At 44.3% G+C, this 127,811-nt stretch overlaps 3 long non-coding RNA genes across 3 annotated transcripts; all 3 read left to right on the forward strand.

Annotated features, from left to right (window-relative positions):
- The first annotated feature begins 4,617 nt into the window (after positions 1-4,617).
- On the forward strand, positions 4,618-36,297 carry LOC131829531 (uncharacterized). The gene is made up of 5 exons (XR_009352900.1): positions 4,618-5,365; positions 23,930-24,227; positions 30,060-30,158; positions 31,479-31,593; positions 35,259-36,297. It is a non-coding gene; the product is annotated as an uncharacterized LOC131829531 (long non-coding RNA).
- A 10,464-nt stretch (positions 36,298-46,761) lies between these two features.
- Positions 46,762-56,792, forward strand: LOC131830412 (uncharacterized). The gene is made up of 4 exons (XR_009353145.1): positions 46,762-47,154; positions 49,208-49,351; positions 55,959-56,133; positions 56,661-56,792. It is a non-coding gene; the product is annotated as an uncharacterized LOC131830412 (long non-coding RNA).
- A 2,571-nt stretch (positions 56,793-59,363) lies between these two features.
- On the forward strand, positions 59,364-65,118 carry LOC131829532 (uncharacterized). The gene is made up of 3 exons (XR_009352901.1): positions 59,364-59,447; positions 64,505-64,572; positions 64,691-65,118. It is a non-coding gene; the product is annotated as an uncharacterized LOC131829532 (long non-coding RNA).
- Positions 65,119-127,811: the final 62,693 nt, after the last annotated feature.

Here is a 127,811-nt window from a genome sequence, read left to right on the forward strand (position 1 = left end):
AAAGTGGTTGTATATTCCATAAGCAGTATCCAAGAGTTCTAGTTCCTTCCCATCCTTGTCAACACTTGATATTATCAGTCTTTTTAATTTTAGCCATTTTTGTGTATATATTGAATACATGAAAGTCCTTGTTAGATTTTATTTTAGCTCTTCTGATGATGAGGTCTTGGAAAATTTTTTATTAAACTTTTTATTTTGAGGTAATTGTCGATTCACAGCAGTAGGAGAGGTCCTATGGATCTTTTACCCATTTTCTCCTAATAGCAACAACTTGAAAAACTGTGGCAATGATTCATGACCTATTAGATCCTTTTAAAAACACACACCTCTCAAGGTTTAATAAGTAAACGGACACCAGGAAACATCTGATCACGCCCTACCTCAACTGTCAATGAGACAGGCAGACTAGGAAGCATTGGAAGCTGCCCAAACCATAACGCTAATGAATACTCTGAGCATCGCGTTTCAGGGACTGGAAGAAGCACCAGTCTGTTAATACTGGCAGTACTCACTCTCCGTGCTTCCAGTAGGAAAATACAATATGTGGAATTCCAAATTAAACAGCCACAATGAGAAAGCAAGAGTGAACCGCAAGGAGATAGACCAAACTATGGTACGAGAGATATTACTTAGCGCTCCTCCAGGAGGGCCTTCACTAAGCATGTCCTTTTCCCCCTCACATTGACATTTTTCAGCTCTCTGACCTTGGGACTAATTGTGGGTGGTTCCACTCATGGATAATGAAATAACTACGAACTTGAGTTAGCCCCCAACCTCATTTGAGCTAATAGCTTAAAATATTTGGCTGGTTCCCAAAATAAGTAATAAAGTGAACTGATTTGGGTTTTAGCTTTTCACGTTTCCCCTTTCCACCCCCGGCGGAAGGACTGATGAGCAGTGAAATGGCTGTGATGCAGAGAGTCTGGAGGAAGACGAAGAGAAAGACCCAGGTAAACTTCAGCCGGGGTAATTAGCCCCTATGAACTCTAGATTTGATGGTATTAAGAAGAGGCAAATCCTTGAGATAAATGTCAGAAGATACTCATAAGGTGAAGTAAAGACAGAGCAGGTTGAATAACTAAACTTACTATAATTTTGTATGTAAGCGAACAAAATAATGAGAAAGAAAAAGATGAACATTTGCTTGATGAAAAACAAACATAGTGAATCTTTCCCCATTTCCTCTAGCATTTTCCTTCAGAAGGTGGCCATCTTAGCACAGTCCCCACACTCCTCTGATAGGACAAACACTTCTGGAGATCATTTGCAATGTCATGGCAAAGTCAAGGTCTCCAAGGTCAGCATCCCCCTTTCCATGTCGAATGGCTGTACCATCCCTCTTCCTCTTTCCCTGCCTCAGTCTCAAAGGGCCTCTTTGTCTTTCTCATGTGAATTTGTCCCCTTGCGCCCTTGGCCACTCAAACACATTCCTCAGGCCTGCTACCCTCTTCCTTCACTGCCTCCATCTCTTTGACTTTCACTAATAAACATTCCTAAGTAGCAGTCCACACTCTTCAATTACTTTCCCCACTACACAGGTGTATCCTTGACCCTGGGGAAACTGCTGGCCTCCCTTACATACACTATTTTCTCGGGGGTGGGGTGGTGGTGGTCAGCATTGACCTTGTCACTGGGGCCCATGGCCTTTTCTCCAGTCTCATCATGTTTGTCTCATTGGACATAATGGATGTGTCCCTCCCATGAGTCAGCTTTGCTCCATGGGGGGCTGAGCTCTTACTCTCTTTCCTTGCTCCGTGTCTAGGATGTCTTTGCTGTTGCCTCTGTTGAAGCCTGCACAGAAGTCCCCTTCTGGGTATTATTCGCCACTATCCCTATCTGTCTTCTCCCAATGATCTCATCTGCTTCCTTAGAGCAACTATGGCCTCTTAGCAGATGTCTTTGAACTTCAGTGATTATATCTTTCTAGGGGTACCTTTTCTTACTCTATTTGGCACTCTATATACTTGTCGAATTGTAGGGCTGAGACTGGGCTTTCTTTCTTTAAGTTTATTTACTTAAGTAATCTCTACACCCAATGTGGGACTTGAGCTCACGGCTCTGAGATCAAGAGTCACAGGCTCTTCCATCTGAGCCAGACCGGTGCCCTAAGATTGGGCTTTCGATTCACCTTTGCACTCCCTCGCATAATGTCCTGAATGCGGTAGAGGCTCAGATGACATTTGCTGAGTGGCACTGTCTTGCCTGTTGGATGTCGGGAGCCCTCCACTGCATGGCCCGTTGATACTGTGGCGAGACGAAGCCAATTAAGCCCATCACCCCTTCGTTCCAGGGTCCCATCCTAAGTAACACCACTGGCCCGGGATATTTGGTAGTCTTGCCTGTACCAGTTCTTATAGATGACAGGCCAGCCTTCAGGAGAAGTCCTGTGAGTAATTGAGCCGTGATTGGCACCCTCTCCACTGTTCTGAGCTGACAACAAGCGGGCATGGCAGCACGTGCCTCTTCCGAGTGGCATCTCTTTTCTCGGAGGTGACTTTATATTGCTTTGCAGAGGCTGGCAAGCTGATTCGAGAGAGCCTACTGGGAGTCGCACCTGAGCCTGGTGCCTGACTGCGGCAGACAGCTGGTTAGTGAAGGCGACTTTTACAGTTAAATTGTGTTCTGCCTGGGAATTGGAAGCTACTGCAGAAGGACAAATGCAAATGAGCTTCTCGTGGAGGGTAGGAGCTTGTTAAGAAGCCTCCCCACCGCAAAGCCTGATGTCTCTTGGGTTGGTCTTCAACTATTGTTTTGGGAAAACTTATGGGCCATTTTCCAAAAGGCTTTTAGACAGGACAGAGACGAAGAGTGTGGGCTTTGGGGCATGACGCTGGTGGGGTCACTATTGTAAGTAAGCCCAGGTCACCCAGGTCAAATGCTGGCTCCATTCCTTTTGGGCTGGCTCACCTTGGGCAAGTTGCTTTCTGTCTCTGAGCCTCCATTTCCTCATCTGTATGCTGAAAATAACATTTGCTTTGTTGGGATTTTAAAACATACAGATATAAAAACCTTAGCCCAGCACTTGGCCTAGAATAAGCCTTTAACAATGTTAGCAATTTCATCATCATATTACCTACAAAGGATGAGACCTTGGGCAAGTGCCTTAACCTCACAGGGCCCTTTTCTCCATTTCTTGAGGTCATTGTGAGAATTAAGTGAAAAAAGATCTATGAAGTGTTTGGCACAGGATGGTCACATCAGGGTTGAGAGCTATGTTATTGGTATTGTTATTCTAATTAGCCAAGTGTCAGCAAGTTTGCTTTGCTTACCTGAGGATAGTGGGTACCTGCTGGCTACGACTCCCTGGGGAGCAAAGTACCTTAAAAAAAAAAAAAAAGTGGGCACAGGATTTCAGAGAAAAGTTTCTCAAGTCAGATGAGTCTGGCTCACAGCTAATGACCTGACCTCCTTTAAACTCGGTTTCCTTCTCTGAAAAAACGGGGACAGTCCCAACGTGATAGCATCTGCGTAGAGTCGTGGTGAGGATCCTTCAGACCGGTGACTGCAGAGTGCCAAGGAGAGACTCCCTGTCCTGGCAGTCTTCACAGAACAGAGCTGCAGTTATTGAGAGTGTGGGATTTCCTGCAGGATGCTTGGGGAAGGGCAGGAGAGAGGAAGAAGAGAAGGACAGGGAGCAGGGCATGGTGGGGAGGAGAATCAGAGAGGGAGGAGGGAGAAGTTTGGCTAACAACACCTCAAGGAGATGCTAACTAGCAAGACACAAACCCTGAGTGTGCACTGAGGTGGCTTCCTACTCTCTTTATGCCCCCGTGCCCCTGCGTGTGTCTCCCACAGCACAAGCCCTGTACTTAGAAAGCCATCAACAGATGCTTATGGAATTAGTAGTTACCCCCAGTGAGAGGTTATATGTCTGCTCATTGCTGCAAGATTCTGGAACTCAAGACTGCGGAGGGGCAGTGCCCTTCTAAAAGTCTGTGTCTGGGGAGCCCAGGCAGGCTCGCTGTCCTTCGCCGTCTGTTCCTGTGGACCGAGAGGATCTTGTAAAGCCCCAAGGGTCGTGGTTTGATTCTTCCCCAAAGAGGGTGGCATGAGGCCCGGAGTGGATCTTTTGTGAGAGCAACAGTCAGCCTCATCCAAAGTTCATAAAGCAATGTGTCCCCGTGGGCAGCGGTTGTAACCCGAAAGGAGAAAGAGGGGGTGCCCTCCGTGCCACAGCCGGCTGCAGGGAGAGCGCCAGCCCAGACGGTGTCCTGCACCCTCGTTTGCTCGCGGGCCAAACTGCAGAGAGAGGGAAAGGCTGTTTGTTTTCCTCCCAGAACAGGAATTCTCAGGAAATCGATTCTCCCTCATTGACAATGCATACTAAGTGATTGAAAGGCCATTAAACCCATTAATGGGGTGCTCTTTAAATAAAATAAGTCCCTAAAAGGCATCTTAGACTTGGCAAAGTCAGTAGAGCTGACAGTGTGCTGGCCTGCCCAGGGACCGTAAACAGAACAGAACAAATATGGGGTGGGGGGTGGCAGGCGGGCAGGCAGAGGCTGCGGGAATCAGGAACAATGAATAACTTGGTGCATAAAGGACAAATGTTGCCAGACAAGCTTAATGGCTTTTATTTTATTTTTGACAGGATTTACAGAACGGGTAGATGAAGGGAAGTTTGCATCTTGATTTCAGTTAAACATTTGGCACTGCATCCCACCAAATTTCATGCACAAAATTAATTCAAATTGTCTTGGATGGAAGCGTGGTCACATGGGTTGAAAATTGGCTGGCGCTCGGTGAACAGCAGGGAGAGAAAGGTGGCTCCCTGTGGCTGGCCTGGTGGTAAGGCCTCATTTTAATTTCTGTCAGAAACTGGGACTCCTCATTCTCCAGCTTCTCCCTCCATAATATTATAACAATAACAACAACATTAACTGATCACATACACTGTTCCAGATTCCAGACACTCTATCTTACTGAGACCCTTTGTTCTTTTTGCCCTTACGTTTCTTTCTTCACTCTCCATCTTCCTTCCCAAGCAGCTAGTCAGCTGTGTTGATCGCCTCAGGAGTCAAATGTGACTAGAATGTAGAGGATGCGTGGCAAAGAGAAAATGTTCACGAGAAGCGAGAAGAGAGGGGAGCTTCCACCCTCTGACTAGAAACAAGTTCCCCTGAGAGACACTCGTGAGCAAAGGACAAGGTGGGGCTGAGGGTGTGGGGCTCTGCCTCCCATTTCCTAACCAGAATTGCTGCCTGTGTCTCCCACCGCCCACTGCGCCTGAGAGGGGAGTCTCCCGGGGACGGTCACAGAGGCTGCCACCACCAGTGGGCTCAGAAGCAGAGAACGGCAAGGTCCGGCTGGACCATCTGGCCAAGAACATTGACCTCTCAGCAGTGACCTTCGGGGACTGAGGACGGTGAGTCAGCTGCTCCCTGTCTCTCCTGTCCTGGAGAGGTGAGGACTCAGTAAACAAGTGACTTGCATTATAGGAAAATATTTTCTGGCATGCCTGAGATTGTGGAGGCATTGGAAGACCTACTCCTCACAGAAATGTGGTAAAGGACGGCTCAGGAAACAAATAGGGAGAGGATAAGGAGAGGAGCGGGTTAGGAGCTCGGGCAGGAGCCCCCTCTACTGACATGTTGCCCTCACTGAAGGGTGGTGAGAACCTCCTGGTTCTAGTCCAGGCTGCTGTTTCATGGAAGGCAAAGACCACTCAAAGTCTTTGGTGAGTGGCAACAAATTTGGGGGACTAAATAGCCCAGCTGGGGAAAGCAGTATTCCACAAAGTTCTGTTTTGTTTTATGGTATCACCATAAAAAGTGATCTTCCTCCCTTCCTTCCTTCCTTCGTTCCTTCATTTAGTCAGTGAACATGTATATTGGGAGCCTGTTGTGTGCCAGCCACAAGCTGGAGTCAGGCCTGTATCTGTTCTCTGAGGGCTGCTGCCTGGTGAGAGCACACACATACAAATGGGCAGTTTAATTCAGGGCTGTTTTTATTTTTAAATGCCCTGAGCATATTCTCCTTGATCCTTCTTCAATAGCACTGAACTTAATTTTTTCAATTTATGGGATTCAAAGTTTAATATTTGAATTTTTAAAGCCAATGAGCTAGATCAACATATATTTGCTCAATTGAGTTTTGACAAAGGCATTGAAGCAGTTCAATTGGAAAAGGGTAGTTTTTTCAACAATTGATGCAGAAACAGCTGGATATTTATATGGGAAAAAAAAAGTGAATCTTGACCTTTATCCCACATTATACACAAAAGATAATTGAAAGGACTAATATGTCTAAATAAAAAGCTGGAGTTATAGAACATAGAAGAAAAGAAAGGATACTGTCTTCATGATTTTGTCTTATTTAAGTTTTCTTAGGACACAAAAAGCAATAATCATTAAAAGAGAGATAAATTTGGGAGTGCTGACAGATGGTAGCTACACTTACTGTGTCAGAACTGCATAATGTAGAGAACCATCATATCACTCTGTTGTACATATGAAACTAAAGTAATATTGTAAAAAAAGATAAATTTGACTTGATTAAAATTAAAAATTTTTATTCTTTGAAAGGTACCATGAAAGATCGAATAAGCAAGCCAGATAAATGTTAACAAAACGTATATCTCATCACAAAAACAAAAACTTGTATCCAGAATATAGAAAGACCTCTTACAATTCAGTAACACACACACCCACGCACTCACAAAACCCCAACTTGGTTTTTAAAAATGGGCAAAAAAAATATGAAGAGAAATTTCACAAAAGAAATTGTGTAAAAGGCCAAAAAGCACATGAAGAGCTATTCAACATTTCATCTCATCAGGTAACTAAAAATGAAAACCACAACAAAATATTACAACATGCCCATAAGAGCAGGGAATCTTTAAAAAGACCGACAATACCAAGTGTTAGCGAGTGTGTGGAGCAACTGGAACTCTCGCATGCTGTTATGGGCATGTGAAGTGGTCCAACTGCTTTGGAAAACAGCTTGGCAATTTCTTATAAAGTTCATTATACCATTACCATTTATTCAATGATTTCAATCTTAGATAACTAATCAAGAGACATTGAAACATATATCTCAGCAAAAATTTGTGCATCGATGTTCCTAGTAGCTTTATTTCCTTTTTTTCCTTTAGATTTTATTTATTTGAGAAAGAGAGAGACAGAGAGAGAAAGAACATGCACAAGCGGGGAAGAGGCAAGAGAGGGAGAAGCAGGCTCCCCACTGAGCAGAGAGCCTGATGTGGGGCTCTTTCCCAGGACCCCTGGATCATGACCTGAGCCAAGGCCAGGAGCTTAACCAACTGAGTCACCCAGGTGCCCCGTAGTAGCTTTACTTCTAGCAGTTTAAAACCAGAAAGAACCCAAATGGCTGTCAACTGTTCAGTGGATAAGCAAATTGCAGTATAGCCTTGCAATGGAATATTATGCAGAAATAAGGAGAAAAGAACTACCGAGGCGTGAAACAACGTAGATGACTCTTACATACTATGTGCTAGAGATAGGAGCCAGATACCAAAGCCTACATACATGATGTATGATTTCATTTCTACTTAATCATTGAGAAAGTAAAACCAATCTGTAGTGACAAGAGAGCAGAGCAATACTTTCTTAGGGGTAGGGTGGAGAGACTGACCACAGCAGTGTACAAGAAGACTTTTTGGAGTGTTGGAGATAGTCCATTTCTTACTTGGGTGATTGTTACATTAGGGGTGCATACATTTGTTAAAACTCACTGAACTGTATAAAGAGGGGGCATTCTATTGTATGTCATTATACCTCAATGAAATGGATTTAAAATGAAAAATTAATCACAAGCATTTGAATAAATAATAGCATTTATTTTCATTAAGTGTTCAAAATATACAAGCCAATTTTTTAACCAAATTTTTTCATAGATTGAAATGCAGAAATATTACATATGAGAAAACTCCACATCTTGACTGAATTCTCACTGAAATCTCAGGCTCTGGAAAACAATGATGCATTCATCACATAAGTAAGAAAGAATAGGAGAGGAAGACCTCCCTTATAATCATTCCAAGGATCATTCGATTCCTACTTAATTGAGTTTTTCCCCACCCAGATGCCCAGGAGAGGTAGGAAACAGGGTATTTATCTACGCAGCACAACAAATTCATAAATACTAAATTTGCTTCCTCCCATCTCCTTCTATAATTTCTACAGTTTTGTAGAATATAGAACAGATTGGCTTCCATTAGAGCCAGGAGAAGGGAAAGGGAATTGCCACACTGGCTTGAGAGAACTATCTGATAAAAATACAACTTTCTTTTATTGTGTGGCAAAGTAGCCAAGAGTTTCAAAGTAAACATACTATATATTTTGCTTTGAGCATTATATTTCATTGACAAATAGTATAAGTTTTATAACACAGCCTGCCGACATCTGTTATAAACAAGGTTTTGGAATAGGTTTTGGGCACATTCCCCCTCACCAAAAGCTAGATTAAAATGCCTTCATGCTGTGGGCTGGATGCCCGTAGTGTGCTATGGAACACACATAGATCAGAAAACTGTGGGCAGCGAGGACTTCGTGGAGGAAGAGTCCTGAAGGTTCAAGAAAAGAATTCACTGTGAAAGTAAGCTATGTCACCCTTATGGGATTTGGTATGTTGGTAGGAGTGAATTTTTTGTCTCTGTTTTCCAAGTGAATGGCCTTGTGAATGACTCATGTTTTAGAGGACAGGGGTAAACCCTTCACTGTGTGTTGTCTTGGTATCTAAGATTGTGAACAATTCTTCCTTTGTAAGTTCCTTAAACAAAGGCTATCCCCTTTGCCTAGGCTCCTGTCTGGACCCGGGGGAGCAGCCTTAGTAGCTGATTTGCATGTGGTTCCTGATGAGGGTCCCCACGATCCATATTTGCCTTCAGTCTTGCCTGTTTAAGGGGTAGCAGATAGGCCCAGCTGGTGCATGGCCAATAGGGTAAAAACCCTGCCCTATGTAACTGTTTATGAATATGTTGTGTGAGGGAGTGCAGTGGGGGCGAGCGCCTTTGCAGACCTGCTCCTCACCCGATATCCCTGTAAAGACAGCGGAACTATTTTTCTCTGATGAAACAGTAAGAGAAATCTAAAAGATGTCCAAGGTCACCTTCTATGCACTGTCTGGGCAGGCAGGCTTGTCCCTGGGATTACATCTGTGTTTTTCTTTGTACTAGCTTCAAAATACAGACAGTTTCCAAAGATCTATCCGAGGTCCTTGTTTCTGCTCTTGACCCTTGGCAATCCCACTCACCTCACAGCTTCCTCTTTCATCTGCGTCTACCCAGTGCCTGACATTGAGTCTTTCAAAGTGAGTCTAACTTGAGTGGGGGCCTCTGGATGCTCTCAATCATGCAGGAGGCCAAAGGTGGCCCCCTTATTAGGTAACTAGTTTATGACAGACGTGTGCTCACAGTATAGGCTGCAGAAAGGCAGGACAGAAGGCAGGGTCAGGGGAGTGTTTGTAGAGTGTGATGATCTTGAAAGACAAAGAGGGAGTTGGCCAGGGGAGAAAGGGGTCAGAAAGGGGAAGGGCATTCCAGGTAGAAGAATAGTTATGAACAAAGGCATCAAATTGCCTTGGGGAATTACAAGCATAGTGGTTTGAATTAAAATACTCATAGCAAATTCCCATAGAGCTCTTACTAGCTAGCTTTTTTTCCTTATTCCTACCTATCCTTCAAAACCCAACCCAAATGATGCAACCCCTACCAACCCTTTCCTGTCCTCTCTTCATGGAAACAAACCTCACTTTCTTTTGGACTTACATAGCATTTGACTTGTGACATTTATTTCTTTATCTTGTAGTTTAGTTAATAAAGTATCTCTGATATACTGTATTTGTCTACGTGGCCTGAGAGCCTGGAAACAGGCAGATAGATGCATGTTTTGTATCTCTCTCTAGATACCCAGCACAATACCCTGCACATGGTTGCTACTAAAAAAAATTTGTTCATCCCGAGTGAATGAGTGGATGAGTGAATGGTCTCTTCAGGCAGTATCCTGGTAACTCACTATCACTTTTTCCTTCTTGAAACCACCAGCTGTGACTTAAGATTCTTTCTGTAGTATAGGATTTTTTTATTCCTCATAGGAAAAGTTGTTCTTATCCATGTCCAGAGTCATTGCACACATTTTAACTTGGCCCAGGTTTACCCTGTGAATCAAACTGTTTTGGTGGTCCTTCATTTTCCTAAATTCACCTTCTCTATAACTCCATTCTGTAGAAAATCTCTTTACTTTCCTCTCTTTCTATTGGGTGGGTTTCAGGTTCCCCTGTGATTCCAGGTGACAGTGTCTTTCTTGAAATTACCTCATCACAGCCGATGAACACCCTGAGTTTTGCCCAGAGAACGTCTAGATAGTCACTCCCAAGGTACACAGTGTTTCTGTCCTCACACTTCATGTCTCAGACCCTGATTCCTTTAAGTGCTCCAAGGCTGTCCCACATCTGCCTACGCCTTCCATGTCTCCTCGAACTCACCTACTCCCTCGGCCCTGAGGACTCTCCACCATCTTGGTGACATGGACGTTATGTCCATTTCTAGTTGTCATTTTTTTCCCCCAGGAAAGCTTTCAAGGATCTAAAATCAACTGTTTTCCTCTCATATTCTGCATGATCTTAGGGTTTTCTCCATTCCATATATCATGAAAAGCACTTGGCTTAATGGTTTTTGCTTTTATTCTCTCCTATCCCCTCATAGGAACTATTGCCTTCAGCTCCCTCAGATACATCAAAGCCCAGACTTTCATTTCAAGGACATCAACATTAATTGAGCACACATGTGCCAAGCAATGCGAATAGTTTGGTGGGGAAGAGAGACGTGTGGAAAGGACTCTGTGTGTTTGATGCCCAGGGACCGGGGAGAAGGGGAGAGAGGTATGCGCTGGAGGAACTGGTGCTGGAGTTCAGTTGTGAAGAAGATGGAGCCAGGTGCATGGCAAGGGATGGCAGAAGGCAGAGGGTTGTGGAGGAAAGGGAGGGAACATTCCAGACAGAGGGGAGAGAATATAGGACTGGTCTTGTTTATGAAGCCCCATCTCTCTCTCTCAACGCTCCTGATAAATTGCCTTGGGTATTTCTCTTAACAGACATCTGGTCTCCCCAGCTCTATTGTTAAGTGTCTTAAGAACAAAGATGCTGCCACTTCCTTGGGATTGAGAGAAATTGCTAGAAGTAGCAGGAACTATTAAGAAGAGCAGTCGCTGGGTAGGTGTTGGAGGGGTGAGTGAAAGGTCTGCAGAGGCGGGCTCCTTTAAATGAAATGGTAGGTTCTGCCCCCGTGTGTAAAGGCACTCCTGCCTTGAAATGAAGAGTGAACAGACGATCAATAGCTTCTAGCTTCTGGCCTGGGTGTGGTAACATCCAGCCCATTAATATACTGTTGGGCCCTTTCCACGGACATTTGTTTCCCGAAGCTGTGCTACAGCATTCCTGAGGTCCTTGGCTTCCTCTCCTACTGTTTGCATACCCTCAGGGAGGAAGGGCTCTCTCTCTCTCTCTCTCTCTCTCTCTCTGTTTATGAACAAGGTAATGTGTGTCAAATTGCCTTGGCTTCACCAGGCAATTGTGCACCTTTAAAAGGTACGGGGAAATGTTTCTCTGCGGTCAGATTGGCCCATAATGCACATCTGTTCTCTTGACCAAACTCCAGCCATCTGCCCTCGCTTAGCTGCTAACTCTACAACCCATCCCTGGCCAGGGGCCAGGCCCAGCAGGACAGTCTCTGTGTGGCCAGCCGGCTGGGCTGTCCCGAGGCACTGGAAGGTGGCAGTCAGAGGACTCCAAATTCATGGGTCCTCATAGCTTCAGGGCATCCCCAGGAAATCTACAAAGGGCTCAGGAGGGACCCCAGGAGAAAAGGAGAGAAGTGAAGAGGATTTACTTGAGGAAAAGGAATGAAAACTGCCGTAGGGAAGATCAGGGTGGAAATTGAAACCAGGATCTGTTTGTTTTTTCCTTTTAGAAGTTTACCTGCGAGGGGCACCTAGGTGGCTCACTGGGTTAAAGCCTCTGCCTTTGGCTTAGGTCATGATCCCAGGGTCCTGGGATCGAGCCCCGCATCGGGCTGTCTGCTCCACGGAGAGCCTGCTTCCTTCTCTCTCTCTGCCTGCCTCTCTGCCTACTTGTGACCTCTGTCTGTCAAGTGAATGAATGAAATCTTTAAAAAAAAAAAAAAAAAGTTTACCTGCGAGGGGGTTGAATTTGGTTACAGACCTATTTTTGTTCTTCCCTGAACTCTGGCTTTCCCCAGATTCCATGCATGGGTTCTACACTTCAGTAAATCCCTGTGAACAAGGCGCAGCCACCACTGGGAACAATTAAGCCCAGTTGCCTTCATAGAGGATTTCATTTCTGAACACCTCCGTACCACACCTCACCACTTCTCACCATCCCACTACCTCTTCCCCTTTCCTAGGGGCTCCGCCACTCCTCTAGGTGACCGTAGCCTGGCGCCATGCTTCTGCTCTTGCCCCACTGTGGCCTAGTCTCAACAAGGGTGCCAGAGTTTGCCTCTTAAAACAGGGCAGACCCTGTCACGTCTCAGTGTGAAATCTTCCAGCGGCTTTCCCCCAACACAGAATAGAAGTCCAGGTCCCCCTCTTGGTCACTGGGGCCCTCCTGACCTCAGTTCCCCCCCCCCCCCGCCACCTTGCTCACTGATCCAACCACGCTGACCTTCTTCTGTCCCTTTCGTTGGACACTCCTCCCCCAGATATCTTTGCTTCCTTGTTCAGCTGGCCCCTTAGGTCACTCTCTCACCGTCTTCTGGTCTGTGCTCAAATGTTGCCGCTTCCACGGGGCCCTGCTGTCATCCCTGTTTGTGGTTGCTCTCGTGGCCCGGATGGGGATGGGTTCCTGCAGCCTGGTCTTAACATTTCCTCCTGAGTATCAGACTTCCTTGTTGGGGACCCCATGGCTCCTGAGTTATGGCTCCTGATGGGGGAACGTAATGGGGAATATACCCCGGTACCTGTTCTCTAAATCCCTTAAAGGGCTGGTTAAAGCACACACCCCCATGTCTGAATCAGGGTGTCTGGGGCAGGGCCTGAGAATTTGCATTTCTAACCTCTTCAGTGACATCTTAAGTACGCTGATGCTGCTGGTCCAGAGGTCACACTCCGAAGCTGTGGGATGAAAGCACGAGAGGAAGGTGCTGGATTTATTCTCCGTTGCCTCCTCCTCTGTGGTAGCTTTGAAAATGTCTTCTCTCTGAAAAATGGCAGCAGGTTGCTATGTGAATGGGGTAACATGTGACTGAACCCCTCTCCTTGGACGTGGCCCTTTTATTATTCCGTTCCCTCAGCTCAGAATGCCCCCTCCCATGCTCTGGCCACCCAGAGCCCCCTGGGACCAGGTTGAGAGCCACCTTCTCCAGGAGCTCTTCAAGACCCTGACCACTAACTTCTGCACCTGTCACACCCCACCTTGGGTTGTTGACAATGTGTGATCGCCTTATCCCCCTGAAAGTGGGAGTGCGTGTGTGTGGCCAGAGAGAGGTCCTGATGTGTTTGGGGATCTCCCGTAGCTGTGCTTTGTGCCTTGTGCTCCGATCCCAGTATCTCCCTTGCCCCAATGTGTCGGCGGTTTCTCTTTCTGTGGCACAAATTAGAGTTCTACTCCGTGCCTTGAGTTAAGCATCACCTTCCTCAGGGACCTTGTTCACGGTGTCAGGTCTCTGGGAGGACAGCAGTCATTCGTGTCTGGAGGTCTTGCCCTCATTCTCCTCACCATTACTGAGAGCATCCCCTCATCGACGCCCAGAACACCAGCGGAGGATCTGTGCCGCGTTGGGAGAGGCCGTCACTGACCCTTCCTCCGGAGAAGACAGCGGACCGAAGTGGGAGGAGGAGATCGTGTGTGTTCCGAGGGACCAGAGAAGAAGAGAGGCAGGATCTCATGATGATGAAGAAATGTGGGCTTTGAGGCAGGCAGGATTTGTTTGAATCCTAACCCGGCCTGTTATTAGCTTTTTGATCTTGGGCAAAGGATCCATTTCTTGGCCCTCAGTTTCCTCATTTATCAAGCAGGTATAATGCCAACTCCCACAGGTGTTTGTCACAAGGAAAGGGCGCTACAGATTGCCAAGTCTCTGGCGCAGTGGCTAGCAGAGATGACATGTGCAAGGACCCGCAGCGACTGCAATGAGCAGTGGGGAAGGGGACCGACATTTCCTAGCTGAGTTTGCTGAGTTTCTCCCCTTCCAAGTTTCTGCACTTGGACCTGCTTGCGGACAGTAGGGCCAAGATGAGGCTCCCTTGTGATGCTGTTCTGTCGGGACAGTGATTTCCATGAGCATCCGTGAGCACTTGCTGACCACAGCATGGTGTGAAAGGAACCAGGAGAGAATTGTTAAAAAATGGGTCAGACCCAGTCTCGGGGTGTTCACAGCCTAGAAGACCAAGTTCTTGTTGGATGGTGGGATTTTCCCAGACGTCCTTTCATTCCGTCCTTCACAAATCCTTACTGCCCTTCCAATCTAATAACAAGAGAAGACACACCCGGGATGTACAATGTATATCTTCCTGATTGTCAAAAATTAAGCAGTCCATCTGAAAACATGAGTGTTGGGGAGGCTGCGGACTAAGGGGGCCTCTCATACACGGCCAGTGGGAGTCTAAATTGACACTATCACTTTGAAAGCAATTTGGAACAATTTGAACATCCATATAGACCTGACAACCCAGCAATTCCACTCCCGTCATACACCTGGAGAGTCTCTTCACATATGACCTTGAAGACACATGAGGAGTGAAAACAAAACAAAACAGCCCAAACATCCATCAGCAGAAGACTGGATAGATAACTGGTGGTCTTTACATAGAGTAGAACAGTCTATGGGAATGAGAGTAACCAAACTTGCTCTCCTTGTCAGTCTGGCTCCGTCTTGGGTAACATAATATTGCATGAACAAAGCAAGGATTGGGAGGCTACTTAGAGTGGGATGATAATGTGGAAAAGCTTCAAAAGCAAAACCGAACAATATCTTATTTAGGATTATATATATAACATATATATGATAAATTATTTTTTTTAATCAAACGGTAAGCACAGTTTGGTACAGGAGGGGAGCGCAGAGCATAGGTGTGTGCACCGACGTTGGTAATATTCTACACCTTGAGCTGCGTGGTGGATTCATTAGCACTTGTTTATTTTGTTGTTTTGCTTCCTATCTAATACTCTTATGAATGTATCAAACATCATACTACTTTTTCAGTCTGGCTTTGGAGGCAGGCAGGCAGGGGCGGGCATCTCATTTCCCACATAATCTTGGGTTGTTACTTCCTTTCTCAAACCTGTAATACTCAAATCTATCATCTTTGGGAGCTTACTAGATGCTAGCCACTGTGCTATGTGCTTTCCCTCTAACATCTGAAGTTAGTTCTTGCAAAGTCTCTTTGATGTGCATAGTGTTCCCATTTTACAGACGAAGAACTGAGGCTGAGGCCAGGAAACTCACCAAAGGATCAGCCAGTGAGTGGCAAGGCAAGAATTCCAAGACAAGCCTCCAGCCAGATACTGTAACCCTTCCACATTCGTGGAACCAGGACCATTTTCATACTGTGTCACAGGGTGGTTCCGAGTCCTGAGTGCCCATGCACTTGCAAAGCCCGTAACAAAGGCCCGTGGAGTGCTAGAAGCTGGTAGGAGCTCCCATCCTGTTCCTCTAAGGAGGCACTGCTTTTCAGGCTCAGCGGGGTTCGCATGGAAGCGGGGGCTGAGGGTCTGGTGCATGGGGCTTTACCCTGAACCAGCTTTCCTATGGACATTTTGGGGTTTGCAGCCTTAAGTGTGCGGAGGTTTAGTAAAACAAAGAATCCTCACTCCAGGTTGGATTTTAAATGCACCTGAACTGGGAACACAGGGTAGTGGTTCCGCAGAACATGCAGGTCTTTACTGTTCTACACTTGGAAGGAAGCTGCGTGTTCCCCCGTGCTTGCCATGGGGATGTGAGTCAATGCCGTGTGGGACAGGCACCCGCATAGGCCACCAGGGAGATAGGCAAGCACAGGCACTTTGATCACCTTCAATTAGAGCAGCTTAACTGGCTTCTTTCTCATTAGAAATATGGGGACAGCATTTAATGCCCCCACGGGCCTCTTGTCTGGTTGATAAAATCTTCCCATCTGTTTCCAGCATTGGATCCCTCCAGCTTCTTAAAAGCCCAATCAGAGGCTTTGCCTTAACTAGGAGAGAGCCAGGGTATGGGTAGGTTAAATGCAGGAATTTCTGCTGGCTTCAGCACAGTGGTTTCTGGAACTCATTGGTTTGGGTTTCTTGTTTTTTTTTTTTTTTTTTTTTTTTTAAGCAAATTGACTCCGAGGTTAGTTCCCTTTCTAGTTGATTAATCTCTTATGCTTGGCAATTACATATATTTAGAAAGTGGGTAGGATTTGGTTCTCCTGCAATAGAACTAATTTGCCATTTGTGGTAAAGAGCAAAATTCCAGAGTCTATGGTGTGCAAAGCAATGGGTTTTGCCTTTCTTAGATGTACACCCTGGGCTTATGATTCTTGCACTAATCATAGTTAAATTAGAGTGACTGGCTTGTTTATTTTAGATAATTTATAGCCATTCTGTGTTTTTTCCCGTTGCCTTAGAGAGGAAAGACAAAGCCACCATTTGTAGAATGCTCATTATGTTCTGGGCTTTTTATGTGTATTATTTAATTTCTTTCTCATGACATCTCTGGAGGAAAGCATTATAAGCTTTATTTCACAGACGGGACGCCTGGCTAAGAACATGTCATGTTCAAGTTTACAGTTAGTAGAGGAGCTAGGGTTTGACCTCAGGCCAGCTGGCCCCACAGCCTTCCACTAAGTATACCGCTTCCCAGGCCTCCCAGTATGGGCCGAAAAAACGGAGCTGGAGCAATGAGGGGGTGACAGCCTGGCCCTGTTGTTTGGGAGGTTGACTGTAAGCATTTCTGTTACTACTCTATGTAATGAAAAGTTTCTTTTGCCCCATAGTATCTTGGTCTCACTAGTATTTTGTGTTGTAATATGATGTTCTTTTGGGTTCCCAACACAGCTCAATCACTCACCTTCTCCACATAACAAATTCCTCATTGATAAAACTGTGCTAATCATAGTATTTAGTTCTTAGTTGCTATGAGTTAAGTAAGGCACCGGTATAATGTGTGTGGGTGCCAAGTAAGGCTCAGTAAGGGGTCATTTGTTATTGTTGTCGTCCCTGAATGGCACACCTTCTGTGGCTAGTCAGGAGGAGCTCATCGTGCTCTGCAAGCCTTGCAATTCCTGAGTCTGTGTCACAATATATTATTAAGAAAACATGACTCTAAGATACTCTTTCTATTTGGAAGGTGATTGCTGGCGTTGGATTTTATGGCTTTCGCGTGTTTGTTTCCTTTATGGAGTGTATAACTTGGGAGATGTATACTTTAAGCTCCCTATTCTTTGCAACAACTGTGTCTTTCATTCTCTTGCCTGCTGCCAAATATTTATGTAGTATTGGATAAATTCATTCACTTATTCAGTGAATATTGAGCTCCTACTTCGTCTTCCTAGGGCCTCGGAATGTATTCCCTAGGTTCCTGTGCACAAGGAGGCCAAGTTCTAGGGCAGGGAGACATATACTTCCATAAAGATATAAAGAGTCATATCATTCATCTCACTTCATATCACATATAGGAAATATGTTGGAGCCAGGAGAGGAAGCAGCTATCTGTGTCTGGAGGAAAAGGGGAGAGCAAGGAAGACTTTGAGATGGAGGAAACCCGGGGAGAGGAATGGGAGGCGTGTGACATTCTTTGTCTCAAGACGAAGGGGTGTGATAGGGTCAAACGCAGGTTACATGTGAGGGAGGCCAAAGGCAAGCCAAGTAAGGCCAACAGTCCCGATTAAGAAGGAATTTCCAGGCCACACCAAGGATCTGGGGCTTTATATGTACACACCCAGGGAACCTGACAAGGATTTAATGGAATGGGAGCATCAGATTTCCACTGTAGCAAGAAAGGCTGAGACTAGAGGCAGAGAGACCAGTTAATAATAAGAGCCGCTTGTGTTTTAACTCAGTCTTCAAAAGTACACTATGAAGTAGGTACTGCTATTATCACTTTACTGATAAAGAAGCTGAAATACAGAGAAGAAACTAGCCCAAGGTTCACATTGTGACTAAGAAGGGGCCACTTGGATTTGAACCCTATCAGCATGACTCCAGAGTCTGCAGATAGAAACGCTAGACAATGGTGTCTCACTAGAACTCTGCTGTCTAAGAAACGTCGGTAATAGTCCTCATGAGAGATGGTGAATACTGAACCACCTGTGTAGCCCTGAGGCTGCAGGGTCAGGGACGATTGTCCTCTGTAGCAAACGTTGCTACATGTCCCCTCAACATGCATTCTCTCTTAGAACTCCCCATTCTTATCTGAGCACCTGACTGCCTGGTATAGAGATTATAATCCCCAGCTCTCCTTGCAGTTGGGTGTGGCCATGAGGCAAAGTTTTGGCAAGTGAAATATTTAGGAGTGTCGTATGACAGCTTCTGGAGAATTTCCTCATGATTGGCGCATGCCGTTTGCCTCCTTTTTCCTGATCCCTTTCTCCATCCTGCTTTGTGGAATGTGGATGCGATGGCTACCATCTTGGATCATGGCAGCAGGAGTCACTCCCTGGAAGGAGCTCAGACACTTGCAGTCTGGGTGAAGGAGAACTCCTACACCAGTCTGAACTGCCTTCCCTGGGATTTTCCCTGAGAGAGACGTCATCTTTATTTTGCTTCAGACAGTGTTATTTTGGGTCTTTGTTGTTTTCGGCCAAACCTAACTCTTACCAATACATCCCCCAACTTCCCAGAGGAAAATGATAAATGTTGGAAATATGATAAAGTAGAAGGATCAATGTAAATGAAATCAACTCTGCATGTTGTGAAACAAAAATCACCATTCAATTTGTTTGACAACTGTTTAGAAATCTCAACATTTTTGTCAAGGTAGACGATGAAAACGAGGAAAGCTACGATCAGTGGAAGAGGAAGACCTGATTTCTCAGTGTATCAGGGTCAGGAGGCCCAAGTCTGCCAGCATTCCACTGTGTGGGGTGTCATACTCCTCACTACCACCCCACGGAAAGTGATCACCTGTAGTAGATTATTTTATTAGTCCCCACCCCCTTCCTGTGATAATAGGATTATACATCCACGCCCTTTGCAACCTGACATTGGCAATGCCTCCTTGTAAAGTAGGTGGATAATACATTCCCTTGCCATTAATTTTAGGGCTTGCCCATGCAACTTGCTTGATCAATAGAATGTTAATGGTGGCAATACAAGTAGAGGCTTTAAATATGCTTGAGTAGTTCTATTTGCTTCTTACACTTCTGCCATGTACTGTGAGAAGGACATGTCCTTGAATGAGATGCTCATATATCAAAATTCATGAATACTCCTTTCAAGTCCGTAGAAAGATGTGAACATACCAACCTGGAAGCATCATGATCCCAAATGATGGCAGTGATCCTTTTATTTTAGTAACAGCTTCATTCGCATATAATTCAATTCACCCATTTAAAGTATATAATTCGATGGTTCTTTGTATTTTTACAGATTTGAGTAGCGATCATCACAATCAATTTTAGAATACTTCCATCAGCTCCCAGAGAAACCCCATACCCTTTAGCAATTACCTCTTACTCCCCAAATTCCAATCTCTTTCCATCCTGAGGCAACCATGAATATACCTTCCGTTTCTATGGATTTGTCTGTTCTGGACATTTCATATAAATGGGATCATACATTATGTATTCTTTTGTGACTGGCTTCTTTCGCTGAGCGTAATGTTTTAAAGGTTCATCCATGTGATAGCATGAATTGTTACTTCATTCTTATTATTGACAAATAATACTCCACTGTGTGGCTATGCTACATTTTATTCATCCATTCACCAGCTGATAAATTCAGTGGTACTTTTGCGTAACCACAGAAATATGCAGAAGGAAGAAGAGTGGTGCAGTGCGCTGATGATGGGACTGGTCATGTCCACATGGAGTTTCACCCACACAAGAGCCCATTTCTTACTGTAAATAAATATGTTGCCATACGATTTAATAAACCAGTCTCTCCCAGACTTACCAACATGAAACAGTGTCTCCAGGTACGATCAACTTACAATTTCACATAGCACATGAAGATTGAAAGTTTCTACTAGGTAATTAAGTCCTTTCTTCTATCTGGTGTGCTGTGTGATACTATCAGAATTCTAGGGACACCTGGGTGGCTCAGTTGGTTAAGCGGCTGCCTTCGGCTCAGGTCATGATCCCAGCATCCTGGGATCGAGTCCCACATCGGGCTCCTTGCTCAGCAGGGAGCCTTCTTCTCTCTCTGTCTCTGCCTGCCACTCTGTCTGCCTGTGCTCTCTCTCTCTCTCTCTGACAAATAAATAAATAAAATCTTTAAAAAAAAAGAATTTTAGTGTTACTTCCTCCTTCATGGCCTGTACTCTTCAATATCTTTATTTTACTGAATCAGCAGGTTTACTGATACCCAGTTTCAAATATATTTGTCCAAATTGCTCGTGGTCCACCAAGGACTCTGTCATCTCAATTATCATGAGAACTCTGTCATCTCAATTATCACTAGAGTAACTAAGGAGTCCTGGTGTCCCACCAGGTCAGAAATATCAGACTAGAACAATTTTCTTTGGAGCAGTGACTGTCAACCCTAGAGATGGAGTAGCAGTACCTCAGAAGTGTACCCTTCTAAGACAGAGCAATATTTTGTCCCATTGCTTTGGTTTAATTTTGATTGAATGGAAGTTTTTATTAAAGAAGGGCAGGAGAATTTCATCTTACCAAAAGTGCTCAGAGACTTGCAACTAGTAGATAGGTAAGTAGGGGCTGGAGATAGAACCCACAGCCAAGTGATTACAGTTAGCAACACTGTATTATAGACTTTAAAGTTGCTAAGTGACTAGATCTCAACTGTTCTCACCACAAAAAAAAATAATAATTATATGACCTGATAGGGGTGTTAGCTAATTCCTCAGCAGTAATCACATTACAATAGATAAATGTATTAAATCAACCTGCTATATACCTTAATCTTACACAACGTTATATAACAATTATATCTCAATAAGAAAATAAAACAATCTTTCATGACAAAAAGTGTTCCGGGGAACATGGGTTTAGAAAGTTTAAAAAAATACTGTGTGAAAAAAAAATACTCCACGGACAATAAACCCCAATGCCTACAGGACCAGACGGGAAGAACAGGTCACATGGAAGGATTGGAAAAAACCTCTATCAAGATGGAGAATAGAGATCAGCTACATTTTTTAGTTAAATGCTGATACCATTAGACACAGATAATCAAAAGATGGGTAAAAACACACTTAGACATTATGAAATGCACTCTTGAAGAACGCTGTGAAAGAGATTCTAAAGCCCAGTTGAGATCCAGGGAGGACAAATTGGGGATTGATTTGCCATTCCTGATTTAGCTTGGAATATAAAGTCATACGGATCTTCTGGGAAATTTTCCACACATATAGTGAAGAATTCCTGTATGATATCTTGCAGATTTCTCACCTATTTGAGAGAATTTATTCATACAAGCTCATGAGATTATTTTTCAGTTCGAGAACCATCGCGGGAAGAGCATCTCTCCCGTGTTTGGTGCCTTTGCTGATTGGTGGCGGAACAGAAATCTCCCCATTCCACCGATCAAACAGGGACCTCGGGGCTTTCTTCTCACTCACGCAATGCAAAAGCAACCAGACTACATCGCCTCCATTCCCAAAGGGCAGCTCCTTAAAGCGGCTGCGCTCGCCGACCCTTCCCGACCCCTCCCGCCCCTTCCCGAGCTTCCGCAAGGCTGCGGCAGCTCCCCCTGCAGGTAGAAGGAGGAAAAGGGGCCAGAAGTCCGCAGGAGAGGAAGGAAGAGGAAGTGCCGCTGCGAGGAGTAAATCTTCATTACTGTGAAAAAGGGAACCGTGATTTTACTCTCCCCGTTTTTATGAAGTAAAATAAAATGGAAAAGAAGAGCGAGCGAGGTGATGGCTTAGTAAACGGCCTCAAACCTAGCACGTGTTTATTTAAGCGTCTCTGTGCAAACATAACCCTGGGTGTCCGTTAAATCAGCAGGCATGTCAGTTGGTACTTCTGGTTACAGACCATTTTACGGTCATACATCATTCATAGCCGTAAAAGCCGTTTGCCCTCTGTCACCCAACCAATCAGGATCCAGCCGAGAGGAAGCCGAGCAGGAGCCTGGCAGTTTTCTCCGGGCTCCTCTGAATTTCCTCAACCTGGTTCAGCAGAATGTTACAGAAAATTAACTCTCCTGGGTTATTAAGAACCCCTTCCCTCTCCCTCTCCCTACTAGACAGCAGTATATGATTTCAGGCTAATATGTACCCCATCCCAAGCAACACCTTGTGACGTCATCCGGGGCCAAAGCCGCAGGCGCTGCACACGAGGTCGGTGTCACACCTGCTGCTCCGAACCCCCGGAATGAAGGTGCCGGGATAGGGGCACAGCTCGCCCTTCCTGTGCAAGTCACCAAGGCCCACTTCCAGCAGATCTGAAATTGCCGTCAGTGTCGAAGCCACCCAGTGGGTAACCTTGATCTGCCCTTGCATCTCCCTTGCGAGTTCACGTTGCTTCACTCCTCTCCTCCTTGCTGTTATTCTGTGATAGAAACGGAGATGCCTGCCAAGGCCTGATGACCGCCTCAGGCCTTGCAGACCATGCAACTCGCGGTTCTTCCCAAATGCATTTGCCTCCGGATGGTATTTCGCTTGAAATGCCTCCCCAAGTCGCGGGTCCTCCCTTTGTATTTCTTATTCCTTAACTCTTTCTGGGTGCACACCTTCATTCTGAGTAAGCCTCTGGAGCGGTGGACACCACCCCAGGGGGCGCTGGGACAGCCCGGTCCCGTGGCCCCCGCTCCATCTCTGCTCGGGTCTGTCCCTGGCCTCTCCAGTCGTAACGGGCTAGGATCAATTTTCCAGTGGCAGCTTGGCAATAATAGTGCAAAATGTATATTAATACAGAAATAGATTGTGAAACTGTCCTTAAACAAACAAATGAGCCACTTTAAAATATTACTGCTATAAATGACCATGACAGTAGCACAGCACATATAATAAAAAATAGCTGCTCAAGAGAAGCTGCTGAATTACTATAGTAATAAACCAGATGTGATTATTATCATTTAACACGGTCATTGAATACCATGAATCCCCGAAGCCATTAAAATATTTATGATTAAACATTTGCTATTCCTTAGAACGTACATATAGTTGGGTACTAAAAAACTGTTAAAGTATTATTTCAGCTAATATATGCCAGTTCTATAATAGAGGTCAACCAACATTGCCGGAATTCTCTAGAAGAGCGATGAACAGCTGCCTCTCCATATCTTGACATATTTCAGGATGTTTATGCTAGTATTATATACTCTCGTGGTCCTGGGGAGAGTGTATCAACTACACACTGCGAAGGTAAAAATATGTTCCTGTTCTTTATATTCATGAACAGATGTGGGCTTGGGGGCTGTTCTGGTCATTCTTTTAGAAAAAAAAGCAGATGTAGCAGATGCTTTCAAAGCCCTGTTCATATCACGCGGCATTTGTCTTACGCCTTCTTCAGCAAGCATCTCCACCAGGCGGCCTCTATTTGGCCAGCAGGGGCCCGAAGAAGGGCCAGGGAGTGAATGCCCCTGGGAGGGGCCCTTGGCTCTGGCGGATGGAGCCGGGGAGTAAATATCTTGGCCAAACGTATGGACATAGCTCTCTTTCAGGCTCTGCCCTTTGCCTGTACTCTTGACCTGGTTGCTTTCCTGATGATTGTTTTCAGTTAAAATTTTAGTTCCGTTAAATACCAATTGGGTTTGTTACGCTAGGCAAAAATATGGCAGTGTCTTCTCAAATTTAACTGGAGACACTTCTGAGCCACAAGGTCAGTATTCCAGGTATTCTCTTCTCATCTCTCTTCCTGTTTCTCGGCAGTCCCAGCTTCATCAGTGGATGGGGGCCGTTGCCAGGAAAGGAACTCATCCATCCTTGGAGTGTCCCAGTGACGGCCCAGGAGCAGAGAGCTCCGTGCTGGAAAAGAAGAGCTGAGTGAAAATTCTTCGTCGCTGTTGCTTGAGGTTTACTTGAAGACTTTAATTTTTCATGCTATCAGAACTGGCTATTTCTTATTAAATGGGTACCGACAGTAATCACCATTCCTTGTATCTTTAGAGACATATTTTCCAAGAAATAAGATGCTTGAGTTGCTTCAACCTTGCCAAGGGACAACGCGGTAAGAAACAAAAATGTGGCAATTCTAGAAGGAGATCTATTCCTTACCTGTCGTAAATAGATAAAATACATTGTGTGACTCTTTCGTGTGTCCTAGTTTGCTAGTTGCTTAATTTTCTCATTTGTGAAAGGGCCAGAGCAACTGTAAAAATTGATAAAATGTGTATAGATTATTTATATAGACTATGTATGGGTAATAAGCATTTAATAAACAACTTATTAAATGATGAATGAATGGTGAATGTACCCACTATGAAGCTGTTCCACACTATCCTGGTGACAACTAAATTCTTGGCATCAGATATTACCTAGTGGGAACACATTTCATTCCCAGCATGTCTCTCTCTAGCTTCCCATCATATGGTTTGGGCAGTGTCATATATCTCTGTCAAGTGGGTTTCATATTTGCCTTAGACTCCCAGGTTATATTTGTCGAGGTCCATCCTGCTCTTGCTGTGGTTTCTCATTTGTAGGTTTAATAACCTGGGCGGCTGCCTGATATATGTACAGGAAAGCTCACAAAACCTCAGAGTGGAATAAAAAACATTTTCGAAGACCCCTGCTGGCTCAGTCAACCCTAATGAGCTATTAGATCATTAGAGACTCTTTGCCATCAATTAGTCATTAGATCGGCAACCATTCGTTGATGACAGGGCTCTCCTACTTAAAGGGATAGTGCTGCTGGAATGCGAAAGGGCCATTGCTGGCATCTCTGAAAACTCTGAAAAAGTAACTCCACATGGTCTTTTCAACTGTCAGGTACTCCAAAACCTAAAAGGAGGTTCATCTTCTATGGCTGCTAAATTTTCAGGTCACCTTGACTTAATAAGAATTTCCAATTAAAGAAGAACTGAAGGCTTCTTATAGTTTACGTGTAGATATATAGCCCAGGTGGAGTAAGAACAGGTCACATCCTCTTGTCCATGTGCCTTGTCCATGATTTCTGTGACTTCTAGGCCTCATGTTCTCATGCGTCTTTTCCTCCAATACCTTGTCCTGCTGACCTCAGGACCTGTCTTGGACCTCAAGGCTGCTCTCTTTTTGGCCCTGTGACCACCTGGACATACCCAGTTTCCTGGAGGCCTCCAATTCCTACTCATTGAAGGCACTGTATATGGATCTATGCTGCCAATTGCACTTGTGTGCGTGTGTGTGTCTGTGTGTGCACGCTTGCACATAACCAATGTTACCTAGCCATCCAGCTTGGCAGATAACTAACTGCTAACTAAGAATTGATATTGGGTATCATTTTTGGTACTAGTTCCTTTTTACATCTACATCAAGGGCAAGGCCAGCTTTCCTCCTAAACATCTCCCAGCAGCTGCTCTGCCCTTCTCTCTCAAAATACTCCTTCTCTCTCTCTGATTCTCAGGCTGTACCCAGAGCCTCAAAATCCCTCATCTGCTACTAGGCAGAGCAATTGACCACTGTCTTGGACCCAATCCAAAAGCAAGCAAATGGTCCATATAAGTACTTGCTAAAATGATGATAGTTCTCTCCCCTAAGATGAATTCTGGTGCAGTTCAACTAAGAGATGATTTCCCCCAAATATGTGTAGTATTTGTATAAGTAATAAAAGATCATGTGCATCAGTGCTTGATATATCTTCAGGAATTGTATTGGAGAACTCCATAACCCACAGTGCATCCACCAAGACATAGCACCTTCTGGAATGAACCATGATCTCTTATGGTTAAGCAAGGCCAAAGTTTGTCTCTGTTCAGGTGCATTCCTGAAACTATAATGAACAAATACGATTCCCAGTGTGTAAACTTCTGTCTAAAAGTGCTTCCTGGCTATCTTCAAATGAAAGTAAATGTTATCACCTTTTAAACTGGTAAGAACCTTTTGAAGGAGCATTATTCTGCTAGGAATGTCCGAGACTCAGTGGGGAGGATGAGTGCCCTTTTGAGGTGGGTGGAACTGAGTTGCCAGATCCTCTCTGCCCTAGAGAAGTTGGTGTTTGATAAAGACTCAATTGCTGATGATGTTTACTAGAGAGAGTCTATTAAGTTTAGTTCATTTATCTTCAAATTTACTTTCATGTTCTACAGACAACATAAGTGTTTAGTTCTTTCTGTTAAGAACAGGAACTACAGGGTAAAGTCTGTGTCTTTTTAAAGGTGAAATGTGGGGGCACCTGAGTGGTTTAGTGGGTTAAGCGTCCCATTCTTGGTCTCAGCTCAGGTCTTGATCACAGGGTCATGAGTTCAAGCCTCACAATGGGCTCCACACTGTAAATGAAGCCTCCTTTAAAAAAAAATAGTGAAATGTGGTTCTTTAATATTAATTTTGGGGGGAATCCTGGAATGATTCTTAGCAATAATGACAAAAATCACTTATCACTTTCTGATTTTTTTTTTCTTTTTTTGAACCAGCCTTTGGTTTTATGTGAGGAGCAACACAAAGCCCTGTTGGACATTACCACCCTTTTTCTCATAGCGCCTCCATGAGGCAGGTAGATGACCTTCTATTTTACATGGGAGGATACTGATTTCATTTCACCCACATATTACTTTTTCCAGAAGGCTTCCCTAGCTTCCTCGATTATCACGCTCACCACATTTTATTGTAAATGTTGGTCTATCTGTCAGCCCCACTAGATTCATATGGGCAAGAACCACATCTATGTTGTTACCTGTTACCCACTGTGCCTAACTCAGTGCCTGGCCTATGGTAGGTACCCACTAAGTATTTGCCAACTGACTGGTTGGATCAATGAATCGGTGTAGAGAGGAGTAACTCACTCAAGGCCTCTGGGTAGGAATTGGAACCAAGACTCAAACCCACATGGCTGGACTGTTGAGGCCGAGCTCTTAAATGCCATCTAGCAATTTCCTCCACCCGATCCCCAGCTCCCATACAAAAACAACATATTGATTTGAACAGTGATATCTTTCTTGCTTCCAAGGCACACACTTTTAGTCTTTGTGGAAATGTAAGCTCCATAGCAAAGCATTTTTCATCCCTGGGGAAAGGCAGAATTCCTCCCTGAATTTCCCCCCCCTGAGTTGTATAAAAAAGCCCCTGACCCTTGGTGCACCCAGAAGCATCCCAAGCCACGCCTTCTCCAGATCATGGTCAAAGCTCCAAAGAAATCTGTTTAAGACTCCAACGTCCAGCCTTGAGAAATTCTTAATGGTCCAAATACAAAGGGGCAGAGTGGGCAGATGATGCAGAATTGAGGATGGTAGGGGCAGTGCAGAGTTTCTTTTCTTAAATGAAAAGCCCAAATAAAATAAATAAATGAAAACATAAATCACAGTGTCTTCTGCGGGCTCCTGGCTGGAGGAAAACAAATTAGAAAGGGCTTGAATGAAAGGAGTATTGAAGAAGCTTGACTTGAATTAAGTGGTTATATATTTTAAAAGCACTTTTGTTGGGTCCTGTAAAAATAGCAAATAAAAAGGTAGTAATATCCCCTGGCTCTGCGAGGCAAATACCAGTAATAAAGTAAGCTTGGGTATGTTGTGTATGTGTATTGGGAGGGGGGAATTTAAGAGTATAAACTTCAGTAGAAGGGAAAAGCAAAGCATTTGGTTTAGAAAGACTTTCGTTTTCCCTTAATAATTAATGATGAGGTGCTATGTTTTCAAATAGATATCATGTGTCTTTCTAACACCATTCACTTTGCTCTTAAAATGGCCCCCAATGAAATTTAAAGACAGAACTTGAATTTTTTTTTCTTTGACAGGAAGCCTAAAGGAGTTATTTCAGGGCTATCGAATACTTATAATTTCGGATCCATTTTACAATCCCTTTGTACATAGTCCGAGGGGAATTTCGCAGCGAAAACTGCAACAAGCACCTACCACAGGCACCACCAGCGAATCTGCAACTCCTTTTTTGACCTGCCGTGTTATGATTAATTTAAAAATAAACAGCGACTGGCGAGCTTAGATATTGTTTTACAAATACATAGAGGCTGGGGCAACACATTTTGCAAAAATGGTTACGGGAGGAAATAACGCGGGGAGGGTTACCAGGAAAGAGCCAAATGAACTTTCTCCTCGTTAAGAAATGTTTAGGTCCCTTTGTTTGAAAATGGCAGGTGGGTGGTGCAATTCCAGTGTAATTTCAGAAAGCCATCTTCTGAATGTAATAAACATGTCTGCAATAATAGGATTCAGAAAAGAGCAAAATGCATTCCAGACACCCTTTGATTGTGCATACAGAACAGAGAATTTAGCTATAATTGGCTATAACGCAGTTATGGACGGCAAATGACACACCGTGGGGTTGGGAGATGTAGCAGCTCTGATTAGCGACGGTTCAGTTCAGCTGAACACCACACATAAAATAGCAGGCATTTGGTGACACAGCACCTTCCCTCCCTTCTTGTCCCCTCTCCCATCCCCTGTCCCTCTCTCTCTCCTCTCCTCCCTCCCTTCCTCGCTTTCTTCCTTTCCACCTCATCGAAGCATCATAACTTAGATGAGAAAACTTGTTTTGTTATTGTTCAACTAATCAAATGTCAGCCAAGCCTTCATTCTCTTCAGAAAGTAAGAGTCACATGGAAAGGGGAAGTAGGAGCCCGTGGGGAATTGACTTTTGGAGAACTAGATGTAATTTGAATCAAGAATTATAATAGGAAATAAACCATTACAATAAACAAGGAAACATGTACACAATTACTTTCACGGTGTAATTTTATTCACTCTAGTTGAGAAAATAAAGAGATAATACTGACCGTAGCACCTGGGTATTTAATGCGAACTGTAAAATCTATTATATTAAACAAAGTCAAAAGCAATGTGAAAGATCTTGAATCTATTCAAGGCATGCACCTCATTACAGACTTAGCAAATTAAAACACAAATAGGATTAGAAAAGAATAATGTAACAATCTCCCACTACGGTCCCTAGAGCATTAAGTCATAAATTGGGTTTGCATTAAATTGTGCCTGCAGTATTGAATTCAGGGAAAGAGCTGTGGGCTGGAGATAAACCATGCTGGGCTACTCACCAACTTTGGCAAAGCTATGTGTTTTCTGAGACGTGTAGTAAATTTGTTAGACTATAGCAGGTCCACAAAAAAATGAGCACTTCATATCTTAATTAAAAAAACGGCGGTGTCACACTGTATGTGGTTTCCAGAGATATAAATGCAGACAAAAACCCGTATGTGAAAAGGAGCTCGGTTACCTGCGTGAGTTTCAAGCCATTTCACTAAATGCACTGCTTACTACCAGACACAATAATTGGTTTGTTTTAGGATTGTTTTAGCTCTCAACACCACGTTTTTGATCAATTTGTTTTGCTTTTATCTTTTTTTTTTATTTGTTTGTTTTTGCAAAGGAAGGAAGGAATGGAAGCAAACCATCGTCTTTAGAGAACACGTGTGGGCTTTTAGAATACTCAGAGGAACATTCTCTTTCATTCTACGTGAAGATTAGGCCTTAAGTATTCTGGCTGATCTATAGAAAAATACATGGGACTTATTTTTTAAAAGAAAGTGAATGTACTAACATATATATATATATTTTTTAAGTGAGGCAGGCTTTGGAAAAACATTGTCTACTGCAATGCATGTTCCTTCTAATAGGGGTTTACTCTCTTTGGTTTGTCTCCTAATTCCTTCTGTGAGGGAGACTGACCAGGAAGAGGAATTCGTTCCGATCAGCGTAGGACGACACCCTCATGTTACTTCCTATCTACTGGCTCTTTGCAAATAGGCAGGCCACATGCAAAAAGGCGACCGCCAGACCTGTGTCCTCAGGGCTGCTTTCAGGCACAGGCCTCTATTTTATTTTCTCTGACTTCCTAAGGCTGCTATGAGAATTACAGAAAACGAATTTAAAACGCCGAGTGCTCAAAAACGTTTGTCTCCCAGATCCCGCTTCATCACGGAGTGGAAGTCACAGAAGAAGCCTTTGAAGGCAACCCAGCTGCCCCGTTCCGCTGGCGTGTGTGTGACCCTCCGTGCTTCATGGTATGCAGGAACTTTTCCCTTCTGGAGAGAAATATTTCTACAGCTCCCTGTTGGGGGAGGTCCAGCTCTTCCTGGACAGTTGCGTTTCCCTTCCTCTGCCTCTGGGCTCCCGCCCTCTCCCTTCCAGCCTGTGCAGCTGTTCTGACCGCCAGGCGAAGTCTTTCTACATCACACTTAGTAGCAGACAGTCTGTTTCAACCAGCATCGTATAGTTTTAAAAGCTTATTTGAAAGTCGAAACGGCTCCCATTTTGGCTTTAGTAAGACAAATATGGACAAAACCACGCAGTGCCCCTTAAGTATGATGGATACTGGGGACCCGCTGAAGTTTCCCGTAGCCAAAGTCTGGCTCATCATAGGGGCAATTTTTCTGCCACGTTATTTATGTGGTGGTTTTACTTCTAATTATGGCTCATGATGGCTGTTAGTGCCGAGCCGTAAGAGAGCAAACTGCATTGTACTGCCATTTAACTCCAGCCCATAAAACGGGTGATAAAGCTGAAGGCTTAAAACCAAAACAAAACCCCCCCAAAACGTAACTTTCTGTAACAAGCTCACATCCGCTTCTGCCATTCGGAGACTGGAAACCTTCACTGAGGAAGCGCAGGCAGGTGGGTGACTTCTGAGGCCCAGGACCTCAAATTTCACTCGGGCTTCACCCTTAAGTAATCCTTTATTATGGACAAAACAAACCCAGACCTCGGATATAATTAACACATGCCAGGTTTAATCAGAACCAGTGTCCTTGTTGTTTGGAAACTAATGAAAGCAAATGGACGTTAGTTAACACCGTAAATAATGAAAGGTCTTTTGTTGTTCTCAATTCTGATTACTATTTTTTGATGCTAAGACAAATGCCACTTGGTGCGTGCATAAACAAAGAAGATAAATGGCCGGGATGAGAATGAGTTGTCCATAATCTGATTACAGCGATAGAGCTGGCTCCTAGGAGAACCGCACAGGGCTTAATGATTGGGTTGTTGTTCTTAATATGTCTAATGTTCACTCTTAAAGAAATCAAGAAAAATGTTAAGAGGTTACTGATATTTCACCATGCCGTTGGGCTGTCTGTCGGAGATTCTGACAGGAAAAGAACATTCTCTCTGCCTGGAACACAAGGTCCAGCCATGTAAGCTAATTTGCCCAAATGACATTAGCAGGCATCTAAAACCGAAATGTGTCCCAATTCACTCCCTCGGCTGGCACAGCCGTCGGGGACAGGGCAAGGACAGGCTTGGTTTTGTGGAGGTTGCGATGGGATGAAACAGCGGAGAGATGCCACTGATCTTCGGCGTACTTAGTTCCTTTTTCTTCTTGACAGAACGCTTCTGGATTTCAGTAAAACGCCTGCCAGTGTTTGGAAAAGAAATACATTATTTAAAAGCCTGTGGCCAATCTTGCCTACTGGGATATTAGGGAACGAACTTAGAGTTACAGTAAGTTCGGTAGGAGCTCATGTTGGTGGAATGCAATGATTTTCACCCCTCCTTTTAGCATGAGTTCCTTGGTCTTGCGTGTGTGTGTGTGTTTGCACGCGTGTGTGCATGCACATTCACACATACCAGAACTTATAACTGAGTGGTCCTAGAAATTAAGCCGGTCTAACAGAGAGGTCTCCCTATATGCATGGCTCGTGGCCTCCCAGATACCATCATCGTGGAGCCTGCAGTTCTCCTAATACATTTTAGATTACCCCAATGTCATTCAGCCATTAAGACCTTTGCTGCCTTTGGAACTCCAAACTGGACAATTGGATTTCAGATAAATGGGAATTGGGATATTTTGTTTATTTTAAACCAGCAACCCAAATGAGTTAGAATACTCTAATTTCAATTCACCAAATACATATTGAAAGCCCACTATGTGCTAGTGTCCCATTTTACAGATGAGGAAGCTGAGGTTCAGAGTGGTTAACTCCCCCAAGACCCCTGGCTGAGTGGTTAGTTAGTAGTTTCGTCTCAGCTTTGAACCAAAGCTTGTTCTCAGATCCGTACTCTTTCTACCACCCTGTGTGTCTTGATCAACAGTTAAACCTCCATGTTTCAACACATTTTCCTAATAGGATCTATGAATTTGCTAGAAGTAGGTGATTGGCCCTGTCCCATGCAAGGAGAAGCAGCAGACGACAATGGCCTGGGGGACTTGCTCTCTGCGCCGTGGAATGTGTCTTGGGACACTTCTCAGTTCCGTGGTGGGTCTGCCCCGCTCTCTCCCTTGCAGACCACACTTTGGATTCGGTGACTTCCGAAACCCCACAGACTGAGGCTGGACTCCCGGGGACATGGGAAGGATACTGGGGCGGAAAGGAAGAAAGAGAGCGAGAGTGGGCTGACCCTCTTCCTGTCCGCTCCGGGCCCGGCCTCCTCCTGTTGGTCCATTTTGGATCCACATTGCCGCACACTGGCACCCCCACCCGAGGGCAGGGGGAGGAAATGAAAGGGGATGATATAAAAGCACAGCGGGGCTGCTTATTAGGTCTCTGGTTTAAAAAAAAAAAAAAAAAGTGATGGAGAAAGAGGTTGGAACGAAGCTGCTCTCTCTCAGACCTCAGAGAGTTGCTAAGAGTTTAGACGGGCTCGTGCACGGACAGCTTCTGGAGAAGACGTTTTCCCAGACTTGAAGGAAGGTCTGGTGAGTGGGATGCTTTGAAGCAGAGTGAGGAGAGGAACGGGTCCATGAAGCCGTGCACGGAGAGGCCTGCCCTGGAGGTGGGCTATGGGGCTCGGAGCCACCCTTCCCAAGGGAGGAGCAAATGAAGTCACTCTTGGTAGCAGGGCAGAAAATGGGACACCTGGTTGCCAAGTTTGGTCGGGAACGTTGCCTTCAAGGGGGTCGGTAGGGGGAGAAATCTTGGAGCACTCCCTCCTCCTTGCCTACTGCTTTTCATTTCTTAACTCTTTATTTTTAATGAAGTTGGGAAGGTTTACGACTCTGACAGTTCCATTTATTTCTACCATTTTCATCTAAAACAATACAATGAACAGCAATTATTTCCACCCGGGGTTTCAACTGCAGCTGGAGAAATGTCAGTATTAATTAAACATGTTCTGTGGACTCTGTATCGTCTCTTCTGTTTCTGCTTGTCTGTATTTCTCTCTCTGCCCCCAGCTACCAAACCATCCCTCTCTCCTTCTTTCTTCTTGTCCCCATTTTTTGTTCTCCCAGCGGACACAGGAAAACACTGAATATGGGCGCCTGAGTGACTCAGTGGGTTAAGGGTCTGCCTTCAGCTCAGATTGTGATCCCTGGGTCCCAGGATTGAGACCTGCATCGGACTCCAGCTCAAGTGGGGAGCCTGCTTCTCCCTCTCTCTCTCCTCCTCCCCTCTGCTCCTGCTCTCGTTTTTTCTCTCTCTCTCAAATGAATAAAAAAAATCTTAAAAAAAAAATAAATAAAAAAGACAAAGAAAACACCGAATAAGGACCCAGTTGAACTGAAGGGGTTGACCCCATGACCAGGAGCCCTGTGCACGAGGAAGCCCAGAAGAGTAAACCCTGCCCACAAGAGCACATGGAGGATCCTAGTGGGGGACAGAGGACACCTTCCATTTTGGGGCTCACTGTCCAAGGCCTCCTGGCTGCAGAGGGGGTGACCCAACTATTCCCCCAGCCCCAGAAGCTGGCCCGTCCCTCCCAGCACCAAGCAGTGGACAGAGGATCTCGCACCTGAGCAAGTAGATTTCATACCTTCCACATTTAACTTCTCCCCAGGACTCCTCCTCAGGCGTTACTCACCTGGTGTCACTGGGGCTCTGTGTCCCCAAGAAGGAGGTAGGAACTCTCTGTGCATCATCATGCTCAAATAGTTATATTTGTTAGGGATTTGTTTTTATAAATATTTTTTATAAATATTTATAAATATTTATTTCCAAAATAAATATGGATCCCTTCTGTAAGTAAACACAACAACAACAACAAAACACAGAATGCTAGAGGAAGAAAAGAGAATTGAAATCACTGGAAAAGTTTCAGATGTTACCAGAAGTCTAAGATGAGAACATTAGAACAGCTCAGCTCTGGGCTAAGGCAAAAGGGAAAATCTGGGGTGATATTTATTGTTTATATCATCTGACAATATTCCTTTTTTTTCCTGAACCACTGCTTCCTAGAACAAACTCAGGGAAGAATTTATTACTTGGGTCCTTGTATAAGTGCATGTTGGACGGCTAGCTGAACAAAGCTTTCAAATAGAGTCTTACAAAAAGACCTTCGTCTTTGTGACACGGATATTCCCTTGTCTGAAAGGATGGGGGGATTTCAGGCTACAGAGGCAGACCCCATACATGGACACTACCTTTAGGTTGGATTTAACACCATCTTTTGTTTATCTATGTATTTTTATTATGTCGTGTTAGTCACCATACAGTACCTCATTAGTTTTTGATGTAGTGCTCTGTGATTCATTGTTTGCATGTAACATATCTTTTAAAAAATAATCACTTTGTAAATAAATCTCTCTTGTATCAGAAGTAATACATGTGCAATGCAGAAAATTTAGAAAATACAGATTTTTGAAAAAAGAGAAATCTCCAACCCCACATTCACTTAACCAATATTCATATTTCAGTGTTGTCTTCAGCTTCTTGTCTGTGTATATCTTTGGCACACGTGTCTATTTTGTTTTGTTAGATGTTTTTAAAATTTAATAATGCAAATATGTCCCATTCAGTAAATCTCTCTATAATATCACTTTGAATGCTTGCATTACTGTGGTGATGTCAATACTAGAGAATGTGTCAGGAAAATGTTATTCCAATGTATTTAGCCAATTGTCTGCATGCTAGATATTCGGGATTCTAATACTTTTATAAGCAATTCTGTACCGAACATCTTGTGCTAACTGTTCTCAAGGTGTCTTCGGTGACCAGTCGTTTCAGGGAGGTGTTTCAGGGAGGGCAGGTTTAGTCCATTAAGACCTGAGTGCCCCAGAGGCTAATAATTTATTTGTCCAATGACTTGTAGACATAACCTGCACTTTGTACACTTTTCCAGGCCAGAAGGAGGAAATAGTACTGAAACACACAAGCTTGATATAAACAGTATTTTCCAGGCTGCTTATAGAAGGCGGTAAAATTCTTCATTTCTGTCCTTACATCCTGCAGCATCGAGGTAGGAGAGAATGAAGAAGGTGGATGTGGGGATCACTGAAGAGGCAGACAAGACGGGGCTCACGTTGGCAACTGAGTGGAGCCCCAATATTCCCTGAAGGGAGTGGACTCTAGATTCTCTAGACCCTCTACGTGAGGTTCTGCCTCTACTCGATGGTCCTGCATAGAGATGGAACACATTTGGAGCTCTCGCTTGTATGCGGTGACTTTGTTCCTGTTCCCCAGAAGGTGTGTGGCATTTGGAAGTCACTCTCCCTCTCTGTGGTTCTTTGGAAGACTAACACAGCTTGCGATCTAGACACCAAAGACTGAAATCTCCAGAGAGCTATCTTAATATACGCCCTCCCCTTCCATCAAGTTCTTCCCATGCACAGTAATTCCTAGTTAAGGTCAGACAGGTGGACATTTATAATATGTCTGAACACCAATAAGGAAGGATTTTTCTGGGTGATGTGGTTTGGAAGCAAACATGACTACAAAATGTCCCCAGGCACATCTTTCTTTATTCATTTGCACGCGAAACAACTTCACTCTAAGTGCACGTAGGTAGACATAAAGATTTACTCATTACCAATCTGAATTTATTGTAATCATATTCCCAATACTATTCTTTTTCCCTAAGTGTTTTTTGTTTTCAAGATTGTACTTCAACCCCAAAGGACATACTTTTGAGAAAATACTCCATTAAAGACATTGTTGGAGCAACTTTGATTATTCATTAGTGTGTTTTAAAGTGGACCTAAATAGAAATGCTTTTCGCTAAAGTAAAAATACATCCGTTCCTATGATTTAATTGTACAATTGGTTAGAATTTCTATCTATCAGTTCAAAGGGAAACTTGGTTTCAATGAATTTGTTTTTAATAAAAATGTGTTATCTATGATAAATATATTTCACTTTGTTCAAATGGATTTGATTGGGAAAACATTGAGCAGAAGTACTGGTAGAGCTTAATTTCATTGCTTTGAGAAAACGTATTGAATGCTGGTTTGAATTAAATTCTATTTGTTTTAATAAAAGTGTATTGGCCTGAGTGTACATATATTTGTTTTAGTGGCAGTGCATTGGATCCAATAAAACTATATTGGCTTCACTGCTTATGTCTCCTTTTCAGTGAAAATGGATTGAATGGGAAAACGAAATCGGCATGAAGCCGCCAGCCCCAAGGTCTCAGCTTGGCGCGAGTATCCACGTAACTGAGAGGGGCGGGTTTCTATAGACTTTACATCAAAATATGCTTTTAAATTTAAATACCTTTTACCAGCAAGGACTCAGATGTGGGACTGAATTGCCACCACGAAGAGTGCAATTTTCTGAAGCAGCCCTTTCCATGGGCAAGTTATGGAGCTGCCCAGGACACCAGAGGGAGACATTCTATGAAAGCCAAGAGCAAGTTTGTCAATGTCCCTTAAGCTTTATGTAGCCTCATTGGTTCCAATAAGATGCTGTCTACCAGGCATTCCTAAATTCCTTAAATAAGCAGAAAAGAGATCATGAGTACTCCCTAAGGATGGTGCTGGTCCATCAGCACTGAAATGGGGCTGACTTTGAGCTGATTAAAAAGGGGAAGAGTTGAAACTAGTGTTACCCCGAGACTCACATCAGAATGACCAGACTTCCTGTGGATTATGGACACTTGGAGAGGAGTCAGCTCTCCAGAGGCACTTGATGCTGGTACTGCCATCCAGAAAATGGCAGCCCACGCAAAGCACCATGATCCCATGGGATCTCTGGGTGTGACTCCCAGGAGCCTTGACTTACAGATTCTCCTTTGTGTGGCTGCCCTGTCCCAAAAACTGGAGTTAAGATAATGAGGGTTCATAATAATATTGGTTGTTATTCTTATGTGACTGTCTCTCTATTAAGAGCGTAGGTGCTCTGAATTGTTTTTCCCCCAGAAGATGAACTTGACCTGACTTTCCTATGTAGTTTCATTTACCCTTGATGAGAAATAAATGCAAATACCACTTTCATTAACACCTCTGTTCCAACTAAATCTGCTAACAAGCTCTAGACTTCTTCCTACTAATAAGTGGTAATTTTCAGCTAGTACCATTACCAAGGAACCCTAACCCCTTGGTGTATAGTTGCTCATTTTTTGAATGCCTAGATTCTTATAAGACTCTCCAAGGTTAAGAGATGAAACCTGAATCATGGGTTTTTTTTTTTTCTTCCTCTGTGGCAATATCCCCAATTATGTACTGAAAATCAAGAATTAAATGGAATTTCTAATAAGGAAGTTCGCCGTGCTGTCCTTGGAGATGTGGGATTGTTATCCTAGGGGACAGTAAGTGGTTTACTCTGTCAGAACCTAGTATCCTAGTATTGATTCATCACATTGTAGAAATATGATATGGAGCTGAATCTACCAGCTTCAGAAGGGAAATAACAACATACAAACTTAATTCACTGTCCTAAATATGGAGTTTTCAAATGATAGTCCTAGGATATTGCTAGGGTTGAATAACAGAGATGCAGACTACCTTGGGAAGGATCCCTGCAGGAGTTTGGGGTTGGCTGTGAAGAGAGAACAAATATATCTGGGAGCTGGAAAAACTTATGTGTAGATTTGTAGGCTCTCTCTGACCACAGGGTTGAAAAACAAACAAAAAAACTATATTTATTGGGGGAGATGACCAGTAGAGACCAGTAAGAAAAAGGCTGCCCTCCGCTTCCCAAGACAAATGAGAAAAAGTCAGTCTCTGAAATGATCTGGGAGATGATTTCAGGGAACTCCAGAAGGTGAGCGGGCAATAAGATAAAGAAGGAAGACAGCCAGGAAAGCGTGCGTGCGCTATGATGCAAGCTACCACTGTGATCGGCTGGAGCCCGATCTGCTGTAGAAATCTGGGGGTCAATATACCGCCTGCGTCTTACAGTTATGTCACTCAAGAGGTAAGGGAACGGAGGTATTTATATACCAATACCAATTTATTTTTATTTTTTTCAAGATTTTTTAAAAAAATTTATTTGACAGAGATTCAGCGAAAGAGGGAACACAAGCAGGGAGAGTGAGAGCGGGAGCTCGATCCCAGGACCCTGGGATCATGACCTGAGCCGAAGACAGAGGCTTAACCCACTGAGCCACCAGGCGCCCCACCAATACCAACTTAAACACCAGCTCCCAGCCTCACAGGCTGAGAGTGTCTCTGGGGAGCATGAATCTTCAGCGGCTGCCAGCCTGCCAGATGAGAAAGCATACGGTGTCTCTGGCCACCAGAAAAGGCTTTTAAGGCAAAGAACGCAGTTGGAAGGGGTATGGTAGTAGGGAAGGGCAGGGCAATGACAAGATCTGCTAGCCCCATGAAACCCATTTTACAGGTGAGTAAACTGAGATATAAGTAAAGGTTCAGTCGTTTTCCCAGTGATGTTCAGCTAATAAGCAGCACAGGCAGAAGGCAAAGCCAGCTTCTGGTCCATTAGAAAGTCAGCGGCCTAACCACTTAGCCACACTGCCTGGGCCATGCGGTCCAGCTGAAGAAGCTGGAGAGCCTCCCAAGATCTAAATACCATGTCTCGGTTTTATACTACCTCCGGGCTGGGGGCTGAGTATTACAGGTAGGAGAGCCTTCTACGGTCTGAGCTTCTGTCTCTAGGACTGGCCAGATAGTGATCTCTCTGGCTGAACTGAATCTTAGTGTCTAGGTATTTGTCTACTCACCAGACACTAAACTAAATCTGTTCTCTGGTATATCTTTGCTTCATCATGAATTGCAAAATAAATAAATAATAATAATAATAATAAAATAAAATCTAATCACATGCTTCTGCATGATTTGCGTTGAGCCAAGGGGCTCCCTGCTACCTCCCAATTCCACTAAGCTCTGAGTTGTCCCCTTTCCTGTTCATTCTTTCTGCAATCGGCTTTTCGGTTTCAGCGGCACTTGCTAGCTGCTAGCTGCTTTGTAAAGTAAGTTATGATGGCTTTGTGCTATAAAATAAAACAGCAATCCTCACAGCTGTTTTGATTCCATTTAATGAAATGGTGGTGACATGTGAATGTCACAATTGCAGAGAGGCGGACGGGTTGTTGTGGTTGCTGGGAGGAGAAAGATCAGTATTATTCCCCAGGCTAATATCTCATACAACAATTCCACAGTTATTATTGTTCTCTGTCGGTCCGTGGTTGCTGCTATGCCCCTCTTACGAGGGAGGGACTTCAGGGATAGCAACGGACCTCTAGCTATTTTTTTGTTACCTATGAATCCAATCGGACAGCCAGTGGAAAGGGGATGTGTGCAGTATTGTGAAGATGAGTAAAAGAAGTCAGTGGGGAGGACCCTCAAGTAACAGTTCCTGCCATTCAAAAGTCAAAAAGTATACTGATCGGGAGAGCCCATAGTGTTGTGTGTCATCCCAGCAGAAAGTGCCAGAAAAATCTTTGGTTTCTCCTTCGTCACACAGAAAGTGGAGAGAGCGGTGCTGGGAAGAGAGCAGACAGCAAACATGGAGGCAAGTCAAGAAGCCGGTCTCGTCCTCAATCAATTATGCGCGAGTATTATCAAATCAATAAATTCACAGTGTGAATGCTCGCGGCAGATGGACGAACACTTGTCGGCTATCTGGAGCCGCGAGAGAGTCAGATTTATTTTCGAAGCTTGTTTGTCTCATTTCTCCTGCCTGGTGCTGGAAGGCAGAGCATGCATCTGTGATTTTTCAAATGCAAGAGATCTCCAACTATTTTATAGTGTGTGAGATTGGGCTCTGCAAGCTGAACTCTCTAGGACTTCTGGCTTTTTCTCCTCAAAATGAGGACAAAGGGGAGCAGGTTTCGAAAGGGGTCTCTCTCTCATGCCTGTGGTTGTCCGCCACGGCAGACCCAGGCTGGCTGGTTCTGTGAATGGGCCTCCCACACTTGGCTGTGACAGTGAGGGTGGGCTGCACTCTGACCTTGCGGACACACTTACAGGAAGGGCAGAGGAAGCTTTAGCTGGGGTCCGAGTGAGGACGATGCAGCCTCTAGCACGCAGGGGTGTTACCCATGGTCGCTGACAGTGCTAACCCTCCCTCCGGCCACCAAGGATTCTGGCATACGTAATTGGTGGAGAACTCCAGATGAGCTCTTGACTCCTTAGTCAAGGAGGAAAGGGACATAACCTTTTGAGTCAGAATGGGTAACTTCACAGCAGCTCCCATTCCGTTCCAGAAGGCATATTTTGGTTTCCATCTCAAAAGAGGAATCAGCTTTCCCATTTTGTGTATTGGGACAAGCGTGTCCTTGAAATTAAACAAGGAGCCCATGAACATTCTAGGTCTGAATTGGCAGCCTCCTGACCAAGGGCATGACCAAAAGCCCCATTAGACAAATTCTAAGTACCTGAGGGCAGAGTGAGTCCGAAATCTCCAGGGCTCGGGGAGGTGGGACAGAGTCTCAGGCTCGGTGGCTTGGTGTGTTCATTCATTCCTTCAGCTGTTCAGTTGGTCGCTCAGCAAACCTCAGTGAGTCTAGATGTTCTCAACCCTAGCCCACCACTGGCTTAAATCAGACTTTCTGGGTGATTCTATCATCTAGTATGGGTTGAATGACTATGGTGCCAAGAATACACAAGGTGGAGAACACGATCCCTGACCTCATGGTCCAGGGTGATGAAATTCAACAAGGTCATGATAGAAGTAAGCCTGAGCCTCCAAAAGGGGCAGAGAGAAGCAGCCCCAGATGGAGGGAGGGCAAGGAGATGAAAATGCAGGAGATGACACTGAGCTGCCTTCAAAGACGAAGCAGGAATTGCACATTAGCCCGACAAAGAACGGAGAAGGCAGATCTTGCAAAGACTGGGAATATCTCCAAGGAGACCATTGCAGTCGATGTGTATAAGGCAAGTCAGAGGGAGAGGGTGGCAGAGAGCGGAGAGGTGAATGGGGAGCTCTGAGGAGTGGACCAGCCTGCGGACTCCAGCTCTCGTTTAAAAGGAAAGCCTGTGCAGAGACTAATCTGGTCAGATTTCAGTTTCTGGAAAGGTATTCTGACAGCTGAATGGAAAAATAAATCAAAGGGGGTTATGAACAGTTACAGAATAAGCAAACCAAAATCACTACAATTTGCCACTTTTTCCAACTAAGGTTCATAGATGAATCTTAAAGAAAAAGATAGACGGTGAAAATTTCTTGAAAGAAAATCTACCCATAAAACCCCCATTGGTTTTTTTTTAGGGAAACCCTTTTTAGTAATTGAAGAACTGGATTTGATATTGAAAAATTTTAAAGTTTGCTTCAAATGTATATATTTGGGGACATAGATTTTTGTTGTTTGACTCTCCAAACAAATCACTCTGGCTTGAGATTTTCTGGGTGATGATATTTGATGAGCCTTGCTGTCCCCTCCCTTCCAGCTAGAAGGACAGGACTTTGCTGAGTTTATCAAGAACCCAGCTTCTGGGGTCAGAGAAATCTGATTTAAATCCCAGCTCAGATTCTAACTAGCTGTGTGATCTCGAGAAATTTACTTAATCTCTCTGTACCTTAGATCATTCACCTGTAAAGTAAGATGACAATAGTGTCTCCCTGCCAGGATTCCATGATGAAATTTACATAAACCCATATGCAGACAAGTAAAAAGCTTAGCACAAAACCTGGCACATTGAATGCATCAAAAAACGACAGAAGGAACCAATGATCAAAAAAATAAAATTAAATTAAAAAAAAAAAGACTTAGAAAAAAAAAAATGTCATGATCCACTAAGGAACTCCTACTTCCATTCTCTTCTATTATTTTTTTCCACTCTGGCATGATCTAGCAACTTTTTTTTTTTTTTTTTTTTAACAAAAAGGAAAAGAAACTTGTCATCATGTGGGTCAGTCTCTCCAACCAGTCGTTATAACCTCAGTGCAGAAGAACTGCATTAACCTGATGATTTCTGCTCCAAACCCCTGAACCCAAACTCCATCTGCGAAACGACCCGGGTCTGCTCCCGCAACTCTTTCTCGTTCTGGTGACGGTAGAGGAGAATTTGGCTCCTTTGCTTATAATATCTACAGTAACCCATCAGCTGCTGAGCTGAAGAATGGGTTCGGTGCGCCCCTTTCCCCTTTAATGTGCCATTAAATCAAATACTCTATTAGCAGAATTAGTTCATTCAGGGTCTGCACTGAAACATCCTGCGAATTGCGCGATGTCTCTTGCAAATGGCCCTGCACTCTGGGTCTACTTCAGCAGTTTATATCCTGCGGAGGTGGGCTGAGCTGCCCGAGGAGCTGCCTGTCTTCCTCTAAGTGAAATATTATGGCTTCCACAAAGGATAATTATTTCGATCATTTTGCCGTGTGCAAACCTGGTGAATTCCAAACACCGTCGATCAGGCTCTGGCCCAAAGCCTGCTGTCCTCACACCTGCAGCCTCGGACCTACCTTGGCCATGGACTTTCCACCCTCCCTGCTTCTCCCCTCCGCACAAGTCCAACTCCAGACACTGCTGCCAACATATAGGCTATTGCTGAGAGTTCAAACATTTAGAAATTCCCTTCCCCAAAGAACTGGGCAGGAAGCAAGTATGTCTCCACTTTTGTATTCCCTAGCAAGAGCTGTGGGCTGAAACTCATCATCCATATTCCCTCTTCTTTACACTGGTCACCTAGTACCCGTGAAAACGGGAGATGACCACTGCTGTGCCTCTCTCATAACAATCTCATGCTCTGGAGATTAGCGAGGACCCCAAGGACCCCATGTCACTTTCAGCTGGGCCATGTTGAGCGTTGGAGTGCTTCTTTATCTGCAGGCACTCCGGGTTGCTGCTGGGGGCATGCCGGCTGCTCTTCCTTTATGCTGAGCTGCATCTAGCCAAGGTGCATTTAATCTGGTATACTCTCTGTCCCTAAAAGTAGGAAGTCAGTGTGTTAGGGAAGTATTTCCTCCTGTATCAGATAAACCTTAGAATGATACACTGGTTATCCTTTTCCAGCGGGGAGGAAAGTCTGGTTTGTAATGTTTGCCAATTCCCCTGGTGTAAGTAACTATCATCGTGGCTGATTTCAAGCAATCCACATACATTACTGAATGCAGAGTTGGGAAGAGATATTTGAAACACCCCCTTTACAGAATATTTCCACAAAAATAATCTCAAGAGCGGGACATGATGGTTAAATAGGGTAAGATTGTTGTGTTGGGATGAGTTTTGAGTATTTATTACCTTTTAAACATATAATGTATTTAATTATAAGTTTATAAAACTTTTAAGGATGACCACATTGAACAATTGACTTGCGAAATTCCTCAACATTTGATAATTGACTTTCACAAACTCAAATAAGCCAGTCTAGCACATCACTGGGTTTAAGAGCATAATGTGGTATTTCTCATTTATTGCCCAGTTCAAAGTGATATGTGGCAGTGGCTCTCCACATGGCGATTCACGGTGATGGATCTCTCCGTCTTGAATCTCTGTTAGCCCCTGGGGACCTCACACCACTTCATTCCAGCCAGGAGCTGGGGAAAGAGCACATGGGTAGTTCTCACAGGGACAGACTTAGAAATGGTTTATGTCATTTTCCACCGTGTTCCCTTGGCTAGAAGTACATCACATGGGTACAGCTAACTTCAAGGGAGGGTGGGAAATAGAATCTCACTGTGCGCCCAAAAAGGAAAGGTAATGGGGTTGGTGGGCAGCTGGCCAATTTCTGACATGGCTCTAAGAGCAACTCCTCCCTCAGATTCTATCAGGAAACAGGTAGACCAAGTAGATGGAAAAGAGCATCTGGCCTTCCCATATTAAGCATCAAAGAGTTTAACAGGCACGGACAGTGAAATAAATTGCTATGAAGTTGGCAATTAATGAATAGAATTACACCCACGTAAGAACTGGGTTATATGTTATTAAGTAGTACTGTGACATGAAATAATGGCAGTTAGCAGGATTCTGTGGCAAATATAGGAGCTGATTTTTCTAAGCGTAATGGTCAGTCTTCCCATCCACCCATCCATGTGGGCCCTGTGCCAGCACCTGCGGATACAGAAACTCAAGAGGTACTCACAGTCCAGTGAGGAAGAATTGGACATGCCCAGGTCAAGATATGGGCTCTAATTAAGGAGAAAATAGATTAAAAACCTGAGAAGCTAAAATGTTTTCTAAGGAGGAAACACCTGATGTAGATTCAGATAGAGGCATCGGTAGAATTTTCTAGGCATAGAAGGGGGAAATGGATTCTAGACAAGGGAAATAGCTTATACAAAGATCCAGAGGAATGGAAGAACATGGTTTGTTCCAGACATGGGACAGAAGATGAGGGAATGGCTGCCAGGAAGGCTACCAGGAGCTGACCTAAATAGGTGGGAAAAAAACCAAATGGGTGACTATTGTCTCTGAGACTGCCATCTGCAATAGAGAGCTAGTCAGGTATGAGAGAAAGAAAAAAAAAAATTCTTTCAGTTTTCAATTCTTGAAATTCAAATTTCAATTCTTGAAAACTGAATCAAAGAAAGAACCAAAAGAATCCAGAAAGGGCTTTTTTTATTAGATAGAAGTGGGTGGGAAGCTGGGAGGCCAAGCCCTTCATCTCCAGCCTTTGAAACAGAAACCAAGGCCCCATCCTGCTTCCCCTCAGGCCTCTGGTCCGGGCGGCTCCTAGGCAAAGCCATCAGCTTCATTGCGGTTGCTGTAATTGTGTCAAGTCATGAACCCACAGGCCTGAGTCAGGAAGGCCCTGCCCCACAGCAGATAAGCAAGGCTGGTAAGTGAGGGCCCCACACCTCACATCCTGCCTAACAAATGGCTTTAGGGGAACCACAAAGCCCAGAGCAGACCCTGCTGGGCTGCTTGTGGGAAAGCACCCACGGCCAAGCCAAGATCAGTGTCTACAGACCCTGAGCCCCAGGACAGAGGTATTATTTATGAGGTTTCTGTGTGGTGGTTGTGGTAGGAAGAGTCGGAATCAGACAGGCCAGGTTGAGATTCCTGTTGTGTGCTCATCACCTCTGAGTCCCAAGGCGCGTGACTTCACCCTGAATCGGTGCCCTTCTAGGGACATGGGGATGACAGTGCCCACCCTTTGGGGTTGTAGAGAGTCAGTAAGATAGCCCAAGGAAGGCTCCTGGCATGAGGGGTGGCACAAAGCAGGGGCTCAGGGGATGCCAGGCCGCTCAACCGTCATGGCGGACACTTAGGAGGAGTTACCGTGTCCCAGAGCCTTTCCTCACATTATCTCATTTAATTCCCACCACTGGAGGAGGTGAGTCATATTATCATTCTCCCCTTACAGGTGACGAATGGGATCAAGCTGTTGCCCTGGGGTTACATGGCTGGTAAGCAGAGAGCCAGATTTGCCCTCAGGCCGCTGGGGGTCTAAGGAGACCAAGAAAGAATGGCTTTTCCACACTGACGGAAGCAGCTGGTGATGTCACCTGAGAAAGGCACGAGGTCGGCTGCCCCGGCCAGCGGTTGGTGTGGACAGCAGCCACTCCTCAGCGAGCTGACCTAGCTGCAAATCCAGCTTTGAGTTTCTGGCAGCTTCAAGCTGTCCCTGCTGAATGGAGCACAGGAGGTAAAGGGAGAACGTAAATGGTGCAAGGCACCCATTAAAAATTTACAGCCACCATCTAATTTTAGAGCTTTCATTTTTCAGTATAAAAGTGCTACTGTATGTGCTGCCAAATGATGAAACCAACAGAACAGTGTGGTCAGAAAGGGTCCTCTGTAAGTCTGATGCTGTGAAAATGTCCAGTGGGAGAAAACTTCTTTTTTTTAAAAGACTTTATTTATTTATTTGTTAGAGAGAGTGGAGAGCACAAGCAGGGGGAGGAGCAGAGGCAGAGGGAGAAGCAGGCTTCCCACTGGGCCAGGAGCCCGATGTGGGGCTCGATCCCGGGATCATGATCTAGGCTGAAGGCAGATGGTTAACTGACTGAGCCACCCAGATGTCATGAAACCTTTTTAGTATTAAATTACCTCACTAGCTCCCCTTCATTTTAGATCAGAAACTCTCTCGAATTTATACTGGGAAATGCTGAAGGCTGGGCTAGCAAAATTCTGAAAAATTACGTTGAAGGCATTGACTTCAGTGTCTCTTGTATATTTTCAGCTGGAGTGGGAATACCAGGGTTGACATAATCCTGGTGTTGAATGGCTCCCCCCCACAACCTCCAAAACACACACACACACACACACACACACACACACACACACACAGTCACAGTGGAGAACCCAGTGTCAGAAACCAGACTGGCAACTTCTGCTATTGGAGTGATAAATTGCTACATTGGCTGAACTAACAATTGTGATGATAATAACAGTTAACATTTATGCAGCATATACTATGCTCCAGTAACATATTCCTTTAAGGTCACAATGTATCTTTATTGTGACATTGTCATAGTCTGTCTGTAATAATAGCAATATAAGCTAACATTTACTGAATAATTTCTGTGCTTACTTTACCTCCATTATCACATTAATCTTCAAACCTTCAAAACGATGCCTTGATGCTTTTATTCCTTCCATTGTACAGGTAATAAAACAGGTTTAGGTAATTAGGAAGTGACTGAGCTGGACTGCAGAGTCATATGTGTCCGAACAGAGAGCAGGAGGTCTCACCCACTGTGGATATTTTCTGTCAGAGAAGCCCCAGAGGAATAGGAAGAAAAGGGGAGGTCAGACTGAGACCAGGGTTGGGATAAGAGGCTGAAGACATTTCTGTGGTCACACAGAGACAGCAGGACCAAGAAGGGACCTTAGCTGACATGCACATGACAAATGGGGTGGTTCTCTTCCCTCGGCTTGGCAAAACACAGGCTTTGCTCTAAAACACCACGCCCATCCCTATAACTTCTCATCCAAACTCAGCTACTGGGTGAAGGGGAGCGCCATCAATAATAGGTAGAACTGAGGAGTAAACTGGAACTGTACTGGGCAAACCATGACATGTGTCACCTTGCCAACTGATATAAGAAGATCAACACATTATAGGTGAGTTTCAGTGCAAAACTTGGCACCTCTGGAGCGCCCTGTTACTGAAAATGTGGGGTTATGGGGTACAACTAGGAGAATCCGACAAAAGACAGTAGGCATTTAAGCATTGGCTGCCTTTTTTTCTTTTCTTTTTTTTTTTTTTTTAATCTTTTAAGTGCTTTATCTTGATACTGGATCGTTTCTTCTACATCTACCAAGTGTTGCAGATTTGCCTTCTAGAATCTATGAAGCTTTTCTGAGCTTCCTCCTTTAATAAAAGGAAAGATAATTAAGTAGTCTGTTATATACAGCTGTAGCCTGCCATCTCGGGGAGTCTCCCTTGTGTATCTGTGAACACACACACACATATATAGACATAATATTTACTTACCTTGGAATCAGTTACTTGTCTTCAGAACACTAATTATAAAAATGTGTTTATATCATTGGATAACTAGGACTTCCTTATTTCTGTCTAAGGACCTGAAGTTTCTGTATCTCTATAATTTTAAAGTACATTTTTAATTTTGAAAAGTAATGCACAAATATGATATCATTATAAAAGATTCAAACAATATAGAAGCGACATTGAGGGAAAAGTGAAAATCCCCCTCCGAAAGGCTCTCTCACTCCACTCCACCCCCCCAAAATATAATAGTTTGCAGTTTAATCATTGTCATCTTTTTTCTAATGAGATATAGTCATTAGCTTAGTGTGCAAAAAAAAAAAAAAGAAAAGAAAAAAAAATTCAAAAAATCTTTTTTGAAAGCATTTCCTGTCATACAAGTATTGTAGTCTATGAAGAGAAAAATGTCTGTGTTATACAGCAAGGTTGCTTCTCTGAACTCCACCCCCCATACAAATTTTACCCCAGTTTCCCTTTGGCTTATTGGTTGAATGTGACTTTTGACTTGCTAAAGTTGTCTCTGGGTCACCTTTGGAATGAAGGAAAGCCTGGGTTTGAATTTCAACAAGACCGCCATTAACTATATGCCTTGGGTAGATTGTGTGGTGTTTGTCTCTTCACACAAGTCAAGGGCCACGACTCTGGAGTCATGCCTGGGTTCAAATCCCTGCTTTGCCACTTACTTAGTGGTTAGCCGTCAAAAAGCCACTTGACCTCTCAGGGCTTTCTTTCCCTCGTTTGTGAACCGGGGATAATGATAGTATTTACCTTTTAGGGTTGTTGTAAGGATGAAATAAATTAATTCATTACCTTATACACACACAAGTGTTACCTTACACACAAGTGTGTGCTCAATAAATAGCAGCTATTTTTTATTACACTCCCGTGCATGTAGAATTCAGTTATAAGTCTACAAGCAGGTATAAATATTCTGCCTGAAGAACACAGATGAGGGCAATCAAATTATTACAACCTAAGAAGAGGGCGACAGACTTAAAAATCCTTGCAGAAATTCTCATCACCAGGGTCTGCACAACGTTATGCTCCTACTCAAAACACAGAACCCTCAAGTCCACCTTCTGTATCATTGGCCACCCTGTTGATTCATTCTTTCAACTTCCGAGTCCCTCTCATCCCTAGCTCCTTCCTTCTAGTCCCACTGCCCACACCAGGCCAAAGCTACGTGACCTCAGATGCCTACCACTGCCTTTCCTAGCCTTCTATACCCAGCAGTCAAGGTCGGGTCCTAAATTGGCACCTGGAGCACAAAACACCCACAAAGGAGACTTAACCTGTATCAACTCCCTTGTTGATTACAACATCATCCAACATACTTTGTCAGGGTTATTGTCAAAGCCCTTCCCTCAAACGAGCTTCCTCACCATTCTCTAAATGTATCTTCCACAGTTTCTGCTTTGAGCCAACACATTCAGTTTCTTTTGGGATGTGGTTAAGATGCTGGAGGGAGGGTTGGCTTAGAAGACATTTAACATGCTTTCCAGCCCTGTAGACCGTTTCTAGATGGTCTACAAATCTCTGAATTTAAGCACTTAGCCCTTACTATGTATTAAACATTATGTTAATTGCTTAATTTTACATTTACTCGCTCATTTAATTCTCCTAACAATTTAATGAAGGAGGTAATATTATTATCCTGTTTTACAGATGAGAATGCTGAGTCTTGGAGAAGATAAATTATGGATGCAAGCTTACCCAGCCAAGATGGAGAGCACCTGAACACAGAGTCTGTCCTTGGTGTCAGAGGCTGCCTCTCCCCAGCTTCCGTAAGCCTATGCTACACTTTTCCAGGTATATCCTCCACCCCACTCTCACTCCTATGTTTTCTTCCTGATCAACAGGCGAAAATAAAATGTGAGTGGCTCCTCCCCAGGGTTGCAAACCATAATCACCACCGCACAGGCACCTGGGTCCCTCTAGAGCCTGGAATCAGCATTTCAGATATACAGATATGTATTTTAGAAGGTGCTGCTGAGTTATCTGATAGACCTGGTTAGAGTTATCTGATAGACCTATTTAGACCTCAGTCAGGAGGAAGGAGGCAAAAGAAAGCCCAGGCATTACCCCTCCCACCCGCCAAGTTGGGTCAATGTCTCTCTATCCAGCCAGTATTACTATATATTTTTATATAATAATTACTATATATAGTATTACTATATATTTTATATAGGATTTGTTAACTATACTTCATCCTTCTGTTTTTCTAGAATCTTGACAATAGAACCACAGCTTTGTGCTAACAGGAAATTTGAGTATTTTGACAGCACAAAATTGTGGTGCATTTGGAGGTTTTGGGGTGCAGCCAGAACCAGACTTTCCCGTCCTAAATAAATGGGTCCACTGCTTCCGGTTCCATCACTTAACTTCTGCACAGTGGCTGACTTCCGGAGCTTAACTCCCTGACAGTCAGGAGGAAGGAGGCAAAAGAAAGCCTTTTAATTTATAGTGAGCAGACATCAGTTTTATGGTTTTTTTTTTTTTTTTCCTCCCCTGCCTCATTTAAAATGTCAGGCCCACTTGAAACAATAAAATCTTGTATAGTTTTCCCTTGTAAGAAATTTCCTAGGTATTTACCAAAATCTTAGAAAAATACATATTGGTTAATATACTACAATTCCCATGAGGAGAAATATTTACAAAATTTGCTTTGGGCAGTGATGCTGCGAGAATATTAAAAAGTATTGACTCTATCACCAAGCAAATCCTTTCTCAATTTTTTTTTATTAAGATCACAATAGATTTGAAACCTGGAGCAGTAGGAAAACACCTTTGTTGTAAACAAAAGCTACCTTTCTCAGCAAGAAAGAGTTACTAGGGTGGAAAATCAGGTTCATTTCAGCTACAGTAATAATATCTGAAATGAAATAATGTCGCAAATCTCCCCTCCAACCTTGTGGCTAGGCACCTGGAATATTTATTTATTTCCCCCTCCGGAGAAAATAAGGGTGGATGTTACCTTTAGATTACATACACATTTAATTAATGAATGCAAGGAAAATGATTCTGGCTGCATTTAAATTAAGGCCCAAGCATGTAGAATTTAAGAGATCTGACCTTAAAAATGGAGAAAATATTATTGTAATTACTCCATTTGCTAAAAACAAATGATGTGGCATTTGAATTTAAGACTTCTATCAAAAGCAGCTGAGGGTCTAATCAGTTCACACCTTTCTATTTTAATGGAGCTGGGGTTGAGCCATTGCATTTACAATTATCCAGGCTGACTTCATCCCTTTGAAATGACTTAAAAAGATTAGCATTCATGGATTATTTATTAGCTCCTCGTGAATGTATTTCCAAGAATGGAAACAACATATTGCATCAAAGTCTAGTTTCCAAGTTTAACTCTTTTAATTAACGGCACGACTACACATTGTTGCAAAAGGTGTCTGAAGTCACAGGACATTTTGTCAGGCTTTCTGCTCTGTTTCCTTAGGAGTGGTCTGTGTTCCTTGCGAGCTCAGAGAGAATGCTAATCCCCATCCTGGCAGGCAGCCTGGGGTGCCCCCTAAATACAGCAGAGGCAGCGCAGAGAGCAGAGAGTGGAGAGCGGGCTGCCTGGAGAGGCAGCTGCCCCCCAGGCTGGCCTGCTGTAGCTATCACGGATAGGGGCTCAGCCGAGAACTCGGTGACATGGTGGCACTGGCAATTTAACCCAAACACACTTGCTGCCTAGATAACGAGAACATCACGCTCGAGTCCTTGACAGCAACCGCAGAGGAGCCCCCGGTCTGAGGCGGTGCTGGGCCATCTGAAGCCCTGCAATGCTCACGTCCATGTGTGAGGGACAGCAGTCCCCGGACTGTGGGCCCGGCGGGGGTGCACAGCAAATCCCGCAGGGCGGGCTGGTGCACAAGCCCAGCCAGGCCCTCTACTGAAAGCTGACACATGTCCTGGAGGCTGACTTTCCCAGGGAACTAAGTCTTGGAAGAGAAAGCAGAAGGAGGGAGAAATCAACATCCGTTCTGGTGGCCTGGCTCCTGCAAGGATTGAGTCTGGAAAAGCAGAGGGGAAGACAGCAAGGCAGGAGTGACGGTCACAGCCGGCCTGGCATTTATCTGATGAAGTCCTGATTCTTCGTAGTGGTTTGACTTTCGTATGCCTTCCATGTAGAGGCTGAATGCATTTTGCTATGTTGTTGTAGCTGTTGTTTTGAACCTACTGATAAAAGGAATAAATATACCTTCCTGCTGCCCTTTTAGAAAATCTGATGCTGCAAAATTTACAAACTGTACAAATGATGGCTGGTTACTTGCTTTGCAAATCTTGTTTTAAAGAACCCTCCTGGAAAGGTCCATTTGACAGTGACACCCCTATGACAGCCAGACTATAATTTGACTTATGAAGAGTTTAATCTCTCACTACAAAATAGCACCCACCTGTAACATTCCCCCTAGAGAACAGGTTGGAGACATCCAACAGAACAGAACCATTTTATAATACATGTATCCTGTCTTGGTATGAAATATCTGAGATCAACGTTAAAGCAAATTTAGATAATGAAAATTTGCCTTTACTGAAGTAAAAATAGATTCATATAATTTAAAATACAGAATGGAAATAACATGGTTACAAAAATTATGATTCTTGTCATAATTTTTACTAAGTGCAAGGAATAAAAATTGGACGAAGAAGTCTTGAGGATAAGAATTGCTGTTTGGAGAAAAGAAGAATCAACCCAGAACTCATGAGAAATATGCCCTGACTTGATTTGTTGATTTGCTCATTGAGAGTTCAGTGATCATGCCATTCACTCATTGGCTTGGTCACTCATTCATTCATTGTCACTCATCCAGCAGCTATCCCTTCCGGGAGTCACGGCGAGGAGACACTGTGTCTGGGGACACACAAATGCGGCAAAGCTGGGTCTTGATCTCAAAATGTCTGTAGTCTAATGAGAAGGAGAAAACAGGTCCACACAGAACGATTATACAAGACAGGATATGATAAATGCAAAAGGCGGGATGAAAGGAAGTGTCTTGAGGAGTTGTGCCCCCGAGTCAGGTGTTACTTGACTGACTTTGGGCAATGGGAGAGCGTGTGGTGGCGAGGAAAAGCACAAGGACACTTTGGTAGGGTGGGTGTGGTCAATCCTGTAAAACAATCTGGGCCCATGAGTGTGGAGCAAGAGAGAAGGGACTGTATGTTTACCTGCCTTGTTGCGTGAGCCAATGACTCCACAGTCCTCCTGGTTTTGCTGCTGACTCTCTGTCCTTGGGCAAGACATCGATGGGCTTTGGGCTATTTTTACGAAACACACTTACTCTGACATCGTAACTCCTGGACAGAATTGCAGTATATATCATTAAAGAGAAAATGACAAATGTAGAAATATGAGAAGAAAAAAAATTAGAAAATATCACCTGTAATTCTAATACTCACTACTAATATCATGTGCAGTATTCCTTTAAATTTTCTATGTATATATCTATCTCTGTATTTTTTTTTAATTGTAAAAACCATACCACATAACATTTATCATTTTAACCATTTTTAGGTGTACAGTTCAGTAGTAAGTGTATTCACACATTGTAAAACAGATCTGTGTAAATTTTTCATCTTATAAAACTGAAACTCTGTGCCCACTGGACTCTAAATTCTACTTCCCCTGCCCTTCCTCCCCCCACCCCTTGGTACTTTCTGTGTGTCTATGATTTTGACTACTCTAGATACTTCTTATGAATGGAATCATACAGCATTTGTCCTTTTGCATCTGGCTATTTTGGCTTAGTGTGTCTTCAAGTTTCATTCATGTAGCATGCGACAATATTCCTTCCTTTTTAAAGGCTGCATAGTATTCCACCACACATATGTACTATATTTTCTTTATTCATCTGTCAGTGTATATCTGGGTTGCTTCCAGCTCTGGAGGTAATGTCTAGAACATGGAGGTACAAATATCTCTTTGAAATTCTCCTTTTAATTCTTTTGGGTATATACCGGGAAGTAGAATTGCTAGATCATATGGTAGTTTTCTTTTTAGTTTTTTAAGGAACCACTATACTGTTTTTCATAGCAGTTGCATCATTTTGCATTCCCACCAACAGTGCTCAGGTGTTCTATTATCTCCACCTCTTTGTCAATGCTTATGTTCTGTTCTTTTGATAGTGGCCTTTCTAATGGGTGTGAGGTGATCACTCACTGTGGTTTTGATTTGCATTTCTCTACCCTACCCTAGAATGACTCCTATAGTGAAAGAAGTCCCTTTGCCAGGAAGAGCCAGGCTCAGGAGCCCAAATTTGGGATCAGAGTCCGTGTCACAGCCTTGATGTCAGCTCACACTCAACACAACCAACATCACATCTCTCAGCCACACAGTGGAAGACTAACACCAGACCTACCTCTGATTTCCACATTACCACTAAGGAGCTTTGAGCTAATCTTCAAGGATAACAAAGCTATTAACTCTGTTCCAAAGATCCAGTTATGTATAAACACAAGGTACTATGGGCAACTTGTCAAGATCTCCTTAAGGTCCCCAGAACAAGGCAGGACCCTGAAGTCTCATCATAGTAAACATTATTAGCGACTCACTCTAAATCCTATGGTGACATCGATCTTGAAATATAAACCACACTGAACCAAGCACTTATCACTTTATCTGCACTGGGAATCCGACCATATGTCTCTGCTATTCCCCTTCAACGACTAGAAACACATTCAGAGTTTTGAGTTTCAACTGTTTCATTCTTGTAGCTGCTAAGACAGTAACGGATTAAATAAGATGAGCCAAGCGGCCATACTTCTTGTAAAGTTATCCCCAGAGATAAATGTACAATGTTGTTTCGGAGGCTGTGGCGGTGTCTGCAGTGTAACTAAGGTTGACAGACTGCCTGCATGTGGGTGGCTGTCTCCTTTCCAGCTGTGACCAACTGAATTATATCACCTGTCCCATTTGATGTATTAGGATATGCCCAAGCTCAAGATGCATGTTTCTGCAATAGGGAAATTAATGTCCACCACTGGAGGCAATTAATAATGATTAGGAGCAAAACAGCGGGGTTAAATCTGTGCATTTAACAGAGTGTTCATATACTTTTATACTATATTTCAGTCTAGTTGCTCAAAGGAAAAAAAAAAACCCTTTTGGGGGATTAGAACAATCTTATCTTAATTAACATGTAAACTTAGATGAAATGTCAAAGTCACTTCAATGAGACATGTTTATTCATTATTTACTTAACCCTCCCTTCCTGGGGTTAGAGAAAAACATTGCACGAAGAGTAACATACTAAGGAGAGAAGTGCTCCGATTCAGTTGGGTAGCTAGGGGAACTCCTGCTCTTTTTGAACTTCTGCATTTGACACGTTGATTAAGGTGAGAAATTCTCACATCTTTTATTTTATAATTCTGCAGTTAATATACCAAAAAAAAAATTTTTTTAAGGTAGCAAACTGGCACACCATAGATTTGCAATGGTTGGTTTAGTGCAACTCTATAAAATCTGCACGTAAAATACTTAGTGGTGGGTAACTAATTTCTATTTGGTGACTAATATCTAGACACAAATTTTAGTATTAGAAATTTAAACCAAACAGGGGAGTTTGCCTGAAAAATGTGGAAAACACTGAGAGCAAATTAGTTCTAAATCTATAAGACCTACACAGTATTGGTGTATGAAAGCACACAGGTACCTCTGACTAGGCATTTCTGTCACCCTCTATTAGTGTAAAGCACACACAACACAAGTACTCATTGGTCAGATATTTTATGAGGAAATTTCATTAAATAGATTTAAATGTAATTGGTCACCAGCTGGACTTTAGAGTCCCAAGAATATTATATATTTAAGTGATAATGCAATTCTCATTCATTAAAAACTATGAGATAAAGGTCTTGGAAAACTTTGAAGCCATATTTAATTGTGATGGAATCTAAAAATAGAGACCTGAAATAATTCCTTCATTGTGAACTCGCTGTGGTGAGGCTGACATCGAAGTTCTGTTTGTAGCCTGAGCTCACAAGGCAGCCCAAAGCTCATGAGGCTGCCTCCTCCTTGATTTCCGCCTTCATTGTGTCCTCAAGAGTGTCTCAGTGGCACAATCTCGAAAGAGACTCAATTAAAATAAAAAATTATGTCAATCATCAGTCCTTTGGCTAACTTAACTGGATATTCAGCTGTTGGATGTAACTAAACATTTGGATTTGAATAACAAGTACAAATATCTGGCACCATTTTTTTTTTTGGTGGACATTTAGCATCCTGGGATTTGATGTTCACACAGTTGTTTCAACGAGTCATTCATTTTTTATTAAGCAGTCTTCATGACTGTTATTTATTTACCTCAAAATCTTACCATGGTAAGCGGGGCTGAGTTCCAGAGACAGGGTAAGCCTGCTGTTTGTCAATGAATTGCATCACTTTGACTACATTACTTTTATTTATTTATTTTTTTAGGAATCTGTTCACACCACAGGCACTGTTTGAGCACTAACTGTAGTAAAGCACTCTGCGGGATGATCAGTCACAAAATAGGAAACAACCACAAGGAGACGGCTCCCAAACTTACCAGTGTTGACCATGTGTGGACTTTGAACTAGGTATTCTCCCTTCTTTCGCACAAAACTATGAGGTAAGCATTATTCCCATCTACATTTGGAAATCAAGTCTTGGGGAGATGATTTTGACCCATCCAAGGTCACACAGGGTGATGGCGGAGGTGGGGCTCCAACCGTGGCCTTCAGTTCTCAGGCTCCTGGGGTCTCACCTCCACAGAGCAGCAGTCTCCTCAGGAGCTGGCCGGACCAATAGCAGATCAAGTGGTTATGTGCTTGCAGCCCCTCTCTGCCAAAGACCAGTTTCTCAGTCGATAATTCCTGGAAAATCACACATTAGTTGAGTTGGCTCCAGTTGTCAGATAATGCTGGTGCATACAGTGCAGCTGCCCCATGGTGCCATCACAAGTAGAAGACAACCCTTGACCTTCACAAAGGCCCTAACCTCTCCCCTTGACCCACTGCTCTTGCTTTTCCGCTTCTCCCTGAATGCTCAGCTTCCCAGGCATGTCCTCTCTGGTGTTGGCAACACATTGAGCAACGCTTTGACAGCTTGATGAACTCGAGCTGTCCACTCAGCATGCCGTTCTCCCCTCTCCTCTAGTTTTGGCGCCCCCTGTAGGCATGGATGACAGTCATCGCCCATCAGCCTAGCACTAGAGAACCCACTGGTGTCGCAGCTTCACTCCCCTCTGCCCTTCCCCTCCTTGCCAAGGAAGAAGGAGCGGATGGCATTAAAAGGCAAGTGCACTGGTTCTTACACTTGGGGTGTGTCACAATCTTCTCGGGACTTAATAAAAGTATAGATGACTGAATCCTTCTCTAAGCCTCTTAAATCTATAAGAGTACATTTTCACCTACTTCCCAGGTGATGAAGATACACACCCAAACGAAACGAGATCATGGGGGGAATGTGCTTAGCCCAGAGGCTGGCACCTTAGAGGTGCCACTCCATGGTGGCGTGTTATCTATTGTTGCATAACAAGTTACCTCAAAACATGGCAGTGGAACAACAAACATTCATTACCTCGTGCTTTCTGTCTGTTAGGAAGCCCGGAGTGGCTTAGGTATTTGCCTCTCCCTCAAGGTCTCTCATGAGGTGCTGTGAAGGCTATAGTTGGTCAGGGCATCAGTTACCCCACAACTTACCTTATGCTTCCAAGCTTCCTCACATAGTTGTCAGCTGGCCTCAGCTCCTTGCAGCCTGCTCTTCTAAAGGCCTCAGTGCCTCACAAAATAACATGGGTCTGTCTCTTTAGGGCCAGCCACAATATGGCAGCTTACTTTTACTGGATGAGTACTGAAGAAGAGAGAGAACCAATATAGAAATCATAGTCTTCCTAATATTCGGAGTAACACCTTATCAGTTCTATCATATTCTATTTTTCAGAAGGGAGTTCATGCTCAAGGAAGTACATGAGGCCATGGATGGTCACAGGCAGGGATTTGGGGGGCCACCTTAGAGTTCACCCACCAGAGGTGGCCAGTTTCTGTTCAGTTTAGGGAGTTAGAACCAGTCAGTGGGACTCATCAGTGGAAATATAATCCAAGGTTATTGGAGAAGGGCAGATATCAACCAGTAATCTGGAATACTGGTATCAGTTACACACTCTGGACATCAGTTACAGTGGCCTTGACATCTTCAGTTCATCCATCCATCCATCAAATAATCACTTATTGTTGATTCCTTTCTGTGCTGGGTGTTGCTCTGGATACTGGAGGTACAACAGTGAAAAGCCTGGACATAGAGTCCACCTTCAGTGAGTTCAACAGTTTATTGAGGGGGTTAACAAAGAAATAGGTGACCACATGAGGAGAGCAGCTCTGACAAGCCCTACCTGGGTGTGATAGCAGCGCAGCATGGAGACTGTTGCTCAAGTTCAGGGGCTGGCCAGGGAAGCCTTCCAGAAGGAGGTGATATTTAGACTGAGACATGAGGACAAGAAAAGTTTTGCCAAGTGGAGAGCACTCTACACAGCAGTGAGAGGGATGGGAGAAGCAGGAGCTTTTCCAGATTTCAAGTAGAATTCAGAATAGGTATTCCTCAAGTCCTCAAATGAGCTAAGTGAAGGTCAGAATGGGCCCCTGGGGATAGTTATAACATTTCCGAAGGTTTGATGGAACTTGAATAAGCATACAGGCCAAAAAAGCAGCTTATTTTTCATGATCTTGGTCTCTTAACTAGAAAGTTTAATCAATTTCCATTGAGTGTGATTATTAATATATTTGAATTCATTATATTATCTTTATCTTATTTTGGGATTCTGGTAGAGTTCCATAAGCATAATTCAGGTTGTCATGTGCTAATCAAAAGCTGTCACTGGCAATTTCATGTCTTTGATTAATGAAAATGGGGATGAGAATTAATTAATACAGTTTGCTTTTTCTCAATTCCCTTTACTCTTTTAATTTTATTTTATCTTACATAAGGCTTATATCTCTGTAAGTTGTCTTAAAAATCTCAGTGGACTAGGTGCCTGGGTGACTCAGTTGTTAAACATCTGCCTTCAGCTCAAGTCATGGTCCCAGGGTCCTGGGATCGAGCCCCACATTGGGCTCCCTGCTCAGCAGAGAATCTGCTTCTCCCTCTCCCACTACCCCCTGCTTGTGCTCTCTTTCACTGTGGCTCTCTCCTTGTCAAATAAATAAATGAATAAAATCTTTTAAAAAAAAGACTCAGTGGACAGAGGCAGGATATAAATAAACACATATATAAAATTCTTACTATATATATTAATAATTACACAGTAGAAATGGACTAAAATTTTTAGTTAAGAGTCTAAGACCATCAAATCAGATTTTTTAAAAAAGATTTTATTCCTTTGACAGACAGAGATCACAAGTAGGCAGAAAGGCAGCCAGAGAGAGAGGAGGAAGCAGGCTCCCTGCCAAGCAGAGAGCCCGACATGCGGCTCAATCCCAGGACCCCAGGATCATGACCTGAGCCAAAGGCAGAGGCTTTAACCCACTGAGCCACCCAGATGTCCCCATCAAATCAGATTTGAACTTAAAGAGAACACACAACAGCAGCAAAAACAAACAAAACAAAACAACTCAAGTTAAGTTGTGTTTATAGTCAATTTCCATAAAATATAGAAATGGAAATTTTAAAGCAAAAGGAAGAAAAAAATTCAACAGATATATTCATTGTGAAATGGATTGTCTACAAGTAACAGAAAACTCCAAATGACAGTAACTTAAACAGCATAGAAATTTACTTTTTCTCTCCTGTGTGTTGGTGTCCAAAGCATTCCCTCCTAACAGAAACTTAGAGAGTTTTTTCATTTCATGGTTCCATATTAGGTCCAAGATGGCAGCATCTGCATTTCAGGATGCAGGAGGAAGGAAGGATGAAGAAGAAGAAACAACACATCCTGTGTTACGTCTTAAGGTGGATTCTCTGAAGCTGTCAAACAACTTATGTATTTTTGTCTCTTTGACCAGAACTTAGTCACATGGCCACATCTAGCTGCAAGGGAGGCTGGGAAATGTAGTCTTTTTTTGTTTTGTTTTGTTTTGTTTTTTAAGATTTTATTTATTTATTTGACAGACAGAGATCACAAGCAGGCAGAGAGGCAGGCAGAGAGAAAGAGGGAAGCAGGCTCCCTGCTGAGCAGAGAGCCTGATACGGGGCTTGATCCCAGGACTCTGGGATCATGACCTGAGCTGAAGGCAGAGGCTTTAACCCACTGACCCACCCAGGTGCCCCGGAAATGTAGTCTTTACTCAGGAGTTCAAGTCTCCAGCTAAAAGTAGGGGAGAAGAAGAATTATATCATAAAAGATGAGGAGAACAAATTGGAGGAACAACTCTATCACAACAGGTACATAAGAACCAAAAGAGAACTAGCATACTAATATTGGAGAAAATAGGCCTTAGGTGAAAAGCATTACTGTAGATAATGAGTGTCAGTACATATTTTTAAAAGATTTAATTCGCTAGGAAATTGTCTGTACTTAGTAATAAATCTTCAAAATACATAACACAGGGGCGCCTGGGTGCCTTTGTTGTTTAAGCATCAAACTCTTGATTTTGGCTTAGGTCATGATCTCAGGATGATTGTGAGATAGAGCCCTACATTGGGCTCCATGCTGGGTGTGGAGCCTGCTTAAGATTTTGTCTGCCCCTCCCCCCCAAATGTAAACTAAGAATTGACAGAATATAAGAAGAAATGACAAACTGTCATTGAGAGAGACATTCATTGGTTGATAAATTAAGAAGAGAAAAAAGTAAGAATATAGATGAATTAGACATCATAAGATTAATCTAATGGACATATATCAATAGTATTTCTTTCTTTTTCTTTTGAATAGTATTTCTAATACCAGAGAATAGAGGTTATTTTCAAGCACACAGAAAATAATGATGGAATTTGACCACCTTATAAGCCAAAGGCAAATATTGACAAATTTCGAATAATTGGTATGTGTCCAGTCACATTTACTGACAACAATAAAATTAAATTACAAATAAATTACAAAAAGATAATTTCTAAAAATCTGTTTGTTTTGAACATTTAAGGAATGTGCTTTAAAGTACCCATTGTTACTCATAGTTCTTGGTGAAAATGAGAAGATGCTCAAAATGAAAAAAAATAAACAAGAGAAATATTATCAATCAAACTTGTGGAATGAAGAACTAGTAGTATCTAGAATATATAAAGAAGTCTCAAAGCTCAATAGCAAAAATCAAACTAATCAATTAGAACATGGGCAAATGAAGTGTAGAGATATTTTACTGAAAAATATATGCAGATGAAAAATAAGCACATGAGAAGATGTTTAACATCATTAATCTAGGGAAATGCAAATTAAAATTATAATGAGTTATCAATACAATCCTATCAGAACAGGTAAAATTAAAAAAAAAAAAAAGCAACAACACCAAATGCTGATGAGGATGCAGAGAAACTGGATCACTCCATTACTACATTACTGGTAGTAATGTAAAATGTACAACTGCCACTTCAAAAAACAGTTTAGCAATTTCTTCAAAAAACTAAACATGCAACTACCATATGACCCAACAATTGAAGTCCTGCGGATTTATCCCAGAGAAATGAAAATTCATGTTCATACAAAACCTGTATGTCAATGTTCATGGCAGCTTGATTGGTAATGTGCAAAAAAGAAGCAGCCCAAATGCCTCTCAATGCATCAAAGGTGGAACAAACTTGGTACATTCATACAATGGAATAGTATTCAGCAGTAAGAAAGAACAAGTTTTGATTATGGATACATCCTATAGTCTAGAGACATCTGCAGAGAGTTATGAAAGAAGCCAATCCTCAGAGGTTTCATATTGTGTAATTTCACTTATATAACATTCTTGAGAGGACAAAATTAAACAAATGGGCAACAGGTTAGTTGTTGCCAGGAGTTAAGGAGATGATGGAGGCAGGAAGAAAACTAGAGTGACCATGAGAAGAGCAACACGAAGGACCCCTGCAGAGATGAAAACATTCTGTGCCTTGGCTGTGTCAGTGTTGATATCCTGGTTGTGATATGGTGCTGAAGTTTTATAAGATGTTACCACTGGGGAGGGGTACCTGGGTGGTTCAGTGGGTTAAAGCCTCTGCCTTCAGCTCAGGTCATGATCCCAGGGTCCTGGGATCCAGCCCCACATCGAGCTCTATGCTCAGCGGGGGGCCTGCTTCCCCCCCCACCACCCCCGCCTGCCTCTCTGCCTACTTGTGATTTCTGTCTGTCTAATAAATAAATAAAATCTTAAAAAAAAAAAAAAGATGTTACTACTGGGGAAACTGAACAAAGTATAGAAGTGCTCTCTCTTAATTATTTCTTACGACAGTGTGTGAATCCATAACAATCTCAAAATAAAGGGTTTAATTTTTTTTTAAGATTTATTTATTTATTTGAAAGAGAGAGAGAGCAGGAGGAGGGTCAGAGGGAGAGGGAGAGAGAGAATCTCAAGCAGATTCCCCACTGCGTGCACAGCCCGATGTAGGTCCTGAGACCATGACCTGAGCTGAAACCAAGAGCTGGACGCTCAACTGACTGAGCCACTCAGGCACCCCCCAGTGGTTTAATTTTTTAAAATCTTGTGGGATACAGTGGAAGTGGTACTTTCATCGAGATAAACATGTATTAGAGAGAAAAAGGACTTAAAGATATAAGAAATTAGAAAAATAACAGCACAATAAACTTAAAGTAGAAGAAAGGGAATATTAAAAAGCAGAAACTAATGAAATAAGAATGACAGAAATACTGCAGAGAGGCTGATTATGCTAAAAAGTTATTCTTTACAAAGATTAACAATGTGGGCAAACCCTGGCAAGACTCATTTCGAAAAGAGAGAGACGTTGATTAACAATGATAAGAATGAGAAAAAGGAATAAGCTATAGGTGTTAGCAGACCTAAGAGAATATTTTAGACAATTCTGTGCTGGCACATTTGAACATATAGGTAAAGTGGACAAATCTCTAGAAATATATAACTGCTTTTGAATAAGAAGGAAATCTAGTTAAATAACCATTCAAATGTTTTCACAAGGAAAACTTCAGGTCCACTAAACTTTCAAGAAATAAATGATTGTTATGTTACACAAGGTTTTATCAAAGCATTAAAAAAAAGAAAAGAAAAAGGAAAGAAGGAAGATAGAAAGGAAGGAAGAGAGGGAAAGACTTTTAAGTAATTTATTGAGGTTGGTATAATCTTGATATCAAATCTAGATAAAGACAGATTGTGATCTATAAATACTAAATAAAATAAAAGTAAAAAAATTCTTTAACCAATAAGAGATCAAGTAGAGTTTACTCCAGAAATTCACCAATGGTTCAATATTAGGAAAAATTTTCACTTTAATTTACTACATCAAGAGAGTTAAGGAGAAAAAACACACAATCATCTCAACAGGTAGGGAATTCAGTAAAGTTCTAAAATTGTTCATCGTAAGTATCCTTGTAAAACTATTGCATGCCAGTGACAGGAAACGTGTAAGAATGCTCACAGGAGCAAAGACTAGAAAGAACAGGGATGTCCATAAGCAATGGGTTGGATGAACACACTGTGCTGTATTTGTAGCCAGGAGCACGGCAGTGAAGGAAAGTAAGTGAGGACCACGGACAACAACATGGGTGAGTTTCACAGATAGAATGTCAAGCGAAAAGAGCAAATGGAGGCAAATCTAAAAAATACCTCTTTCAGAGATATGCAGAAAATTTTAGGTATAGCAGGAGAATGATTAACACAAAACACACAACAGTGTTATCTCAGGGCGGCGGGGAAAGGGGTATCCTTGAAGGTGGCTTTTTTTTTTTTTTAAAGATTTTATTTTTTTTATTTGACAGAGATCACAAGTAGGCAGAGAGGCAGGCGGCGGGGGTGGGGGGGGGAGCAGGCATCCCGCCGAGCAGAGAGCCCAATGCGGGGTTCGATCCCAGATTTAAGGAGAAGAAACACACAATAACACACAAAAACACACACAAAAAAACACAAAAAACACCCTGGGATCATGATCAGAGCCGAAGGCAGAGGCTTTAACCCATGCACCACCCAGGCGCCCCAAAGATGGCTTCTTTTGAAGAGCAGACTCAAAAGGAAGTAAAAGGGAGAGCAAATAATGTTCTTTGAGCTTTTCCTACTTATTTCTGGGTCTCATATTTGTGGGCCAGCATTAATTCTGTGACTCTTTCTAAAGGCCTATCTACCTCCAGCAGCCTCAGCCTAAAGCAAATCTAACTTTGCTAAAACTAATGACCCATTCTCCTTTCTATTAGAGTCTGTGTAACGTATTTCTAAGCAGCAACTGTTGACTCCATCATTTCGGTGGGCAGTCACGGTGTGCCAGGCGGTAGACAAAACATATCATAGGCTTTAGCTTGGTTTTCTTCCCCCCATGAGGCACCCACCACAATTATTCCCACTGCTCGGATAAGGGAACTGGTCACATGGTCAGGATAGAAGAGAACCAGGATTGGGATCCAAAGCTCTTTGTCCACATTCCGTGTCACCCATGAGTACAGAAAATAGGACTGGCACTTTTAAAGCCTTGATTTGGGTAAAGCAGGTGGTATTTGGAATATTATCCGATGCTTAGGAATGTGGGCACAGCCCTTGTCTAGGAGACAGAACACCGAATGCAGTAGAACAAACACATCATACTAAGTTTTATGGAATATCGTATCACCTTTGATCGGCCCAGATGCACAATGGGCCCGTGGCCCATCACCACGGTGAGCTGTAACTCACTGCTGTATGAAGGAAATACAGCTGTATGAACGGCTGTGCTTCCTCAAAACACCCGAAAGAAGCCATAGGACTTAGAGACTGGAGGCATGTTTTGTTTACAATCTCACACTAGCCTAAATCAACTATTTCTAAAACTGTCCTTGGAGTTCCAAAGTGACCTCTTATTAAAATGATCTCTAATTTGGATTACTTTCTATTGCCCTCGGCGGTTCTGAATTCCCATGTTTTCTTCTTGAACAGGAGCTGGACTGCTCATTTTTTTGAGGAACCCCTCTGAGAGAGGAACAGTTTGGGCCACTGGACTCCAGGTAATTTGCTCTTGCTCTTATTATTATAACAATTGACAGAGAAATAAATGGATTACCTTTGCAGGTACACAGCCTAATTCAGCTCAGCCTGTTTCCTCCGTTCTACTTCCTTTATCAGAGTAGGCTGCGGTGCGGGATCTGTGGGTTTGGATCCGTCCTCATCACAAGGATGGCTGTTCTTTTTTCGGCGCCTACTGTGTACAGTATATGGAGGTGCTCCAACCTCAGCATTTTGTTCATCTGCCCTGGAGATAAAGAACCTGGGACTCTGAGAAGTGAACCATGTTGATCAAGGTCACAAAGTCAGAATGGGACCCACAAAGCCAGGATTTGGACCCAGACCCCGCAAAATTTCTCATCTCTCTGTACAAGCTGCCTGTATGAGGATTGTCCCTCTGACTGGCTGAGACTAAGAAGTCAACTAAAAGAACATTAAACCCAAGTGTGGAGTTTTGGAACATTCTTCCGTGTGCATTATCTCCCCAAGTTGGAAAACAAAGGGTTGTTCTCCTTCAAACACAAACCCGTTTCAGAACCTGAAGGCAAGATAGTGTTTCTGTCTTTCATTATTATTGGTAAAGAAAAAAAAAAAAAAAAAGAATGCTACTGAGCTGGTGGAAGTTTGCGATCCAAAGTTGATACATGCTACACGTAAAATGGTTGCTTTAAAACAATGTAATGTTTTCATTTGAAAGATGACAGAGACAGAGAATCATTTCGATATCTTCATAGTATCATCAGCTCTATAGCTGGACAAAGAAATAGATAGACCTATAATATCACCATTCAAATGATTAAAAAGGAATAAAACAATGCCAGATGTTTATTTGGAATAACCCACAGAACACATTGAAAACAATTCCTATTTCTGCAACTGGAAATTGGAATTGATCATTACTGGGCATTAAACGTGCGTATGTTTTTCTGAAGTTCCTAAATCTATTTAATTTCTATGTTGACAGAGATATTAGACAGCTGTTTGAAAATCTGTCTCTCTTTCCTGAGCTATGCACAAGAAATCTTTATGTTAAACCACGAAATGTCAATGAGAGCTCTTCAGTGTACTAATCAGCCTGCGAGTGGAATGTGTGCGGCTGGAAGCAATAACCTTAACTTAGGTTCTCAATAGTCTTGATTGCCCCACGTGCACCCCCCTAAGACATGGCTGTTGAAGGCGGCGACTCCGGAGTGCTGTGTGTGATGCGGGCAAGGAGCTAGAAGACGAGACACATTCTCCACCAACGACTTCAACAGTGACTCAGTGCACCCTAAGCGACCAGTCCTGAACTCTCTGCCTCTGTTGCCCTATGGCCACCTCAGCCCCAGCCCCCCATCTGGGTGGGCTACCGTGGGTCCCAGGTACCAGAAAAAAGAGAGCCAGCTTCATGCCTTTTAAGGGCAAGCTGGTGGATGAACTTGATAACCAACATCATCTTAACATCACTTAGCTTGTTCGAAAACATTTCCATGGTACAAACAAACAAAAGCAAAGTCTTACACACAATCGTGTTCTTTATAGTGTTGTTTATAAAAATTAAAAAAAAAAGGATTAAGGTTAGATGTCGTAGACTGGGGCAATGGTAGGTAAATTACACTAAGTTCACACAATGGATTATAGCAGACCCATTGAAAATCAAGTTTACCGAAATCAGCAGGTTAAAAAAAAAAATAGGAAAAGCCCCCTATATTCATTAGCTTGGTACATCTTCCAGGTCAAAGTTTGGCCTTTTTTCTCTTAAGATTAGAAATCTGACTTTGGGGGCGCCTGGGTGGCTCAGTGGGTTAAGCCGCTGCCTTCGGCTCGGGTCATGATCTCGGGGTGCTGGGATCGAGTCCCGCATCGGGCTCTCTGCTCAGCAGGGAGCCTGCTTCCCTTCCTCTCTCTCTGCCTGCCTCTCTGCCTACTTGTGATCTCTCTCTGTCAAATAAATAAATAAAATCTTTAAAAAAAAAAAAAAAAAAAAAAAAAAAAAAAAAAAAAGAAATCTGACTTTGTCAGCATACCAAGAGGTGATCTGTTTCCCGGGAATGGACACGTTAACCACATTTTTGACATGAATGCATTGGAGTAGAATGCCCATGTGTCATTTGATATTCAGAAAGCTGTTACAGGCCCTGGAATACTTAGATGGGCATAATCAGCATATTCTGTTCCTGGAAATACGCTACACAGGAAGTAATCTCCTATTCGCACAGTCATTTACTAGCTACTGTTTCCCGAGACTTAATAGTGTGCCCGGTGCTGTACCAAAATGTATCAATATCTCATTTAAGGAGAGCATGTTTGCTGAGCACTTAGCACATGCTGCCCCACACTGGTGCTCCATATTTATTAGCTGGTATTATCTCTCCTGCACTTATCCTTCTCAACCCATCATGATATCTTGTTGACATTATCCCCCTTCTGCGAATTAGAAAATGAAGACAGAGAAGTTTGGTCACTACCCCAGCGAGATGGTAAGTCGCAGGTCACAATGAGAAATATGATTGTCGGAAGAACTGGAATACTTGGTCACCACAGCCTTTGGCAGGGCCCTGGGGAAGCCTGGTCAGAAGGTTGTGTTATGAGTGTGGAATCCCAGCAAAGGGAGTTAGAGGAATTAAATATTTCAGAGCATCAGGCCAAAAAAGCCGATGTGTCCACCTTCTGGTAGGATGACCTTGCATTTGAGACCTGTTGGCTAACACATCCTCTGCCCTGAATAAGAAAGAGAAGCCAATATTCACTGAGAATTTGTTGACAGTCCTCATCTAATCTTTATAAAAATGTCACAAAGTAGGTAGTGAAGGAAAGTCTCTGAAGATAACACCATTAATAAGTTTTAGAGTCTGGATTCCAGCTCAGGATGTTCACCTCCAAAGCCCTGTCCTTAACCCTGAGGCCTCACCACCTCACAACACAGAGACACGGGCGTTGCTATTCCCACTTTACAGATGAGGAAACGAACAGACAAGTTAAATAACATGTGCTAAGGCATGTAGTCTGTGACTAAATGATAGAAGAAAGTCCAAGTTTATTTATTTATGCAAACTGCATTGTATTAGTTCGCTCAGGCCGCCGTAACCAAATACCACAGACCGCATGGCTACAGCAACAGACATTGATTTTCTCACAGTTCTGGAGGCTGGCGTCCAAGATGGAGGCCTCAACAGGAGTGGTTTCTCTTGAGACCTCCTGCCTTGGCTTTCAGATAGACTCCCTGCTGTGTCCTCATGGTCACTCCCCAGCTTGCATCTGTCTCTGCATTGTCCAAGTTTCCTCTTTTTATAAGGATGCAGTCGTATGGAATTAAGGCCAACCCTAACCACCTCATTTTAACTTAATCATGTCTTTACAGACCTGTCCTGTTCTCTGGCTATGGTTATGTACCACGGGCACTAGGGGTTAGGACTTGAACATATGAATTTTGAGAGGATACAATTCAGCCCACATCATGCATCTTCTTAACCAGTAAATAACACTGCTGCCCATAAAGAAATTGTTTTATATTTTATATTTTTATAAATTTCATGTTGAAAAAAAGGTTTTCTTGTCTCTTATTATAAGCTGGTGGATAATCTGCTTGCTGTTAGTTCTTTTGTTCTTTCATTAATGTAGAAATAGAATGCCAGCTGGCAAAAGGGAAAATGATTAACTAGAACTCACGTAATTTCAAAATGACTCACCTAATCCTCTTGCTTTGGGCACTCAATAAAATGTATTTGGCTATCCAACCAGAGCTTAAATCAAAGAGCAAAATTATTGAAATCAAGGCAGTATGAAGAATACCCAGAAGTGTAAACCCCTTCAAGGAACTTAAAATTTAGTTGAGGAGACAAAAGCATAAATATATGAGACATTAATAACAATTCATGACCGTAATACAAGAAATGCCACGAGGCAAAATGGGATGAATTGTAGAATGTAGAAGCCAGAAAGTAGATTCTGTGAGTTCAGAGAAAGGCCAATGACTGGGAAAGTTGATCCAGGAAGACTTCCTGGAAGAAGAAGTTAACGTGTTGAGTAAGTGGGAAGCGGATTCCCTCAGAGGCACTGCTTAGGGCTAGAAGTACTCATCTCTCAACATGCTTTCAATGAAGAGATTCAACATGCTTTCAATGAAGCCATGTATCTGGGAGCAGCTGGTAAGATAGAGGGGAACCTGGGGAGGAACGAAATGAATGGATAAGTGTTGTGCAAAACCTGCAGGGGAAGGAAAAAAAGAAAGGAAATTCCTAGAATACCATAGTATTGAATCTGCATGAATTTGAAGATTCAGAGTGATGACTATCTTCTCCCTAGTTTGGGTCAGAGGCACCATGATGGCACTTGGGGCAAATCAGCTGGAAAGGGGAGCAAGACCCTGCTGCAATTTCAGATCATGCTGGTGAAGACATCCACAGGAATCCAGCGGCAGGGAAAAGGCAGGAGCTGGCTGCTTGCTTGCGTTCATCTTCCAGGAGAGATAGAAGAGAATTCAGAAGACTCCCTGAAGATTTTGTGCAAGGTAGAGGAAAATAAGAGAGACAGAGGGATAATGTATCGTGTGAATTCTCCCTACCTGGGAAAAACAGGTGTCCAGACTGTCAGCCCTCTGGCCGTTCGTTGAAATGGAACCCAGGACCATGTCTGCAAGTCATTTAATCCCTAGTCTTCATTGGCAGATAAGACTGGCTTTGTTCTGGAGGCCATGAAAAGGGGAGGGGGGGGAAGGTCAGGAAATTTGGAAGAACTTTATTACTATTTCACTTAGCAGGCCAAGGTCAAGTACTCTACTCATTCTCTTCAAGAAGGAAGTAGTATAACAGGAAGGGAGGCAGATGGTGATGAATTGTGGGGAGCTACCCGAGGTGTAGTGGTTAATGTACTCTGGAGTCGGGCTGTCTGGCTTCAAACCCCTGCCCCCACTAACTAGCTGTGGGATTCTGAGCAAGTTAATTTCTCGGTGCCTCAGTTTCCGCATCTGTAAAATGGGATGAACAATTAAGCTTATCCCATGGGGTTATTTTAAGAGTATATATCTAATATTTAGGTGCCACTCAAGAAGTGTTAGCATTAATTTTAGCATCCATGAAAGTGGCAGGCCATTCTGGGGATGTGGATGAGGCATGGTGGGGCGGGTGGGGCGGAAAGCCGGTGGTGAATTAGAGCAGATGCAATGAAAGCTTGGGGAGAATTTAAAGAGAAAAGATTATGGATCCTAAGGTCATGAACAGACAAATAAGCTTGCTAACCAAAAAACCCAAACCAAACCAAAACAAAACAAAACAAAAAATCCAACCAAACAAACAAAAAATGAAACAAAAAAAAAAAAAACCCAAAACAAAATAAAATCATCTTGATGAAATTCCTAACAAAAATATTTCATGTGTGAAGGAAGTGGATTTAGCAGAAGCTCTGTTTAACTTTTGTGTGAAGGCATACTGATGCATGCGAGCTCCCTGGGAAACTGCCACCAGGATGAGGAGGTAGCCCGAGCCTGGCAGCCTCCAGAGCCTTGAGGAGAGGCATGACCAGCTGTTCTGCCTTCTAAGGAAGGTGGTTGGAGGAATGAGCAAAGTTAAAAGTTGAAGACCAAGTTTTGAAGCAGGCATGGGGAAAGTAGAAGAAACAATGGCTATGGGGGTGTTAAGCCTAGAGTGAATGACGAGCACTCAGGGAGAGGGCATCTGCAGAGAAAGAGAGAAGGTATTGTGATGAGGCTGGTGTTTCAGGGCAGGGAATGTGGGCTCACCTCAGAAAAAACAGCTCCTTTGCTTGCAGTCAATGAACAAGTCACCTGACCTCATCTATAAAGTGGGGATAAAAGAGCTATCCTCAAGACCTCACCAGATTGGCATTGTGTAGAATAAATAAATGTGTATGAAAATCTTTCATCAATGCCAAAGAACCTCTCCATTGACAAAATTTCCTCTTGGGGCGCATGGGTGGCTCAATGGGTTAAAGTCTCTGCCTTCAGCTTAGGTCATGATCCTGGGGTCCTGGGATCGAGCCTGGCATCAGGCTCTCTGCTCAGCAGGGAGCCTGCTTCCTCCTCTCTCTCTGCCTGCTTCGCTGCCTACTTGTGATCTCCATCTGTCAAATAAATAAATAAAATATATTTTTTAAAAATTTCCTCTCAATGACTGTCCATTTGCCTTTGGTAAAATGTCAGAGCTGTTTAGGCAAACCCCAAAGTTATTTAATTGTTGGATGATCCACTGATGACAGAAATTAATTTTGCAGGAACGGCGAACACCCTCCCCCCACTTTGTTAACCACAGCACCTGGCAAAGCAGAGAGCAGGGGTGAGTCCATGGGAAGCTGTGGTCACCGAGCCCAGGCAGTGATAGCATCTGAGCCATGAAGCTTCTGCCACACATGTCTGTAATTAGCTTATGTCACCACAGGGGCCATACACAGAAGCTCCTGTACATGACACAGACCCTGAGATAACAAGGTGCATAGAGGGCAGTTTAATTTCTCCAGTGTAAGAGGGAGGAGCACTCGGAGAGTCCAATGTACTCAATACCATTTCCAGAAAGTACACTTTTCACTAAGAATGGGTCTGCTCAGAGTCTGGCTCGTGGTGTGTGTGCCCTGTTGGATGTGACCAAAAGACTGTGCTCAGGCAGTCTTCCCAATGCCTCCTCCAAGATGGCACGAGTGATGGCCTGGGATGGGGAAGGTGGGTATTGAGGTTGCAAAAGAACGTGGAGAACATGTTGGACTGATGTCCATCACAACTTGTCTCTGAGAAGAATTTGTTTCTAAGAGGGTTTGATTAACCTCCTTTCACATTTAAAATAAAGATCTAGGATGAAAGCAAAAGATTCAAAGAGCTAGCAATTACACAGAGACCAGAAATGTGCAGGTCACAAGAGGCCTCCCTGCCTCACTTTGCAGATCTGGTCCTGGGCCATTCTCCTTCCCTGTGGCTTATTGGGGGGGCTTTGTAGTGCTCAGCAAAAGGCAGGTCACCTCCATCCCTGTGGCACTGGGGATACTCCTCAGTGTTCAAATCAGATGAGTTGATAACAAAATGTGGCATGTATGTACAAGGAGTACGATTCAGCCTTAAAAAGGAAAAAGAAATTCCAATACCTCCTCCACCACTGATGAGCCCTGCATCCATTATACTGAGTGAAATAAGCTCAATACGGAAGAACAAATACTGTATAACTCTGCTTATCTGAGGTACCTAGAGTAGTCACATTCGTAGTGACAGAAAGTAGAACGGAAGTTACAAGGGGCCATGGGAAGGTGATGAAGAGTTGATGACTAACCAGTACAGTTTCTGTTGGGGAAGATGAAAAATTTCTGGAGAGGCAGGGTGGTGACGGTTGTCCAGCAATGTGTGTGTCCTTCATGCTGCTGAATTGTGCGCATAGAAATGGTCCAAATGATACAATTCATATTATATCTATTTTACCACAGTTTTTGAAAAATATGATTCCAAAACGTAAAATAAACAAAAAAACAATAAAAATTAGAGGCGCTGCCACATGTCATAAGGAACTTGCTCTGAGAAACTCAACGCATAAGCATCTCACTGATGTGCTGTTCTGTGAGTCTTCAATTTACGGCTCCTCTCCAAAATGTGAGATTTGCCACAAGTCATGGATATATGAGAAGGTCGGAACAAGTCAGGAATGAATATTTTTGCAAAGGCTGTGCTTTTGTGTTGGGACATATAAAAGCATTTTTTGGTAGAGGTTGGTTGGCTCTCCCAATGTTTTAGGCAATTTACAGGTGGTGTTAAGTACTTGGTTAAAATCCTTCTAATGTGTGCGGTAATCATTTTAGCTGTTAAAGCATAATGTGAGTTCAGACATCCAGTTATACTAAAATCTTTCCCACTCGCCTACCTCTTGTGCAGATTAGAGAGGGAAATACGTTCTAGACAATAAAATCTAAGGGGAAAAAAATTGCCATCCTGTTTCAGCTCTGCCATTAAGCCCAACGATGGCGGCCATTGCCGGGTAAAAGGAAAAACAACAAGTTTACAGTTCCTCATTTCCCATGGTAAACAGATTGCTTATTTTAATTTTGAAAATAAAGCGATGGAGGCTATGTAGGTCTGTAAATAAGAGTGTGCATCTCAATTTTCTGCAAATGCTTAAGTGGTTTACATCTGTTTCCTCCCAGTTGTATTTCTCAAACATGAATTTCCATTTTAAAAAGAGTCGTAAAATCACTACGGTTTCTCTGTGGATCTATTAGCAATAAAATAGCCTACAGAGGTTTGCACAGCCATGGAAAATGTACAGTGATAATAGGCTGTCCTGCTGTTACATGGCTTATGCAAACTTTACATTTATCACAGCAGAACCATCTATATCCGCAGGGCTGCAGCCCAGCAAACAACGGAATAAAAAAGACCAGGAGAAGGAAGATGAGACAGAAATCTCTATGTACACATCATTAATCAGACAAGATGAATTCTCAAACTTGGAAGCGGGTTTCCTCCAAGCCAACCGAGAGAAGGAGCAGGAGGAAGCAACTGTGTCAGGAATGGGTCACAATCTGCAACGGACAACTTTCCATACAAATTCTCTCCCACCACAGAAGGCACTTGCTTCTCTCATTGGCTTGCAGTACAGTTCGCCACTCTTTTACTTTTTTATTTTTTTTATTTTTAATTTTTTTAAAGAACAAAGCCAGGTCATCTGTTGCAAACTTTTAGTGCTGCAGGCAATGCGATGATTCTTTCATTACTTTAAGTAAAAGGACTCAAAGTAACCCATTCCTTTCTCACACACCAGTTCTCCCTAACTGTGCTCCCACCTGCCCCGTCTGGGAAGCAGATGTGGGACACAGAGCACTTTGTCTGGCCCCTAGAAGCCTGTATCGTAAGTGGGGCTGAGTTGTTTATATCCCTGTAACCCCACTTGGCTTCCCAGTGAAATTCTCCCCCATACTGACAAGGCGGTTGTTGGTTGGTTGGTTTTTCTAAATCTCAGTTAATGCACTAAAGGTCTGGTGTGATGGCAGGGAGCAGATTTCAAGGTGGGCTCCTTCCAAAACCGGATGCATGGATTCATGAGTGCACCCAGTTCTTTGCCTGGGAGCCCCATGTGTGCTTCCCCGAAATGGGAAAGAATCAGTACAGTGTGCCCCATGGAGTTTAAGTCGCTTGTCATCTCACAGCCTGTTCTCTTTGGTGGGGTATTCCTTACTTTTTAAAAAGTGTTTTGTTTTATTCATTTAATAGAAGAGTTGGAGACCTGATTCTTGAGGCTTCAAGAGGGAAGATGGAGAGGACACCTTTCCAAGAACCACCTGCGGGGTGACCATTCAGCAGGCGCTTGGCCGGAAGTCCCGCCCTGCAGGAAGAGACCCAGGTGGGGAGAGAAGAAGGAAAGGCGTGAGGGAGAGGAGAGATGGGGTGCAGCTTGCACGCCCAACAGCCCAGCAGTTTCTGCCGCTCCTGTACTGTGTTTCTTTTATTCAGGGTGAAGCTGGTTCTTTTGAATTAATTCATATCGATCCATTCCTGGAAGGAGGGGGGCGAGGGCTTTCAGTTGCGTGTCCCCAAAGCATCAGATCACTTCAAACAATTGAGTGGGAAAAGAATCCAACTCCCAGCACCAACCCATTTGTAAATTAGGTGACTAGTTATTAAGACACGATCATTTTTTACCTTGGTTTGACAGTAGCTACATATCCCCTAAGTGTACCATTGTGTGTGTGTGTGTGTGTGTGTGTGTGTGTGTGTGTGTGTGTGTGTGTCTGGGTGGGGCGAGGAGAATGTGTTTGCATTCTAGATCTGATGTTCGGTATCAAGTCGCCCCATGATCTCCCAGGAAGTAACAAAGCTTTCTCTGAAGGCTGGAGCTGATGGGACTCTCTGAATCCAGATTGAGTGAGCTAACTTTCCGGCGGTTTCTCGCTTTGTACTATTGGTCGTTTCTCCCTGGAGGCTTTGTCTTACCTCCTCTGTCATTAGTTCTCTGGGGGCAGAAGTCTGATTCTTCTTACAAGGGACTCCCCCAGGCCTGGCCAAGCTCACCCGGTGATTGCGTACCCTCAGAGGGTGTCCCAGCCCTGTGAGGTGGGTGCGAGGCAGAGATACGGTGTAAAGTCTCACCAAAGACCCACCTGCTCCGCATCTGCTCCTGAAACCTCGGAAAGGAATTGCAGGCCCAGTGTTCAGCACTGGCTTCCAGAATATTCTCTGGATTGGTTGATGGACAGGTGGATACGGGTTACTGACCTCACTCTACATTGATCAGTCGCGTGCCGTGTTGGCCACTCTGCCATAAACAGAAACTCAGAGTCCATTAGCAAGACTGTCCCCTCTCAACAATCGTTTTAGGTTGAACTGAGACCCATCCAGTGCGAGTCATCGGCAATTGCGGGAGGCATCCGTGTGACTCCTTCTGGTGGCTCCGCACTGGCCACGGGTTTCCATGTCTCCTGGATCTCTTTGGCGACTCCAGGGAAATCCTGACTCTGTTTGAAAACGGTGCTTAGAACGTCATGTCCTGGGTCCTTCCTCAAGTCACTGATGACAGGACCTAGGCCTGATAAAATAGCAACAGTGCTCGTAGTAACAGCAATTGCTACAACAGTTTGGAACTTTCTGTGTGCCAAGGGCCACAAACCAAGACCAGACAGACGCATTAGCTTGTCCAGGCATGGCTGTCCGTGTACGAATTGGGCTACAAATCCATGCCTTTAGGACCTGGCATAGGCTTCTCCTCCAGTCCTAATATCTTCATGGTGTCTTACCTTAGCTGCATGGAGAGAAATGGTTTCTTGCTCCCAGCCGTCTGAGTGTGCCTGGTGAAGCAGCCATGCATGGGGCACCCCAGTCCAGCTCCTCCTGAGTACTTCTGACTGGTTCTTCCCGCCTCTCGCCCCCTCTCCTCCTTCCGCACTTCCCCATCCCACTATCCATCTTTTACACAGCAGGACAGGGTAATTCGCTGCATGCTAGGCAGTAACTACATAGTAATAACAATAATTCTTGGTACTTAGAGCTCCTCATCCGAGGATGTCACCCAAGCTTAAAGAAATTTAAATATATCTGCTCACAGCAGTGTGGTGGGGGTGGTCTGGGTCTCATTTTCAGGCCTGGAGAGAGAGACACACACACATATGAAAGAAGGAAACCCTGGGTCCTTGGTAATGAGGCCCTCCTTACCAGACAAGGAACTAAGAAAGGGAACCACATAGGGAAGGGCCCGATAAAATCTCACGGCCTCTCGGTTCGCTGAAGTTCCCTTACATCCGGAGCTTAGCAGGTTTGCTGAGCCCTCGGGCTTCGAGGCATCCACGAGAAAGGACTGTTCACCTGCTAAGCCTTTGTTATGAAATTAGCCACCAGTGTCTGAGTAGTCTCTCTGGACATTGTCCCCAAGGCAAGCACCACTGGGCTCTGGCATGGGTCTGATGACGGCTCCCTATCTCTACCAACTCTGATCCATCCATCCATTCTTTCTTCCTTCCTTCCTTTTAAATTTTATTTTATTTTTTCAGTGTTCCAGCATTCATTGTTTATGTGCCACACCCAGTGCTCCATGCAATACGTGCCCTCCACAATACCCACCACCAGGTTCACCCAACACCCCATCCCCTCCCCTCCAAAACCCTCAGTTTGTTTCTCAGAGTCCACAGTCTCTCATGGTTTGTCTCCCCCTCCAATATCCCCCAATTCACTTCTCCTCTCCATCTCCCAATGTCCTCCATGTTATTCCTTATGCTCCATAAGTAAGTGAAACCATATGATAATTGACTCTCTCTGCTTGACTTATTTCACTCAGCATAATTTCCTCTAGTCTCGTCCATGTTGATACAAAAGTTGGGTATTCACTTTCCACATGCCCTGGCATGGTTCCTTATCCCTGCTCTGAGGGCAAATTTGCCCACAGGTTTCCCTGGGAATAATCAAGGAACCTTCCCCAAGTGCACTCTGGGGTGGGGCATGGGCTCTCTAGCTAAGATTCCAAGGTCTCAGAACCTCATTTTCTACTCCTACACTCTAGCTGCACCTTCCTTGCCAGGGCGAGCCTCTGGGCTTGCTTTCTACCTACCTGGACCTGCAGGTTGTACCACTTCATGCTTGTTTAATCTAAAGTTCGCCCCTTCTCACCAAACTGAGCTGTCTTCACCTGCACCTCCATCCAACACACTGGAGAGAGGGATCTTTGGAAGTTCAATTCACCAGCTTGGGAAATACTGACGTACCTTGGATTAAGCATAAGTCTGATTTTTGGACATGATGATGTGTGTGTGGGGAGGGGGGGGGGAGTCTTCTTGGAGCACACAGCACATGCCTGCTTCTCTGAAGACCTCACCAGCCCTCTTGCAATAACAAGCACGGTCTGGTGAGGTACCCCTCACGTGCAAATTACTGTTCTGGAGACAGGAAGATTTGTGCAGAATCTTCTAAGAATCTAAGAACAGGCCATTGTCCTTACTCTCAAGGAGCATGGAACATGGAGGCTGTGAGAGGAGACAAGACAGCAACCCACGCAAACACCATGACTTCTTGATTTCCAAGGACGCTCCGAACCTTTACTCCAAGCATGTGCCAAGCTCTGAGGCCAAAAGGTGGTTCTCACCCCAGACCCGGTCACAGTGAGAAATCCAGAAGAAAGGAGAGCAATTTAATCCAGGTAGATGGGATGCATTTCCACAGTAAAACCAATGGAGCTTTTCCTTCCGACTCAAAACAAATACATTTGTCAAATACACCATAAATATACATTTGCACTATTTATTACCTCTGCCTATAAAAGAAAATTGTATTAGGTGATTGTGCTGAAAATGTGTCAAAAATATAATTTGCATCTCTTTTATGTGGGTGTTTTTGTGTGTATTTGCTATATTTCAATTTGCTAATATACATATATATCTCTGTAGAGACATATATAAATGCTGTTTAGTTCTTCTGATCTTTGTTTTTATTTTCTTGGTATAAAAATTTCAATATAATTTGTGATTCTAAAAATATTGCTTTTGAAAAATACGGTATGGATTCTTCATTCCCTTAATTCCCATAATCCAATACAATAAAACATTTACTAAAAGTATATTAAAGAGAATGTCCTGAAGGATTTGCTTCTCTTTGACAAACCGTCACTGGAGGATTGTGCGGAATGCTTTCTGTGTTGTCGTGAATTTCACAGAATCCATCTCTCTTCAGTTGGATGATTTCCCTAAGTTTTCCCTTCACCCCTTGGATGGGTGGCCTCATTTCCCCTCTTAGCAACCCCACAAGGCCCCGGGGACCGAGCTTTCGTTACTAGAGCTCATGCTCTCCTCTGCAGATGTTGTGCATTTTGAACGGAGGTATACTCTTCTGCACTATTTTTATTTACAGCATCTGAAATCATCTTCATGTTTTCAGAAAAGGCTTCTGCAATTACGTCTTCTGCTGGTTCCCCTCCACCACCTTTGGAAGCAGGTCGACACCCCACCCCCATGTTAGGGGAACAAGGGGTAAGGCCCAAGGGGAGATTATGTCACTTTAGGGTCACACAGAAAATCATTAAAAGATTAAGACTCAGGTCTCCCAAGTCTCAACTGTTCTGCTTTGCTGTTAAAAATGTCACCTTCATTCCTTTTCCTCATCTACCAGCCACATACATATCATTTTTCCTGCACCAGACAACATCCAGGGCCAAGAGAGGCCACTGTCCCTTCAACCCTCTTTTCAACTCTGGAAAAGAGATCCATGGTCAGAGTTCCCCGGGGAACTTGGCCTCACAGTGTGGTGAGGCAGACAGAGACTATTCTAGACTGGATCATGACGTCACCATCCCCTACCCCATGGCTCTTCCTATGTTGAAATCCAAACCCCCAATGGGACTGTATCTGGACAGAGGGCTTTTACAAAGTAATTAAAATTAATTGGGGGTAATAAAGATGGAGTATCATCTGATCGGACTGGTGGCCTTCAAAGGAGAGAGAGAGAAAGAGAGGGATCTTTCTCTGTACCTGCACACACAGGGGAGGCCACTGGAGGACAGAGTGAGAGGACAGCTCCCACAGCGTGAACTTGGACCTGCAGCCTCCAGACCTTTGAGAAGTGTCTGCTGTTGAAGCCACCCACTATTAAGGCAACCCAAGCAGACGGAGACAGTGACCTTACAGCTTGACTTCAAAGTCATCTCCTGAGGTCTGTGTGGCACTGGCAGAACCTAGAGGCTGCTCAGAGTCTGCCTGGGAAAAGTTTGCCAGAGGGCGTCCCTGGAGATGAGGTGATCCTACAGCAAAGGGAGCAGAATGGACCCCCAAGTCACAGTCAGGGGCTGGTGCAGGGCCCGACCAAACATCAGCACATGACTAGGAGTTCAACCAATCACAGACTTGAGCTGCCATTGGCGACGGAACAAGGAGGTCCCGGATGAACACGGGGTCTCCCCCTGGAGACCAGGTAGCTGAAAACCTCATGGCCGAGAAGTTCCCATCTGTCCTGCTCAGTGGGACCTTGTTGGTCTCCCCTTCCCACCACATATTTGAGCACCCTCCGAGGGGAAGAAGATGGTGTGGCAGAGGATGGTGGTCTCTGAGAGAAGAAATATTTTTAGTAAAGGGACTGATAAGTCAGCCGGACTACCTGTAAACAGGACTGGACACATGGTTCGCTCTCTCCTTCTACTGGTGGGGGCTCAGGAGGAAGCCTGAGCAAATAAAGGTGTAACGGGAGGTGTAACTTAGGTTGAATGTGTGCCTTGCTGACAGAGGGAATTATGGAGTGTTCCTCTTCCCTGGGAGAGGTACAGTTGGGGACTAAACCAACTCCTGTCATCTTCTATGAAAGTGAGCATCTCAGGAACTTGGGTAAATGATGCCACCTCTCCCATCCTTTATTCGGACTCCCCTGCACTTACCATACCTAGGCTGTGCTGCATTCTTAACACAGCAGACAAGATTTGCATTCTCAGATATCTGTATCCTCTCAAGTCCATTGTAAAATGTCCTGAGCAGAAACACAAAAGGGTACCAAGTACAGAGCTCTGATAAAGATTGTGCCCTCGCAGCCTTCCCTGGGTGGGACGTGAGTGTGTGTGGACTTGGCAGCGGGGTTCACCATCCAAGCTGAGCTGTGGACTCCGGGGCTGGGCGACAGCCTGGACATCGGCTATGGGACCATCAGCTTCCATTTGAGGAACCTAGTCCCCACATCTGTAGAACAAAAGAGTTGAGCTCGGGGCCCATTATAATTCCCTTCAAGGTCACAATTATATGACAGTGTGAGATCTCTTATTTCATCTTTTTTTGTCTTTCCAAAGGTCCATCTGGAGAAACAGAGCTTTACGTAACTTAACTGACTTAGCACTCACCCAAGCCTACGAAGAAGGCACGGTTATTGCCATGGCCATTTTACTGACGAGGAAACTGAGACCCAGGGTATAACCTGCCCACGGAAACAGAGTCAGGAAGGATTAGAACTGGCTCAGATACAGAACGAGGCTCCTGTCTGAGCCACCATGCTGTGCTGCCTCCGGCCTTGGGAATTACTAGCCAGTAGGTTAGCTTTGGATGAAACCGGAACCCACACTTCCTGAGTTTGGAAGCCTCCCAAGGCCAAGGCTCACTTTCACTACTGCATGCTTGTTTCCCTCTCACTCCCAGCTCAAAGATTACTAGCTAAACGTGTCCTCTCACAAACACTTACTGAATGCCTGCCCCGGCCCAGGGACAGGCATCTGAAGTGAGTGCCATTAAAAGGGAAAAGGTTGGGGACTCTCTCAGCAGACAGTCAGCTTCTCAGCTGTTTTTAGGGACATGCGCTCATATATTTCATGCTCATCCTGGATAACCCGGTTCTATCATCTCACAGAACGCTGTAGGAATTCTCCATGGGGCTCTCAGCTGAGCCCCAGCAGAACCCTGAGTGGGCCCATCTTCCCCTGTGATTTATAATCTTCCTAATCTTCAACGGTTTGTTTGGCTTTTGCAAAGAGATGGTGGGGGAGAAGTGGGAATACCTTGTCTTATGGATGGGTTTGCTTGTAATTCACTTTAATTCCCTGCCATGTGAAACTGTGTGCATTTATCCTTTTGAGCACCATGACTTTTTTATACAAAATAATCATTTCTCAAATAGATGATAGGCACTCAACTGGAGGCCATGTCCTCTACTGTGAAAACAACAATAACATAGTTACTTCCTGAATAATACCATGAGGGGCTTGCCTCCCATCCCAAAGAACATGCTTCAGCAACACAGCCATCTCCGACGGACACCTGCTGATCTGTCAGATGAAGGAGCAGGACAGGCCACCTGGCTTCTAGACTGAGTCCACACAGTGCTGGTCCTTCAGGAGACCAAGGAGCTGCCCAGGCAACAGCACAAAGCTTGTGGGCGGCACAGGTGTTTGAGACCCCACTGAGGTTGCGCTGGTCCTGTGGGAGAAAACAAACCTTTCTTCCCCAGGTTGACTCCACCCACCCTCAGGCCCTGTGTGCTTGCTGGGCCAGTGGTCACTAGCCTGGTAAATGCCAAGGGCAGAGGACGTATTGGAGTGAGGAGCAGGTTCTCAGCTGCTGCCTGTGCTTGGGGCAGAAAGAAGTGCCTCGAGGGATGGTGCAAGGAGCCAAGCTGGGAGGCCCTGGCAAGGCTGGGAACAAGGCTGGGAGAGTGGAGAGTTCTGCACCTGCTGGTGACTATACACCCCATGCAGGGTGCGCTGGGGTGTGCTGAGTCCACATTTGAAGAGGACTGCTGGAACTCCAGGAGGGCGTGGCCTCTTCTCATTCACAACCTGTGTGCTGAGTTGGTAGGAAGAGACCAAAGCCATAGAGAGGCCCCGCAGGGAACTGAAGTGCTCTCAGAACAGTGTGGTCCAGCTAGACCTCTCAGGACCCCGGGGTGGGAGACAACAGGTGGAGTGGGGGTCGAGGGAAGGAAAGTCTCCAGCAAGAGACTCTTTTGTGCCACCAGGCCTCCAGCAATGGCTGGAGCCTGAGCACTGGCTCAGAAAGGGAGGTGGTTTGCTCTCTCCTAGGTTCCTTGGCAGAGCTCCAATGGGAATGTCATTCTGGAAGACATCTCTGGGCTGTGTGACTTCCTTAAAGCTGGCTGAGGTGGTGGCCAGGAGCCAGCAGCCCACCCACCCCCCTCTCTGGATGGAGGCCATTTTGTCTGCCTGCTGCCGCACCAGCCAGCCTGCGCACCGAGCCCAAGGCACTGAAGGAGAAGGCTCCAGCACCCCCGCCCTCTGGTACCAGTTGACTCTCCAGCCAATGTGCACACTCTTTGTCTCTAGGAAAAGCAGGAATGCTTCAGTTGTCTACAAAACCGTGTCTTCTCCTTCTAGAATATGGCTGCTTATAAAGGGGGGGCAGGGGCAGGCAGGGAAAAAAGACAAGACACCAAGTGCAGAATAATGTCAAAGGGAGTAGGCTCTCTCCCTCCATTTTCCATATTGTTTCCTATTTTCAATAGCTACTGGGTACCAGAGAGGAAAGGAACAACTTTAAAAAACAATTAGTGGGACATGTGGTGTTCATTCTTGGCTGGAACTACGCAGCCTCATCTGCTGGCAAATACTCTGCAGTCTTTCATGAAAAATGTTTTAGAACTAATGAGCTATATTTGCATTCCCCGTAGAATGGATTCGGAATTTTTCATCTACGCCACACCATGAAAAATGGATGTGTTTGGCACAGAAGTCATTTGAACATAAAGCCCAGTCTCAGTGGAAAGACAACCTTCAGAAAACTTTTCAAGTAACTTAGCTCATTCGCACTTGCTTCCACCGGGGAAGGTCAGGCTCGTGTGAAAGATGGAAATTTCCTGTACAAACCTAGATGCTGATGAGATTTGTTTTTGTAGATAATCTGCAGCAGTGAAATTTTTCATAATGTCACTGCAAAATAAATTAAAATGTTCATCTTCATATGGCTGGTTCCATTGCATTAAAATAAATGTTGCAAGCTCATTTAATTAGTATAGTTAGGAATGTCTCTTCCCTGCTTCACTGACTCTCCAAATCACAAGTTAATTTGTCAAAATCAGACCATTGTTTTTCCTTCATTCTTCATTACTAGAGACAGCCCCATTTAAATAAATGTTTATGCTACAGAGAGCAGGGCAGTGAACAACCCCAAATATTTTCATAAGCCAGTGCTGGAAAAGTTTAAAACACAGAAAGTGAAGATGTGGGTTTTTCCCCCCTCCCTTTGTGGTTATTGGATATCTGACCAGCTGAAAAGGTACAAAATTGAGCGGTCTGCTATAACTGATGATACCCGGTCCGCCATTGCTCATGTTGGCGGGCTATGTCCTTTTGAAAGCGGTTTTCTTCTATGTTTTCAAAGACAAATGATGACAAAAGATACGATCTCTATAAATTACCCTCATCAAATCATTCTCTTCACGAACCTTTGGTTAATCAATTAGTCGGTGATGGGGGAGGGTCTCCACCGGGCTGGGGTGGGAGTTTCTGGTTTTCACCACCGTTTGCTCACCATTCCCGACCATGAGCAATCAGGCGTTTCTGCTGAAAATGCAAGAGATGACCAAACTCAAGGGGTTCCTCTTCTTCTCCTTCACTTTCCAATCCCCCCAAACCTCCAAGAAAAATCAGAAGTGACCACTGACAAAGCATGACTTCCTGGCAGTGAAGTTGTGTTGGGGTAAATGATGAAGACCACGGGAGGGAGGTTCGTGTAACTGGCTGAAGTGTTATGTCTTTCGAGATCTTCTGGAAGACATCCCTCGGTAATGAATGAAAGAGCTGATCGGATCATATCAGTGTCCCATACCAGTGAGATGCTGCACTCCTGCCCATAGAGACCCTCCCTACATGGGACAGGATCCCACCAAGCATGGGTGGGTCAACTGTCTTCCCTGAAGCTCTGCACTTCACCGTGATGGAGTGACCCGACCTCTCTCTTCCATAAAGAAGATAAAAGACAAGTCCAGTGTTTTCTTGTTACTGTACAGGGTTTTCTTGTCCCATTACCCATCTTCCTCTGCCACTCTTGCTTTGCATGGCCTTTCTCCTCTGGATCAAATGGATGCCAGGAAATGGATGGGGTTCTTCCCATTTCTAGATGTGCGCCATGTTTTAAAGACTTTGCAAGCTGTCCTCGGTATGAGTCTGATGAGGTCCGATCTGTAGGCTCAAACTCTTTTTTCTCTTCTTTCTTCACACAAACTGGGACCAACTTTGCTTCATTCATAAACTACTTAACGACCGAGAGGCTCTAGTTACTAGGTGTTGTACGATGTGCTTACTTGACTTCCAAAAATCAGAGCTCTCTGTGGCTACCACAGATGCGGGCCAGCACGAAGCAGCAGGCCTGGTGGCCCACCTCCCTGACGGCTGGGCGGGGTCTGCCAGTGGTAGCTGAGCACCACACTGAGCAGGCCTCCATTCCTTCACTCCTTCATGCGATACACATGTGTGGGCCACCTCGAACTCGGCACTGAGTGTGGAAAGCCAATCTGCTTTTTCCATCAGGCAGAAGAAGTGCAGCCTCCTGACTTGATCGGGGGTGGGGGGTGGGAGAGGCAAACAAGCCCCGTATGTAGCCTACTGTCTGACCCCTGAAGCCTGCCGCCTTATCTGGAATGATGGAGTTACTGAAAACGACTCCCATGTCTCTGGTTGGCTGTGGAGCAGCCTTTGTGAATGAAACTGAAGAGCGAGCCACGTACCCAAAAGGCCAGCGACCTGGGGCGGGCCAAGCATCCAGCGCTGACAGCAGCCGAAAGGTAATGCAAAATGGTCACCCGGGAGTCCCCTCTCCTTGGGTCAGCTCACTCTACACTGCATTTCTTGGCCACCAGGAGGATTCATGTGCACCTCAGGCACTGAGAAGGCCTGAGGCAGAGGAAGCCCAAGAGGCAAGAGCCAATTAGAGAACCAGGGACACGTTTTCTTAGGAAAAACCATGCTGCCCCATCATATTGGCCTGATTCTCCATCCCTAGATCAAAAGCCAGGTGGGAAGCACGGAGCCACATTGGTCAGCTCTGTGTCCAAGAGCAGGCCACCGGTAGACAAACACAAAAAGGCTTGGTGAGTCTTCCGTCAGGGGGAGAGGAAGGCCGCCATTCAAATCCCGGGCTCCACTGACCAGCCATGACCTGGTAGAGGTCCCTAACCTTACAGAGGCCTTCTCTCACACACAAAAAGAACATCACCGCCACCATGTATCCTTTACATGTTGCCTATGAAAAATAAACAAGACACTACATGTAAAAGTGATCTGGCATGCATCAGGGTGTTGGACAAATGTTAGTGCTCTTCCAGGGGCTTTTAGAAGGAATAAGCCGGCAGAGGAGCGGGCAGGCCGCCGGATGGCAACGAGTGTGGGGTAGATAGAGTGTCCTTTGAGAAAAGTTAATGCCATTGATTTTTAATCATGTCTGGTGGCTAAACTACTCTTGCGTTGGACACTACTTGAAGACGGAACCACACACATCTCTGGTTTATATGGGGTATAACATTCTCAGCTTTGCCTTTTTGATTTTTGGGTTTTTTCCCCCTGGAATGAAATTAGTGATCATCTGGTCACAACCCATTCACAACTTGCAAAACTGTTGGATGCCTTCTGAGGCCCTACCCGAGGTAGCGACTCCCCTCCAAGCTACCTCTCACCTCCCTTCAAATGTGAGAAAAGCCTAGGTGACCTCAGACTAAGGATGCCCAGACCCTCCCGTCATTCCTCACATCCGCCACCCTTCCTCTCATGTACTACCCTCTCACCCATCTTTAACCCTCGTTAGATTTACCAACTTCCTTTTTAAAGGTGATGCTCAAAGGCAGATGAAATATACCAAACGCCCCTGATCACAGCAGAAAAAGAGAGGAAGTGTGGCCTCTTTTATTCTGGACAATTCTATGATTAAAGGAGTATGTTGGCAGCCACACTGTGTTGCCCTTACAATTACCTGAAATCCTTGGGACTTTTTTTTTTTACCCCTGGATGGATGTCAGTCAGCCTCCTCATCCTGTAGGTGTGTCATCAGTTATGTACCCTGATAACAGAACCTCATGTTTCCCACCATCAAATTCTGGGGGTTGGGGGCTATCGCTTCAAACTGCCAAGACCTTTTTGCTTCATAACTCTGTCATCTAGTGAATGAGTTTTACTTCGCAGTCCAGTGTCGGGCTGTGATTCTGCCAGTCACGCGCTTCTCCCTCTGGTCCTCAAAGATAACACGATACACTTCGTCAAAGGACTTGCTGGACTCAAGATGCTCCATCCTCTGAGTTTCCTGTTCCCAGGCTCACAGCAACAGCATCGCAAGTTCCGGGGACTGGAGACCTTTCCAATACCAAAAGATGAATACTTTGGCGTTTACCAGTTCAACCTTTATGATGACGAATTCTGAGGAATGGGGCTGGGAAGGAGTCTACTATAGAATGAATGCTTGTGTTTCCCCCCAATTCATATGCCGGAATCAATTCCCAGTGTGATGGTATTGAAAGGTGGGGGTCTGGGGAATCCATTCGGTTGTGAGTGAGGGGTCCTTATGAATGGAATCCATGCCCTTATAAGAGAACTTAGAAATTTCCTTTGCCTCTTCCATCCTGTGAGGACACAGTGAGAAGACCACCCACCATTGGTCTGGGAATGAGGAGCAGACCCTCACTAGATAGAGAATCTGCCAGGCACCTGATCTTGCACCTTCCAGCTTCCAGAACTGTGAGAAATATATGTTTATTATTTCTAAGCCATCCACCTGCTCTATGTTATTTTGGTTACAGTGGCCCAAACAGAGTAAGCCTTAGTCCTTGAGAGGAGAGGGAAGAGATGAAGGTAGAAATATCCAAGATGTTAAGAAGCAGAGAAACTTGGGTGCCTGGGTGGCTCAGTGGGTTAAGACTCTGCCTTCAGCTCAGGTCATGATCTCAGGGTTCTGGGATCGAGCCCCGCATCAGGATCCTGGCTCAGCAGGGAGTCTGCTTCCCCTTTTCTCTCTGGTTCTCTGCCTACTTGTGATCTCTCCCTGTCAAATAAATAAACAAAATCTTAAAGAAAAATAAGTGGAAAAACTTGGCCTACTTCACACTTTTCTATGCTCAGAAATTAAGCATGAAAATAAGGAAGCATGATTTTTTTTTTTTTTATTCAGTATAGTCAGAAGTGAAAATGGGCAATTGCATTTTTGTCCTTTAGATTAGTTCGGTTTTCCACGCCTGAGGATGAAAAGATTGCATATCACGCATATCCTTATTAGAAGTTTGCAAACTTTTCCTTTTATCCTTACTTCGAAACTATTATGAGTGTATCATATGTGGAATTTAAGAAACAAAACAGATGAACAAAGGGGAAGAAAAGGAAAAATAAAGTAAGATATAAACTGAGAGGCAAACCATTAGAAACTTTTGACTCTAGAGAACAAACGGAGGGTTGTGGGGGGGGAATGGGCTAAATGGGTGGTGAGATTAAGGAGGGCACTTGCTGCAATGAGCACTGGGTATTGTATGTAAGTGAAGAATCACTAAATTCTGCTCCTGAAACTAATGCTACATTGCACGTTAACTAACTTGAATTTAAATAAAATCTTGGAAGGAAAAAAGAAAATGTCATGAGTGTAAGAAGAATGTCCATTTACCTGAAGTTCAAAACCGCCTATGGCGTTAGAAGTGAGGATAGAGGTTGCTAGTGGAGAGAAGGGTGAGAATATTGACCAGGAGAGCTCAGAGGTTTCTGGGAGGACTGGTTGTTGACCTGGGTGGTGGTCACACAGGTGTCTTCACTCTGTGGACATTTATCAAGCCACACAGCGTGAACTGGGCGCTTCTCTCTATGGTAAAAGGAAACTGACTGGCAATGATCAGAATGCTTTCGTAGTTCTCTCCTTTTTTTCTTACTGAGCATGAAGAGCAAAAGAGCGTATACTTTAATTCATCTACCAAGTGTTTGTTTTTTGAATGCCTGGAAAGCATTTTGATGGGGCTCTGGAGATAAGGATGAAATGCACATGACCCCTGCCTACAGAGAAAATACTGTCCACTGAAGGAAAAACATGTATTAGATATGGCCATACTCCAAGGCAGAGTGTCCTGAGGTCCTAAGAGGGATCAGGAGGCTGGTCTTCATGTAAAGCCATTTAAACAGCATTCCATATAGTCAAGAACCACATGTGCTTTAAATGTGAATTTATACTCAGTGAACGACTTACTGTTTTACTACCCTACTTACATAATGAAGAGTTTCTTAGATTCTACTTTTCTTCCATTTTGTGGCAAGATCCAATCTATACAAAATCAATAAGAGATGTGGGATTATGACTACTAAAGGTATTAAAAACCACATATCCTGGGGTGCCTGGGTGGCTCAGTGGGTTAAGCCTCTGCCTTCAGTTCAGGTCATGGTCTCGGGTCCTGGGATCGAGCCCTGAGTTGGGCTCTCTGCTCAACGGGGAGCCTGCTTCCCCCCACCCCTGCCTGCCTCTCTGCCTAGTTGTGATCTCTGTCTGTCAAATAAATAAATAAAATATTTTTTAAAAAATCACATATACTTTATAACATTCTTTTTCAAAGATCTAACTTTTTAAAATCTTCCAAACAGGAGCAACACCTGAGGAATTAATTATAAGGCAACTTTTGAAACATGTGAATGAAATTCTTCAAATGAAAAACCAGCCCCGGATATACATAATGTGGTATAGCCATACAATGGGATATTATTCGGCCACAGAAAGGAATGAAGGACTGATTCCAGCCACAACATGGACAAACCTTGACAACACACTAAATAAAAGCAGCCATGTTCAAAAGGTCACATATTGTCTGATTCTATTTTATGAGGCTTCCAGAACAGGCAAATCCATAGGGACAGAAGGTAGATAAGTGGTTGCAGAGGCCAGGGGAAGGGAGGAATGCTGAGTGGCTACTAACAGGTATGGTGGGGTGTAGAAGTGGGGGGGTCTTCTTCACGTGGTAAAAATATTCTGGAATTAGATGGTGGTATATACTTGTGAATATACTAAAAACCACTGAACTGTACGATTTAAAATGACAAATTTTATGATATGTGAATTATATCTCGATAAAAAATCCACAAGGCAATTTTCAAACATATAGATAAAAAATTTAAACTCATAAAAATGTTTTTAACTGAGAAATTCTCCATGCAATTTTATGACCTCTAATGAGTGAGTACCAAAAAACATACACGTAAAGATGGAAAGTTATAAAGATCAAAATGGGGAAATGGGCTTCCACGTCCATAAAAATTAAATCAGGACCGAACGCAAACCTTTCACACGAGGCTACAGAGTGATCAGATCATGACTGCATCTGCCTGTGTCTCTACTTCTAATTCTAAAACAGAATTCGTTCAGGACTGGATTACCCGCATCAGTGAAGAGTTTATGAACTGCCGCTTTTCTTTTTTTTTTTTTTTTTTTTAAGATTTTATTTATTTATTTGACAGAGAGAGATCACAGTAGGAGAGAGGAAGGGAAGAGATCACAGAGAGAGAGGAAGGGAAGCAGGCCCCCCGCTGAGCATAGAGCCTGATGCAGGACTCGATCCCAGGACCCTGAGATCATGACCTGAGCCGAAGGCAGCGGCTTAACCCACTGAGCCACCCAGGCGCCCCTGAACTGCCGCTTTTCTTAAGCTGATTGGCCACAAAACTGCCTTTGGTTTACCTCCCTGATCAACGGCCCTTTCTCTGATCCCTGTTGGCAGAAATTAGAGAATGGTTTGTGCAAATCGGCATTTTAGGTAAGATGAGATTTCCATGGAGGGAGAAGGAAAGGAATTAAAGCAGCTGAGCAAAGGGCTCTGTGTTATGGAAGCCCAGGTAGGCCCCCAGTAATAAATATATTTATTGCTTGGACAGTAAAAAGTACTGAAGAGTTTAAAATAAATTCAGAGTTATTTAAACTTAATTTATGACCAGGAAAATAAACCCTCTCTTCCCCCATTAATGTTTTTTATCTGGGCCATCAAATGTCACACGCTACTGATTTTGGATGTAAGGTCACTGGAAACAACATATCAGAGGTGTCAGCACCACAAATCAAGTGAAATTCCCTTAAAAATAAAAATGTCAGGAGTAAAATAATAGGCAATAGTTATTTCATGCTATGAGAGACTTGTAATATATCAAAGGGTTCACCTTTTTCTACCTTTATGATGTATTGCTTTGAACACGAAATATACTTCTGCTTAACAGATAAAGTAAAGAAAACAGGCATCAGAATGCTGAAGATAAGAATGATGACATATAATAAAATTATTGGGGGCACATAAACGTTAGAAGGCAGACCGATGAATATATCAAAAGACAAACAATGACCCTGCATATATGCAGATCTGCTTGTCTGGCATGTCACTTATTTTAAGGGGTCACCCTAAAGGTCACCTAAAATGGGTCTTTGAAATCAAAATACAAATTACAGTGGGTTTGGGTAAGGAAATAAGGGATGTCTAAGGGCTTGCTAGGCTGACATAGTCCTATCCCAAAGCAGTCCTTTGGGCTTTTATCCATGGACTGAAAAAAAAAAAGAGAAGCAAGTGCCAATCTTCCGGGAGGAGATGAAAGCTAGAGCTGACTTGGAGCAGACAGGTTCTTTATGATCTGACGTTAAACACCTGACAGGCAGTGGCATTTGCCATAATGCATCGTTGCTAAAGGCATTAACTCCTGGCAGAGTAAATTCACCCAGGATTATACTTTATGCAAAAGCACCTGACTAAAAGGGTTATCAAAGCCTCAGGTAAAAATGACTTTGTTTCATCCTTGTGACATATCTTCCAGCGATTTTCTAGGACGTTAAAGGTAAAATCTCACTTCTTGACTCAAGGACTCATAATCCGGTGGATGAAATGGCTCCAGGGAAGGATAAAGGAGTATAGAGCCATTCTCATACAAGCACAAATTTCGCCCAAGATGGTAGTGAGTGGTTAGAGAAAAGCCATAATACTTTAGTTTAAGCCTCCCCAAGTCCTTTTATCATTGAGAGTGGGCAACAGGGGAAGAGGAGGTCATGTCTGCCAATCAGCTGATAACAGAGGGTTGGGGGAATGGGATACTAACTCTGTATGCTTTCTGCCAGGGTCACACCACTGGAGCCCTGCCTTCCAGAAGGATGAAGTATGGTCAACTCCATAACAGAGTATCCTTCCCCACTATGATAACTATAGAACTTGAGTGATGAAATGGAATGCAAAAGTCTTGAAAACCTATCTCCCTTCTGGTGATAGAGGAGGAAGCAGGCTCAACCACAGGGGAAAGTGCTTGGGGACAGAGCATTCCTCCCTGTGGTGCCTGGCTCTGGCTGGGCCACGTGTGTGAGTCACACACAAGCTCCACATGTGTGAAGCAGCTGTTGAGATTGGGAGGCAGCCCCCCCCCAAAATTATCTTTAATTCACCCTTGACTCAATGTGTATGTGATCCTAGTGAGTCTCTGAATTTTCCGCAACTCAGTTTCCCCTTGAGGCTTCGTGATATCCGTACCCATTGACTTTTCAGAACACGTCTCTGAGTCTGGGTCTCTCCTAGGAGGACACTACCTCTCCCTGTAGAGGCCAGCAGTCAGAAATCCAGACCTTCTCAATGGAAGCCGGACTCTGCCTAAGATGCTGAACCTTTCTAAGTCCTTATCTGCAAAACAGGGGTAGGAATAATAATACTCACTCAGTGTGGAACTGTGGGAATGAAATGAAAAGCTCTCCAGACCACAGAGTGTGCATTTAAACAACAGAGAATGAGTCCCTTGTGACAGAAGGCTGTTGGCCTCAGGGGTCCTGGCCCACCTTTGTCCTGCCCCCAGCACCTCAGCTTTCCCCTGCAGACACAGGACCTGAGCTGACTGGGACCGTGGGACGGAACGGCGTGATGCCAGGAAGGCAAGCCCCCTAACGGCCCACGGCTTCCCCGCTCCAACCTGTTATCCTTTGAACGATCTACTCAAATGATGGATGGTTCCTCTGGTCAAGATGAGGTTCGATTCAGAGTCACATTGTGAAAAACAAGAGCCCCAGTGCCAGCCAGCACCCTATTTATTTGTGGATTTGGCTTATTAGAGACAAATGGTACGAAGGCAGTTCTGTGGGCATCAAATGAATTATTTATCCATCCACTTACATTGTTTTATTGGAGGACTCAAATTCGTTTAACTCTTGAGTTTTCAGCGTGGTGAGTGAGAATCCTATGAGGGCTTTCTAATCACTTTCTAAATTTTACTTTGGGGCCCTACCTTGAAAATCCATGGGTGTTAGGACGACATAGCAAGGAGCTGTCCATACTCAAAGCTTTATAAAGGAAAAAAAAAAAAAATGAAAACCGAACTTAGGTTTGAGAAAACCAACCGTTTCTACAAAATGTTTACTGGGAATCTGTTTTTGAACTGATTAGACCTTTGAAAGTCTAGAGTGAAAGATATTTAAAATAAAATGTAATGATACAGCACTTTTTTTTTTTCATTTTCCCTAACTTTAAGGGAGGCTTTTTCTTCCTTCAGGCACGCAATTCCACTCAAAAGTAATTGCCAAGCCTGCCTCATTCTATTACTTGTAAATTCAACATAATTAGAGACACATTCAGTTCATTACTAGCTTGAATCTTTGCCCAGCTTTTTTTTTCAGCCTGTTGCCTTTTCAAAACACTTTATTAAAAACTTGTTTTAGTATCACATTCTTTAAAGGAAAATAATAACTCCTGAGTACATTTTATAGGAATTGCTCAAAGTACAGGACCTAATGCCAGAAACTAACAAAATCAAATCACAGGTCTTACATCAGAAGCTTGCCATAAATTGCCACAGAGCAGCTTGGCCATGTTGGACCTGGAAATTGAAACTCGTGTGCTCTAACACATAGTTTCACTGGAGAAACTGTCACCAGATCTTGCAATTTAAAAACTATGTTCTTATTCCATGACTCTAATGCAATTTAGCCCCTAAACATCCTTTTTCCTCCGAAGAACTCCAAACATTTTCCGGTCTTATTACCCAAAGCATCAGACTTATGGGCATTTATTACTTCTATTTTACAGAGCAAGGTATGTGAATGGGCAAAGATTTTCAGGCCAGACTGCTGAGATAAAGAGTTTTGACCTTGACGCTTCAAAGAAGTGCTTTAGTCCTGGAGAGAGGGAATTTCAGGAGACCCAGAGGTGGGTTATCAGGCTTCACAGCTCAGGTTGTTAAATGGCCTGCAAGTTTGAAAGCTTGAGCAAATGAGCCCATGGGCATACATGAAGCACGACAACCCTGGTTATTTTCACAACACTAGCCCCTCAGTGAGCACAAAAGCAAAGCAGGCAGGTGCTCCTGGAACCAAGAGCCAGGAATGAGAAGCTGGCCTGGTGGAGAGGAAGTGTGGATGGAAAAGAGAGCACTGCTGCAGGTCACCTTGTTACCTGACAAGTTGAGCACCTGCCAGGGGAAAAAGTACAGTTGGCATCATAGTCTAGACAGGACCATTTCCAGCTAAACTTGTTATTTCAAATGCCACATTCTGTGGAAGGTAGGGGGTGCTGCACAAGGCTTATTTTAAAAACCCACCCACAACAAATCACAGCATAAAGATCTGCCTCCTGGAATCTAGAAGGTGTTTCTCTAATTGAGTCACCCTAGGTCTGGGTCACAGCATGTGGATTAGGATGTCTTAGCACATTAGCTTCCTGGGTCCCTAGCATCTGAGCGCTGAGGTACAAGAATGGTGACTCTGTGGTCCCTAGGTAGAGAAATTGAGGCTGAGGCGTGTTGCTGGTCAATTTCTTAATTTTCAGTTAGGACAGCTGGTCATTACGTTAATGTCAAATGAAATACAGAAATCTGGGCCACACAGACTAGTTTTCTATTCTTATTATCTATTATTGGCAAAAGGAGAGACAAATACAATTGATCAATGGTACTCAATAGAAAGTACAGAATTAGAGTCAACAATATAGCACACAAATATAGCCAACTCATCTTTGTCAGAGCAAAGGTAATTCAATAGAGAAAAAAACTTTCCAACCAATGGTTTGAACAACTGGACAACTACATGCAAAAAAAAAAAAAAAAAAAAAAGAGAGAGAGAGAGAGAGAGAAAGAGAGAATTTAAGCCCTGACCTTCCATCTTTCATAAAAATTAACTCTAGATGGATGAGAGACCTAAATGTAAAATGCAAAACTATAAAACTTTCAGAAGGTAACATAGGGAAAAAATCTAGGTGACCTTGGGTTTGGCAGTGAGTTTTAGATATAATATTAAAAACATGATCCATGAAAAAGAAAAACTTGATCAGCCAAATTTCATTAAAGGTAAAAACTTGTGCTCTGTTAAAAGCACTGTAAAGAAAATGCAGGAGGAGCCACAAACTGGGAGAAAATCTTTGCAAAACACTAATCTGGTAAAGACTTGCTTCCAGAACAAAGAAAGAACACTTAGTGCTCAATAATAAGAAAACAATTCAATTCAGAAGAAGGAAAAAATGTGAACAGGCACCTCACCAAAGAAGATATAAAAATGGCGAATAAGTGTATGAAAATACGCCCAACATCACATGTCTTGGGGGGAATTCTAAGGTAAAACAACAACAAGATATAATTGCACAACTATTAAACTGGCTAAAATCCAGAATACTGACAACCTCCAGTACTGACAAGGATATGGCACCACAGAAATTCTCACTCATTGCAAATGGTACAGCTACTTTGGAAGCCAGTCTATTAGTTCCTTAAAAAAATAAAAAAACTCAGGGCACCTAGGTGGCTCAGTTGGTTGGGTGACTGCCTTCAGCTCAGGTCATGATCCTGGTGTCCCAGTATCAAGTCCCACATTGGGCTCCCTGCTCAGCAGGGAGCCTACTTCTCCCTCTGCCTGCCACTCCCCCATCTCATGCTCTCCCTCTCTCTCTCCTTCTGTCTCTCTCAAATTAATAAATAAAAGTCTTTTTAAAAAATTTAAACAAACTCTTACCATACAGTCCAGTGATTGTGCTCCTTGGTATATACCCAAGTAAACTGAAAATTTGTGTCCATACAAAAACCTGCACACAGATGTTTACAGCAGCTTTGTTAAGGATTGTCAAAAATTGGAAGCAACCAAAATGTCCTTCAAAGTAAATGAATAAAGAAATTAAGGAATGTCCATACAATAGGATACTATTTAAGAAGAAAAAGAAATGAGCTGGGGGCGCCTAGGTGGCCCAGTTGGTTAAGCATCTGTCTCTTGATTTCGGCTCAGATCACGATCTCATGGGTCATGGGATGGAACCGTATATCGGGCTCTGTGCTCAGTGGGGAGACCGCTTGAAAAATTCTCTCCCTCTGCCCCTCCCTCCACTCATGTTCTCTGTCTCTCAAAATAAATAACTCTTTTTAAAAAGGGAGAGAGAAATGAGCTATCAAGCCATGAAAATGCATGAAGCAGATGCCTATCACTAAGTAAAAGAAGACAATGCAAAAGGGCTAAATGTTCTAATAGTCCAATGAGATGACATTCTGGATAGAACAAAACTATAGGGACAATAAAAAGATCAGGGGTTGCCAGGGATGTGGGAGGCAGAGGGAGGAATGAATAAGGGGAGTACAGGAGATATTTAGGGCAGTGAAATACACAACAGTGGATACATGACACTATGCATTTGTCAAAACCCATCGAATCATACAACATAGAGAGAACTCTAATACGAACTATGGACTCTAGTTAATAATAATGTGTCAATATTGGTTTATCAATTACAACAAATGTACCACGCTAATGCGGGATGGGAGTAATGGGAAAAGCTGTGCAGGGGAAGATGGGGCGTGAAGAAACTCTCTGTACTTCCTGCTCCAGTTTTCATTAGATCTAAAACTGCTCTAAAAAATAAAGTCTATTTATATTTTTTAAATTGATTTAGTAGAGACTGGCTTGATCAGATGATCCAAATTGCTCAGAACAGTTCTTTTTGCCTAGTTCTGCAGATATCGGTCACGAGAAGCATACTAGTGACCTTTCACAAATGCATACCAATTATTTTTAAATAGCTGACAATGAATCCTATCATCTCCAGTTTACAGATGAGAAAACTGAGTTTACAAAAGAGTTTTAAGACAGAGGCTAGAATTCAGGCCTCCTGGTCACTGGAACGATAACATTTACTGAATTAGGTCTTTTTCACCAAGATGAGGATAAAAAGATGAGCAAGGTGTGGGTGTATGTGAAAATGAGACTTCCATGGCTGGTCCTTGTTTCAGACAGGCTGTGCTGTCCCTGGAGATGTGGGTTGGCTCAGGCACTCACTCATTGGTCAAAGCTTTAGTGACACACTGGTCCCTCCAGCAAGAACACTACCTCTAGGGATCCCTGGGATGAAACCTTCTAGTCTTCTCATTGTGGTCTATCATTCTCTTAATGAATCAAAACAAGGGGTCTCTGGGTGACTCAGTTGGTTAAGCATCTGCCTTTGGCTCATGTCATGATCCCAGGATCCTGGGGTCAAGAACCCCAACCTTCCACCCAGTCGGGCTCTGGGCTCAGCACAGAATCCGCTTGTCTCTCTTCCTCTGACCCAGATTGCTTTCTCCCTCTCTCAAATAAATGAATGAATAAAATCTTTTTTAAAAATGAAACAAAACAAAACATAAAAAAACTGGAGGGCCTGGGTGGCTCAGTCAGTTAAGAGTCCAACTCGATTTCGGCTCAGGCATGATATCAAGGTCATGAGATAGAGCCCCATGTCAGGCTCTGCACTGGGCATGGAGCCTGCTTAAGATTTTGTCTTTCCCTCTTCCTCTGCCCTGCCCCACCTCTTAAAAAAAAAAAAAAACTATTGAATTTATTTGAATCATAACAACATCTGCCAAATGAGAGCATAGTTTCTAGAAGAAAGAGATAGAGGATGGGTTGTGGGGATGGCACAGCGGCGTGGGGGTGGGGAAGAGAGGAGCAGGAAATGGATTCACCAGAGTTTGACCAGAGAGTGGTGACTTCACATTTCATTTACCCGTCAGGGTGGGTGAGGTTATACTCCAATAATAGACAAAAATTTCAGTGGTGTAAAATGGTAAAGGTTTCTTTCTCACTCACCTTGTGTGGTATTCTCAGGTGGTGAGAGAATTCTACCCCAGTCTGTCCTCACCCAGGGTTGTAGCAGGATGAAGCCTCCACCATGTAGAATGTTACCAGTCACCAGAGCAAGGAAATGGGGACATAAAAATCATGTACCTGCAAGACCTGAAGGCTTAGATATTCCCGCTGGGAAGGACACACATCACGTCTGCTCATGTTTCATTGGTCAAAGCAAGTCACATGGTTTGAAGGTTAACTTCAAGGAGATGCAGATGGGAACCACTAGCACTGCTTGGAGGGGAAAGGGAGTTACCAATGAATGATAGTAATGACTGCCATCTTCATATGCCTTTATCATAGCTCTCTTTTGATGTTGCATGGATTATTTTTAGAGGAAGAAGTAGAGGAGGAAGGACAAAATACAATGAAATTTAACTGATACTCTGCTCGTTGGGTACTGCTTAAGTAGAGGCTAGACCAAAGCTTGCCTCAGTATAGAAAACTGGGTGTTTTGTCAATAATGCAAATTTGTCTTGAAAATATGACTTAGAGAAAGGTTTCAAATCAGACTTGCGAGTTCTTCAGGAAAAAGGAAGGTCAGCGCCCATTGGTCCAAATGAACCCTATTCTAACAGAGCATAGTTGAACCCCTAATGAATTAGTTTACTTCATACAAATCTGTAGTTACAATTATACTCTTCATTCTAGGTGTCCTCCTGACAGAGTCACAGACTAATTGAAAAAGAGAGTCATTTAAGAGATGCAGGTTTAAAAAAAATGTCACCACCAGCAAAAACCACATTCAGCACTTATGACTTGTGTGGGGTGTGGTGGGAGCTTTGGCTTCACAGGCAACAGGTCAGAATTAACTATCATCATCATTATCACTGACAGGCAAACACTCACTCCGATATGTCAAGGTTAAGCTTACCTAGTCATTAAAACTCCAACTGATCATACCAAAGTGATCTTACCAAAGTGAAAAATGTACAAAGAAATTCATTACTCAGTAACCATTTAGTAAGCACCTACTATGTGCCTATTCTCGGAAACACACACAAATTACCGCCAGTAAAGAATGAATGGAAATTTTAACCTTAGGTTAACCTGAAAGTGATGATTACAATTATTTATTTTTAAGTATCTTTTAATGAGGACTTTTCGTTAAAAAGAGAAAATAGATGTTTTAGTCATCAGATAAAACAGATGTTTTAGTCCTTGGGAAACGTGGGTCATGGCTCTGCCGTCAAGCCTCATGGCTAGCCCGTGTACAGGGGGTAGTCGCCGCCCCAGCGGAGCTGTTAGGACAAAACACTGAGCCAGGAGGAGAATTAGTCTCCTTGCCTCCGCAGCTGACTTCCTATATCACATCAAGAAAGGCACTTGACTGTTCTTTGCTTAATTTCTCCATCAGTCAAAGGAAGGCAATATTTCTTGCTCCCGTTCCCACTCCTCCCAGGGTGTTCCATGGATTAATTACCTACGATCTAGGAAGTGCTCTCAGTGCCTCATAGAAAGGAGTTTTTTCAAACGCAATGTTCTACTTTGAAACGCCCCTGGAGAAGCGAGGGCATGATTTCGGTGTCTGGCTTCCCCAGGTAGGATCTGTCTCTCTGGCGAAGCTACTCAATCTCACTCAGTGCTCATTTATTGAAAGATGACCCCCAGGTAAGTTTGGAGACACCAGCAGAATGACTGTGGTCCCCTTCAATTACGCACCTCCCCCAGATTCAGAGCAAATGCTTGTCTTGAACTTCTCTCCCCTCTGAAGCCCATGGTAGGTCCTCTCTCTGCCTGTGACAAGCTCAGCCTCCCCTTGGGGGCATCTGTGACTGCCCCTCCCTCCAGCACTCTTGGTGCTGGTCTTCCCTTCTCCCCGTCTCCATCGCAAGCTGCTCTCCCAAACTTCTCACAGCAACGTGCATTTTCTCCCAGCTTTAGGAAAAAATAAACAACAACAAAAACTCTTCTCCCAGATGGATTTTTGGTAAGTAGACCCTTGAACAACAACAGCAGGCACAAGCTGAAATCCAGGCCTGCCCCGGTGTGCACAGGCCAGTGGAATGGACATGGAGCTGGACAAGTCGAGTGATTTCTGTCAAGTGACTCCCTCTGTCCGGGTCTCAGTTTCTCGACTGGAAAACACCCAATCGGATTGAGATGCTTCCCAGGGCTGCATTATCTGCCAACTGTCTGGCTTCATTTGAGGAGAGGGTAGAGGGCAGGCATAAGTGCCTAGGTCCTGGGCTTGAATTCAGAGGCTTCCCATTACCAAATGTGTGACCTTGGGCTAGTTACTTGCCGGCTCTGTCCCGCTCCTCAGCTGTAAAATATAATAATAGTCGTCTCACAGGTTTGGCGGAGGTGTCCATGGAGGATGCAAAGTGCTTATGTAATGTCTGGCACCTCAGGAGAGTGCTCTCGATGCTCATCATTCTGATTGCTCCGGCAGGTGTCAGATATGCATTGGACATCCCTACCAGCTTTCTCGGCCCGGCATCCTTCTCCGACATATAAATCTAAGGTTCTAGCCAGGATTCACTTTCCTCCTCTGTCTGTGGCGCTGTGCGGAGGGAGATGATACCATGACGGCCGATGTTAAATCACCCTGCGGCGCACAGGTGCCCGCAGGCAACGCTGCAGTGGCCAAGGGATGGTGAAATGGGGGCCGGGGCAGGAATGCGGTGGAAGGAGGGAAGTCCCAGTGCCTGCAGAAAGAAGAGAGGTAGGAGGGATCATCAGATGAGTGGGCTCCAATCAACCAACAAACGATGAATGGCACAGCCGAACGCGTATGACGCGTACTCAGCCCGGCGCTTGCGTTTGGGGAAAAGTGCGCATGCGCGAGTGTGTACGTGCACGCATGCGCACGCACTTACGCGTATAAGCCCACGCAGGGAAAAGTATAGAAATGTCTAAAACCTCAGGGTCTCAAAGAACTTGCAGTCTGAGAGGCTGAGACGAGTAGCCTACAAATTTGGTTTAGTTCGGACCACTGTGCGCGTAAGGTAAGAACAAATGAAGAGCCAAGAAGGACATCCAGTCCTGTGGGGAGTTCTGGGGACGGTTTCCTCATGGGGTGACCCCTGAAATGGAACCTTAGATGACTAGAAGCATAGCGACATTCATTCACTCACTGCGTAAAAATTTATGGCATGCCTACTACGTGTCGGGCACTGTTCTAGGTCCTGCGGAAACAATGACAAAAGCAAACAGTTCTTAGTGATAGAATGGAGAACATTTAGGACTCAAGAAATAAGAAAAGCAAAGGGACAAAGGCAAGAAAATGTAAACTGGAGCATGGCTGGGATGACAGGGAAGAAGCGGCAGCAGGGAAGGCAGCTGGAGGCAGGTGGGAAGGTTCAGATGCCAGGCAGTGAGCTTGAACTTCGTTCAGGGAAGATGCGCGTGTCTGCAGAAACATGAGGAAGTGGAGCAGGGGATGCCTTAGGCGGAACTGTGACTGAGCAAGCCTGATCCGCAGGGCAAGTGATGAGAGGGTCGGGGAGGGGACAGGCGGACGCATCAGAGCCTGCAGTCCCGGTGCAACCGCCTACATGTGACACAGTGGTCCCCGGGACGGGGGTGGGGTGGGGGTGTGGGGGAGCGGGAAGCAGCAAGGAAGAGATGCGCAAGGAAGTAGCCGATCTGGAGATTGAGAGGTGGGCTGCTGTCAGACTCACCTGACTTGCCTTGTATATGTTTCGTTAGCCAGGGTGCTGCTTAATCTCTGGGCCTCTGTTTCCTCATCAACGAAACAAACCAACAAGCAAGCACTACCGGAGAGTTGTTTTGAGAAGTAAAAATAAATGGGGTTGTTCTAGATGCTGGGTAAATAGTAATTATTGGGCATTGCATGGATGAAATAAGTAGGACATTCACTCATTTAACCTTTCTTGCCTATGGCCTTGTATGGCTAAGACAGGTACCTAGCAGGTCCTACAGATACACGGTTGACCTTGACCTTGGTGATAGAGCAGAGTGGCTGAAAGGTCAAATTTATCTTTACAGACTGGGGAATAGGTGTTGTTTAATGGGTATACAGTTTCATTTCTGCAAGATGAAAAGAATTCTGGAGATGGATGGTGGTGTTTGCATGATAATGTGAATGCACTTAACACTACTGAACATTGCACTTAACAATGTTCCGATGGTAATGTTGTTTTATATATATTTTAACTACAACTAAAAATAAAATAATAATAATAATAAATGAGGGCAGATTTAAGAGGAGATAACATTCAAAAAAAGTCTTTACACTTTCAAGTCTTTGTGACCCAGAGTGTGGTGGGAATCCACAGAGAAATAGGACAATCTAGATGGTTCCATTTGGTGAATAGATGGAGAGCTGGGTTGCTTTGGACACACTGAGCTTGACGTACGAGCCAGAGACTGTGTTGGAGCCATTCTGCCAGCAGAGAGAGATGTGAAGCAGGAGGCTGGCACAGAAGATGCACATATGGGGACCATCGGGGCTGAGCGGGGTTGACATGGAGGAAGCAGGTGTCTCAGAGCTATGGAGGACAGTGGAGAAAAGGTCAGAATACAGCAGCTTTTCTCATGTTGAATAACGGCACTATCCAGGAAAAGCAAACCAAACAGTGGTCTCAGTTCAAGCCAGGTTTCATGGGGGAAAAGGATGACGAGTACAGGCACAAGGAGGAAGGAAAGTTCTAGGCCTCTGAGGCATCACAAAGCTGCACAGCTGGTGTATGTGCAGCCTGTCTCTTGCTCCATTGCCCATGGGCCTCACTTCTGCAGCTCTGTCCCATCTGCTCACCCCTCACTGACATTCTTTCCTTCACCTCTGTAGACCCCTCCTGTCCCTGTAACTCCTGCATCCTCGGGACCTCAACTCTGCCTTCTTCCTCAAAATGTCAGTTCACACCTGTCGGCTTCGCTCTGCACATCTCGGTGCTCTAGCCCGGCACCTGGTTCTCTGGAGATGACTTTACCAGTCTAGCAAAAAGTGCAAATACCAATGTCATGACACACTCTTCTATTATTAGCTAAGTGACCACAATGGATTATGAAAGAGAACGAGGGGATAGGATTCTCATGTACGTGAGTGGGAGCATAAACTTGATATAACTATTTTGGAGATTAATTTGATGATATTTATTAAAGTTTTTTAAGTGCATACCCTTTGTTTTTAGGGTTTTCTTAAAATTTTTTTTATTTATTTGACAGAGAGAGAGAGCACAAGCAAAGGTAGCATCAGAGGGAGAGGGAGAAGCAGGCTCTCTGCTGAGCAGGGAGTCCTATGTGGGACTCAATCCCAGGACCCTGAGATCATGACCTGAGCCGAAGACAGACACTTAAACAACTGAGCCACCCAGGCACCCCTCAGGGCATACTCTTTGACTCAGTAATCCCACTTCTCAGTATGGAAATATGGAATTCTATATATCCAGGATGCTTATTACACCATCCTGCAGGTTGCATCAGTAGGGAATTATGGACTATATTATGGAACATCCATTTAAAGAATACTGACCAGTCCCTGATAAACATTTGCATTTCTGGGTCTACAGAGATTCTATGGTACAAACCAATATGCGGAGGGTAAGCCCATAAAATAAATACACACACACACACATACACACACACACACACATCCATGTACAGAGATATATAGAGATGCCTGTTTCACAATAGAAAAAAAGTCAGGAAAAATATGCATCTAATTGCTAATGCTGATTATCTCTAGGGGATAAGATTTGTTAGGCAGACTTGAGAAGGGAAAAGGGTAGAAATTTCACCTCTGTATATAATGTCTCTTAAAAGTGGCAAAATTTGAGGGGGATGATTTTCCTTTTATATTTATCAATATTTTTCATATAAAGTAAATTTAAAATGAAAATGAAAAAGTATTCTTGATAGAGGGACTCTCCTCGTTTTCGCTAGTTTGTTCTTTCATACCCCTCAACGACAGAGGATTCTGACAAGCCAATGGATTGGCTGCATCTGGGTCACCTGATAGCCTCCATCCAATCAGAAGTGGGACAGGAGCAGGAAGTACTCCATGGGCCACCATTGGCTTACGGTGAGGGCAGTTTCCCTTGGAGAGGTTTGTGGAAGTGCAGATAGGTATCAGCATGAAAATGCCTAGTACTTCCCACCTTAGCCAAGGACATCACTTTGGGAAATGTCTACATTTCAGGGACATGTAGAGAGGAGAAGAAGACATGAGGGAGGTCAAAAGAAAACTAAAATAGTGCAATACAGAGAGGGAAAGGAGCCAGTGGAGGGAAAAAATTAAATAAAAGACGAGCAAGCTATTCCTTGAGTAAGCATTTACCAAATGATTACTATGTGTGGGTGTTTTTCCAGTGCTGGGCATATGGCACTGAACGAGGCAGGGGAGATCCTTTCTTTTATAGAGTCCATATTCTCTCAGGTGGGAGGCATGAAGTTGGGGGTGGAAACTGGCATTAGAAGTAAGGAGCCAATTTAGCTGTAAATGACAGATGACCCAACATAGCAATAGTTTAAGCAAGTTACGACCTAATTTCTTGTCCCACAAAGTCCAGAGGGACATGACCCAGGGTTGCTAGGGTCACATCATGATGTCATCAAAGACCCAGGATCCTGTTACCTTGGTGCTCTGCTGTCCTAGGGATGATGTTTTCACCTCAGAGTTCAATATGGCTACCTAAATCCTAGCATCACATTCACATCCCAGCTGACAAGAAGAGGAGGATAAGAAGAGTGCTCCTTCTCCTTCTAAAGACACTTCTACTTATATTTGTCCAGAGCTGAGACACATGTCTATCCCTCACTGCCAGGGAGGCTAGGATATGTGGTCTTGTTCTGACTGACCAGGTACCTGGCAGAAATTTGGATTCTGCTGCTAGAGAAGAAGAAGAGAATGAATAGCAGGCAGAACTGCTCATCTCTGCCCTAGGAAGAAGTCAGGAATTAAACAAACAAAAATATCAAAGAGGAATCAGTGGTTTGGTGAGTTAAGTCCTGTTGAAAGAAACAGAAGATGAGGCTACTCAAGATGGAATGGTCAGGTAAGGTCTCTCCACAGAAACGAGATCTTAGCTGAGACCTGAACGACAAGAAAAGCCAGCCAGCCATGGAAACATCTGTAGGAAGAATATTCCAGACAGAGGGAAGAGATGTAACAGAGGCCCTGAAGCAGGAGCAAGCTGGAAATGAACGAAAAGACTATCGTGACTGCGCCCACTAAAGGACCCAGGGTCATGTGTGAGGGGATCAAAGGGCGGCAGGAACACGAGTGGGGCTTATTAGTGTCCTTTCTTAGAGACATGGTGTGCACACTAGTGTTCCTATGTGTGTGTGAGAGACAGACAGATAGCACACAGAGGTACTTTCTCTCACTCAGCTGTTTGTTCATCTGCCCCAAACTTTCCAGTCTCAAGATGTCAAGTGCATGTGTTCATCTCTGGAGAGTCAGAGATGATCATTGAATATAAACCTATCACGAAAATCACTATAATAAAGTTTCTGCAACTCAGGGCTCTGGGCCCTCTTCCCTGTCAGCAGCCACTGGACCCCCATGATATCTTTGTCCAGTGGAGAACTCAGGCTGTTGGGGTCAATGACCATGCAGCATTTCTATGCAATGTGTTCTGATTACAGCCTCTCTTTGGCCCTGTGGTGGCCACCTTGTGCTGCCAAAGGCTAGAAACCTGGACCTAAACTATTCTTCTAGTCCCAAGGCAGCTTGGCCAGAAGATGGAAGCCATTAAGAATTGCCCATTCATTCTGCTCAGGTGCAGGCAATGGCCAATTCCAATGAAGTCAAATTATTTTGCAACTACTATGTAATTTAATTCTCACAGCATCCCAGGAATTGGGCAAATAGGTGTTATTCCCACTGTATAGGTGGAAAAAAGAATTGAAACACAGGAAAGTAATTGACTGACCTAAGGTGAAGAAGAAACTTGACAGCATCACCAGTCTCCCTACCTTGCATTATAAGTGCTTTGTCTGCTTTGCCACACAGTCTCCCGAATGGGGTGACCCCCATTTGAGCCAAGGGCCACAGCCAAGGGATCCTTGCTCTGTTGCCGGCTAAGGTGACATGTTCTGCTCTCCAGAACCTGATGCACAATCGTGGTGGGGACGGGGTACACCCTTAGACCTGGGGATTTCTGATGTATGCAGAAGAACAGCAACATTCAAAAGAGAATTTCCACCAAGTATCCTATTTTGAGGCAATGCGGCTGTATATTTCCTATCCTAATTATGGCCAGGTCAAAGGGAGAAAGCTGAAGGATCCCATTAAAATCTTGGCTGGTGGGGGCAAAATAATGCCTGCTACCTCCCTGGGTATGAAATTTTGTTCCAAGAATTAAAGGATATGGATGTGAAGTAGAGACTCATGAGTTTCTTTCAATGATCTTTCATAAAGTTCCTCCAGGCCATGTGCTCCTCTTTTATTGCTAAAAAAAGGGGATTGTGCTTGAATTCCTTCCAATGTCTGAGTTGGGTTTTCCCCCCAACTCCTGAAGTAAACATTCTGCTCTCAGCCTCACAGGTGTGCAGCACACACTGTAATATCTCATAAAACCAGCTCCAGCCAAGGCGCTCACAGACACAATGGCTGAATTTATAAGGCACACATCGGCGTGTCCCTGCAGGGGGCAAGGGCGGCTCAGGGGGACAGATTAAGGTGCTCCTTGCTTCTGTGTTACCAGGTCAAATGAAGTCCTTACAAAAGGACTTACAAAATAATCCCCATTAATAAATGCGGGTCCCATGTGAAAAATGATCCCAAGACCTTGAATCAACTTTCATCGTAGACAGCAATCTCATCAAGGGTGTGAATCTGCCAAAATATCAAGATGGTCTCAGCAAGGACTCCGGTTCAATCTAGCTTTAATGACGGACACCTTTTGAAGTTAGGCGGCAAGTACCAGCGGGCCGAATGTTTTCTTAGGCTCAGACTCAGACTTTAGAATTTTGTCACAAAGGCCAAAGCCCCAAGGACACAACTGCTTGTGTGTGTCTGGCGGGAAGATGACCTGGCTTTGGGGACAGAGAGACCCCAGCTCAGGTCTCAAGCTTCCTTCTTCAGCTTTCTGGCCTAGGCAAGTCTCTCTCCTGTCTGTCTCACAGATTCATATGTCCCACCTCTTGGCACTGTCGAGGATGGACGGAGATGGTGTCTGCACAGTCCTTCACTTGCAGTCAGTGGTCAGTGGTTGTAGACATTAATGGCAGTGGGTGTGAAAAGGAGAGTGTTACATAGCAATTGGGCTTTTTCTAAGCAGTTCTTAGAGAAATCCCGATATGCCAAATGAGAATAAGTGGAAGTCAGGAGATCATGTCCAGGCCCTCACCAGCTCTCAAAGGACATCTGTGTGATTCCATCTCCTCCGGCAGCTGCCTCCCTGATTCGCTCATCCCCTCCCCATTCAGGCCCTGGTGCTCCGGCTAAGACTTTTCTGGGCAGAAGCTCTGTTTCCTGGCTCGTTCTCCATTCAGAGCCATTGCTGGATGAAAAGTGCCATCAGTGAATCAATGGTGGCCTGTCACAGAGCACTGTCTGAGCACATGACATGGATAGCCACGACCCCTCACTACTGTTCTCCTGGGGACAGCAGGCAGCCAAGTCCTAGAAACTTCCCCTGGGAGAGCCTCGGACATGTTAATAACTGGGAAAGAGAAAAACCCACAAAGAGGGTGGGCATGATAAATGGTTTATTCCATCAAGGAACCATTAGAAAAATTAATTAGAAGGTAAAAGGGAATAAAAAGAAAGAATTGTGACCCATCTGTGGCCCAGTCACTTTTCCTCTGATCTAAGAAGCCATGGGGTGTGACTTAACATGACCCCTGAGGGTGTCCTCCGGGTTCAGACGGTGCTGTGCAAGTCAGCAGCTGTGCGCCCTGTGGCATGAGGGTCCCCACGGCAAAGGCACAGTTTTGTATCCAAATCAGGCTGCATGTGCATCCTGTTTCCCCCGCTCCCTCCTGGACACAGCCCAGTGCCGCGGGGTCACAGGCCAAGGGGAGTAGGGTCCCTGTGTTAGCGGACCCCGCTCCTTCGCTCACCTCTTACAAAGCATCCTGTTGCAAATAAAATGCCTCGGAAGCATTGTTCTGCAGAGTGGCTTTCCTTCCTGGCCTGCGTGGGCAAAACGAACAGCAGAGTCAGTGCCGCTCCGGCTAGCCTGCTATCCAAGGAGATAGATGTGTTCACTCAGCCTGACTGGCTGCCTACATTGACCACACTTTCTGGAAACTTCTCCACTATGGCCTTCACCGAGCAGAGATGGATGCCTGCAGGGAGAACATTTTTGTGCCCTCAAAATCATGGAACTAAATGCAACAAACCCTCTCAGGAGGCCTGCTGTTTGCAAAGGCCCCTGCTGAACTCAGAGGGGTGTGAAAGGAAGTATGCTCTGGGAACTCACCACGTAGAGGGGAGACAGACACACAGGGCCAAAGCCTCCCAAAGGTTCACACACACAGTTTCAGGGCGCAGGGAGGAAGACACTGACCTTCTGTTTGGCCAGACTGTCTATACTTCTGGAACTACCTTGCTGACCACAAAAATCCAGCATCTTCTGTTGCACTGCACTACCTGGCCATGAACAACACGCAGACAACATTGGCCACACAAATACAGCCTGGAGAAAAAAGAGGAGCTCGCTATGGAGGGTAAGAACATTCCAGAAAGGAGAAATTGCTTCAGCCGAAACTCGTTAAGATTTGTCAGGGAACCGTGAATACCAAGTATACTGCAAGCTGGGGCAGGGTGGGGTGTAGGCAATTAGCAGAGATAAATTTAGAGAGGTGGTCAAGGTTTTGGAGGCTGGGGGACATACTCAAACCCACTTCCCAAATATATTTCAGAGGAGCTGCTGAAGGTGACGCCTTCCAGAATGCAATTTAGAAAGAAGTTAGCTGAACCTTCCCGCGGCTTTTTTGTCCTGTCTCTCACAGCATTTCATGTGCACACAACATTTCATGTGTCACAAGTCAGCCTAAAGCATGGATGAGCAGAAATAGCCATGGTCAAGCCACTGATTTTTGGAACCACCTACATGATGGTGGTTGGGGTCAATTTGTGGAAGAAAGTGTTCACATGCATATAGTAGATTCAAATAATTCAGGCATTGGGAGCCAAAAGGACCTACCTGATTTCAAATCCAACCTCCGCAACTTTCTACCCTATGTCCTTGGGCAAGACACATCTCTTTGCTGGGCCTCCATTTCCTCATTTATAACTCAGAGAAAGTAACTCCAGTGTCATGTGGCTGCTGTTCCAATGAAATGAAATGATATGACCGCCTAGTCTGTAATAGAAGGTGCTCAGTACACGTGAGCCCTTCTTCCCCACCTTTCTGTTTTAAATTTGTTTCCATGCTGCACGCAATTAAAAGTTTACGATGTTCTAAAACTGATTTTCCAATTTAGGGGCAGTAAATTGTAAGTCGCTGCTATTTTCCTGAAATGACATTCTTTAGATTAGAGTCTGCTGGATTTCTTTTCAATTGCATTAAATTCTATTTACTGCATTTCTAATAAGACACTGACATGTCTAGGAAGAATGTACAATGGCTGATTCTGCCTATGAAAGCTACCTATGAGAATAATAACACCCCAAACCACCGTCCACTCCTTTGTCCCCATGGACTCAGATGAGGACATTGTTAGCAAATGATGTCAGACACCTTCAAGTTTAACACCACTGTGCTCATTGATTCTACTAGAATCAATGGCCTTCTAGAACCTTCCAGAGATACGGAAACGAGCAATCTTGGTTAAATTGCTATGGGGTGTATTTGATGTGCTTTTCATGGTTCCCAAGGGACAGCCTGACTGTCAGTTGCCGGCCCCACTGAGGCCAATGGAATCATCCCACTTAATCAGGTCTTGCCCACAGACGGAAAAGAAGAAAGCAGGTTCCTGAAGTTCTGGTCCATAAAAAGACCTGTTATCTTTAGACTGGTCGGCAGGAGGCAGTCAAGGGCTGAAGCCATGAGGTGAGGAAGAGCCCTGTCCAGGCCCTGCCTTCCTGGCACTGATGCCCTGCTGATGGTCCCAGCCAGGCCAAATGTCCCTCACCTTTGGAAACTAGCCATCTGGGCAAAGACTTTTCTACACCGCTGTTATGTGGTAAGCCTTTTATGCAGTGTCAAAGCCAATGACTATAGGAGACGCAAATAAGCCCTGAATACCTGTTTAATTTAGACTCTTTCTCCAAATACTCTAATTAAATCTGAAGAAGCCTGCTTTTAACAATTGACTTCCCTGGCACGGCTGTCAGACCCCTCCGCCTGGAATCTTCATGCCCTCTGAAGCCCCCTGGCACCCTTTTTTAGAGGACTTGAGGGGGACACGGGATCCACCCTGGCCATTTAGTCTCTTTTTTTTTTTTTTTTTGGATTTTAAAGATTTTTTATTTATTTATTTGACAGAGAGAGAGATCACAAGTCGGCGGAGAGTCAGGCAGAGAGAGAGAGAAGCAGGCTCCCGCTGAGCAAAGAGCCAGGCAAAAATGACGACCTGGAAAGTTCAGCCCATTGGACCAGTAATCCAGCCTGCCCTTTGGGGTGGCCTCACTCGTTTTGGGGTGTTGATTGCTGACTTCCCTCCTTAACCTTTTCAAGGCCACCCAGGACTCCCGTAGGGCACCTGGATCCTTTAGTGGTGCTTTACCAGAATAGGAAAGAGGCGGGGAGAGAAGGGGTGCTGGGAGGTGCCTGTGATCTCCTCCTTAAGAAAAAATACTCTGGGATCCTGGGGCTGGGGTCTCCCCCAGCCCTGGGCCGCAGTAATTTAGTGAAAGGCACTCACAGCAACAAGTCACAGGCTCCGTAAATGCATCAGAAATGGGGTAATCTCGCAGAGAATTTACAGCTGTCTGGTCCCCACCCCACTGTCTGGTCTTGGTCCTCAGGCGGGTTCACACAAAGGGTTCAATGATTTCCACTCTGTCAACAGAAACCCAGAGCATCTGGGCCTGGGCCCAGCTGGTGGCTTGAGCCTGATGCTACACTGTCAATTACAGAGTTAGGGGAAACAATTTGGGGAACGTTGATTAAAAAACAATCAGAGACAATGAAAAAATCTGGGGATTCCTCCTGGTCTCAAAATGGGAAGAGGAGAATGCTCAACTCTGAGGACATTCTGCGGACATTTCAGCTGCCATGAGGACACTTATCTTTGACACTGACTGACTCTGCCCGCCCCCCACCCTGGGGCTCTGGCTTTGATCTCGCCTTTTTGGGATTTGGAAGAGAACAAAGCAAACCTTGTCCAGCCTCCACCCTGGGTCCCGAGCTTTATGCTTACCCTTTCACTAGTCCTCTGACTCAGGTCAGTCGCTCACCCCTTGGAGGGTGAGCCCTGCCCTTGTGGAATGCGGATAATCCAAGGGTCGGTCCCTGAGTTAAATGAGATGATACACCATGTCAGTGCTTCCTGGAGCACAGGGAGAGGGCTCAATAAATGTTAGCTCTTTGGCTATCCGTGTGTCCTCGCAGAGAACCTAGAAGGACAGGACTATTACTCCTCCCATCTGAAAATGATAAAAGTATGACTTGAGAGGGGTTAAATAGTGGAAGTTCCAAGATCAGATTCCAGGCCCATCGGAGCCTCGACCACACCAAGAACCTCCATCACCGCAGGGGTCCCCCAACCATGATTTCCACCCTAGGCTCACCCTACCCAGTTCTGAGCTCGTGTGTGTAAACTCAAAGATCTAAGAAATCGAAAAGTCCTGATGGAAGAAGAAAGACTAAAAAGGAGGAAAAATAATCTCACGTGATCCTCTCACTAGAAAACTTTTTGTAAAAGGGGCAACTTTGCTCTCTGTTGGGGCAGTGGGAGCCATGGGGATGAGAAGGCGTGAGCATGGCCAGTTCATGGAGCCATTGGCGGCAGATCTCCAGGATGGCTTGCTGGACCTCAACGTGGGAGCTGAGCAGGCCGGCTGGTGTAGAGCTGACTTTCCAGTTTCGGCCAAGGCCGGGCCGGAATTGGATTCTTGGCCCAAGGGCAAAGACACGGCAAGTGGGCACACTGCACGGAGCTGACTGCCGCCACGCAGCATGGCGCCCGCGGCCGGAGGGGCTGGGCCACAGCACGGTGGCTCGGAGAGTGATGGAATGGCCTTTAATTGTTTCTGCTCTGAAACCCGGGAAGTGTTGGCACCAGAGCAAGAATGGAGAGGCTGCTGGCAGCCGGATGACAGGCTGGAGAGTAAGCCTCCACCCACCTAAACGGTTAAATGGCCGGTTTGCCAAGGCCACTGAGCAAAGTGTTACCTCACCATGGGGCAGATTCAAATATGCATTTTCTCCTAATTGAGCATAGTGAAATCAGCCGGCGGTCCTGTCACCAGTGCAGGAATGAATTGTCGCAGCACGAAACCTGCTACTCGACAGAGCATCTATTATATGGGGGGGAAAGAAGCCACATAAACTTCCTTCACGTTGGAATTTCCACCGATTTGTTGTCCGTGGGGCTTGGAGAAGCCTCTGTAAAAGGGTCACCCGGCCATCTCAGTCTTCTCCAATGACAGCTCCTGATCCAATCGTGGCATCTTGGGCCTGTGACATACCACATGCGTGGCAAGGTCTGGTTTGTAAGCTGGGCAAGAGAGCGAAACACTCTTTAGACTGATCGTCCCTGTAAAAAAATATATATTTGACATACTTACATGTTTAAGTATATATTAGGGAAAATGTATATAAGACAAATCCTATTTTTCTACTGCTTTCCATTACAAAATTAAAAGTGTGTCCTTATAAGAAAACAGAAAATCTCGTGACAGAAGTCCATCCTATCCACTGATCTGGTATAGGATTGGACAGAGCCGTTTAGAGCAAGGACTGGAGTGAACGCCTCCCTCCCTCACACACATCCCTGGTGGGTGCTAACACCGCCTGGCCATGAAAGCTTCTGCGACAGCCTCATTTTTGTGGAGAACCCCGTGCCCCCGCACCCCCGCTGGATGGTGTTAGCTATGAGACTTGTCAAGCCGAGTAGACATCCACACTCCAGAGAAGACAAGAACCTGTGTTCTCTGTGTTTAACTGTACAGCCCTTGATATTTTTAACACATTGTACTTTCTGGTCTTTTCTTTTTCTGTTAAATAGCCCTCATTTCTGATTGTCTACAGACACGGCATCCATCCTAATCCCCTTCGATTTCTCTCCTCCGATTTCTCTCCTCATTGTAGGCATCCGTGTGAGCTCAACCACAGGGCACTTGCGGCCCAGGACTGTGTGTCAGATGTGAAGCAAGTGCCCCTGCCGTTGGGGTCCCCTGAGCTCACTGCCAGCTGAACCTCACTGTCGTTTTCATAGGGGCCCTGGGCCCGTATATCGGTGAAAGATTCTGTGTACCTGAAGGCAGGAGTGCATTTGTTTTTGTTTTAATTTCTTTTTTAATTTATTTGACAGAGATCACAAGTAGACAGAGGCAGGCAGAGAGAGGAGGAAGCAGGCTCCCTGCTGAGCAGAGAGCCCGATGCGGGACTTGATCCCAGGACCCTGAGATCATGACCTGAGCCAAAGGCAGAGGCTTAACCCACTGAGCCACCCAGGCGTCCCGAGGAGTGCATTTGTTTTTATCAGCTTCCTTCTCATGGTTTCAGCCATGTTTTAACCCGTTTGAGGACATTTTGAATCTTGATGTGTCACCAATGAAGTAGCTGTTTCTCCCACTGATATGCTTTACTTATGAACTGGACAAGTGGATTTCTTTGTGTTCAACCACATCAATGAGAAAAATTCTCACCGAGTTCAAGCACAGAGCCTATGGCAGCCCCTACGACCCTCTCCATGTCTGTCAGAATCCTCCTGGCTTACCAAGTCAGCTGTTTGCCAGAAGACTTTCTAGATCGACGCTTCCTGGAGGCAGGAACTGTGGCCACTCATTAAACACTAGCGAGTAGATGTAATGGGGAAAAAAATCTGAGTTCTGTTTATTCTTTTATTAAGAAGGACCATCAGGGAAGTGCGGCTGGCTTAGTGGGTGGAGTGTGAACTATTGATCTCAGGCTCATGAGTTCAGGCCCCACTTTAGGCACAGAACTCACTTTAAAAAAGAATGAGGAGAAGGAGAAGAGGAGGGCGTCTGGGTGGCTCAGTGTGTTAAAGCCGCTGCTTTCAGCTCATGATCTCAGGGTCCTGGGATCAAGCCCCGCATTGGGCTCTCTGCTCAGCAGGGAGCCTACTTCCTTTCCTCTCTCTCCCTCCTCTCTGCCTACTGGTGATCTCTGTCTGTCAAATAAATCAATAAAATCTTAAAAAAAAAAAAAAGGAGAAGAGGAGGAGGAGGAAGAAGCAGCAGCAACAGCAGCACTTTACGTTAGTGTAAGACTTAGGCATGACTATAGGTAACCATATAGAGAATACTGCGTCTGGAATCCTAATAAATTCATGACATAGAAAATGTAGCCCATATATAGAAATGCAAATACGGTATCTTTTCCTGGAGACACAATGGACTATAATGACTTCTTCTTTGGTTCTAAGAAATGATGGGAGATAAAAATAGACTAATTAGCCTTAATTAACACATTTCCTTATTATTCTTCCCTGCTGGTGACACTAGCTTATGCTCAGTCTCTGGTAGTAATACATACATCTCATTCTTGGAGTTTGAAGCCAGGGGCCCTGACAGGAGACATGGGTAAAGAGCCTGACATCTGCTGATCCACTTCAGGGTGCTTGGCAGGTCACTTATGGCCTCACAGGTTCCTTTGCCTCCAGTCACAAAGAGCCTGGCACCTGGGTTGCCGGAGATTAGCAGACAGGGGAGGTCGGCAGTGAGGAAGGACTGCACGAGGCCGTCAGAGGCCCAGGCGTGAGGTCTTCTTGTCCCTGGCTGTTGCAACTCTAGTCCTAATGTAACTTGATTTCCAGATATTTCTTTGTCCAGCCCGTCATTAAAATACCACTGTAGGGGCACCTGGGTGGCTCAATCATTAAGCTTCTGCCTTGAGCTCAGGTCGTGATGCCAGGGTCCTGGGATCAAGCCCCGTGTCGGGCTCCCTGCTCAGCGGGGAGCCGGCTTCTCCTCCCACTCCCCCTGGGGTGTTCCCTCTCTCGCTATCTCTCTCACTCTCTGTCAAATAAGTAAATAACATCTTAAAAAAAAAAAAATACCACTGTAGTCTAGGAGACTGGCCACAGTAACAGGGACAGCAAAAATTAGCAACAGCTGACATGTACTGGTTGTTTACGGAATGTGTATGCATTATCCTTGGTCCTCACAATAAGGGAAGCTATATTATTATCCCTCTCGTGGGAGGGACACTGAGCTCAGGGCAGGGGTCACATGGCCAAATCATGAAGCAGAGTCAGTAGCCTGACTCCAGAGGGTTTGCTCCTGACCATGAGGCTACACTGCCTTCCTTATCAGTCTACACCAGATGTGGTTTGGTTAAAATTAATCCCACAAGTGGTAACTGAGATGCCATCCCATGTAGACTCTGGGTTAGATGGCATGGAGGTTTCTAGTCAAAAGGCAAAATTCCTAGCTGTGGGGATCTTACAGCCCACGGAATCAGGTTTCGCTGTGGTAACAACCTCAAACGCCGAGGTCTCCCAGAAGAGGGGAAGAAAGACACATGGCGGGCTCATGGCCGCAGAGACATGGAGGGCTCATGCTCATCCCAGAAGGGACACACGTTCCTTGCACTCCCTGCACACTGTCCATGACGCCCCCACAGCTCCACACGCTTGGAGAGGGACCCGGTGATACCATCCCATGACGGTGACCACCACATGGACGCTAAGGGTCGGTGCCTCATGCGGCAGAACGTGGAACGTCATAAGGGGCATGTCATTCACCAAAAGGGCCTGGAAAATAATTTTTGTGTGTGAGATCAGGAAAGGCTGCATCGAAGAAGCATGGCCTTTGCAAGGTAAGTGAAACTGGAGTTGGCCACACTTGAGGTGTGGTGGGGTGAGGAGCTTGGTTGAGAGAAGTGTAAGAGCAGAGGCCCGAAGAGGGGCAGGGGGAGGCCCTGGGAGCAGTAACACTGTCCAGGCCCAGAGGGCAGGTGGTGCATAACAAGGACAAGGTGGAGGGCTGGCCGGAGGCTGCATGGAGAAATCTGTTATTAATCTGGGGGCCTGTGGAAGGTGCTAGAAGGACAGCTGTGACATGATCAGAGCTGGGCCTCAGGAAGTTGCTTCAGACAGTAGCAGCACAGAGGGGACTTTGAAGTGAAGGCTTCAGGGGCACAGGGAGGAGGCTGTTGCAATCCCTTAGGGGTGAGAGAAGGAGGGCCAGGGCCAGGGGGCCAGTGAGGTTGGAAGGTAAAGGATGAGTGGAACTAAAACCTCCAGAACCCCAGAGTCAGTTATGCTACCAAGCTAGATAATCAAATGTAATCAGAGGGAGTGACAAAGGGAGGAAGAAGGAGAAGGGAAAAAAGCCCTGATCTCAAGCCTGCACGAGGTTCTGGATGACCAATGGTACCTCCTGAGAAGCCAGGGTCAAGCCAGGTCTTACTTCTGTGGAAAACAGGATGCTCCCCATCACAGAGATGTCTTTCTAGGCAAAATCTGGTTGCTAATCCTGTAAAATATGTTCTTCTCCCAGGAACACTTGAATTAAGACACTATTTACCTCCTACGTGCGCATAGGATTTGCATGCTAACCCTTATACATTGACACTGACCGTGGGAAACCTGTACTCAGTACAGGGACCTGCTGCTGGTGCGGAAATACACTTCTTGTCTTCCTTGGACTTAGGAGCATACATATTTTATGAAAAGATTTTTAGAAACATTAGGGAGAGACTATGTGTCAGTAAGCTTATTCTATATGCATGAACGAGAATTCAATTCAGGAAACCTGAGACAGATTATAGGGGATTTTGCCGAGTCAGCTCTGTGTTACACACCGATTACTATCATGAAGTCCAAGGTCTAATTAACCCTAGTTAGAAGGAATACGATCAAAACCCACCAAGGCTAAGGTGATTTTGACTTCAATCCAGCCTCAAACACATCAGAGAAGCTCGCAAATTCCCCCATCTAATCTGCCCTGCACAGCAGGTGTATCTGTGAAGGCTTACGATTTGCTTTTCAGAGGCTAGAAAGCTTTTGTTTTATAATGAATCATATGCATCAGTAAACATACTTTACTGCTTTCTTGTTGTTGTCTTATAATTAGATCACGAATTCCAGACGGTTTAGTAAACAGGAGAATGCAAAGCCTGGGCAGAGGAGTCAGCTTCTCCTTGGGACTTTCTTGGCATGTCGTGGAAAGTGTATTCATTCCATATTGAAGGAGCAGGTTCTTGGAACGTGCGTGAGTCCTAGTGGAGTGTGGTCGGGGGCTCAGCAGGACCTGGGAGCTTGTTAGAAATGCAGATTCCCAGGCTCTGCCTCAGACCTACTGACTCAGAATCAGCATCTTGACAACATTGCCAGGGGATTTGGGTACACGCTGAAGTCTGAGAAGCACCAAAAGAAGGGACCCAACACAGCAAGTAGACTAAAGAAATTGAAATGACACGTGACCTGCAATGGGCCAGAAGCTGGGTCTGTTTCAGCCAAACCTCTGGATTTCTCTAAACCCAGAGCCCTCCAGAGCTTCGCTCTCTTTCCACAAAATTACTGCTGTCTGACACTGTTCTCCTGGCAGATGGAAAAGATGCAATTCTTTACAGAAGGTTGACAAGTTTTTCCATGAATACACATTTTGGTCTCCTTAGTTCCATTGTAGGCTCTTCGAAAATAAGGGCAATTTAGTCTTTCTAGGCTAGTTTTCTAGACTAGATGACCTTTCTAGTCTTCCACTAGAGTCCTTCTATTTCAACATGGTCGGAGACTGTCCAGTTTCCTTAGCACTTCTCAGCCTTTTAACATTCACCCTCTATTTTGAAAAATGTGAAGTTCATGTCACACTGTTTAGTGAAAAAAAAAGCAAAGTCCAAAAGAGTATTTGGAGTATGCTACCCTTCATGTTAAAAAAAAAAAAAAAAAAAAAAGGCGGGGGGGGGGATGGAATCTAGAAAAATACCCAGGTGGCTAAACTTGCACAGAAGAAATACAGAGAGGATTAGCCAGAAACTAAGGTTGTGGGCTACCTGCAGCAGGGGAGGGGCAAGAGAGGAGAGAAGAGGGGTACAGAAGAGAAGAGAGAGGGAGTGGAGGAGGGAGGAGGAGGAAGAAGCCATCCTTCTCTGAGTGCATCTTAAGTACAGCTCTGGCTTTTAACAGCACATATTCCTCCCAAAAGATAATAATTTAATATACCCAGGATGTGGGGGGTTTGGGGGGTTAAAGAGCCAAAAATGGAATACAAACACTAAAAATACATCTAGCTGTACTGCAAATGAACAACTACATTGAAGGAATGGAGAAGATACTAAACAATTGTGGGAAACAGTGTCCTGACTGGATACCATGAGGCTAAAGACAAAGAGGACAATATGTAAACGCTGTGACCAAGTCAGTGAATATGTTTCTCACAGGACTATTAGCTAGCAAGTCTGTAACTATGTGTCTAACAGAGTTAACAGGTAGGTAAACACATCACAGATCATGAGAGCGGTGGTTTTCCACTACTGGAGAAAGATGCTACAAGTAAGAAAGGAGACAATTATTAAATGATCCCTCGGATATAGTGTTTGAGACAGATGAGAGATGAGGGCATGAGAACATTACCACCCCAGGAGCAACGAACATCCCTACGACACAGCTATCGGGATGTCTCCACACCCCTCTCCAATAAAAAGAATCAGAGCTTTTAAGAAGTGGCTGATTCTGAACCAGGGCATGGAAAACCCAAGAGGAGCCTGGAACATCTTGTAGCACCAGAAAATAAGAACATGCTAGAAGAAAGACGAGAGCCTGTGGAAAGAATACAGCCATCAACCTGGAAGAGTCAAAAGCTGCAAGTCTCTGCGGCGCCTGGTGGCTCTGTGGGTTAAAGCCTCTGCCTTTGGCTCAGGTCATGATCCCAGGGTCCTGGGATCAAGCCCCCCATCCGCATCGGGCTCTCTGCTCAGCAGGGAGCCTGCTTCCTCTACTCTCTCTGCCTACTTGTGATCTCTCTGTTAAAAAAAAAAAAAAGGCTGTGAGTCTCTAGTAAGAAAACACAGTATTAGAATCTAACCTAAAATAAAATAAATATCCCTAAATAAATAAAATAAATACATAAATAAAAGTTCACCATCTTAACCACGTCTAAGAGGACAGGGTTTTGGGGCAGTAAGTACATTTGCATCATTGTACAACTGGCCTCCCCATCCAGCTCCAGAACTCTTTTCATCTTGCAAAACTGAAACTGCATCCATTAAACAATAATTTCTCATTCTCTTTGGGCAACCACCATTCTACTTTCTGTCTCTGTGAGCGTGACTACCCTGGGCACTCCACAGGAGTGAGCAGAATCGTTCGGTGTTTGTCCTTCTGAGATAGGCTCATTTCACTCAACACAACATCCTCAGGCTTCATCCATGTCACAGCACGTGTCAGAATCTCCTTCCTCTTAAGGCCACTGTGGGTACAAACCACCTCGTGGTGGTCCACACATCCATCCGTGGACACTTGGGTTGCTTCCACCCTTTGGCTACTGTGACTACACTGCTTAGGACACGTGACAGCCTGCTTTTCGATTTATACATTCTTCACTGAATTGTCAGATTCTTAAAGTATCCCTGGAAAATTGGTATTATTCTTATTACTTTCTTGTTTTTCGGATGGACACCTAGAAGCCCAAAGTGTGGTTCCTACATGCAGCAGCAGGGTCTTGAATGCAGGTTTTATAAACCAACAGTCCTTGAATTTGGACTCCACTGACAAAATACAGCAGACCACGTGCATCCTTCATTTGCTTTTGGAAAAAGAATACTGGCGAGAAGAATATCCTCCCTACGACTTCACTGGATAATAGAGATCAAACTGTCCTAGGTTTTCGAAATCACGGGAGTGCTACCATTCTAGGTTTCTAAAACAATCTGAAACCTTCTTAGGGGTTCAGCATTAATTTAGCTCTTTTCCCCCATGAAATGTTCTTTTGTCTTCTGGAAGCTCCTGAGGCCTGGTGAGTGGGGGACACAGCCACCACAATAATGCATTCTAATGAGGATTCTATGTCTGTCCCGTTATACACCCTCCTTCCATTAGAGACCAAAAGATCTGACCCCCACAGGGACCTCGCTGGATTGGGGCATGGTGGGGAATGTGGGGAGGAGTCTTGAGCCTGGGGTCACTAAGAACAGGCTTGGTTTTGGGGGTAACTGGTACCCAGAAACACCCCACTGTGCCTGGCCCCCAGGAAAAGCTGTCCCTGGCCGAGCTAAAAGGCGCCAAAACACGAACAGCCCGTAATTTTGACATGGCAGTTATTTAATAAGGAACAAATTAGCACTTGGGTCTTTTTTTCCTGAGACAATCCAATTTCTATGCCAGGCACCAACTTCTATATTTCAAAATGCATTTTTGAAGGTTAATTAGAGAAGCGGCAGAGATAGTGTTTTCCAAGAGGGATTTTTCTGGTTCCTTCCAGGTCTACGGATGGCAGAAAAAATAACTTTCAGACACTGTAAATTGAGTATGTGAAGCTGTGAGAATAAACCCATCTCATTAGTCATCATGTCAATTATAGTATCTAAGGAACAATTTTGTAGCAATAGCATATTTATTTGATGTTGCAAAAGCTACCTGGACCCACAGTTAGGATGATATTTGCTCTTAATGCTCCGAGTACCTCTTTAACAAAATGGCACTCCATAAAAATTTAGTGTGTTCCTACTGTAATTAAATGGCCCTAGTCATTTTTGCATTTATGATATAAACTATAATGGCTGTAAAACCCCGCAATTAACTTTCCTTGCGCCAACATTTCATACTTGAGAAATTCTCATTACAAATTTCATTACTGATTCACTTATCTGTAATTTGTCCTATGTAACCTAAAGAATATTAACAAATTTAGAGTCACTTTTGCTCTATTAAAAACTAAATATAAAAGTCTTTCACCTAGCAAGTCAATCTTGAGATTTCAGCAGGCGCCGAAATGGTTCAAATTCGGGGTTGAGGAAGAGAGAAAGGGAAGAGATCGTCTGACTGGGAAAAGGGGAGCGAGTGTAGAGGGAAACAAGTGGGTGTCCCTGAGCCCCCCGCCCTCTCAGAGAGAAGCAGAGACGCAGTGGAGCAAGAGCAGAGGCGCAGGGAACGGTGCACGTGGAAAAGTGCCTGGGAAGTATATGAAGGCCTGGAGTTTCCTACCAGGGGCCAAGGCTTCTCTCACTTCGGCTCCCAGTCTCTGTCTCCTGCGCTGCTTTCACTCTGGCGGTGGGGGATGTCAGGGGAGGGGGGGTCAGAGCTGACTGGAGCCAGGCCTCCACGGTTGTATCTGGCTCTCTGCTTTGGTAGAAAGTCGGTCCCAGGAACTTGGTTGTTACCAATGGCAACATGGGAAAAGAATTCAACAGGCGAGGACAAGAAAAGGCCCCCGGCTGAGGAACACTTCGTTTCAATCTGCCTTCTCCCTAGACACAGACGGGCTTGTGGTAAAATGTGAAGAAACTCTTGGCCTCCTCTAAACCCTTTCCCCCACTTTTTGAGGCAGACACCAGTATCCACCCACCGTCAAGTGAAGTGAAGGTCTTCGGACTTGGTGTCAGGAGACCTGAATTCTGGTCCTCATTCTGTCATGAGTGGGTGACGGCAGCAGGTTTTGTAACCCGTCTGGGCTCCAGCCGCCGGACGGGGAAGGGAAGGATTTCACTAGAATAGTCCATTTCCTTCCCAGCAGATACAACCAAGGGCCTCTCTTCATCTCACAAATGGGTGGCATGGGGTGCCAAAAGCCATGAGAGCCACTGGGTCTCCATAACAATGATCTCCACAAGGAGCAGCCTGAGTAAATATTTCCCCCCCAATAACATCCTATCTCAGCATTTCGCTGCCTTCCATAACTGCATTCATTTTATTCTAATTTGTAATTAACTTTTACCAAATTAAATTGGAGATAGAAAATTACTGTCCCGACATAAATAATCCTGCCGCTGGATGTGGCAGTGTTAACACAATCAACAATACGATTCATAAATGAAAGAAATGTTGTCATACTTATTACTTCTGTGTGCTCCATCTTTTATAGAATATTACAGTGTAAATTGAAATTTTATATGATTTAATAAACCTCAAAAAGATATTATGGCCAAGTAACCACATAACTGTAACAAATTGTCCTCCTTCCTCATTACAGAGCTTTCTCCTCACACGGGGCTCAGGCTCATTATCAGAGCGGTGTCTTTGACAACCCGGAGCCCATTAAAAACACCTTGAAGAAAGGATGCCCCACTCTGCGGCGCTTTAAAATCTATACCAGGCTGCGATCCTTAAGGGCGGCGTTATAAAACGAGGAAGCACTTCCTTCATTTTTCATCCTGGGGAATCGAGCCACAGATGTGTTATCTGGCCCCCGAAGCCAGCCCCTCCACGCTTCTAGGTGACCCGGGCCAAGTTCCACGTCACCACAGAGATGCTGAAGTCAAATAATCGAAACAGCGGCGGACGAGGGGGTTTATTGCCCCCTCCAAATCTCGGGCTGCTTTTATAGGGTGACTAGTTTCGATTTAAAGTTTCTTTGTTTTCTGAGCACCAGAGCTCCCATTTGCCCACTGATTGCCATTTTTCAGAGGTTTCTGGCGCACCCAGGAATTCATTAGGGTGGTAGCAGGAGAAAGAGGGGACAGAAGGGACCCCCAGCGTAATTCTGACCCCGCTCCCTTGTTTTCCAGTTGGGAAGGAGGAAGGCGGGGAGGTGAGCGTTCTCTAATCAGATGCAGGGGTTTTCTTGGAGCCTAGTGTGATTTCTGTAGCTTCCAGCAATGTGTGGGACACACTCGCACTGAAGAATTTAATGACTTGTTTTACTGCTGCCTGCCATCAATATTTATCTATATTAAGCAAAGAAAGGCATTACTCGAAATGGCGTTTCACACCTCTGAGCATTATACAGTCATTCTAAAGTCGTAAGTTGTACCAAACTCTGTGGGCAAACACAGAGATACAGTATGAATGGAAATAACCCGGCTCGAAGTTTTTCAACTTGAATTGTCTGCAGCAGTCTAGAAAGCCCAAGTCAGAATGATTTGAGTTGCTAAAGGTGAGAAGCTCTGGGTAAAAAGCAATGGGAACGATCTTTCCTTTGCTTGTTTGTTTCTTGAATTAACAGAGCACTTTGCAAGTATATGTAATAGAAGAAGAAACTCTCAGACAAGGCAATGAGACAAGGCAGATGAGTACCTTGCCTCCTTCTGCCTTAATCAGGCAAGTGGGCTGAATCATCCCTCCCATAATTCCACTTACCCTTCCTCCAGGGGTCAGTTTTTCCACTCTTGGTTTCCCCCTGCCAGAGAGTCATTTCTGACCCCTGTTTCATCATGCAAACATTTTCTGGTCTGCCTCTCTTCAGCACGCTTATAGAAAAAATACGCTTACTTACTGGAGGGTTTGTACCCTTGCTTATGAGCTGCCTCCCCGACTAGCGCCTTGAGAGCAGAAACACAGCAGGCAGATACGCCATTCAGTCCCGAGCACGGAGCACGGGGCCGGTATGGGGCATGACGGGGTGGGAGGGCGCACTTTCATTTGCAGAGTAAATTACCCCCCACCCCGAAGATGGTGAGCTTGAAGCATTGTGGCTGTTTCTAGTAGCTGCACAGACCACATCATAATGAGCCAACAGCTTTAAAAGGACCATGTAAGTATCCTATGCATGAACTTTACTCAAAGACCAGCATTTTCCAGGATGAAAGGATGTGGGAGATCAGTGGGGGGTCAACCCTTCACCTTACAGAGGAGAGAACCTAGTCGCACACGGACTGAGAGTCTCACTCATCCAAAGTTGTTCAGGGCTTTGCAGAGACAGGAACAACTCCACCTGGTCTGGCAGCTGCTGGCTCTGGCTCTTTCTCAGACGCTGTGCTCTAGCTCCAAAAATGAGCTCTCCAGCCAGTGACTTCTAGAATACCTTGACTTTCACATTCTGGTCTCAAATGAACTTCCTATAATTTTCCCATCTTTAGAAATTATGTTTATGGGACATCTGGGCAAGAGAATTAGTTCTCAATTCATAATAGATAAGGTTTACATTTTTAATAACGGAATTAGAACTTCAGGGAAGCTTTGTAACTGCACTACTCGCCCACCACACTTAGGTGTTACATTAATCCAAGATTACTCGCCCAGTGACTACACACTTTGGAAGAAGCACAAGACTTGGAAATAGAAACGGTGAACAGAAGGACACATGTTCAGCGGGAGACTGATTCCCAGGCTTTCTGGAGCCATAAAAGCTTGCTGTTATTTGGTGGCTTCTGTGAAACAGGACTGACATATTGCCTATTTCCTTAAAAAAAAAAAAATGAAGTGGAATTAATTTATTTTCATTTTAAGGCTTGGAAGCACTCTTTGAATGAACCAGAAATGCCCTGGAGAATGAACTCCAAGGGTAAGAATCACTGAATAAGAAGCTGAAACCCGGTAGGTAAGACTGCGTACGCATCAATCCACATTCAGGCACGACTTTTAACATGACTTATGAAGTCATCTGTGTCCCTTAAATAAATTGATAGTGATGGATTTTTTTTTTTTTTAAAAGGGTTGAGGAGAGAAAAAAACACTATCCAGGAAACACTGGTGCAGCCAGCTGTTTTCAGAAAAAGGGAAAATGTGGATCCAATTTCATGCCCCATCTTCAGCATTAGTGCTCTGAGTAAATATAATTGTCTACAAAAATAAGATATCTTTTCTCTGAATGCCATCTGTTTATCCACTGTTCCTAAAAAAAAAAAAAAATGAATAGCAAGGGTAAAGAAAAAACTATGGTTCATAATATGGGGCATATTATATGGGGCATATTCCTCTGAAATCTTCCCATAACTATGGGGCATATTCCTCTGAAAAAGAGAAAATATGGAAAGCTTTCTTTCAACATCAAATCAATATCTCATTTTCTTAGTGATTAGAGCATCTAGCTCTTAATGTTTTCGCTGATCTATGATCCCGATCTTTTAGTTACTGTCTATATTTCCAAAGCAGGATCATTCTGGTGTGAGTTGGTCATCCTCTGGATACTCCCCACGTGAGGTCAGTGGGACACGTGCAGACAAAAACATGGTTTTGGGTATCTCAAAACCAGGATCCAGAAATATTTTCTTCATTCCTTTAGGCTAACAAGCAATGACAGGTATTCAAATCATCGGACTGTCAACACTGTGACTTCTGCTGTGGCCTGCATCATAATCTGTTTCTTAGTAACACTTGGTCTGAGCAGCGGTAATAGAATTAATTATACTTCATTTTGCTGCCTTTAACAGTATTGACCAAATTTAAGAACAAATGAGAAGTGCTTATCAAGCTTGAAGAAAATAATCCATCAGTGGCACAATTTAAATTCTCTGCAGTTCTCTTATTAATCAAAGTAACACTTACTATCCTATCTCCACTTCCCATTAACAGTCATTAAGCCTTGCTGCTGATTGAAGCAATTTCTTTAGGGATCTCAACCTCATTTTTAAGAGAACCTTCTTTAGTGGAAAACAATATCATATAAGCGCAGCAACTTAAAAGAGAGGAAGAAGGTTCTTCAATCATGTTCTGACCTTGATATTTTTCAATGGTGTGAGTTCAAAAAAGTACACAACTGCGAGACTGGAAACTTTGGGAATGGAGGGGCTGTCCTTGCTTCGGCATCTGAAGGAGGCACGAATCGAACAGGCAAGCCATGAACTTGGCTCTGACCCCTTGCCAGCCTCTCCAAAGCATGGTGGCCCTCATTTTAGTCTTTCATTCACAGTGTTGGGGGCATCTCAGAAACACAGAACACCCAAGGAGGGCTTCCCAGGAATACCTCTCTTTTGACTTGTGGTTCTGAGTAGGCGAGGGAGGTTCTGAGTGATGGCGAGGGAGGGAAGACTTGGCTCTCGGGCAGCACTCGACGCTTCTCATCCAGGGTCCTTAAGCAACCCAGCTCGTCTTTCTGTCTGTCTCCATTTTCCCCTGAAATGGAAATAACATATCATCTGCTAGGCTTATCTCTCCAAATTGTGCAAAGCATATGAGAAAACGTATGTATAAGTTTTTTGAGATTGTTAAATGCTATGCAGATATGAACTCAAGGAAACCTAGAAGTCATGGTCCAAGTTTCATTGAAGTCTGTCCCCAGGTCCTTGCTTGATGCTGAGACATAGCAGGTACCCAGTAAGTGCTGAACTATTGCAAAAAACAAACAAACAAACAAAAAAAAACACTCTATTTCTAAACACAAAAATAATGTAATAGTGTGGAGTAATGTGATTTTTCAAAACTATCTGTCATGGTGCCGAGTGGAAGGGGCCATGGACGGACAAAGCAGAGCTCCAGGGCACTGAGAAGAAGCCAAAACATTACTAGAACCCAGGGAATTTGGAGGGCGATGTCTGTGAGGCTGCTAAGAGTTCTGTGTTCAGTATAATGGAAGAAATGGTGATCTTAAGAGGGAAATGCCCAGAGAATGTTGGTAATTGGTAAGGAAAACCTGCCAGCCAGTTTGGTGATGCCAGGAAAGATGCTAGTGCTGGGACAGTTTCCTCAGCAAGTGCCCACTGCCTTCTGCCCCTTGAGGTTTAATGTCACGGCCACTGACAGCACAACCAGGCTGTTAAGAGTCAAGTCAGCAAGTTGAATGCAAAGCAACCATAAATCAGGACAGGGGATGGACTTGGGACTAGGTTCTGGGAGCATAGCTTCCCTGCCACTCAAGGGTATTGTGTCAAGACATCTAATATTCTGGGGTCTCCCCTCCTTCTTTGCAAAATCCCTTGGAACCCATGTCTTTTCTTTGTCATTAATTGTAAGTGACCATAATCCTAATATTTATAAAAGCCAAATATAACATGGCACTGGGTAGAAAATTTCAAGGCTGTAAAACCCTCAGTATTCACCCTGCTCAAAGTTTTCAATGAGGAAACAGGCTCAGAGAAGTCCAATGGGGTGCCTGAAGCCACCGCGCTGGCCACAGTTGGCCATCTTTAGCTCATTCAGAAGTGACCTTGCTCCTTTGTAGCCCTCTGAGATGTGTTGTGAAGTTCTTTTCTTTCCCCCTCGTCCCCCCGCCTAGAAGTCTGTATTCCTATGGAGGAGAGCCAGAGAGACCTCTCAGGGAGGACTTCAACATGCCTATCCCCTTCATATGTCTATGCTTTAGACACGGAACCCTTTTGCTTTGGGTTGGCTCAAAAATCAAAGTTTCAGAGATTGGACAGGTGAGATGGAGCCATCATTTTCGTAATGGTCCAAGTCTCAGGACAGAGAAATCAAGACCTGGATCTGAACTTGCTTGGCCAGCGTAGACGTGAAGACGCCTTTCAGTTGGCTATTGGGCCTCATGTATAAAGACAATCACAGAATCAATGAAGAGAAGGAGCCACCTCCAATCCTGACGACCACTGATGTCTCTAGCTGCAAACCAGGTCCCACTCTGGAGATGTTCCCGGCGGCCAGAAGAGAGCAGAGTTCAGCGGGGAGTGAATTCTCTTCCCTTGAAGAGATGAAGGGCACCATCCACCACTTAATCTCCGAGAAGACATTAAATGTACGATTCCCATCTCTAAGAAATGAAACGCTGAGCTGAATTTTTGGATCAATGGAATACCTCCTCCTGTTAAAGCAGTTAAAAAGGAAAACATCTACAAAATGTCCCATTAGGCTGACAAATTTATAACACTATGAAAAGTGTGCCAGCAGTTTCAAAGCCGAATAGAACGTTGTGTTTAAAGAGTATGAATGGATTTGAGTTCAGCAATATTTCATCTGCACGAACAAGTTTAGCTATCACATCTCTTCCCAATATTCCCCACATTGACTTTTAACTAGGCATATGTACGCCATGACAGAATATGGACATCATCTTAAAAAATAAGTTGTAAAATGAATGATATTAAATGGACTTTCACAGCATGAAGACATGGAAATATATTCTCATCTTGATGTGTGGGGCTGTACAGACATAAATGCCATTAGCATTAATGGTAATTATGTGCGTAAATCCCCGTGCTTGGGATGAGAATATGCCCCTTAGTTTGCAAGTACAATGATGGGCTCATTTTTGAGATTAGAAACAGCTGAGGCTTCCCCCCCACCTCCCCACCCCACAACGGGAAGACCTACACAGAGTGACTCAGAGCATAAAATCTGATCGGCCACTTTCAGAAAACAGGCGATTCAAGCACTTTACAATTCTCTCACCTCGGAAAAGCTGGAAATGTAGGAAAAAGTCTCAGACTGGAGCCTGAGTGTTCCAGTAATTTATGTTCACGCCTTCAGAGTTTCCTGTCACCTGCCAGGATGGCTACACCACGGGAGGGCTGCGTTCTCCTAGCAAACTCGTTTTATTATGGCCCAATAACTATTAAGAATAATATTTTTCCAGAAAGGACTGTTTAGCTTACAAGGAAAATTTGAAGAAAGTAAGCAAATTCAGCATCCTGTTCACCAAAGCCAATGTTTTTTAATCTTATTAAAACAGGCGGGCAGATGACAGTGCCAAGGGAAAACGTTCGCCACTTCTCCTTTTAATTCTTCCATTAATAAAGCAACGTGACCCGAGCATTTGGTGAGGCCTTATCTTACCCAGTAGGAAAACAAAAAAAGTCCTCTTGGCCAAAAAGTCAGCAGACACGGAGGGCCGCCTGTTTTGTAACTTTACAAACACTTCATCAGGTCAAAGAGACACATGTAATTAAAACATACTAAAAAAACAAGCCGTCGTGGCTTTCAATTACCATGGAACGAAGAAGCAACCATATTATTTCTACAAACTATTTTCACTTAGCACAGTTCAGATGGAATTATTGCCATGACCTTTTAAAAATGTGAAAGAGTGAATCAATACCCTTTCAGAGGCAAGATTGCAGGAGCCGAATTGGCCGTGCTCTAATAGTGTGTATTTCTGCATCAGAAGGCAGTTGAAACCTAATTATCGTCAATCACATACAAGGTAGCTCCACACGCGCTGAGGCCGGGCAGTGGCGCGTGCGGGAGGGTCTGTGCACGCGGGTCTTCGAGAGGGAGGAGCACGTGGGGCGCAGGGACGGGGGTGATCCAGGAAGCCCTAGGCCGGTGGAGTCAGGCTTACAGGTGAGTTATAGGGACTGTCACTCATTTACAATAACTAACGCCGGCCTGTCAGAGACAGCCACCTGTAAATGATGTATGAGTGGCTGGCAGCCTGCCAACCCCAGTAGTCCTTGCAGCCAAGAATCACATTTTATTGTCGAGGTCATCGGAATGCTTACTTGGATACATGCCATATATTATTAAAAAATAACAAACAGCCAATCAGCAACATTTCTTAAGGCTCAAGGGCAAAATAGCCAAGCTGCTTATAGAAAATAGGAAA

Source organism: Mustela lutreola, chromosome 4 (assembly GCF_030435805.1).
Source record: "Mustela lutreola isolate mMusLut2 chromosome 4, mMusLut2.pri, whole genome shotgun sequence".
Classification (NCBI taxonomy): domain Eukaryota; kingdom Metazoa; phylum Chordata; class Mammalia; order Carnivora; family Mustelidae; genus Mustela; species Mustela lutreola.